This window comes from Labrus mixtus, chromosome 4, assembly GCF_963584025.1.
Source record: "Labrus mixtus chromosome 4, fLabMix1.1, whole genome shotgun sequence".
Classification (NCBI taxonomy): Eukaryota; Metazoa; Chordata; class Actinopteri; order Labriformes; family Labridae; genus Labrus; species Labrus mixtus.
Window position 1 is genome coordinate 25,595,969 of NC_083615.1, and position 101,421 is coordinate 25,697,389.

At 41.4% G+C, this 101,421-nt stretch overlaps 7 protein-coding genes and 2 non-coding genes across 26 annotated transcripts in view; 3 read left to right on the forward strand and 6 right to left on the reverse strand.

Annotated features, from left to right (window-relative positions):
- Window positions 1–5,388: 5,388 nt before the first annotated feature.
- LOC132973252 (Golgi apparatus membrane protein TVP23 homolog A-like) lies at window positions 5,389–7,770 on the reverse strand. Its single transcript, XM_061036602.1, has 7 exons — window positions 7,637–7,770; window positions 7,405–7,527; window positions 7,018–7,162; window positions 6,793–6,882; window positions 6,557–6,685; window positions 6,331–6,459; window positions 5,389–6,224 (listed from the first exon to the last, which is right to left on the reverse strand). The coding sequence occupies exons 2-7, from the start codon at window positions 7,521–7,523 to the stop codon at window positions 6,198–6,200; spliced, it is 639 nt and encodes a 212-aa protein (XP_060892585.1). The 5' UTR covers window positions 7,524–7,527; window positions 7,637–7,770; the 3' UTR covers window positions 5,389–6,197.
- Window positions 7,526–18,597, forward strand: polg (polymerase (DNA directed), gamma). 3 transcript variants are annotated; one of them, XM_061036601.1, is made up of 23 exons: window positions 7,526–7,545; window positions 9,164–9,761; window positions 9,881–10,076; window positions 10,195–10,362; window positions 10,516–10,662; window positions 10,783–10,862; window positions 10,991–11,173; window positions 11,261–11,394; window positions 11,728–11,851; window positions 11,954–12,178; window positions 13,157–13,274; window positions 13,417–13,494; window positions 13,817–13,930; window positions 14,024–14,184; window positions 14,549–14,602; window positions 14,688–14,805; window positions 15,151–15,286; window positions 15,890–16,136; window positions 16,210–16,332; window positions 16,437–16,605; window positions 16,794–17,002; window positions 17,107–17,267; window positions 17,917–18,597. In XM_061036601.1, the coding sequence occupies exons 2-23, from the start codon at window positions 9,190–9,192 to the stop codon at window positions 17,979–17,981; spliced, it is 3,582 nt and encodes a 1,193-aa protein (XP_060892584.1). In that variant the 5' UTR covers window positions 7,526–7,545; window positions 9,164–9,189; the 3' UTR covers window positions 17,982–18,597. The 3 variants fall into 3 exon arrangements, with proteins under 3 accessions (XP_060892584.1, XP_060892583.1, XP_060892582.1); XM_061036600.1 differs by lacking the exon at window positions 7,526–7,545 and adding an exon at window positions 8,203–8,274; XM_061036599.1 differs by lacking the exon at window positions 7,526–7,545 and adding an exon at window positions 8,325–8,539.
- On the reverse strand, window positions 7,934–8,006 carry trnar-ucg (transfer RNA arginine (anticodon UCG)). Its single transcript has one exon. It is a non-coding gene; the product is annotated as a tRNA-Arg (tRNA).
- fanci (FA complementation group I) lies at window positions 17,401–27,703 on the reverse strand. Of its 2 annotated transcripts, XM_061036598.1 has the most exons (38): window positions 27,452–27,703; window positions 27,240–27,339; window positions 27,073–27,145; window positions 26,864–26,994; window positions 26,595–26,748; window positions 26,404–26,461; window positions 26,003–26,044; window positions 25,670–25,793; window positions 25,485–25,570; window positions 25,256–25,388; window positions 25,081–25,158; window positions 24,825–24,961; window positions 24,314–24,494; window positions 24,108–24,195; window positions 23,870–24,000; window positions 23,718–23,788; window positions 23,459–23,573; window positions 23,223–23,345; window positions 22,920–22,988; window positions 22,721–22,822; window positions 22,445–22,633; window positions 21,961–22,082; window positions 21,714–21,875; window positions 21,274–21,453; window positions 21,014–21,180; window positions 20,829–20,905; window positions 20,593–20,709; window positions 20,452–20,503; window positions 20,249–20,376; window positions 19,816–19,881; window positions 19,617–19,713; window positions 19,342–19,526; window positions 19,181–19,237; window positions 19,028–19,102; window positions 18,880–18,939; window positions 18,586–18,681; window positions 18,308–18,409; window positions 17,401–18,166 (listed from the first exon to the last, which is right to left on the reverse strand). In XM_061036598.1, the coding sequence occupies exons 2-38, from the start codon at window positions 27,330–27,332 to the stop codon at window positions 18,104–18,106; spliced, it is 3,984 nt and encodes a 1,327-aa protein (XP_060892581.1). In that variant the 5' UTR covers window positions 27,333–27,339; window positions 27,452–27,703; the 3' UTR covers window positions 17,401–18,103. The 2 variants fall into 2 exon arrangements, with proteins under 2 accessions (XP_060892581.1, XP_060892580.1); XM_061036597.1 differs by having other exon boundaries at window positions 17,401–18,409.
- A 557-nt stretch (window positions 27,704–28,260) lies between these two features.
- trnar-acg (transfer RNA arginine (anticodon ACG)) lies at window positions 28,261–28,333 on the forward strand. The gene has a single exon. It is a non-coding gene; the product is annotated as a tRNA-Arg (tRNA).
- A 917-nt stretch (window positions 28,334–29,250) lies between these two features.
- On the forward strand, window positions 29,251–37,844 carry fbxo31 (F-box protein 31). 2 transcript variants are annotated; one of them, XM_061036640.1, is made up of 10 exons: window positions 29,251–29,795; window positions 31,263–31,334; window positions 31,599–31,685; window positions 32,049–32,125; window positions 32,351–32,518; window positions 34,412–34,486; window positions 34,648–34,757; window positions 34,916–35,069; window positions 35,696–36,060; window positions 36,596–37,844. In XM_061036640.1, the coding sequence occupies exons 1-10, from the start codon at window positions 29,360–29,362 to the stop codon at window positions 36,816–36,818; spliced, it is 1,767 nt and encodes a 588-aa protein (XP_060892623.1). In that variant the 5' UTR covers window positions 29,251–29,359; the 3' UTR covers window positions 36,819–37,844. The 2 variants fall into 2 exon arrangements, with proteins under 2 accessions (XP_060892623.1, XP_060892624.1); XM_061036641.1 differs by lacking the exon at window positions 31,599–31,685 and having other exon boundaries at window positions 29,253–29,795.
- A 525-nt stretch (window positions 37,845–38,369) lies between these two features.
- On the reverse strand, window positions 38,370–44,969 carry LOC132973273 (cocaine esterase-like). Its single transcript, XM_061036642.1, has 12 exons — window positions 44,782–44,969; window positions 42,647–42,839; window positions 42,422–42,563; window positions 42,117–42,250; window positions 40,771–40,924; window positions 40,532–40,636; window positions 40,308–40,406; window positions 40,059–40,202; window positions 39,702–39,918; window positions 39,451–39,600; window positions 39,288–39,360; window positions 38,370–39,206 (listed from the first exon to the last, which is right to left on the reverse strand). The coding sequence occupies exons 1-12, from the start codon at window positions 44,855–44,857 to the stop codon at window positions 39,020–39,022; spliced, it is 1,674 nt and encodes a 557-aa protein (XP_060892625.1). The 5' UTR covers window positions 44,858–44,969; the 3' UTR covers window positions 38,370–39,019.
- Window positions 44,970–45,892: 923 nt separating this feature from the next.
- Window positions 45,893–80,391, reverse strand: LOC132973253 (NACHT, LRR and PYD domains-containing protein 12-like). Of its 13 annotated transcripts, none has more exons than XM_061036616.1 (12): window positions 80,266–80,391; window positions 76,268–76,538; window positions 72,495–72,727; window positions 70,408–72,250; window positions 68,950–69,123; window positions 61,443–61,616; window positions 57,752–57,925; window positions 57,089–57,262; window positions 52,814–52,987; window positions 52,039–52,212; window positions 51,376–51,549; window positions 45,893–47,677 (listed from the first exon to the last, which is right to left on the reverse strand). In XM_061036616.1, the coding sequence occupies exons 2-12, from the start codon at window positions 76,465–76,467 to the stop codon at window positions 47,629–47,631; spliced, it is 3,543 nt and encodes a 1,180-aa protein (XP_060892599.1). In that variant the 5' UTR covers window positions 76,468–76,538; window positions 80,266–80,391; the 3' UTR covers window positions 45,893–47,628. The 13 variants fall into 13 exon arrangements, with proteins under 13 accessions (XP_060892599.1, XP_060892587.1, XP_060892591.1 ...); XM_061036604.1 differs by having other exon boundaries at window positions 76,268–76,934; XM_061036608.1 differs by lacking the exon at window positions 80,266–80,391 and adding an exon at window positions 78,897–78,908 and having other exon boundaries at window positions 70,408–72,247; window positions 72,516–72,727; window positions 76,268–76,984.
- Window positions 80,392–94,534: 14,143 nt separating this feature from the next.
- Window positions 94,535–101,421, reverse strand: part of si:ch73-62b13.1 (Carbohydrate sulfotransferase 1-like) — an 8,030-nt gene continuing 1,143 nt past the window's right edge. The window contains exons 2-3 of one of the 2 annotated variants that reach the window (XM_061036617.1): window positions 97,516–97,687; window positions 94,535–96,505 (exon numbers count right to left, since the gene is read on the reverse strand). In XM_061036617.1, coding sequence (XP_060892600.1) covers window positions 95,382–96,505; window positions 97,516–97,687 — 1,296 coding nt within the window. In that variant the 3' untranslated portion in view covers window positions 94,535–95,381. Of the gene's footprint in view, window positions 96,506–97,515; window positions 99,487–101,421 lie in introns of those variants that run through there. The other variant, XM_061036618.1, reaches the window with a different exon arrangement.

A 101,421-nucleotide genomic window follows, 5' to 3' on the forward strand; every position in this document is an offset into this window, starting at 1 on the left:
AGGGTTGAAATTAGTATACATAAATAAATCGTATTATAAGACAAGTATCTTTGTTCATTTACCAAATCAAATCTAAGACTGGAATGGTTCCACTTTGAAAAGCAGTTCTGTGAATCCCCAGATAGGAAACTATCACTCCTCTCCTCAGCGTGATTCACCTGAAGTGCTCAGCTGAAGACACAGTAGCAAACATCATTACGTGAGCTTTATAGTAAAGATTTTTTGCATGAATTAATGTGTGTGGTGTGTCGGGTGGAGAAACGACATGCACCTCGGCCTGGTGTGCATCAGGGAGTAGAGCAGCACCATGACTAGAGAGGGTTGGCAGGTTTCCTTCAACCAGTGCCAGCTCATTAATTTTGTTTGCTACCCAGCCCCCCCCCCGCCCGCCTTCGCTCCATCCCACTACCAACCACAACCTTCCTTCCTCACCCACCACCCGCTCCCCCCTCACATCACCCCTTAACTGCTAATTAGCAGGAGCAGGAGATGCAGGAGAGAAGAGAGAGGCCATGTGTGAGTGGAGGATGAGGAAATGGGAAACTCTTCTTCTTCTCTTTCTAATCCTTTCTCCTTCTCCCCCATCATTACACACACACACATACACACACACACACACACACACACACACACACACACACACACACACACACACACACACACACACACACACACACACACACATTAACCACCACCACTGGTACCCAACAGAAAACCATGATGCAGCTCACCTCCTATGCCAGGCCCAGCCATTTTAGGTGTCGCGGCAACAACTATCCCAAGATGGCTCCTCTGAGCGCGCTCATACTCGCAGGACATGGCAGGGTCTTTGTCCACCTCCTGGCACGGGCAGGGCGTCCCCCCGTTGGCAGTGCAGATGGCATTAGAGGCTCTTGGGCATAAAGGGTTGAGGAGTAGGGGGAGGGGAGAGGAGGAGGAGGAGGTGGTGGCAAATCCGGACGAAGCGTTCCAACCCTCCCGCCATGTTTTCTTTTAATGATGGCTATCCTCTTTTCAAGAAAGCCCCTGTCGTTAACCGGGTGCCTGTAACGAGAGCAGATGGAAGAGAAAAAACAGAACGTAAAACACTTTTCATCAGTATGCTAAACATCCATACTTTTAATTTAAGGGTTCTTAATGATAGTTTATTCTTTAAACGGGGGCAAAGTCGTGGTTCTAAAGCTGGTTTAAAATAGTCATTGAGAAATCAAAGCTTTGTGAATTCAGCACATACAAATCCATATCATCGGGGTCTTTGTGTGCATGAATGTGTATTTCTGTTGCTATTCAAGCATGTAAAGAACCATTGTCTTAAAAACATGAGACGTTTCGAAATAAAGAGGCCCTTGGAACATGTGACAAATAAACCCTCCATGGTTTGTACATGTTTTCATGAAGGAGGCACGCCATGCTGACACACCACTTATACCAGACAAAGCCCAGGTAAAGACTTGGACCGCGGCCTTTTCACATATCAAATATTTCCCTGTGAAACAGAGCAATTAGCCCGATTTGACAGTGAGCCCTATACTGCAGAGAGTGAATGAGAACTCATCTCACTTTGTGCTCGTTAGGCTTTAGTGGCGTTTCCGGGCCTGAGCATACGCAACGCACAGCCCTGAAGTACCAAGTTGAAAAGTTCAGCTCCTGTCTTAAGGATGGGCCGCGGACTTCTCTTTGTGGAGAGACACAATGTTTTCCCAAACACTCACTGCAGCTTTCAAATACAGACGCCAAGAGGTTTCTTTAAACCCTGTGTGTGTGTGCAGGGGGCTACTACACTCAACTTCAACTTAACAGAGCATTGATCTCAGCTTTCTTTGTTCTATAAACAAAGTCTCACAGCTGAAATCTAGAGTGTTCTTTTTTTTTTTTTTTTTTTTAAAGAAAATGAAAATAATCCTCCAAAACATAATTAAATGAATACAAAAGTATGATCTGAAGTGCTAAAGATAAATCGAGAGGATACCTTGAATAAATCCTGAAAAAACCTCTAATGAAAACCAACATTTGCAAAATAAACACGACAAAAATAAAATGACAGATGGATGAATTTGGTTGAACTGCTTCAGTTTCAGGTTTTGTGCATGCTGGCTCACAGGGACACTTGAATGGAACATAGCTCTTGTTAATGTTCCCCCGATCTGTCCTACACTAAAGGTCTAAATGATTACACCTTGCTAGACGTTTATTTCTCACAATAAAAACACAAACCTCCAAATTGGGAGGCCTTAAAATGGAGAAAGATTGGGAATTTTCTAAAGTTTTTTCTACAGTTGTCTTACAGCAGCTGATTTGAGGACATAAATGGACATAAAGTCTTGATCAAGTTAAGTTGTTTGCTTGTTTAGGCTGGCTTGTACTAAACTAAAGCCACATCAAATTATCTGTAAGAAGCTGGTATATTAAACATTTACTATGCCTTGTGTGAGATGATCTTTTTTAAATGTTGCACTTCAAACAATACATTCAAACCACTCAATGCTTTGTTGAATATTTGCATTTGAAATTCAAAAACTGCAAAAACATGTTCTTACCTTTGAAAAGTCAAAAATCCGCGTTCAGAGCCTGAGGTGTCCCTTTGTTAATGAATGCAGGGTTATGGAAGTCATTTCTACTTTCGGTTATCTAGCTTTATGACAGGAATTTAACACTCATACAGCTAGATAACCAAAGACAAAAACAGACCTCTCACTGTGTCGTGCTGCAGCTCGACATGATGTCGGCGTCATCTAAAGAAGGAGGTAAGGACGCATTAGGTAGGCCTGTAGTATTCAAACACACACACACACACACACACACACACACACACACACACACACACACACACACACACACACACACACACACACAGCTCTGATTCACTCTTCCTTATTTTACATTTCAGATGAATACACGACATGTGCACGATGGGAGGACGTCGGTCAGGTGCGTTCAATTTCAACATTTTAGCTAGCACATAATAGTGTTAAAGTACTACAAATTACAGCCGTCGTGTCTCCTTGCAGTGATATCAGGTGTTTATGTCAAGGCCTTGACAATACTGACCTAATTAATCTTACATTTTCGTAAGTGTAATTTAAATTGGAATTCTACTTGAAAAACATCCTAAAAATGTATGGTTATGTGTGTGAATAGGCTGAATAAAGTGTGTTGGGCCTAGTGAATTAGTGAACTATATTTCCATAGGTATTCTATCCGTAAATAATACAGCACAATCTAAAAAAAATATACAACTGTTTGATTAAATCTGGCTACAATTTCAAATATAAAAAACAAAACCTGTTGTATTTCACGTGTTAACTTGCATTCAAAAGCATCAACCTGCTCACTGAAATAAAGATTATTTAATAGTTCATTACTGGCAAAGTTCACGTGTAAGACGGGTCTGTAATATGTAAAACTAACATTTCATTTTATATTAGCTTTTTTCAGGAATGCCTGTTCCTAAAAAACGTCTATACACAACTAATGTTACCTTAATCCTCTTAATAGAGCTTATTTTATCCCCTTAAATCCTAGTGTTTATAAACCTACAGCTTATAAGGAGCACAATGTTTGAAAAAGCCTATTTTGCATGATGAAGATACATCAGTGTGACCATGAACCTGAGGCAGGTTATAAATAAAGAAATGTCTGTTTCCATTCAGCAGGTTCACATCCACATCTTACCCTTTCAAATATGTTCTTCGTTTGATTTGAGCTGGGTTTTTAAGTTGTTTTTTTTTAATTTGGCTCTTGGCTCTTTGGTCCTCTCAGGGGGGCAACGAATCCCCACTTTTAATTTGAGTTGGCCTACTTCTTCTAAAACTAGACTAGGTTAGTACACGTCTCGAGGATTAAACGTTTAAGCTATTAGAGAAACAATTGTATATTATAATCATGATAATAGGCCAAGGAGCGATGAGTTGTATTCTGGCACTTTCCAAACAAGGTTTTTTTTTGTCTGTTCAGGGACCAAGACCTAAACAGATCCTTTCTGGTGTTTAATTAATTTGTTAGCACCGGCAAAAAAAAAAAAAACAGAGGGTAAACCAAAAGAGCTTCTCAAATGTCCCTCAATTCTCTGCGTAAAACACGAAATGTCATGAAAATAGAATCAAAGATGGTAAAAATCGTACGCTGTCCTTGCTAATCCGTTTTGTTACAAATCGTGATGCGTTTCTTACCTGTTTCATGAGCAGCGCAGACTCTGAAGAGAAAAGTCCTCAACTTTTCGTCGTAATCAATTTTGCAGATTGATTTGTCTGCGTTAACACGGGGCCCGTGAGAGGAGCTGATGCTGTAAGGTGAGTCCAGCTTCATCCTCAGTCCTCCAGCTTCTGCCTCTCCTCCAGGCTGCGCGCTTCCTCTACTCACTCCTGCACTGACGTCATCCCAGAGCCATGGAGGCGAGCTGACCAATCAGGGAGTCCGTCGCCAGCAAAGACTGGCCGAATTCAAAAAGATGTCTCACTCCTAATAGTTTTCTATTGATTTTTTTTGTATGATCATCATAACCTTCAGTTAACTATATAGCCTACTTATACCGCATGTCTATTTTGTAACTTGTATAAAGTTTTTGAATATAGTAAATGCCCAAGTTTCTAATTTTGAAAGAAATTCACTGACGTTAACTTCAAAGTCGAAATCCCCCCCCCCCCCCCCCCCCCCCCCCCCCCCCCCACTCCTTACCGCAAGATAGGTGGGGGTGATGGGGAGTATTGGTCATTTTATACTACCTTTATCAGTAGTTTGGATAACACTGCTTTACCTTGGATAGGCCTAGGCTTATATATATAGGTTATATTTATTTCTAATTTATTTTGTATTTTCTAATAATTACGTTATAAAAAATATAATTCTAATTAGGCTACGTTATAAAAAACGTGTTGGATTTTAGTACACTATTCCAAGTAGGCTAAATTGATGTGTCTACTTGGTCAAAACTCAAGAAATTGTTATTTAACTGTTTTAAAATAAGGTTGATTTAAGATTCGCAACGCCCATTCCGGCTCTGCCACTGTAGCCCTAAATCCAACAGGAGATAGCCTCGAGCAGTTCTGATACACGGGCCTAATCGTTTTACTTACCCGTAGGTAAAGTACACTAACATGCCAACAAATGTTTAATAAGCGAGCACAGGAATATAGCCTCTGGTCGTACTCAGTTCAAAGGTTTTCACAGGTTGAAAGCAAGTGTTAGTGTGCAATCCTGATTAAGTAAAACATCCTTGAAGACTGATGAGTTTGTATCATGGTTTGTATGTGATAGCTCGAGAGCACAGGGGCCAAGAGTATGAACAGTTCCCTCCAAACCTGTACAGCCTGGAGAAAATGCCATAACGTGTTAATGTGGGCGAAACCAGAGGCAGAAAATGACACAAGATTGTTCATCATGTCTATTTACTCATTGTGTTTGAATAAGTCTTTTCAGATGAGAAACAGAGTTGGTGATAGCCATAGGTTTACAAAGAGTCTGGCTTTTGAAACGAAAACTTAACAATAGTTAAAAGAGAGGCAGCTATTCCAAACAATAAGTTACTGAATAAACAAATGAGCTTATCAGCTAAATACTCAAATTGGCTCAAGATTTTTTTTCAATCACAGAGAAGTTAAAAAGCATTTCAGGGCCTAACTTAACCGTAAAAACAATATTTCTGAACATCATTCTCAGAAATAAATGCATAAAAAAATAATTGTAAAAAATATTATCTATTAAACGCTAAAGGATTTTGTTATGTTCAAATACATTTAAGATCATTTTAAAGTAATAGTCTGTCACAACATACAGACCTGCTACAGATATGCATATTCAACAAACTTGGGTGATCATTATTAATGCCTAACACTTCATCGGAGGTGTGAAAAGTGTTGTCTATGGAGAAGAATCAATTACAACCAAACATTGAAGACACACTACCTGGCTGTTCTTCCAGTAGGCTTTTCTATATGCTAATAGTTTAGAGATCCTTACATCTGGTTAGGCTCATGTGTGTACGGTGCTCTCTTCACCAATGTTTTAAAACTTAATCACAAGAAAGTATGGCTTATCTGTTTCACAGTGAATATGTGGTGTTTAACCAACATCTTTAAGGACATGGAAAAGTTGTATGATGCACTTGTGTTTTATTATCATAATTAAAAGACAGATCCAGAGACAACATGGGAACTGAACAGGCAGCAGCATGCGTGCCAGACACACAGTGCGTCAGTCCTTCAAAATATCCCAAAGATGATGTCTGGCTGCAAAAAGAAAATGGTAGTTAGAATTGAGTTTATTATTGCTGAGTTAATGTTCACATGTGGGGGGAAAAAACAGCTTTACATGCTAAATGCTGCAGTCACTCACACACTGCAGGAGTTGCTGTCCAGTTAAGGAACGGGTGTCTGGGGGTTGGCCATCCTCTCCCACTGCCTTGCACCGTAGGTAACCATAGAGATTAGCCACTTGGAGGGAAAAACTAGCAACCACAAGTGACTGGGGAGAAACAACATTTGGGATTAAAGTGGGACATTATGTGATGTACCGCCACCAAATATATGCAGAGGATGAACACAAGCTATATTAGTCTCACCAGCCATTTAATCTTCAGGGAGAAGAGGGAGGTGAAGAAGAAAAATGTCCATATAAGAGGACAGATGATGAGACCCAGCCAAAATATCCTCGCCTCTGCCTCGGTACCAATGTTATTGATCTGAGAGGTCTGCTCACACACAAACACACAAACAAACATAGCAATGCCCTTTTGTTTAATACCCCCACAGTGTTCTTCTACACAGGAGCTGGACCATATTGATGACAGAATCCTACTTTTTTAGCCTCAAATACCCAGAGGCTCTTTCCGTCCTCATCGATTTGATTCCACCAGCGCAGCCCCACCAGCAGTCTGCCAGTCACATTCTGAAACACAAAATAATAAGTAATCCCAACACATGAAGTTAAACGTCTAGGAAACTCAAATGCATGACAGGGCAAGGAAGGTCAGAGGCCTTGGAAAGTAAGGGGGACTAGTTGCTGACCTCTTCGACCTCTCACCTTGACAGACCAGAAGTCAAAAGAGAGCAGAGTGATGATCAGGACAAAACATGAAGCAAAGTTCTCGCTGATCAAGTCACAGAACAGATAGGTGACTATAGCGATCACCCTGAAGAACAGGTGGAAAAACGAGGCAAGAGGATGTCTGGAATAAAACACACAGAGAAAATAAGCATATTGAATAGCCTATGACGGTAGACACTGTAGACTTTGTTTGCATATACAACTTCAGATTTAGAACATCAACTCTTAAAACACATTGTTAGAATTAAAAGAATGCACATCTCCTATCTGGGATATATTTTTGTGTCCATTTTATATCAATTGAAGCAAAAAACTCTGAAATGCAAGAGAGGTTACATGATGAAAAATTCTCCTGCAGAGCACCTTATGACAGAGCTTGTGTGCGCCCTCTCCTGCTCGCCAGGAGCTAAGTCAAGCTCAACATCCTCTGTGTCATCTGCCATCGTCTGACAAGAAGCAACGACAAAATCAGGATCAGTCATCCCACTGCAAATGAAACACAGGGTAAACACATACATCCAGACTCGATTTAAAACATTACATTTAAAAAAGGGGAGTGCCTGCGTAGATGTTTAAAACAACGCCAATAGCCTACCATTTGGTGTTAGCAGAGCGTATAACAGCGCTTGAAAAAGGCAGGGGTTGCAATGAAATAAGACCGACGCTGCTTCCTCAGTGACTTCGTTCAAATCAACATGGGCTATAGGAAGGTTGGCTTGAAATCATTTCAAGGTTGGCATAAGTAGTCTACAGGAAGACATTTATATTTTATATTTTTTGTAGGGAACCTGTTCACCTAGTTACATATGTATCTAATGGATCTTATAATGATCTAAGTATAAAACTGTGCTATTTAGGATTTTCGTCAGCAAAAAAAGAACATGCAAAAGAGCGACCGCGGCAGGACTCGAACCTGCAATCTTCTGATCCGAAGTCAGACGCCTTATCCATTAGGCCACGCGGCCGGTTGTATACCTCGTCTGAGCATGTAATTTTAAGGGCATAGGGTATAGTAGGGTATAGTTATAGATCCGAAGATACGCATTTGCACATAAGTCTAGTTTTCCTCTGAGTTCAGATTTCCTCTGAAGTCTTTATCCATTTATGTATGAAAAACTATGTGAAGTTATTGTTTATTATAAAACAAGAACAAAACATGCAGTCATCCGTACCGCTTGGCGTCGCTCACGCTTTCTCTTTCTCCCCGCGGCCAGTGGAAAGCATCATGCTGAGGTAGCCCATCTATGCTACAAACTAGACATTTTTATATTATATCGTTTGAGAACTTAATTGTGAAACATTATACGACAGATCGTTTGAGGTGTTTTATTTTAATTGAAACGACACTGTGCCTAACACACTCAGCGAGTTTATGATTAAACAGCGAGTATTGTGTTTTTGTTGCTCAAAAATTAGCAACAGTTCCCCCAAGGACGATCATGGTGGAAATGTTGGTAAACACGAGTTAGTAGGTTGGCGTTGAACCCATTTAAACAAGGTGACTGCATTGTGTAATGTACCTAGATGTACTGTGCTACAGTCAATTCAACAGTCAAGGTGTGTTTGGATGTTGTGTTCACGTCTTCACAGTTACCTGGGTACACTCCTTGACAAAAACCTGAATCATGAACAGAACACACCTGTAAGCTGCACTGAGGCTCTGCAGAATCTCTACTTTTAATGTGGACACTGATTGTTTTATTCTAGAGATCATTTATTAAGTTCAATTTAACATTTAGTTTTATCTCATAGTATGGTTACCTTTTAGTGCACTCCTAAAATCGTCTGTCCAGTATGAGTCTAAACCATAGACTGTAAAAATAAAACAGCCAGTAAAACGATTGACACTCAGCAGCTTTCCTATATGAAGGTCAATCTGCTCTGACCATCCTCTCTTGGAGGAATCTGTTCTTCTACCCAGGTTTAAGAGCAACAGATACACATTTTCGTACTTCCACGCAGTACTATAGCATTTTATTTTATTTCTGCCATTCCAGCAGAATTTTTAACAAACGGGTTTCTTTAATTGGTTGTATTGCATCAGTTTTCAGGTAGTCACATCAAATGAGATACAAAGTGGGGCTTAACTGTTTTGATGTTAATGTTGTATTGTGTCTTGCAGCTCCAGTGTGAAGTCCACATGAGGTGATGCTGCATGTGTTGCGTTGTCCTCTGCAGAGGACTCTGATCTCTCAGCGATGGAAGTACCTACGCTCCCTCTACTCCACCAAACCTCACTCTTCTCAGGGCGAGGAGTCCACAGAGACACGCCTGAACCGCTTGAACATTCAGATGCTGTCGCGGAACCTCCATGAGCAGATCTTTCGTGGCCTTGAACCAGAGGACAGAGAGGATGATGTGGAGCGCAGCATCAAGCACCTGCAGAAACACCAGCTGTGGGGGAAGGAGACTGCATTGTTACCTGATGTGGAGCTTAAGCTTCCCCGAATGTATGGCAAAAACATTGATGAGCACTTTCGAATCTTGGCGGAGAAACAGAGTCTACCCTACCTCGAGGCTGCCACCGAGCTGCACCGGGCTGAGCTCCCTCCAATGCCACAGGAATGGAGCTGGGAAGTTGGCTGGACCCGCTATGGGCCAAATGGGGAGAGTCAGAGGGTGGATTTCCCTGTGGAGTCGGCGCTGGTGTTTGATGTGGAGGTGTGCATGACTGAAGGAAGCTGTCCAACGCTTGCTGTTGCTGTGTCTCCCACTAACTGGTAAGAAACAAGTTAGAAGGATGTAAAGGAAACATATATACCTAAGTTGCATTAGCATTTTCAAATTGGATGTGAATTGTTAAATTCCCACTGCTAATATTTCTCACTTGCTACTGTAGGTACTCTTGGTGCAGTAAGCGTCTGATTGAAGAGCGGTACACCTGGTCAAACCAGCTGACCCTAGCTGACCTTATACCCCTGGAGACACCTTTAAACTCTGTCCGTCCGCCTGGGGGTCAGTGGAAGAAGAGGCTCATAGTTGGCCATAACGTCAGCTTTGACCGTTCTTACGTCAAAGAGCAATACTTACTCAAAGTCAGTATTCATAGTCAGTCATTTAGTTTTGTCCTTGTTTCATTATCGTTGGTTCAAATCCCGTTTTATTAGTATTTTTACTTCAGTTCAGTTAAAACAATAGTTTTCTTTCCCTAAGGGTTCTAAGGTTCGCTTCATGGACACCATGAGCCTTCACATGGCCATCTCCGGTCTTACCGGGTTTCAGCGCACACTGTGGATGGCCAACAAACTGGGAAAAAGGAAGGGTCTTCAGGAGGTGAAGCAGCACATCAGGAAAGCTGGGCAGAAAAGGGAAGGCCCAATGGTTTGTGTCTTTTATGACTATATTTTAGCTACAGCAGTGCTTATTTGTGGTAAAGTTGCAGCAAAGTTGACATTTTTTCAGGATCTTTTTTCTTTAGGTTGTTGCTGTTGTCTTCTGCAAAACTCATTTTTGCCATGATGCTCTTGTGTACAGATAGGCTCCTGGGACTGGGTGAATATTAGTAGTATCAATAACCTGGCTGATGTCCATGCGCTGTATGTGGGAGGACCGCCGCTGCAGAAAGAGGCCAGAGAGACCTTTGTCAAGGGGAGCATGGTGGATGTCAGGAACAACTTTCAGGTTGGAGGTTTATGAGAAATCCTGTTTTTAAGTTTTAACTAACCATCCATCAAATGTGTTCTCTAAAAAGTTGCATCATCATGAAGTGACTGATCATTTTGCCTCTGCTGACCTCTACAGGAGTTGATGCAGTACTGCGCCCTGGATGTTGAAGCCACACATCAAGTCTTTACAGAACAGCTACCGCTCTTCATGGAGAGGTCAGAAGCCCCCCAAACCACAGACATTTTCCTTCAGCTAATATATGTAGTAATTGCCCAGACAAAACAAGTGATTGAACTTTCTTCACCATTTGCATATTTAAACTATTTCTTTCATCTTTCGTAAGGTGCCCTCATCCTGTGACGTTTGCAGGAATGCTGGAGATGGGGGTGAGTTACCTCCCAGTCAATCAAAACTGGGGGCGTTACCTGGAAGATTCGGAGGACACTTATGAAGAGCTCCAGAGAGAGATGAAGAAGTCTCTGATGGCTTTAGCAGATGATGCTTGCCAGTTGTTGCAGGATGAAAGGTGAGAAGAGCACCTATTCATGGCCATGTTTCTCTCCGTAGCAAAGCTATGTTTAATTTTTTGTTTTTTGTTTTATTTCAATTTTAGATACAAAGAAGACCCCTGGCTTTGGGATCTTGAGTGGGGTGTTCAGGAGTTCAAGCAGAAGAAAATAGTTGTGAGCAAGAAGAAAAAAGCTGCTGAAACAAGAACTGTTACTCCTCTTCCAGACTGGGAAGAAGGTATGAGAACAGGAGCACAGCTCAACTTGTTTCATACAAACATGTTGCCCAAAGTGATTCAAAAATTATACAGAAGTAGAAACAAACATTTACAACAATAGATACAACTCTGCAAGACTAAAATGTTTTAACGAAACAAACAGATACGAATATGAATAAAAAATATGTAAAAGTCAAAGGAGACAAAATAAACACCTTAAATACAGCTGTTAAAAACACAGACTCAGGATTAACATTACCCAAAATGAGCAGTTTCTAACCCCTCTTATTTTTGGACGATGTTTCCAACATATTGTTGAATTATTAAAACAAAAGATTTCATTTTGATACCAGACCCAGGTCCACCCTCTGAAGAAGAGCTTGCCGGCCCATGTCCCAGCAGGCTGGCGGTGGAGAATCTGAAGGAAACTGTGAATCGACTTCCCAAGAGACGGCAACATCTGCCTGGACACCCGGAGTAAAATCACCTGGATTATTATTATCTTTCTTTTTTCCTTTTTTTCCCCCCTCTGTTTGCAGAGTACAGCAAAGCCTCCCCTGTCCTCTCTGTGACCCTCAGGTGGTACCGTAAGCTGTGTGAGAAGATGTCTGAGGACGACAGCTGGTCGCCTGGTGCCAGCCTCATCAGCCTGCAGATGAGACTGACGCCTAAGCTCATGGGTTTGACGTGGGATGGTTTCCCGCTGCATTACACAGAGAAACACCGTTGGGGCTACCTGGTACCTGGGCGCAGGGATAACCTGGAATCTGAGGAGGAAAACACAGGGCCTGTGTGCCCACATAGGTATTGTATACACCAAGCGTACAACATTAAAGGGGACAAATTATGAATTATTATAATTATGTCTACTGACCCACAACATGTGAAATAAACCCATCCAGTCCTTTGTTTGTGGTCTGCATAAGTCTTACAACACAGAGAAAAATGCTCCGTTTCAAATTTGCTCAGCTTGTGATGTCACAGTGGGATTCTGGTAAAAAAAAAAAAAAAAATCCCCTCCCCTCTCCTCCCCTGGTATCTCTGCCATTGGACCCCATCCCCAGCCTAGAACAAAGCTTTAGCACAGGTCCGCCATTTTTATTCTCGCTACAGAGGAGTGATGTCTACTGGGAAAACTCAGGGGGGGGTCATTGCATTTAAAGAGACACACACACCAAAACGGAGCGTTCTGAGAGAGCTGGTTTATACAGGGTCACAAACCTCCTCTGGTGCTTGATTCATGTTATATTATGACCAAAGCACAGCACAGATGTTTCATTTAGACCCCAGGGGACTGTTTGAAAAGGTGGAGGAGGGGGATAATATGTTCTCTTTAAGATATGAGCTTGTAAAGATTTAGTCTTAGATTTTCACAGGTATGTTGTATGTTTTTTTTTAAATGTATTAAACCTTTATTTAACCAGGTAAGTAACCCATTGGGATCAAGATCTCTTTCACAAGGAGGACCTGGCCAAGAGGGCAGCAGCACATGTCATGATAAACATTACATGATGAAGAAAGAGTTCACAAACAATAAGTTCAGAGCAACACCAATTACAATGTGCAAATTGGTTTGCAGATAAAGTACAGAGTCGTGATCACAGATTACAATTCAAATGGTCTCGTGTTTTTTTGTCTTTTAAGATGGAGCCAAAGTTTCAAGTCATTTTGGAGAAAGTTCCCTGCAGAGCTGGTAGCAAAAATAAACGGTCCTTTCCCTGAGCTCAGTGCGGACACGAGGAGCAGACATGTTCATTCATTCATGTTTGTTGTGTCCCACAGAGCTATCGAGAGTGTTTACAAAGAGTACTGTGAGCAAAACAGTAAAAGGCAGCCGGAATATCTGGACTGTGGCCCCTCAGACGACCTCATGTTTACTGACAGCACAGTGTGGGCAAAGGTGTGTTTACGTCATTGACTTTTAGTGGTGAAGATTCATCACATATTCTAATAGTTAAGTTCACTATAAAAATGATCTGAATCCTCTGAAGTGAACGTTGTGTGTGTCTTGACTGAGATGTGTTTTCTTACCTCATCTGAAGGTGGAGGAGTTAGGCTCCCTGGAAAGTTTGACGGAGGAAAATGGAGTCAAGATGATGAAAAATGGGGAGAAGATAAGAGTGAGTGTACATTTTATTATAAACATTTGTAACACTACAGGGTCTTTAATTACATTTTAAAAATACTTTGACACTATCTCAAATTATCATACGATATTTTTAGGCAAAATCAACACAAAACGTATCTCGTTAAAGCACTTAAAGCACACATCAAGAGCAGACTGCACTGTTCATTTATTTACTATATTACTATATTATATTTACAGAAACCTTTGTAGTCCAACAGGATTGAGTGTTGTGATTTTTGTTTCACTGACTTGAAAGTTCATATCGGTAACTGTGATGTGCTGTATGAAATGATTCACACTGTATCACACATTAGCCCAAAGATTCACATCACGTCCAAGAGGGAGATCACTGCCATTATCACCATGGAAACGGACCCTACAACGATGTAGATATCCCGGGATGCTGGTTCTTCAAATTGCCTCATAAGGTGAACTTTTTCTGTTTTCCCAGAGCGTCTTGGATAAGAGGCACGAGCTGATTGTTCCAACAATGAGTTACTATCAACGTCTCACTTTTTCAGGATGGAAATCACAACAACGTGGGCAGCCCTTTTTCAAAAGACTTCCTGTCCAAGATGGAGGACGGTACTCTCAGGGCAGGACGGGGTGGAACCAACGCGACGCGAGCTCTGGAGATAAACAAAATGATCTCTTTTTGGAGGAACGCCCATAAACGTATAAGGTACTCCTCCTTCATCTTATCGGGTGATTAAATTCACTCCCCACTGCCATCAACCAGCTGAAACTGTTGACTGTTGCCGTAAACTCTTTTTTTAAGTTGCTTTATAGATATTCTTTGTTCTCTGTTTCCATGTGTGCTGCTTCTATATTTATTAATCACTTTTTTGGAGTACATCTCCACATCTTTGTTGTTTTCAGTTAGATTTCATTTTTTACCACTGTTCTTATTTTATCTATGATTTTGTGGTTATGTTGTTTTTAACTTGTTATTTACAGCTTGGGGTTATAAACATGCTTTTTTAGTGACGTTTTTTAAAAGTTATTATTTTAAAGATGGTGAACACATTTTCTGTCTCTCCTCACAGCTCTCAGATGATGCTGTGGCTACGAAAGGTAGAGCTTCCTCGTACCGTCAGCAGGTTTGTCTGTAATATCTGTATTTCTGTATTTATTGATTGGCCATGTAGTCATTGCTGTGTATAACAACCTCTCTGTCTCCCAAAGGCACAAAGAGTTTGATGAGGAGGGCCAGTATGGTGCCATATTACCTCAGGTCATCACCGCTGGAACGGTAACAAGAAGGGCTGTGGAGCCAACATGGCTGACTGCGAGTAATGCTCGGGTGAGAAAGGAGAACACATCACATCCTCATGACTTAGCTACCTGTTTGAACCAAGCTGCATCTATTAGCACGCGGAGGAAGTGTGTTTGTAGGAGCCATGTTTAGGAAGTGCAAACACAAATTGTTCCAGCACGACTTTAGGTTAAGGTGAAACTCTGTATAGGTAGGAACTATCACTGGGCTGTCAGGTGTTGCTAGACGGGGAGCAATTACACTTTTTTGACCGCTGTACGCCACGCTATGAGGTAACAGTGAATGGAAATGGAAATGTCGGGGTTATTGTTTGAACACCGCACATGTCACATTAATCAAGACAACGATGGAATCTTGTTCTTACATTTACAGAAGGATCGGGTCGGCAGTGAGCTAAAAGCCATGGTGCAGGTGCCTCCTGGATATCACCTGGTGGGAGCCGATGTGGATTCTCAGGAACTGTGGATTGCTGCTGTGCTGGGAGAGGCTCACTTTGCTGGCATGCACGGTGAGATTTTTCCCCTTTTAAAACCTAGACCTCTTTGAAGCTTAAAAATCACTTAATGAAGGAACTTTACTTGAGTGGCCCACACAGGTATAATAATGGCCTCAAAAATACGTGGCAACTTCTTTAAGCATTTTAAATTTGTATTTATTTTTTATGTGATAGATGAATTAGCGGACCATTTCACATCAATTTCCCTCCTATACCTGTTCATTGAATTGACACACACTGCAGAGGAACAATCATTACACCCTCTTCTAAATGTACTGATTTCTGGGACCTCTCTAGTGTAATATAGGCCGACATTATGCTGCTGTGTTATAACTTTAGCTGGTTAGTCAGTAATAAAAGCACATCTGTGTTGATGCTTTTGATTAAACAAGTCATAAAGAAACCTTAACACATGGCTCTGCGTATGTTGACAAAGGAGTAAAACTAATCCAAACAGAAGTTGCCCTTTAAGTGACTTCATGAACATGGTGTGTTGACAAAGAAATTCAGAGAAGACACATGCAGGGAGAGGGAAAGAGAATGGGGCAGGGCTAGTCATTATTGTCAGTAAGAGAATTGATGTAAAATAACAGCACGTGTGTCTGCTGGTTTCAGGTTGTACAGCGTTTGGCTGGATGACCCTTCAGGGGAAGAGGAGTCAGGGCACTGACTTGCACAGCCGCACTGCTGACACTGTGGGCATCAGCCGAGAGCACGCAAAAGTGTTCAACTACGGACGCATTTATGGTGCGGGACGACCCTTCGCTGAGAGGCTACTGATGCAGTTTAACCACCGGCTCAGTCAGGCAGAAGCTGCTAGCAAGGCCAGGCAGATGTACGCTTTAACAAAGGGAATACGCAGGTAACAAGTTGAATATAAATGATGTAGTTTTTTGTGATTCCAGATGGACTGTTGAGTTCATATGTTTTGTCAGATACAATCTCTCAATGGAGGGCGAGTGGCTGGTTCGTGAGCTGGGTATAGAGGTGGAGAAGGAGGAAAATGGAAGTGTCACGTTGGAAGAGTTGCGGAGGCTCACCAGATTGGCCTCACAGAGGTGAGAAACAGAGAAAAACATTAATATACACAGATCTGAGTGTGAAAAAGTGTTTACCCGCATTCACTGAAGTCCTTGATTTCTCACTCTCTCTTATCCCAAAGCTCTCGGCGCAAGAGGTGGGAATTGGTGGACAAACGTGTGTGGGGAGGAGGAACGGAGTCGGACATGTTCAATAAACTGGAGAGCATCGCACAGTCAGCCCAGCCAGCCACTCCTGTTCTAGGCTGCAGAATTAGCAGAGCGCTGGAGCCCAAAGCAGTAAAGGATGAGGTGAGGCAGTGCTGATCAGCAGGATAGACCAGCTCTTAGAAGTAAACCATTAAACTGCCATGATAAGACCATATCAAGAGCCTGCTGTGCCAAAGACCTCATCAAGAGCCCAGGCTTGATAAGGTTCATTATGGTTTGCAAAACTTCCTCTTTTGTCTAATAAGACGATGCCATTTTTCTATTGTCAGTTTATTACGAGCAGAGTGAACTGGGTGGTGCAGAGCTCTGCGGTGGACTACCTACACCTGATGCTGGTGGCCATGAAGTGGCTCTTTGAGGAGCATGACATCGACGGCCGCTTCTGCATCAGCATACACGACGAGGTGCGGTACCTTGTCTGCAGCGAGGACCGTTACCGAGCTGCGCTGGCACTTCAGATCACCAACCTGTTCACGAGGTCGGCTCTCCGCTCAGTTTATTCTTTATTCTGTGAAAATATCCGTTACAGGACCAAAAAAAAAAAACGACGGCTAGCTGATTGTGTGCTTCTGTTTCCTGTAGGAGTATATTCGCGCATGCGTTGGGCATGCAGGACCTCCCTCAGTCGGTAGCTTTCTTCAGTTCTGTTGATATTGACCAGTGTCTGAGGAAGGAGGTGAACATGGACTGTGTGACCCCTTCCAACCCCACAGGTCTTGAACGAAGATACGGACTACCACCAGGTGAGTCTGCACACCTTTGTCATTATTTCCTTTTTCTGAGAGATGTTATATACACGGTCGGATACACATAAAATGCAAAAAGAATGAATCACATTTAATGCTTTTTATAACCTTATTAGAAGGAAAATTGAAATAACAGAGCACAGTTTTTAATTTGTGGATGCTTTTGTAGTATGTACACACATTCTGTCAACATAGTCTCAGTTTATATCCTTACTGAAAAGGTTAAATACCATGTGAGACACAATTAAAGACAAACATTCATAAAAGAAGAAAAATATTGGAGCGCGTGCTGCATTCATCTCAGCCTCTTTAAAGCACTTTACAAAGTTTGAAAATGTCCTCAGGAAGCATTTGTGTACTGAAAACATAGATCCACATCTTCCCATTGTTGTGTGAAGGACAATAAGGGCTATCTTAAGTACTTTTGTGCGTAGCTACAACCATAATATATTTAAAACAAGAAGTGTGGTCATTAAACATAAGTCACATTGGTCTAATAATGGAGGATATAAACTACAGTGAAAAAGAACCTTTAGAATTGAGATTAACCTTGTTGTGAAATGCATGTCGTATACAAATGACTTGTTTATTTTACTACTAAAGGAACACAAACACATTGTTAATATTAAATGCAAACTTTCCACAGGTGAGGCCCTGGACATTTACCAAATCATCGACATCACTAAAGGCTCTCTGAACAAAAGGAGATAGAGCTTTGTGAGCTGAGCTTCTCGTAACGGAACAGTTCAGCAGCGACTTCAACTCAAGGCCAGCGAAATTCATGTGCATCGAACACTTCTGAGGGGGGGGGGGGGGGGGGGGGGGGGGGGGGCTCACTGTTTTCTCTTCTTCTGTTTGGGTTCTTGTGTCTCCTCTGCTTCCTGTGACTCTGTGGGCTGAAAGGGAAAGAAGACAACACCGGCACAGAGATCTCAGTCAAGAGAAAACTACTGAATTAGAGAGTGTTCACAAATGAAGTGTGAATGTGTGAGAAAAGAGAGCATGAGAGAGACTAAGAACCCAACACTATAATTTACCTCATCACTGTCGTGCTGCTCCTGCAGGGCTGCGTCCAGAGTAGCAACGTTGATGCGGAAATCTCTTGAGGTACTCAGCTTCATGTACTGCATCAGATTAACCTGACAAGCGTAAATACACACATGTTGCTGAAACACAGTATATGACCGGCCTGTCTCTGATGATTCTAACTGACTGTGTTGGGAAAAGGTGTTTTCATCTTTGTTAAAAAAGTTTCTTCATGTTTTTCAAGAATTACATTTTGTAAACTGCTTCAATGTATCATGTATATAAATACCTTTGATTTCTTCGAGAGGGTGATGAGGAATTTCTCATACTGCTCAATGCTGAAGATCACGTTAGGGATGGCTTTTGTCTCTCGTAGAAGTTTAGCCTACCAAGAGAAAAAATCTCGGATTAACAGATTCTGAAGGGTTTTATTTAAAGTGGTTTGTTTGAGCCTCAGAAGTGTTCAAATGCTGTGTAAACATATTTCATGATAGACAATTAAACAGAACATAAATATATATATATAGCTATAAACAATCTCCTTAACCATTCCCATAACATAAAAAGAAGTAAATGTCCATACTGAGGCAGCAGTGTTCACTTCAGTCCTTTTCTTTTTCTTCTTGTCATCTGCTTCTCCACTCTGACGGACAAAAACACACATTCTCAGATAGTGCATGAAAATCTTCAACATAACAGCAATATTTTAATTTAAAACATAGATATGAAACTAGCGTGTGCTGTACCTGTGCGTATGTGATGAAAGAGTAGCACTGTGGTGTCAGGTGGGAGCCAGACAGTTTGACCTGCACAGAAAGCTAACTGTTAATACGACATAAGGCGTACTACAGGATCCAAAAAGAGAAACCTCACTTCCGACTCACCAGCTTCTCAAAGCGTGCAGGCAGTGCACTGTGCTGACTGGCACACACCTGGATGTACTAAAAAAACGAAAAAGACAGGAAGAAGGAAATAAATCTCACACAAGACACAATTTAAAAACTCTACTTTCATATTGAGACCACCAAACGGACGATTTACGCACATATTTGACAAGTGTGGTGAGGATGGTGTATGTGCGGCTCAGTTCTCTCAGCAGTGTGATGGTGCCGGTGCCAGGTAGCAGAGCCGTTTGCACCAGCTCGTTTAATGCCGTCAAAAGAGTCCCGAGCTGCAGGGTCACAGCTTTCTCTATTGGATCCTGCTGGCCTGCTGTCTGAGTGGCTTCCCCTACAAACAGAATGTGCACCACGACACAGAAACGTTAGTTCCTCTCACCCCCAAAAGACAACTGAGCTCCAGTGTGGAAATGCTTCTCACCTGAGCCCAATTTGTCAGAGGATGCCTGGCTTTTCTTTCTGGCAATCAGCCAGTCCACTTCATCGAGCACTCGGCCAACCTGAGACAGGACCAGCAGCTGCAGTGGGAGATTTAAATAAATGCAGATGAGAACAAACAGATTCTCATATATTAGTGTCAAGAGCGAATTATACGCTATAAAAAATAATGAAATACTTACCGCTGCTGTGGTGGCAGTCTTCATGTTGATAATGGCAAAGTGGGATTGTTTTTCCACCTCCACATCCTGATCGTACAGAAGAAAAAGCAGAATAAATTTTGTATGTTAAACCCTGGCTTAGTCATTGCAGCTAAATTTATTTGGTTATTTTTAAGAGGTTACGGTCAAACAAATGATTGTTGATTGTTTTGATCATGATAATTTAAAAAATGTACTTATTGCAGGAAAAGTTCTACATTTTAACTGTTACCCACAACAGTGTTCGTAGTAGTCAAAGAGTCACTAATCCCTTAATACTGCTTCAATTGGAATGACAAGGTGCAGACATACCTTCATGTGTTTCCAGTTTTAACAAATAACTAGAATGTTAAAAAAAAAAATGAGATGAAACAGATTGATGGTTCTCTAAATATTGTTTCTGTGCCGCGTGTACCTGATCAATGTCTCCCAGTTGGCTGTGGATGTCCTGGCAGAGCTCCAGCAGCAGGCTAACAGGACTCTTGTAGAGAATGTGCAGACTGAAGAGAAGAGAGAACAGGCCCTTGGAGAAAGCTGGATCCTCTGAAAGAGAGAAAAATGATCAGAACACGACTTACAACACATCACAGACACAGAGTAAATAATACTGTCACTCACCAAAACTGGTCTCCTTGCAGACTTTCACAGTCCATGTGATCATCTGAACAAACTGTGAAGAGAGATCTGTTTAGTAGTAAAAGTACTACAGTTATCCCCCCCCCCCCCCCACCCATAAAGTGCACTTCAGAATACACCTACCTGTTGGGAGGATGGCTTTAGCTGACGTGAGAGCACACTCAAAATGCTAACCAGTAGTTGAGCCTCTTTGCTGTTAAAATCCTCCTCACCACCACTTAACTGAGTGAACAACGCCCTCTAGTGACAGACAGAGGACACCGCAGCTGAGTAAAGATGCTCTGAAAGGGTTGAAGAGTGCTGGCTACATTTCTATCTTTAAAAAAGTAAACACAATATGATGTTCTGCAAAGATTCACCTGAAACTGTCTGATGTAGAAGAAGTTCATCTCTGTAGCACTGCCGTCGTCTGGCTCTTCATTGTCCTCCGAGACGTCTGCAGAGGAATGCAAAAAAAAGAAAGAAAAATAATTCCTATGATCCACTCAAGTGTTATACCTTAACGTCGACGCTTTCGACAGTTTTAAAAGTGCTCCTGTCTGACCCATGGTGGAGAGGAGCTGCGACATTCTGTCTGGATATCGCTGCTGGCAGGTTGTGAAGATCCTCAGCAAGCCTTCCAGACACATCAGAGACAGGCTGGAGCGCTTCTCCTTCTTCCCTGCATCCTCCACCGCGCTGGGGATGTTGGTGTAACGCCACATCAGCACACTGGGATGGAAATGGCACAAGTGATGTTACAGACAACACAACATGGTACATATTCTGAAATGATACCGTGTTTGAGGGCCGAGGGATTCAAACCTTGTCATGTCACAAAGGAACCGGAAAGTTCTGTCTGTGTTCTGTCCATCTGGGCCTTCTGTGTGTCCAGTTTCCTCCAGCTGCTGGATCTTCTGCACAGCCACACTGAGAGCATAACGCACAAACTCTCCTCTGGAGCGAAGCACTGAGAGAGCCTCCTCTCTGCTCTGAGTACTGTCTCTGGAAAAAAGACATGAAAAAAAGAATCACAACTCTTTAGTTCTGCAGTTTTTACGTTTTTACTACTTGCTTCTATATCAACCCTTATTTCAATGGAGTTTTACTGTCATTCCGCTGGGCTTGGGCCAGGGATCATATCATGTACAAGAGCTACTTTCAGATGAAGCTATATCAAGATAATAAAATGTTGTATTTTCATTCAGAATGTCCCAGTTACTCTTACAACAAGCAATGTTCACATAGGCAGCGTAAGCTTTTACCTGAAGAGGACGCTGAGAAGAGTTGATATGAAGCCCAAAGAGAGTAAACTGCGGGGGGTCTTTTGCATGGGACCACGACCCTTTCCGGATTTCTCCTTCAGGATCTCAGCAAGCTTGTGGTAGCGGTTAAACAACTCCAAGAGCTCCTCAAAGTGGCTTTTACTACAACACAGAGTTCTTATTAACACATCGCCAACATTTATGCTCGGCAGCGTCCTGTCCACACACAAAAAAAGGTGGCTGTTACCTGTAGTTTGCTTTAGTAAAGCTGAACTCCATGAGGACCTCATACACTCCCATCACCAGCACAGCGTAGATGTTATTCTTCACCCCAACGCTGGATCCCATAGAGAACTCAGCTGACTTGTCCTGGTAAACACAGAGACAGAATATACAGTAAAAATGCACGGCTTAAAGTCGGGACATTTGGTTTCATTTTAGTCAGGGGATTCACACTAATGGACTCATCTCACACACACACACACAGACACACACACACACACACATATATATGTATGCACAATTGATAAGGGTGCCCAATACTGTCTTCAATCCCACTACATCATACTGTTTATGCCTAGTGAAAAGTTACTCAGACACATCATTTCTAAGAGCAGTAAAGGGTTTCTCCTGCTTTTAAACAGAAGGTAAATATTGCAAAACCTTTGAAAGTCATTCAGTGTAGTTGTGTGTCTGTCATTTCCACACAGTGTTTATTCTGTCTACAATACCAGTTCAAAGTCCTCCAGTTCACTCTTGGTCATGCGTCGCGTCATGCTCTCTAGGATTGTCTGCAGTTCGGACAGGTACCCCTCCTCCTCCTCGGCCTCATCATCGCTGTCATCCATGTTGGCGCGGGCTGATCGGTGCATGTTCTGCAGCGACAACAGGCAGTGTACAGTACAACTCACCAGGTGGGCCTGAAAGGGGAACAAAAAATATTTAAGTCCGACATTGACACCGAAGAAAAACACAGTGGTAAAATCGGACTCAGCAGATAAGAGTACCAGAGGCTCCTGCAGGTAGACTTGGTCTCCGAGAGCTGTGATGCACGGCTCCAGTTTCACCGGGGGTAGAAGGTCTTGTTCAGGCTCGTAGTATCGCCTCAGCTATAGTTCAAACATGACACAGCCATCCGCATAAAAGACAGCTTAAAAAACAGGATTTTTTTTACATAATACAGCATGCACTTGATAACAAGTATACCTGTGACAAGAGGGTCTGCATGATGGAGCTTGCAAGTTGAGAGTTGCGGCGAAGAACATCATAGAAACCCTGAAAGAGAAAAGATGTTGCACTTCAAAGAATACAAATGTTTAGAGGCTTCATTTAAAATGTCTGTAGTTGAAGATTTCTATACATAAAAGATGCTGACTTAGGAGTAAGTAAGTTTTCTCTTTATTAATTGAAAAAGCAGCATGTTGCTCGAATAAAACTTTTAGTTCAGCAACATACTGCATTTTAAAAATGAACTTATAGACAGGCACACACAAAAAAACAAACTCTAACCTCATAGAGCATGAGGCGCACATCAGCCTGCTGGCTGAGGCAGCGACGCAGGCTGCTTAGGATTTCCAGACAGAAGGCTTCATTGGCAGCAGAGTTGTAACGAGAATGAACATCCACTTGGATCTGTTCAAGCAAACGGTTATTGTGTTAAAAATTGCAGATACCTGCACAGATATTTTTCCCCATGTGTAGAAGCATCTATGCAAAGAACACAAAGAGTATATGTGGGACCATACCTGGCTTGAGGAGACTGCCTGACTACACTGACTGGAGGCCAGACTACCCAACACTTTGAAGTTCTTTAACAGCAACAAGAAGCCAGTCACTGCAGACTTCCTGCCATCCAGTTGGCTATTAGAGAGTCAAGGGGGAGACCAATGCAAGATCTTGATTAGCGATGTTAAACTGCCTTTCCTTGTAACTACTGTTAAACCATGAAATGCTTCGACAGTTTTGTGATCCATTAACTCCTCTAAAAAAAAAATCAGTACTCACCTGGAAAACATGGCCTTACGGAGAACTAGAATCAAAGCGTCTTTCAAGGACATACTGACCTTTAGCAGGGGCTGGACATTAAACAGAAAATAAATAAATAACAAACAAAACAAACATCTACCTTGTGTGTACATGTGTGTGTTTTTAGGTACCTGAACGGCTTTAAGCAGACCCTGGACAGTGGCCAGGGGCAGGTATGACAGGTTGTCAAATGTCTCCGTCACTTTTGAGGATGACTCCAGGAGGATCATGGGAGCAGAGATGACGATGTCAGAGAAAAGGTCTGGTGGAACAGACACAGAAAAGAAAAGAATGTAGGTTCTAACTAGTCTAATACATTACTGCAGTAAATCTAAAAGCTAGGGGTTGATATCTCTGACGTCGTATTACCTAAGTAATGACTGACAGGTGAGGCTGTCTTGGAGACCAATCGATTCAAGACTTCCTCTAGGATCTCTCCTCTAATAGGCTCGTGCATCTGTTACAGGAGAAACACATACACTCCAGTGAGAAGAAAACAGAACATAAACATGTAGTCAATAATGTCTGCGATTTCCATTTTGTGATACTTCAATAAAAGAAACATCAAATGTTACCTTGAAACCATGCAGGAGCACCTGTCCCCCCAGTTTACATGCTAGCTGAGTTGGGGTCCGGGCTATGGAAGCAGATACTTCTATGGTCTTTCCAAAAGGTCCAGGTTTGGGTCCAAAGTTATCCATAAGGAAGAATCCCAACTGCACCAGCCCATGGGTCACATGATCCCAACCAAACACACTGCACAGGTGGAGGAGACGAAGTCATGGGGAGAAAATGAATTATGACGCTACTGTCCTTGAGATTTGAGAGAAGATTAAGTAGTATATCCTCACTTTGTACTTCCACTTGAAAGATTATCGGTTTATTAGAGGCAATATTTAAAAATATATTTTGTTCTGATCTAAACTAAGACAAATAGTTACATGTTTTAATTAAATCTAAGACTGAAAAAATAATCTGTATAATCTGTCTGCACGTATAAATCTAAGATGGTGTACCGTATGATTTGGGGCAACACATTAATAGCTGTATTATAGTTCTTGTAATAAAGGTTGAAATGTGTCTCACCTGTTGTTGACTGTGTCAAGTATCATCTGAGCCACACTGCAGTGTCCAGGCAGGAGGTCCTGCAGGAACTTTGATCCCTGCTGCAGCTGCTCATCTTTGAAGCTCTTGATGATTGCCCCCTTCAAAATGTCAAACACCTACCCAAACCAGGGAATGGGGGAAGAATGAAGCAAAAAGAAAAGGATTGAATAAAGTAAGACTAAAAAAGTATATATTTAATCAAAAAAAGCAGAGGGGAAAAGTCTAAATTTCTCACCTGCTCTTCATAACGCTGGATACGTGCAACTGAAAGCAGCAGGGCAACACGGAAAGGGCACAAGTCCCCATAAGATGTCTGTGGAAATGCAATCATAAGAAAAAAAAGATTTATAGCACACTCTTAATGTAATCAAAATAACTTCACTAACAAAGAGAGCTGAGTTCTGCATAACCTTAATGCTTTTAAGAAATTCTCTCCCGAGATCATGGTTGAGTCGTACAGCAAACACAATGTGAAGAATAGCAGTACCCTCCACATGCCTTAACTGGTCCTGAGGGATGGACTGAACCTCTAGATCCAGACTCCTTAGCGTCAAAGCAGAGGAAAACAACAATCATGAAGTAAAAAACTTGGCATTTTAAAATTGAGATTCAATACAGTATGTTGTAAGAGCCACTCACTCTCCATGTTTCTGCTCTTCTTCCTGGCGAATGTCTTGTTCCTTAAAATAACCAATGATTCCTTCCAGGACCTGTTTCTTACAACCCTATCAGGCATGAAAGTGAGGCACAGGTATTAAGATAATACAAAAAAGGAATGATGAAAAGTTTAAATGAAAGATGTTGAGTCTCACACACAAATGTACCTTTGCAGACAAAAGTAGCAGCTGATAGATCAGTGGTGGGATCTCCTGTAGATCTAGTTTGGTGAACATCCTCAGAACTTTCTCCACCACAAACTGCAGCTCCTCAGATGACAAGGGCACATCTCTACAACAAGATAGACACAAAAAACACACTGCTGACTCATTTTCTATGCGATGTGAGGAAGCACGCGGAGAGAATATTGGGAGTTTGCAACGTGATACCATCGTAAAATAAATAAGAAAAGAAAGGACAAGTTACTGCAAAGTGCCAACATGTGATTAGTCTTTGGAGAACTGATCAGTATCTAAGAATGAGATGGTTTATGGTCTTACCTGAACATGGTCGTCAGGTGAATAACACATTGTGGGTCCCATCTGTATAAATAATAAACAGGAATAGATGCAAATCAACATTGTGACTGTTACTGATCCATTTCCCAAAGTTTCAACTTATATATTCACCTATACTTTACTTTATATCACACCCATAGGTCCATATCATTATAAAAAAGCACAAGAAATATAAATACAGGACGGGATGTAATCACTACATTTCAGTTTGTCAGCGAGTAGAATTCAAGTTTCAATATAGTTTCAATTTAAATATTTTATCTCAGTCAGGAGAGTAGATATGCTGTCATTATGATAAATGCTAATGAGAAACACTGGCAACACTTCCTTATAAACTCCAGGAGAAATAGAAATGTAGAATTGTATATCTAATAAGTCCTGACCTGCTTGAGCAAAGACTGTTGATCAGCTGTTTCTTGTATTCCTCACCATTGAGTTCGCCTAAAGTTCAAATAAAACAAGCAAACACCAAGACACTGAGTTTCATTGTCATTCACAAGACACCTCAGAGATGTGACTGGTTCTGATATAACATCAAATAATAAAGTAGTTGAGGCCTGAAGTGCACACTTACCTTTGCCATAAGACAAGGCGTCACATGCTGAAAGAGCAGTAAGGACAGTAGGAAAAAGCTCCAGAGACTTCCCACTGCCCATTTTCCCCACCTTAATGGCATCAACAAAAAGAGATCCCAGTTGTGCAAGACAGGATCCAGTAAGTGTGTGAGTCTGTGTACAACATTTAAGAGAGAAAGTGGGCGGTCAGACACTTCAGTCAATACAGGTCACTTAGTACAGTGTGGTTTCTTATATGAAAAAGCTTCATAGTAAGTTTTTATTTTACTTCCAGCATCAGCAGTCCAATGATATCAGCTGCCACCTCTGCCTGAAGATCTCCAGACTCACACAGAGGGATGCAGTGTTGATAAACCAGAAGTCTCCTGTTTGACCCTTCAGGTGAGTTGGAGGGTGAGCCTACATTTCAGAGCAGAAACTTCACTTTGATTGAACTGGACACCATGTTTCACATTTAAAACAATGCAGTGTACTTACCCTTAAATATGCCTTTGATCATGGAGCCGACCTTCTTACCCTTTAATGCACCATTAGTAATCACAGTAATCAGCTAGAAAATGGGATAACAGAAGGGGAAGAATTGGACAGTGGCATTTTTTTTTTTTTTTAGAAATGCGATGTGTATTTTGATCGGATATCTTTACCTCGTCGTTTGAAAGGGAGGACAGGTATTTCTGAAGTTCAGCTGTACTGTCGCCATCCGACAAAGTAACTATTTTATCAATTTCAGCCTTCATAATCGACCTGCAAAGTGGAAAAAGAATGGAAACGAATGGATTTGTGGTAAAGCTCAAAAGGCTTGTTGCTGAAGATAAATGTTAAATTAGATAAATTACATGCAAAAATAAATCTTTACCTCTGCTTGTCGTCAGCAAAAGTTTAAGTTTAGATTTTACTTTTAATTTATATTCATGAAAGTTGTGCGGGGAAAGCTCAAGTTAATTCTTCTGTGTCATGGGTAACGCTTTCAAAACACGTAATGAAACTCCCGCCAGCGGTTACTTCCTGTTTTGCTTCTTGGTTGCCACATTAGATCGAAACTCTGTCCCAGATACAGTGCATTAATAATCACGTTGACACAACTTTTAACAGTCATTTGTACAATGTATGTACAACACATATTTTGGGCTACCATAAATCATCAAATAATTAATTAAACATGTTATATTTCCATCGTATACGTTGAGTTACACGATAAATTAAACATTAAGTACAAAACGCGTGTTTTAACATAACTGGCAACCCCGCTTACAAGACACGCCCCCCAGTCTTTTCGTGGGTTGCCACCTGGTTGCCATACAGAGCAAGTAAATAATTTACCTGGACTCTAAAATCACTAGTTTGGCCCTTTTCAGATTTTAATTCAAGCTTTATTACGTTGGATCCCATTTGGAAGTGCAATCATTTCTGCTTGTCAAACATTTAAAGGTTTAGTGCCTATTATTGTTTTATTAAGTGTAAGATAGTGTTTTATGCTGGTTCCTTTTAGAGTGTCTGAAGTTCACCTACTCTCTGTTGGTTATATCTCAGAAACTATCGTGGGTCTTTCTAGCTGTGTTTTTCTCCCTTTGTGTGGGTTTTACCAAGTTTTTAATTTCTGAAGCAGTAAATTTGGTCTTGGTATTGGCCCTTTAAGAGACTCCCGTGATCCTTTGCGAATATCTCGGGCCAGTGGCGCAATGGATAACGCGTCTGACTACGGATCAGAAGATTCTAGGTTCGACTCCTGGCTGGCTCGATATTTTCTCAACTCAAAGGAAACTTTGACAGATCCGAGCAAATATACTTAATACATTTAATCTCCCATTACACTACATTAAATAAAATACATTTAATCTCCCCTTAACATTAAATTATCCCCAAGCAGCCTCACCTCCGAGGCCTGGGATCCAGCGATCGAAATAAACGACTAAAGCCTAAATATCGTTACTGCCTTCTTTTTCTCAGCGATGTTTTACAGCTGTTTGTAACTTTACGTAAATACAAAACATATGATCATCCTATTTAAACATAATTTAATATATTTGAAAGAACTTATGAATACAAATCAGACCATAGGATAAATGAGTTTTACTTTTGATACTTGACGCAAAGTTCACATCATATTTTGCATGCAGTACTTAAACTGGCCTACTGACATTTCTACTGATTTTAGGACTGAGGAGGCTACTTCTTCTTAGAGCACCATAAGGGGTGGTGTGTATGAGGCACTACATGGCAAGTGATAGCAAAAGGGAGGGCCATTATGGCTTTGGTTAAGCGCAATGGAGAAAGTCTATGGCTCGATTCCCGGGTGTCCCTGAAACATTAGGCTTCAACCATCGGTGCACCATTGCATGCTTTCAAATTACATCTTGATTACCCTTGTAGCCTACTTTACAAAGATGCAAATGTATTCACTGTATAGGCCTACATGTTTGTTAGGCACTTACAGTTAAAATAAACGAGTACTCGAAATTAAAGCTGTAAACGAGAACATATGGTTTACAGACATAGGCCTATTATTTTTTTTTTATATATTATATTTTACTGATTGTTCTTTGTAAGTCAAACTAAGAAACAATCATCTAGGCTTATGTGGACCACGACTGCCGATGGTAGAGGGGAAAGGCGGAGGAAAGAAAAGTTGCTACGCTCAGTACGCACAACGCGGTGACGTCAGAAGCAACGATCTGCCCATGCTCGTGGTTAGTGAAGGAGATGAGCCCACTGCAGCTGATAGATGTGTTTTAGTGATGTAATGTTGTCTGTTTGGTGACTGAGGATGGCTGTTTGTGCCAGGCTCTGCGGAGTGGGCCAGTCGCGGAGGTGCAGGAGGCGACAGCGGCAAAACCAGCAGGATCAGGGAAGCGACTCTGAAATGGACGAGGATGAAGAGGAGCGGATCGTAGGACACAGGCAAGCCGACGTCGGAGTTGGCGGCGGCGGCGGCTGCGGAGGCCTGGAGAGCGACGTCCCCACTGCAGGGCCCAGTGACGCTTGTGAATATGGCAGCGGCCATGCCAGCAGTATAAGCTTTCTAGATCGAACAAGCACGGGACCTCCACACCCGCAGTCATTAGCGGATTTACCACCGGAGCTTCTGGTGGAAATACTGTCTCTGCTCCCCGGAACAGCGCTGCCAAATGTTGCCCTCGTCTGCAAGAAATTCAGGCAAATCGTAAACACTGAAACCATCTGGAGACGGCGGTGCACGGAAGGTAAATATAGTTATTACTGAATAAAATGAAGAGTTCAACATTATTTTTAGACTGTTGTAAAACAGCAGTCACATATACACATTTGTAAATGATAGATTGATTGTTGTTTACGTGTCTTTTTTGACAGGCGCCATGCCCAGCTTTGGCTCCTTGGAAATATGTAACCTTAAAAGCTTCCTATTGATCTGCTGAGGGTTAACACTGCCCCCCCTGTAGAAAAAGAGACCACCAGTGACTTATTGTTACTTACTGTCAGCCATTCTGTGCAGCTGATAAGACTGTTGATGCCTTTTGGAGGCCTTGAGCATTACTTTGATAACAACCACCGAAACCAGCCTGTGTTGTGTTGTGTCATGTGTAGTGAGGGGGGTGTGGCCTATTACAACAGGTTTCATTAAATGCAAAAAAACAACAATAATAATAATAATAGTAATCAAGTTCTTTAAAAAACATATTCTTCAAGCTTACTGGAAGCACTTCTGAAACACAGAAGACAATAATTTGAAATGCAGAAAGCATTGATTATTTTCTGTTAACCTATAATTAATAGTCAGCAATGATACAATAGTATATTTAAGGCACATCATTTCATCATAAATATGTTGACATAAAAGAAAATGATACATCTTTATAAAGTAACATAACATAGATCCAATGTAGACACATAGCAGTGCTGCTCACTGATTGTCCGGCTCAGCCCCCTCACTCTGAGACCTCTCCATTTATGCGTAATTTAAGACGTAATTATAAGAAGACACATTTTAATCCAAAGCCTTTTAATGACGAGGATCTTCCACTTTAATTAGCTTTATAACATGAGGTGATTTCATTTTTTTTGTGTTTGTTAGTACGAATTTTCATGAAATTCATTCATCTTGGTAACTTTGTGAAATGTATTATTCAAGTCTGTCTACCACCTGTTAGCACTCCTACTTTTGGGTGTCTGAAGCTGTAAACTTATATGGGTGAAACATCTAAATTGTAGCAGATCTTTATTTGTGTAAGAGCCAACCATATGTTGTTAACAACTGTTTGCTAGACAAAGAGTCTACATCTGTTACGTATACAAATCAGTGTCATGTCATCTTGTTTTATAGTGATGTTTCACGATTTCTTCATTGGATTTATACAGCAGAAACAACCCCCACCTAACAGTGTTTTAACCAAATATTTAACACAAATAGCAAACTTGAATACTCTCGGTTAGGCTTGTGTAGTGGGCTTTTGCCACTAGATTGGTGTTTTTGTTCTTTAATACATTAAATTATAAGCTAATTAAGAAGAATAGCAATTGGTTAACTAATCATAGAAATAAACACTTGCCACTTGAGCTTTGTTGTTCGTAGCTTGGTGGGAATGTTGGGCAACTGCAAACAGTATGTTTTGTGAAGTTGTGATAAATATATGTAGTTAAATGGTGGCAATTAAATACGCCTCCTTTTTCTTTCATGCGTTTTGTCTTTGCAGAGTTTGGTATGAAGGACGATCTGCGAAAAATGGAAGTGGGTGGGGTATCAAGCCGGGACCTCTACGTTAAACGTGAGTTTAAGCGACCTTTTTATTGAACCAGTGAAGATTTTGTTCATTGCTACTTGCACCCTTATGTTTGCAGCCTTATATGTTATTTGTGTTCATGTGAAGGTAGGTGTTCCAAAAAGAAAATGTTATATTAAGCATTTAGAAACTATAGCCAACACAAAACATGCCAGAACAAGTGGCAGCTATTTGATTAGATTATTAAGACAGCTGCATAGAGTCCACACTGGTCCTCGGTTGCCATACACATGTCTGTGTTGTGTCCAGGTGTCAACCCACGGGTGAAGTCTGGGCGCTTTATGAAGCTCCTCCCGGACTATGAGCACATGGACTATAGAGACATTTACACACACTGTATGTACACAGCAGAAGCATGAGAGGTTGTGTGAATTGGAACTCTTGTTGATTGCAGCAGCAGCAGTGCTATGCATCTTGTGTGAATAATAAATGCATTAATAATATTTTTTTTAAGGATTGTTTGCTTTAAGTATTAACGGGAAGCTTGAAAATTTGGGTGCTGTGTGTTCTGTTTAGTCTGGCTGACGAGGAATGCGGTTGGTTTACACTTTCTTCCTTTTGTGTTTACAGCTCATAGTGTGAATTGTGAACATCTCTTTTAGTGTTTCTAACCCTGCAAAATGTAGCTCATAGTAAAGCATTGGTGTAGCACTGCAGAAACTGATTAGTGTGGTGTCTTGTTGTGCTATTATGTTTCAGTGCTTCACCCATACAGACATATCTTGGGCTTATGGCAGCCTGACATTGGGCCTTATGGTGGACTGCTCAATGTTGTGGTGAGTTGTGCTTTTCAATTTGCATTAAAATATGGGGGATTTGTAGTATGTTGAGCTCTTTTGCAAGAAAAACATACAAAGCACATTCAGAATCCGTTCACTACAGTATGAATCTGTTCACTACAGTATGAATCTGTTCACTACAGTATGAATCCGTTCACTACAGTATGAATTTTGTAATGTTATATTACATTGGTGATGACTATTAAAGTCTGTTCCATTCAGGTGGACGGGCTGTTCATCATTGGCTGGATGTATTTGCCACCTCATGACCCCCGTGTGGAGGATCCAATGAGAAGACGGCCACTCTTTCGTATACACATGTGGGAGAGCCAAAAGGCCACAGTGGAGTGCATGTACGGACACAAGGGGCCCCACAAAGGAGACATACAGGTGACCGTTTATGCGGCTTAAAAGCTTTTTTGTGCATAGAAGCATAATGAGGATATTTGTTGGCACAGATCACTTCATTTGAGGTTAGAAGCTTATAAAAGTAGGTCATCCTTTTTTTTAAAAGATTTATTTTTGGGCTTTTTGCCTTTATTTGATAGGACAGTAGATGGAGATAGAATGAGGAATGTCATGCAGGAAAGTAGAGGTAGGACAAAGTCCTGTTTTGCAAGTCAAAAGTAAATCTCAAGTCCTAAAAAGGACAGGCATGTTCAGAGTCAAGTTCAAAGTCCTAAACTTTGGATTTCGAGTCCTTAGCAAGTCAATAGCATACTAACAGATTAGTTTGTTTTTCTAAATGTTTCTGAATTCTGTGTTTTATGATGTGTTCCATTGGATCAGTTCACAGTGTTAAAGGGATACTTCACCCGTTGAAACATGAATCTGTATTGACATTGGGTCATATATGTAGTAGAAATGTGAAATACATTTTGAAGTTGGTGCCTTCTTGGCCAAGAAAAGGCAGAAAGTGTCTTTTTGGCTCATGTTGATGAAAGACACCAAATCCCAGAATGCACAGCACCACAGGCCACTCCCACTAAGGTCCGAATCAGAATCAGAAATACTTTATTAATCCCAGAGGGAAATTCGATCGTTACAGTTTCTCCAAAATATACAATATAGCAGTAAAAATATAGTAATAAAAACATTTACAGACATGTTTACTTCAACACATAAGACCATTTCCTCAACAACTTTCTTCCAGAATTGATCTTGGAAATTCCTGGCAGAAAACAGACTCTATGTCTGTGTCCATAGACAAACAGTGAGAGCACAGACACTACCAGTCCGCCCCAGCTCGAGCCGGCCCCGGCTCCTCGTCCTCACCACCGCCGACAGGCAGGCATTATGTCTCGGTTGCTGAGCTGGCAGCGGACGGCGGCGGCAATATAGCCACGAGACGGTTGCTGCCGACAGGCCGGGCTCCTGGCGGCCGCAGCAGCCGTCTCGCCGCTATATTTACATTTTTTTCGCCATTATCAGCTTTCTCCATAGAGCCTGTTAGCATAGCTTCCAAGCAATATGGTGGACGTTAAGTTTCGATTCTGGGAGTGAGTTCCCACCCACTGATCTGTGATTGGTCTGTAGCTTCAGTGGTCGAAAATATGAGGAACTAGCGTTGTAGTTTCACACCGCTAACAACAACAGCTTCCAGTGACTCAAAAATCGCCATTTCGCGTCACTGGAAGCTCCTTTTCAGACTTAATAATACACCATAGAAATACAAAGATTTCCCATCTCAGGGGAAAATGAGGACGGGATGCACGACCATTGAAAAATACTACCAGGTTTCTAATGATACAAAGATTAATGCTAATGGGTGAAGTATCCCTTTAAGTCTCAGATCATTTGATTAGATCAGGAAATGAAGAAATGATAAAAAAAAAAAAAGCAGAGATAACGTTAACGTTATTTATAAATCACACCCTCATTTAGGCACATTCCAAGATATTCCATGTTTTACAAATTCTGCGATTCTGTCCATGTTGTCTGCATTGCGGAAATCATGGGCCCTTAAAGAAAATACACACTTTTAAATCTCAAGTAGTTTGGAGTCATATGGGTCAATTCAAGTTATCGATGAGTCCAAGTCGAGCTGTAAGTCCTTCATGATGTTGTCAAGTCGAGTCCATAGTGAGCTCATCTGTGACTCGAGTCCAAGTCATGTGATCCGTGTCCACACCTCTGTGGGAAAGAAGCCATAGGTCTAATGTGAACCTGGACGTCCCGCTTGGAGAGCTTTTGCCTTTGTACATGGGGTGTGACCTAACTGCTCGGCCATGTGCACCCCTAAGTAGGTCATCCTTTAACATGTGCATCTTCTTTCATTTTTAGACTGTGAAGAAGGATGAATTTTCAACAAAATGTAACCAGACAGATCATCATCGAATGCCAGGGGGCAGACAGGAGGTGGGCCAAATCAGATAACCACACTTGACCTGACCTGTTACAGATATTGACTTATCTTTGCTGATTATGTTTTATAGCCTGTGCACTTTGATGATGTTGAAATTCAGAGAGTGTTATCAGTATTCTATAATTTGTCTTTGTGTCTTTGTGTGCGTGTTCAGGAGTTCAGGACATGGTTGGAGGAAGAATGGGGTCGAACACTGGAAGAAATTTTCCATGAGCACATGCAGGAGCTCATCTTAATGAAGTTTATTTATACAAGTCAATACGAGTACGAGTCTTTTTCCTGCATCACACTTTTCTCTGTAGTTGATATCCAAATTGTAATTGTTTTTCTCAAGATATTGCTCTTATTTCTGTTTAATTTTCTCCTTGTAAGTCTAGATGTAACGCTCTGGTAAACCTTTTATTTTTTTCTTCATTTGCAAGCAACTGTTTGACATACCGGAGGATCTACCTTCCTCCTGTGATGCCCTCTGACCTGCTGCAACCTGGTCTCTTCAAAGGCACCTATGGCAGTCACGGCTTGGAGATTGTCATGCTTAGTTTCCACGAGACCTCTGCAAGGGCCACAAAGCTCACGGTAAATTAGTTAATAATCGTGTTAAAATAAATAATAAACTGTATATTCGGTTAATTTTCTATGGTAAAACTGCTTTCCTGTAATTGATTTAATACCTCCTTAGAGTAACAGTAGGCGATGTTTTGGTCAAAATAACACATTTTGATCAATCCATGTCACTTACATATTTAGCATGCACGTAGCTAAGCAATCACAGTAACTGTAAAAACTTGCATCATTCGACTTCTACATGTCTTGTGTTGGCAGCTCTCTCTCTCTCTCTCTCTCTCTCTCTCCCACGCTGGTAATGCTGAGAGCACAACACACCAGTTGCTACTTTTTAACTTTATTTCAAATGTTTATTAATCCGCTCTCAGCATTTCTGTCCTTGAGGCGTAGAAAACTGGCTGAGTGGAACAGACAGTTTTTAGTGGCAATGTTGACGTGTGTGTTTGGTGTGTCATTTGGTGGGATGGCCTTAGTGGAGTGATATGAAGTAGTAGAGGAAGAAGTGGAACCCTTTTCCATCTGAAATGTCATGTTTGTACTGCCACTTTAATGTCCTCTATTTAATAATCTCACTGCTCACCGGGAAATTTTCACATTTCTGACCTTGGGGCAGACTGTAACCTTACTTCTTCCTGCAGGGAGATCCCAATGTTCCCGCAGGACAACTTACCCTGGATGTTGATCTGAGCCGGCCCATGGTCCTTCCAGACTTAGAGCAGCAGCGCAACATAGAGGAGCTGTCACGGCTGGTACTGGGGGTACACGAGCAGGTACAAAGGGAGGCACAACAACAGGCTAAGAGCAACTCTGCCACAGCCAGAGGTGCAGCAGAAGGAGCCTGTGGTGGTGACTGCGCAGCAGAAGGGGCGGAGGCAGACCTTGATGCGTTATCAGACCGGCCTGTGTTCAGTAATACCAACAATCCTCCTGAAGCCCAGCCCTTTGTCCTGCCCCTGGGGGTTATGGCTCGTAATGAGGTGTACCCTCGCACCTGCAGGAAATGGTAAGAACTTGGTTAAAATAATAATATGGATTCATTCAGTCTTTACACTGGTCACAGCAGAGCTTCAGCTCTTACCAGCTGCTATGTTGGTGACACTTAACGGACAACAGACTGAAATCATATCCGTTGAGTCTGTTCGCTAAAAATTGGCTAAACAACTGATATTAAGGTAGCCATTGACTGTAGTTCAGTCTTTTGGCAGCTTTTTTCTTCCAACACAGATGTGTTTGTACAAATGTTTTTAATTTTTCTTCTCTGTTGGCATTACTGTCACTGATTTTTACTCAAAGTAACCTGAAAGAATCAAATGAAAACTAACTGTGTCTTATTCATTAAATGTATCTGCATGAATCATTAAGGAGGTTTTCATGACGTTTCATCGAGGATACCATTCGGCTATTATTATGAATTATTTACTTTTTAGTAAAATAGTCATGGCTATAATTTGTTATTGTTTGCGGTTCTCACAGAGTCCAGAAGCTACTGAAATGGATATGCATTGAAGTATTGATGAGTTTATGTTCCTCCATTTCAGCTTCTATGGGACAGGCCTTATCGCTGGGCACGGCTTTACAAGTCCAGAACGCACCCCAGGCCTCTTTGTGCTATTTGATGAGGACCGTTTCGGTTTCATCTGGCTTGAGCTGAAGTCTTTTAGTCTGTACAGTCGTCTGACGGACCAACTAGCCCACGCTCATGCACCGAACATGGAGCGCTTTGAGGCCATGCTGCGGAACATGCAGTCCTGGACATCCTGATGCAGCTTGCTTTAAATCTCCTCCCACAATACAATGCATTGAAATACCTTAACACACAATTCACCTCTGTCCTCCACTGACATCATGATAGCTTATGACCTGACCTCTCCCTGTTCTAGCTGTATCTTTTAGAAATGTTGGGCTTTACTGTCTTTTTAAGCTAGTTATGTCACCCTCACCTGACACACTTACGTGCTCCTGTTCCTGTACAAGCACCTCTAAAAGGCCTCTGCAGTCACTGTTTATCACCTCACCTCAGTACGACCTTAATCCTCCAGTGCAGCATGATAACAGGTCACATACATTTTTATTATTTATTTATTTATTCCCTGCAGGAGAGAATGGAATGATATTTCATACCACTTACAATGGAGTAAAGTGTTTGGCCTCTGATTCTAAAACCATGTCTATACTAAGTAGTGCTTGAAGATAATGGTGTCCAATGTATTCTACAAATAGTATGGTACCGATTTTAGTATACAACTGCATGCTGCAATTAAATATTCTAACAGTATGTTTTATTAACTGTAGTTTCATTTTTGCTTTAGACACCCAGATTAAAGAAAGGGCAACATCTCAGGTGTTTTAATCTGTTCCACAAGTCAGTATTTGTGTTTAACAAAAAATATAGGACTTCATGGTCATTTTATCAATTTGTCCATTAGTGATTCTTAGTGAGATTTACAATGGGCAAGAGATAATTTGCTTTCTTATCAAACAATGTAGCTACAGCAGTCCGTTTTGGTTGAACTGATATGTGTCTGCCCCTTGAACTTAGTCATAAACTTTTACAGTTGTATGCTCTGCATCAAACATCCTTCTCATTATGTTATGTAAGCTGGAAAGATGTATTGTAATGCAAACATAACATATGCATAATGGGAAACTGGATTAAATCACAACTTGACAGTTTGTATGCTTAAATTATGGTCTGAAAAAAGAGCTTCTCTCACCTTTGAAATGTATTGTATTTGTTGTTTATTTAAATGGCTGACTTAATGTTTCCCTGGCTTTATATCTGCAAAATGACTCCTTCCGGTTTCCTTATTTATTTTGAACCAGAGACCAGGCTAGCTGAATATTATACAAGCCAGCAGTTAAAAGTGCATCTCAAAGTACCGAGTAAGTGTCTGTATGTGTCATTTTGGCCTGATAGTGAAGCCCAGTAGCTTTCCTACTCCAAGTGCACTTTTCTGGGCGGAATAGTGAATCAGTAAGAACCACAGGCCAGAACTTTTATAGCAGACTGCAGCTTTACTAACCTTTGCAAAAAAAAGTGTCTACTGAAGCATCTTCAATTTATATCACCTATTAATTTCCTCTCAGATTTGGTACTTTTATTTTACACATTCTCTTATCTGTAAGCCAGAAGTACCCAGCTATTTGAATGATTTGCTTTTAAAGTGTTGCTTTCTACCATTTTCAATGCCAAGCTCCTGATTTTATGGGAAACAATCCATGTTTGACTTATTGAACTGCTCAATTCGGACTTCAGGGAGCTTTTCAGCTTAAATGCTCTTCTCAGTAATAAAAAAAATACAACACCGAAAAGAGGTTTTTATCAAATCTGTTTATTCTTTTTGCGTGTGTGTCACAGTGCTTTAATGTAATTAAACTGATCTCAACTATCACCTAGGATGGATTATCAGCCTTCACTGCTGTGGGGGGGCCTGTGAGATATGAAACCAAAGATAGCAAACAAACAAATGTCTGTTATCAATATTAAGTACTAACTCAAATGACCCATGTTCACCTTTGATACTGCTGCTAGATCTATAAAAAACCCTGATTACAAATTGAACTGTAAACCAATGATCCATTTGAACCCACTCACAACGATACGTGTGTGTGTGTTCCCAGTGTTTGTCTGTGTAGAGGAAAAATAAAAGTTAAAACTCTTCAGTGAGTAATTCAAACAAATCATTGCTGAAAAGTTAGTCTCAAACATCAACTTAAAAGGGTTCAAAACATACTTCATATTATGCTTGATCATGTAGGAAGGTTGTCCAGAAAATATTCCCTGAAGCTTTATCCAATGTTAAATATTAACAATAGATTAAAACATCTCTATCCCACACTTATTTTAATTGTTCAAAGATGTTTTTGTTTTATTTGTCTAATGTGTTTCAACTGACTTTTTGGTAGTTCAAGATAGAATCAACAAAAAACTTAAGAAAAAACAGCAAGGAGAGGAGACTGTTCTACAGCTCATTGTGATCCGTCTTCTCTTTGAGTTGTTGGACCTTTTCTGGTAGGGTCTGACTCATGAAGATGAACCGGTCCTTCTTCAGGTGTTCACCAGTTACCTGCTCCTTCAAATCGATTTTCAAGTAGTGTTCTTCCGCTCCATACTTTGGCCAGTGAGAGAGACCTTCCCCATTCGGAGACCTACACACAAGGACAAAAGTTAGAAATGGGTTTGTCTCATCATAAGGTGTATTATTGCCTCAAATAAATGCTCATTCCTACCCAGTGCGAGCAAAGTTGCCCCAGTAGCTCATCATGATTTTGCTCAACTCTTCCTCCTCTTCAGGGCATCCATCTAAAACGACGATTATCTGGTTGAGCAGTTCAAACCCAAGAAAACATAGATTTCCGGTGGTCATTTGAAAAAGTAATACATCAGACTTACCTTTTATTGTGACATGTTTAGTTGTGAAGCAGAAACCAAATACTGTGAAGATTTCATCTCCATGGTCAGCCCTAACAAAGCTTGGCCTTTTTTCCTGCAAAAATTTGGGAGGATACTGGTACTCATACAAGTACACAGGTGCACCAGCATCTAGAAGTAGAAAAATGTGATATATCTCAATACTTTTTCTAAAAACATGTGTTGGTAAATATCAGGAATTCTTCCTAACAATTTTACATTATGTTAAATACCTCTGTGGGCATTAGCAGACTTGATGGCTGGAAGTGTGAATAAGACATCTCCAAGAACCTCAGCATACCCATTTCTATTTCTCACCCAATCTTCACCACTTCCAATATATTCATCTATTATCACATCTAACACGTCTGGATCAGGGTAAAACATCATGAGCATGTTCTTTACAGTCTCCAGATCCAGTCCATCTGTCCAGTTTTTTGGAGCAAAGGCCTAAGGGCAAACGCAGCAGGAATGAACATTAGAAACATGCACAGAAGCAAAACTAAATCATTTTTTCCACTGGTTCATATGGCAATCTCTATGCATCAGGGTCATTCCTAATTTAGAAACAATTTAACGTTGATACTTGCATCAAAAAGTAACCAGCCTCCTTCATCATTGTTAACGCCAGTCATAAAGGGTACAGTTAGCAGTTCATGCTTCTGAAACAGCTCGTCCACAGGTTTTGTCAGGAAGTGTCCATCAACATTTATGGGATATCTCAGTCTTTCATTCTGAAGAGAATAAAGTGTAAATAAAACATTTTAAAAACAAAAACCATATACCACACCATAATTCTATCATGCCAAAATATATTAGTATTACATTAAATAACTCACCTGCGCAATAGTCAAGATAGTATTAAGATCAAGATTTTTTATACAATCCGCGATCTTCTCTGTGGCGTCAGAGCTACAGCCTGATATATTTGCAACTATCTAAGGAGGAAAATAAGAATGTTATCTCAACAAATCAAGAAAATCAAACAGGTTAAACTGTGATGATCTGTATACTGTGCAATGAGGAAAGCTTTTACACAAGAAAACAATTCCTGACAATCTACCTGTGTCACTGGCAGAGGATCATTTACTACGAGTACATCCATTGCAGCAGTGCCACTCTCAGCAATGGCATGTTGGATAAGTCCATCAGTCAGTGGTGACAAAAGCTGTTGATTCAAGCCACAGAAAATGTTTGATGGACGTGTCTGTGTAAAGTAGTAACTCAGCAGTGTCTTAACTACAAAATACTTGCAAAAAAAGTGTGTTTCAACCATTAATTCATCCCCACCCTAATCCTTACCAGGAGGGATACGCTCACTCCACCAGCAGACTCCCCGAATATTGTAACTGAATCTGGGTTGCCGCCGAAGCTGTGTATATGCTGCTGGACCCATCTCAGAGCCTCGACCTGGTCCAGTAGGCCAAAGTTCCCTGACATGTGTTCATCTCCCGTGCTGGTTAGAGCATACAGTTATTGTCTGTTAGGCTGTGTTTACAACAGCTTGTAAGAGTAAGGATGTTAGCCAAGCAGTCACGTTTGAGTTTACATCCATCAGTGTTTCCAACCTAATGACAATGTAACTGTGGCCAGTAAGGGGATATAATATCCATAGGACATATTTGACAGAATACACTAGCTTTAAGTATGTAACTATGGTGCTATGAACTGTGGATAACCATATGATGCAGAGCTCAGCATTAGATACTATGTTTCTAGTACATGTGTAGGTTGAGCATTTAATATAACAAAGTCATATATGGTCATATTTTTATATGGCAATGACTGGCTTCATGGTTGCCTCTGGCCCAGGTTATAATGCTGGCATTCTGCATAGAAGCCAAGGACTTTGAGGTCTGGCCAGCAGTTGGAGAGCTCCTCAATGAATGGTTGGGACACATGCAGGAAAAAGCAACCTGCTCTACAGCCAGTACAAAAAAACCCCAAAGTGCCTTACATTCCAGCTTCATGCAGGCTTTTTAATCTTTCACAGTGCTAAACTGATTTCTTCTTTTACTCTTGTGACCAGGGGCTGGTTAAGCATGCACACTGACATCAAGAGGGTCAGTATTTTAATTTTTTTTAAAGATTTCTTTTTGGGCTTTTTGTGCCTTTAATGGAGAGATAGGACAGTGGATAGAGTTGGAAATCAGCGAGAGAGAGAGAGAGAGAGAGAGAGAGAGAGAGAGAGGGGAATGACATGCGGGAAAGAAGCCACAGGCTGGATTTGAGCCTGGGTCGCCCGCTTGGAGGACTATGGCCTCCATGCATGGGGCGCGCACTACCCACTGGGCCACCAGCGCCCCAAGAGGGTCAGTATTTAAAAAAAACTGTTATCAAATCAAAGCTTGTATAATAAGTGCCAGGAGGGAATCAAACATGAATGTGATCAGGGGAAAGCACTATAATTGTTCAATAACAGACATTTAAGAAGCTTTAAAACTGGTTTACCGACCCTATTAACGTTCAAGGAAGTAAATAGAGTAGCTGGGTGATTTGTTATTTAACCTAGTATTCATGACATTAAAATACACCCTAAAAACACAATTATCCACCTGCTTTGATCAAAAAGACCAGGACTAACCATATTACTTATTAAGCAGTTTCCACAGTATGTTTACTTTAATGGTGACTTGAGTGTTTCTTACCTGAGAAAGCCCAGGATTCCCAAGCGGTACTGGACCAGAACTACAACTACATTCTGGTAAGCAGCCAGGACAGAGCCATCATACATCGATGCTGACCCAAGCGTAAAGCCTCCACCATGGATCCAGACCATTACCTGGTAGGATTAATAAAAGGAAACTCAAATAAATACAGGCCTGTATCTTTACCATAACAGTTATCTCTCTGCAGTCTGGTTACAAATACGGACATCATTATCCAAGACTGCATAAAGGATTCTACAAAAGCAGAAAGAAAACTTCCCCAAGAACCAGTGAAGGGTTCTTACTGGGAGCTTGGCACCATTAGCTCTGTTTGCAGGGGTATAAATGTTGAGGTAAAGGCAGTCTTCTGAAACGTCTGGGATCTCTGCCGCCATGCCACCAAGTTTGTCAAGCAGATCGATAATCACTTGTTTAGGTTGAATACACCTTTAAAAGAAACATATCTTTAATAATCAAACACGACTTATCAAGTGTGGTACGTATCAACTCAAAACACATGAATGAATTACATGGGTGGCTGCTGGGTGGCATCTCTCATTCCTTCCCATCCCTCCACGGGCTGGGGTACAGAGAGTCTTGAGGCAGGGCCTACAGGTGGCTTGGCAAATGGGACACCCAGGAAGGCATGGACCCCATTCACCGTCCCCTTTACACTCACATATTCACCTCTCAGACTTCCGAGTGCTGTGTGGACCTTGGGTGCTGTCAGGATGTAAAAACAGAGTCAGAATCATTGCTTTGAATTCAAAACTTTTAAAATAAGCTTCTTCTTCTTTTTTTTTTATAGCTAAGAGACAAATACAGTATAGTCTTTCTTACATGCAATGCAACAGCTGGTGGGTTGTTTGTAATTTAAGTTTCAACTCACAATTTATAGATAGTTTAATGACTCATAATTTAATTTCACCCACAAAGAGACATGTGAAAGAATTTGGGTCTGCAATTTTCATTGTTTTTGTCGTTGTTGTAGAGTAACTTAAGACTTTTGACACTGGTTAATGTTGCATGTCAGCTACCTAAAAAATCTACCATTTCATTACAAATCATGAGCATCATTTTGTCTCCAATTAAACCTTTAGGAATTATTTAAAGATCAATTTTTACTCTGAGGCTATTTCCTTTCCAATTGACCTTTTCAGGATTGTGAAAAAAGATTATTAATCAAAACATTTTTGGACAATAATAGCTAATAAAAAACGAATTCAAGTTGCCGCTATATAATGAACCTTGTGGTTCAAACACTATTTTATTATAACACTATTGAAATTGACTTTATGGTGGAGCAAGTTATTCAGTTGAGGAAAACATGCCCAGTAATCCATTCATATTCATACTGAGCTGACCAGTTCATGAGGCACGCCCTGCTTCAACTTTGGCCCAAAGCATGCTGCAACCAATGACTGCTGTTTTCGCAATGCTGTCAATGAGTAGTTTTATGTGTGAACATTTTATTTCTGAGAGGTTTTAATAACTTTGTCTTCGTTTAGCCCTATCATGCTCAACATATTGAAAACCATTTATTGCACACGTGTCAAAAATATCATTTCTGCATGGAAATGTGATCAAGGTCACTCTAGGGGGACCTTCCAGTGGAGATTCTGTTGTGATTTGGGGCCTTTTGGAGGTTCCCTCTCATACATTCCTAACCTGCGGTCTATCCATCACGTCTATTTATCATGTTTTGTATGTCCACTGTGCGATAGATATTTTAAGAGCAGTAGCCACATGACTTTTTTTTTTTTTCCTATCAGGACAATTCTAACATTTACAATTTTTGTTGTTGTTGCTATACTCCTTGCTTTAACATTGTTGGATCAATTGTACTCTGTGTTTATAAACTCAGGTCTGTGTTCTGTTACAGAGCCGGTGTGCTCTTGACTTTTAACTGCACAACTCTTTGGATATTACATATCTCCTGACACTCAAAGAGGCCTCATATAATGGATATTTTTAATCCCTCTCTGTTAATCTTGCTGGCTACTAATAGAGGTAAACTACGACGGAGGATTAGGGCCATGTTAAAAAATAAATAAATAAATAAATTTTGAGATTAAACTCGTAAATTAACGAGTTCGAGACGAGCCTGCGCGAAAATGATGAAAGTAGAGTCTGTTCTTCTTTTGACAACTTCCTCAAAGTCAGTGTGGTTCTTTATTCCAAAAACAACAGTATCTTTTCAGGTTCCTGATATTTTATGACAGTCTGAAGATTATATGCCAAAAGCATGTGTAGTTTCATATTTGCAAAAGTAAAGCCCCAACACAACTATTTGTGTCTGTTGCACTGTCTGCCTTGTTAAAGTGTCTAATTCAGGTGTTTCATGTCATGAGCCTGAACAGTTGAATATAATGTGGTAGTGGGAGTGGTATTTAACAACAAGGTACATGACCTCCTAACAGATTAACAAGATTAAACACACAGTCATTCCAGGATTAATATGATCTGGCATTAGCTTTCAGCCATTTAAACAAACATATTAGTCTGAAAAAATAAAATTCACACCCTGTTTAAGTCTTTGGTGTTGCATTTTCACCTTTGGACGCGATTAAGTCGCATACTCACGGTAGGTAAAAGGCTAAGGAGCATATTACACTGGTCAATCAGAGGAGGAACTCATGAAGAAAAGGGAAGGACTGTAACTTACCGTTTGAGTCTGCAGAAACAGAGAGAAAGAAAACAGACGCCAATAAGAAGACAGTTTGTTTTGCGGGGAACTTCATGGTGGTAGTCTCTGAACGGATTGCAACACAGATAAGTTCTGCAAAGAGGAAAAGACAAGTCCCCTCCTCTCCCACAAAGTTTTCTTCAAATGATCAAGACTGAAGTAGGCTACTGCTTGATACGCAAGATGTGACGCAACATGCATGCAGCACCTCTCCGCCCCCTAACCTAACTCCAAACATTTCATTGTCCTCCAGGTGTCAATACAGTTTGTCATGCACGGCTCCTCTTTTCTATTCGAAAAGCTACAACATTTGTTGTCCATTATGTAATTGTAAATCCATATGCAACGCTATTACGTCACTTATTACAATTAAACCAGCATAAAAGTTGAAATATTTTAAAGAATGACTGTCTGTCTGTAATGCTTTGTTTTGTGCGCAATAACTCAGTAACTCTGACACCTAGCGTTTAAAAAAGGTACTGTAATCCAAATTCAAAACATTGAAGACAGCTGTGACAGACCTGTCGCTGTGAAATAACCCTCGAACAAAACGGTCACTGTGAATAAACATATACAATGTTACAATTCACTTAGCAGAATATATATATATTATATAATTTAAATGATCATATACACACACTTTTAATGTAAATACTGTAAAAACTACCCCATGTTTACTTCAGCATCTTTGCACTACTCACCACTGCACTATTATCTTATATTATCCTATTTAGCCTTGTACATATTAGTCTTTTCTTATTTGTTTATTTTTGTGTTTATTGTTGATATTTAATGTTATACCTTTGTACAAAGAGAGCACAGTTTACCAAAGTAAAATTCCTTGTGTGTTTAAGCATACCTGACCAATAAAGCTGACTGTGAATTTTTCAAAAGTGTCTCCAGTATTTATCATAGTTTTACCACATTTCTGGTCATGGAGTAGTTTAGAAAAATGGCTTTTTAAGGTCAGGTAGAATCAGTTATAGGCCTATCTGAACCAATTCGCTGCCTGCTGCAACCCTGTTGGTTTTCCGTTTGCCTGTATCACAGCCGGCTCAACCCATGACAAATGACTGGAGGAGACAAGGAGTACCCTCAACAATACACATTTATTGACAGCACACTAATACACTAATCAAAATTAGACGGAACATTAAGGAACCACTGCTCTCTCCTCAATCTCCTTCTCCATGTCTCTCCGAGTAGAGTGAAGTGGCAGTTTATATCCTGACTGGGAGCACTGGGCCCAGGTGCTCCCAGTCAGACTGATGACAGCCACCAACCTGCAACACAAGAACAGAGGAGGCACAACCTTGCAAACCGAGTTATGTCTAAAAACCACCTACCTTCTTTGCTCAGATAAAATACAGACCATTCTGGTGTAAACTTGTGATGTAAACTTAGAATGAGCACATACTGGCTGCTGCATTTGGGTGAGAGAAGCCGTTATTTCAACATACAGGCCACAAGGTGAACCACGAAAAAGTGTCTAGAAAGTGATTTTCATTCAACAACCTTAGCACTACTTTTTGATAGTTATTTATTGCTCCGCTCCTACACAGCATCAGGCTCTCTGTCACTACAAAAGGCCTTTGATTCTGTACAGGACACTCTTCAGGAACTGAAATTGATTTTGAATCCTGATAAAACAGAACTCATGATGTTTTCAAACTCAAAGAAAAAGCTGCTAAACCTGCCTTCTATTGTTACATCTCAAGGTGATGTGATCGAGTCTGTATCATCTTATAAATACCTTGGATTCGTAATTGATGATACTCTGTCTTTCAAGCTTCATATTCAGCAACTTGTAACGAAGCTTAAGGTGCAGCTGGGTTTTTATTTCAGAAACAAATCTTCTTTTTCTTTTGCTGCAAAAAACAACTTGTTGCTGCTACTTTCATGCCCCTGATTGATTATGGTGATGTTTTCTATATGCATGCATCTTCTCAGTGTCTAAAATCTTTGGATACTGTATATCATGGTGCATTGAGATTTATAAAAATCTCAGGACTCTGACTCATCATTGACTGTACGATCGAGTCGGCTGCCCTGCATTGTCTCAGTGTAGACAAACTCATTGGCATGTCCTTATTTATAAGGCTTTACTTAACCTGCTTACTTGTGTAACTGCATTCATGTGAAAGGTGCTGGAAGACACAGTCTTCACTCTGCAACCCAGTCACAAAACTTGTTGTTGTCTGTTCCCAAAGTGCGTCTTGAAATGGGGAAAAGGAGTTTCAGGTACGCTGCTCCAGCGGCCTGGAATCTCCTGCAGGATGATCTGTGTCTGGGGGAGCTGGTCTATTTAAATCATTTTAAAAGTAGATTGAAGGTGTGTGAGGAAGATGCTTCAGGATGTAGATGTTTTGACTGATGACTTTGTGCTCTGTGACTCAGGACATGTTAAACTGTGTTTGTAATTACTCTGTGTTTTATGTCTGTAAATTCTTGCTGCGCTGCTGCCCCTCTTGACCAGGACGCTCTTGTAAATGAGATTCTCAATCTCAATGAGGTTCTCCTGGTTAAAAAAATAAAATAAAATAAAATAAAATGTCCACAGGGTGGCGCTGCAACGTAAACATTTATATCCAAATCAAAGAGTTCATCTTCAGTCGTTGAGTCATAAAGCAGTTTAAATTCAGAATATGAGAATAGAAAAATGTCCGAGATCATGGTCCTGTGTGTGACGGTAGAGCTGATCTCAGAGCAGCTCAGACTGCAGCACTGAGAGTCATCTGCGCTGTGATTGGTCTGTCAGTCCCCCAGTAACACGGCCCAGTTACAGACTCATGAAAAACCAGCCCAGATTCTGTTCCAGCTCTGTGATCAGCAGGATCCTTTCTTTAAACTCTCATCATCCCCAGCCGCTGTTGATCTAAAAAGACATAAATCAGAGATTACACTCTGAGAGAGACTTCATGATTATTCTGATCATATAATATCATCGTTATCATGATTATTCTGATCATATAATATCATTGTTATCGTGATTATTCTGATCATATAATATCATCGTTATCATGATTATTCTGATCATATAATATCATCGTTATCGTGATTATTCTGATCATATAATATCATCGTTATCATGATTATTCTGATCATATAATATCATCGTTATCATGATTATTCTGATCATATAATATCATCATTATCGTGATTATTCTGATCATATAATATCATAACAGAACATCCAGTATGAAGAGCAGCAGGGACTTCAATCCTGCTCAGAAGTGAAGTGGTCGTGTAAAGTCGCACGCCACCATTCAGTTTCCGTGGTCACGTGTTGGTGACTTGAAGCTTAAAGGGACAGAGAGTCCTTGAAGGCATCATCATGTCAGAGACAGTTGAGTGATGTGTTTACTGTTGATACATGTACACTGTGTTTAAATCTAGCAGCAGCAATTTCTGATTTTCTCTGCCTTTTGGGACAGAAATAACAGCAGACATTAAACACACCTTAAAGAGTTATTTCCACCTGGATGAACTGCAGTGTCTCACAGGTGTGCTGTGTGTAATCTGTCCCTGTGTGTGTTACGAGCCTTGTGGAAGAACAATGTGAACCTGTCTGTGCATCTCACCATCTTACTAATGGAGCCTTTAAATAGCATGGAAATACTGCACCATGACTTTAGAGCAGGTTTTTGTTGGTCCATGGTGCAGCTGATTTCTGCCCCCTGAGACAGCAATGCCCCACCAACACACCTGAGCACAGGTTAAGACCTAAACACACTCAGGGGAAAGAGGAAGTGCTGATTCAATGTTTACTGATGTAAAGGTTCAAGTGATTTATCTGAAGTGTCCTCACAGGGAAATGAAAAAGTGTCCCTCTGAAGAACATTTCTTTGTTTGGTGCAAAGTTAATAGAACTTCACGTCATATTTCAGAGATCATTAAACTGAACTTATTCTGACTTCAAATAACAGAAAAATAACGAACATTTTGCTAACTAACTTTGCTCTAATCAGTTTGATGAAGAATGCTCTGAATCTGAATGGCTACTCCTCATGTCTCTTATTTTTCGTCGCTTGAACCAGAAGTCGTTATGTGCCGCCATGTTGATGGACGTCTCAGGTCTCTTATTTTCAGCACAGAAGGATCGAGGAAACTTGAGACCAGCCTTCCAGGAAGTCTTTTTACGGACAGACACGCCCCCTTATCAAATATCACTAATTGACTGGATCAGACTTCAGTGAAACTTCTCAACATTAGCGGAGTTTAATAAGGGAGAAAAGACGGACATTAAAAAGACGCTAAACAGACACAGCAGACATTTAAGTGTCTGTAAACATCTGTCAGTTTGTAAAGAGTCGGTCTGTGATGAGCTGGAATTAAAAAAGTGTTTGACATGAAGATTAACAACGAACCTATCTGTTTGAAACCCGAAGTAAATTTGGACTTCACACCAACTGTATAAGCTGGTTGAAAGCTATGTACAAGCAGCCTAATGCCAGAGTTAGAGTTAATGGAGTAATGTAAATGTATTTTTAAGATCTCAAAAGGTGTCACCATTGATGTTCGTACTATTGAACCGCTGGCAGAATATATTAAGGTAGAACAAAAAATAAAAGGCATATCTATAGCAGGAGAAAATCAAAAATTGGCGATGTATGCTGATGATATCTGAATTGATTTATATAAGCCTGAACAGTCAGTTGAAGTACTAATGAAGGTAATTAAAGAGTCATTTCAGGGTACACATTAAATATAAAGAAGTCTGAGGGAATGCTAATGGGCTGTACAATCGTGGGCGAAATCAAACAGAAATATGCATTTCATTGGGATGTCGAGCGGATAAATTACTTTTTTTTCCCCAATTAAGATGCTAGAAATGAGAGAGAGACTAATGAGCACTATTGTAATGCTGATGTTCTGAGTTTTAACTCGACTTCCACATAAGTTACGCGAACGTGCACGAGCCTGCTGGTTAAGAACATTGGTAGGTAATCAGTGTTGATAAATCCCATGTTCTTAACCAGCAGGCTCGCACACGCTCGGGGACATTTGCATTCAGAAACGCCTCCAATTAACCATTTATGGTAACAACACACCTCTTTAAAAACCACCTGAATATATTTACCTCGCCAGAATAATGACTACGAGAGCAAAGAAAAGGAACTTCATAACAACAGGAATGGAAGTGGAAGAGGTTGAATAAAAATGGATATAAATAAATAAATAGATAAAATAAGGTCAGTAGCCTAATTCTCGCGCTAAGTGACCCAGATAAATGATTAGTCTTTTCACTTAGTCGAAGTTACTAACAAAAGAACAAATGCTGCATGAGAGAAGGTGACAGGTCAGAGGAGAAAACATGAAGATGAAGTCTGCTAAGTGAATTGTAGAATTGTAGAAGTTTCATAATAAGTTCAGTGCAAAAAATAACAACGCATCACGGCACAAAAGCGAGAGGCATTTGCAGGTGCATAACAGAATAATCCACAATTTCACCCAAGAACGGTGCATTTACAGCGTCGTCTGGGGCACAGCTCTCTCTGGGGGATTAATCAAACAGTGACGCTCTCACAACAGAACAAGCTGGATCAAACAGATCAGTGCGCTCTTTTGAACAGACTTACTGCGGAGTGCACGGTTCGCCAAATCATCTAATAATGCAAAACGAGCCATGATGTAACATTTCAAAGTAACGCCTGTCACAGTGGACTTTTTAAGGTTTTAGAACAAATTTAGGCAACATGTCTGTTTCAAACCAGACAAAATCACTTATTTTGTGTTTTTAATTTTAAAAAACTCAGAACATGCATCTAGGTTGAGATGGATTCTGGCATGCTGTGACACTCGTGGTGCTTTTTATTTGTAGTTTCAATGTTCTACCTCTAGATTCTGTGCGTAAGCATGCTCAGAGCTGTGCTTATATTTACACACATTTCTAAGTAAAAGACAAAGTTGATAAATTCCACTCTTTATGTGGGAATGTTCTTACTCATTACGCACAGATCCGTGCTCACACACTGTTGATAGATGAGCCCCCTGGACTTTTCTCCTTTCCTCTAGGTGTATTGTTTTTTTTTTTCAGAACTTTTGTAGTAATTTGCTTGTATATTTAGTCACTTCTAAATTGAAATTCTCATCTGCCTTGGTATGATGTTTACATTTTGATGATTACATTTCTTTGTTTAAATGTGTAACCTTTTTACTAAACCATGTGACTACTACTGATCATGTGACTGGCTGTAAACCGTTAAAGGAAGTAGCTTGGCTGCCATTTTGTACCTGCCCTGATGAAGGCCTGTATAGCTGAAACATGTTGGCATGTTTTTATGAATCTGTAGCCCTGATGAATTAAAGGCTTTTTATGCTTAACCCTCTGAGTGCCTCAGACTTCTTCAAAAGCTTAAGTTTGATCCCCTCACGGAAGAGCACCAGAGGAACTAATTACAAAAATAATTTACAACACCCATGCAGCACTCCATGCATCTGCTTTTTGACTGGAAATATTGTATTTTCAAATTCCAAAACATTTCAAGGTTTTTAATGACTGTACGAATCCTGAACTTTGTTTCGTGAAACCCTGTAGAGACCAGGATGGACTAAACCCAACCCTGTACTCACAGCAGAGTCTCTAGTCTGTAGTCTGGATTCGCCTGAAAATCACTCAGCAGCTTCACTCCTGAATCCTGCAGCTTGTTGGATTCCAAGTCCAGCTCTATCAGATGGGAGGGGTTGTTCTTCAGAGCTGAGGCCAGAGAAGAACAGCTGATCTCTGATAAACTGCAGCTCCTCAATCTGAATAAAGAATAAAAGATGTGAATAAAAAGTTTATAATCCACTCAGATGTGTTCAGGTTTTCAATGTGTGGTCAACATTACAAAGTACTCATCAATAAGCTCGCCCTTCAAATTAATAAAGTCTCTGAGTCACAGTGGATCATTATAAACTTCTACAGACATTAACTGTGGGTCTGAATGTTCTGACTTTCAGGGACGTGTTTCAGACTACAAACATGTTCATTGGTGATGATTGTACAGCTGAGGACAAAGCAGATCAGGGTCAGTAGATAAGTTTAGGGAAAGGTAAGATTCCAAGAAATGTCTTCTTAGACATTAGAGTGTTTGTGTTCTGGAGAATCCAAACAATGATCAGTTTTTAGTTGTGATTAGGAACCAAAGAAAGATTTAAATAAATAGTAGAAGAAGTTTATTTCCATCAGCAGAACAAATTCTCAAAACACATCAAAGAAGTTCAACAATAGTTAAAGATGATTGGTGAACTGACCTCAAAGTCTCCAGTCTACAGTTTGGACTCTGCAGTCCCTCACACAGCACCTTCACTCCTGAATCCTGCAGCTTGTTCTTACTCAGGTTCAGAATTCTCAGATGCGAGGGGTTGGACTTCAGAGCTGAGGCCAGAGAAGAACAGCTGATCTCTGATAAACCACAGTTCATCAAACTGAATAAAGAATAAAAGATGTGAATAAAAAGAATGATCAATCAGATGATAACATAACAACATAACTAGGTCCAATAAGTGAGTGTGTCCCTAAAATAAGTAGAGATACTTTGTCATTCTGTTATTGTGGATCATTCAAATGTCAGCTTTCTACAGACATCATCCAAACATTCATACAACTGTTCATGTCAATAAAGACACCAACATGTTACTGACCTCAGTCAAGATTACACAACCAATACTCTACTGAGCTTTACACACCTGTGTGTGTGTGTGTGTGTGTGTGTGTGTGTGTGTGTGTGTGTGTGTGTGCACTTCATAATAAAATATATATTACAGGTAGTTCAGATAATCTTGTGTCTCCAGTTTTTAAGATTTAATAAAAATCAGAAACTTTAACTTTAAAAACTTAAAGAACTCCATTTAAACTATTTCAGTAAAAATCTGTTTTTTTATGATGCACATTCAAACAAGAAAATAAACATGAACAGTATTCAATCTAAAACTTCATGGACGTCAGAAACATGTGAACATGAAAATGTTTCAGCTGATAATCAAACACACGAGATGTAAAACACAAACAGAGAAGAAGAGAACTGACCTCAGAGTCTCCAGTCTACAGTTTGGACTCTGCAGAAAATCACTCAGCAGCTTCACTCCTGAATCCTGCAGCTTGTTGTTATTCAGGTACAGATGTCTCAGATGGGAGGGGTTGTTCTTCAGAGCTGAGGCCAGAGAAGAACAGCTGATCTCTGACAAACTGCAGCTCCACAATCTGAATAAAGAATAAAATATGTGAATAAAAAGAATGATCAATCAGATGATAACATAACAACATAACTAGGTCCAATAAGTGAGTGTGTCCCTAAAATAAGTAGAGAGACTTTGTCATTCTGTTATTGTGGATCATTCAAATGTCAGCTTTCTACAGACATCATCCAAACATACATACAGCTGTTCATGTCAATAAAGACACCAACATGTTACTGACCTCAGTCAAGATTACACAACCAATACTCTACTGAGCTTTACACACCTATGAGTGTGTGTGGGTGTGTGAGTCTGTGTGTGGGTGTGTGTTGGTGTGTGATGTAGTTCCGTTATCATCCTCGACCTTCAATAACCGGCATTAAAGACACAAAGGATATGTAGCAGCCATTTTCTGGTTATTTGTTGTTTTGCATTTGTTTTTGTTGTTTGTGAACACCAGTGGGAAGTGGGCACCTTGCCAAGCACATGGGTTGATTAGTATTAGGAACAGTAAGGTTCTTCTTCATCCTTATCTGTCTGTTTTGTAAATTACTTTGGACTGAATTACTTTGGACTGGTTTTCATGGGGAGAATAGAGAATTGGTTTAACCTGTGTTTACTGGATTGTCCGATAGTCTCGAACAGAAGACCACCCCCTCTCCCCACGACCAGACCCTGTGCCTGACTGCAGCCAGCGTGAAGAGAACCTTCTCCAAGATCAACACCCGCAAGGCTGCAGGTCCAGACAACATTCCTGGCCGTGTGCTGAAGGACTGTGCAGAGGAGCTCAAAGATGTCTTCACAGACATTTTCAACGCTTCTCTGAGTCAAGCTGTTGTTCCGTCGTGCTTCAAAGCCACCACCATCATACCCGTTCCAAAGAAGCCCTCACCATCCACTTTCAATGACTATCGACCCGTTGCACTGACCCCCATCGTCATGAAGTGCTTTGAAAGGTTAGTCATGGCCCACATCAAATCCACCCTCCCCGCCACCCTGGACCCCTACCAGTTTGCATACCGAGGTAACAGATCCACCGAGGATGCCATCTGTTCTGCTCTTCACCCAGCCCTCACTCACCTGGACACCAAAAACTCATACGTCAGAATGCTGTTCATAGACTTCAGTTCAGCATTCAACACCATCATCCCTCAGCAGCTGATCGGCAAACTGGACCAGCTGGGGCTCAGCACTTCCCTGTGCAACTGGCTGCTGGACTTCCTCAGCGAGAGGCCTCAGACAGTGCGGGTCGGCGGCAATATATCCAAAACCACCGTCCTGAGCACTGGGGCCCCACAAGGTTGTGTGCTCAGCCCCCTGCTCTTCACGCTGCTGACCCACGACTGCGCTCCATCCTTCAGCAGCAACCACATTGTGAAGTTCGCGGACGACACAACAGTGGTTGGTCTCATCTCCAACAACGATGAGACGCACTACAGGATGGAGGTCAGCCAACTGGCCACGTGGTGCAGAGACAACAACCTCTTCCTGAACGTCGACAAGACCAAGGAGGTTGTTGTCGACTTCCGGAGAGTCCCCACTCCTAAACCCCCACTGACCATCGACGGTGCTGCTGTGGAGAGAGTGAGCAGCACCAAGTTCATGGGTTCACATCAGTGAGGATCTCTCCTGGACAACCAACACCACATCACTGGCCAAGAAGTCCCAGCAGCGCCTCTACTTCCTCCGCAAGCTGAAGAGAGCACGAGCCCCCCCATCCATCATGTGCTCCTTCTACAGAGGCACCATCGAGAGCATCCTCACCAGCTGCATCACTGTGTGGTTTGGGAGCTGCACTGCTGCCAACCGCAAGACCCTGCAGCGCACAGTGAAGGCTGCTGAACGGATTATCGGTGTCCCACTCCCCTCTCTTCTGGACCTCTACGGTACCCGCCTCACCCGCAAAGCAAGCAGCATTGTGCGTGACCCCACCCACCCCTCACACAGCCTCTTCAGCCTCCTGCCATCGGGGAGACGGTACCGCAGCCTGCGGGCCGGCTCCACCAGACTGGGAAACAGCTTCTTCCACCAAGCTGTCAGGAAGCTTAACTCTCTCCCCTCTCTTCCTTCCCTCCCCTCTGCCCCCACGAACACTGGACATTGAAACCCCCTCCCGTTTGCCACCAAGAACTCTGGACTAATGCACATTACAGTTTACTGCACATTGCACAAGTTTACAGAACTCTAGACTAATAACTCTGAAGCTAACATCTCAAAAGTACAATCAGTTTACTGCACATTGCACATATTGCACAAGTTTACTTTTTCTTTAAATTTAATCTAATTTTATTTACCATTTGCACAATTTAGAATTTATTACTGTAAATATTATTTATTCTATTTTTATCTCTATTTTTATTTTATCTATTTTACCTTATCTTATTTTACGTTATTTTGGTTGTATTGCACCGCGGGACGGAGACAAACAAAATTTAGATTCCACTGTATGTCTGGCATATTTTGAAATTGACAATAAAGTTGACTTTGACTTTGAACGCACCATTCCTGGGGAGAATAGAGAATTGGTTTAAGCTGTGTTTACTGGATTGTCCGATAGTATTGAACGCACCATTCCTGAGGTGCGCTCAGAGCGGTGCTCTGTCGCTTTAAATGACGTAATAAGACAGGTGGACGCCAAGACAGTATGGACGCCGACTTGGAAGCTGTCGGACTTGACAGCTGACCCACTCCCATGAACTTGTTTTAGAAACCAGCCGTATCTTATGTGATCCAACTACAACAAACAAAACTGAACTCATAGACGAAGCTTGGGCTCGTCACTTTAAATGCTGTCTGGTGCGACCTGGCCGCCGGTGCCCCGGCAGACCCGCATATAGGTGAACTGACCTAATCTTATGTTTTCCCTATGTGAGAATCAGTCCTTTCCGTACCTGTCATCTCTTGATCTCTCTGTCACACTTCAGGTTAGGGCTAGTTTTGTTGTATGTACAGTTTATGTGGAGACGGTGCTAGCTCCTAACAATTAGGAACCCTTTAAATGTACCAGGTGTGTCACTGTTGGGTGATGCACTAGGAAGGGACACAGGTTTTTTACCACATGTCAATGAGACAGGTCAATGAATGCAGTTGAAAATGTTTGTATGTCTTAATTAAATGAAGAAACAAGAGATCCCGACTGGACATTGAACTTATTGCATGCGTAAGGCCTTACTGGAACGGTGCATCAATGGCTGTTTGTTGAGTTTATGTGGTTTGTTTATAATTTTCACTTAAGTTGTTTTTGGACAAATAGCCGCAATAGGATACTTTTGGAAGATCAACCTATAATTTAAATCATCATGAATGAACCAAACCCCAAAATTAATGTATTTAACACAGCAAAGATTATCAGAGTAAATCTTTTATAATAGTTGGTTAAGTCCCCGAAGTAAGCGCTCTTTTCTTGTTTTACAGCACTTGTACACCACACAGACTATGATAATGACTGCAGCTGCAGAAACTTTTATCTGGCTCTACACTTTTCGTTAATTTTTCCATTGGCACTCTGATTCCACTGTGCCACATCCTGCATTTATAACCTCGGCCATATTCATCATCATACCGGTACAGTGGAATATTTTTGTTCACATACTTAGCGCATAGACATGTTTAAATAACAATAGGCCTACTCTGTGTTTTCTTTGAAACACTCTATCCATAATCCATATCCATATAATTCATCCTTTTTTACAGACACTCAAACTTTATGTGGTAATGTCACTCTGTACTGTAGCTACTGTACTGCCACACTCGCCTAAGCGTGTGAATTTTTTTTACAAGTGTTCAGTGTCACGTAGACTCGGTAATGAAGCGTGCCTGATCACTGTAGCTTCACTCACACCACACCTGCCACTACACCTAACTACTTTAATTAGTAAGTTGTAGTGCAAGTTAGGCTGGCAGGTACACATTTGAGGGACTGGTGCGCATGAATTTAGAATGGTTTCACCCCCCATAAGTGTGTGTGTGTGTGTGAGTGTGTACTTCATAATAAAATATATATCAGTTCAGATAATCTTGTGTCTTCAGTTTTGAACATTTAATAAAAATCTGAAACATTAACTTGTTTCAGCTGATAATCAAACACATGAGATGTAAAACACAAACTGAGAAAAAGAGAACTGACCTCAGAGTCTCCAGTCTACAGTTTGGACTCTGCAGAAAATCACTCAGCAGCTTCACTCCTGAATCCTGCAGCTTGTTGTTATTCAGGTACAGCTCTATCAGATGGGAGGGGTTGTTCTTCAGAGCTGAGGCCAGAGAAGAACAGCTGATCTCTGACAAACTGCAGTCACAGAATCTGAATAAAGAATAAAAGATGTGAATAAAAAGTTTATAATCCACTCAGATGTGTTCAGGTTTTCAATGTGTGGTCAACATTACAAAGTACTCATCAATAAGCTCGCCCTTCAAATTAATAAAGTCTCTGAGTCACAGTGGATCATTATAAACTTCTACAGACATTAACTGTGGGTCTGAATGTTCTGACTTTCAGGGACGTGTTTCAGACTACAAACATGTTCATTGGTGATGATTGTACAGCTGAGGACAAAGCACATCAGGGTCAGTAGATAAGTTTAGGGAAAGGTAAGACTCCAAGAAATGTCTTCTTAGACATTAGAGTGTTTGTGTTCTGGAGAATCCAAACGATGATCAGTTTTTAGTTGTGATTAGGAACCAAAGAAAGATTTAAATAAATAGTAGAAGAAGTTTATTTCCATCAGCAGAACAAATTCTCAAAACACATCAAAGAAGTTCAACAATAGTTAAAGATGATTGGTGAACTGACCTCAAAGTCTCCAGTCTACAGTTTGGACTCTGCAGTCCCTCACACAGCACCTTCACTCCTGAATCCTGCAGCTTGTTGTTATTCAGGTACAGATGTCTCAGATGGGAGGGGTTGGACTTCAGAGCTGAGGCCAGAGAAGAACAGCTGATCTCTGACAAACCACAGTTCATCAAACTGAATAAAGAATAAAAGATGTGAATAAAAAGAATGATCAATCAGATGATAACATAACAACATAACTAGGTCCAATAAGTGAGTGTGTCCCTAAAATAAGTAGAGAGACTTTGTCATTCTGTTATTGTGGATCATTCAAATGTCAGCTTTCTACAGACATCATCCAAACATTCATACAGCTGTTCATGTCAATAAAGACACCAACATGTTACTGACCTCAGTCAAGATTACACAACCAATACTCTACTGAGCTTTACACACCTGTGAGTGTGTGTATGTGTGTGTGTGTGTGTCTCTGTGTGTGTGTGTGTGTGTGTGTGTGCGTGTGTGCACTTCATAATAAAATATATATTACCTTATTGACCCGAATATAGGACGACCCTGAATATAAGACGACCCCCCATTTTCAAGACTCATGTTTTGGAAAAATACTTTCTGAGGACCAAATCTTGTTTAAATAATGAAATTCATTTTATTTGATAATAATAAAACACATTGAAATGCCGGTAGTTTATTTACCGGTAATTAAATAATAAATAAATAAAAAATGTAACGTATTGACCTGAAGTCAACCAAAACTCACAGGACACGAATGAAAACCCCCACTGTTCCTGTTTACTGATAACAAAAGCCATTCATTCGATTAACTGTTTCAAAGAGACTTTGCATCGGAATGTGAAGCACAGGACGTCGTAAAAACAAACCTTTTTGGAATAATCTTTTAATTTACGTTGGTGAACCAGACCACTTGGATACGTGTAAAAACTTTCAGAATAAACAATCCCAGGAAGACAGTCGTCTGCCGAGTTAATCAACACGGCAGGGGAGGCCTTTGATGTGATCTGGACTATCTCAACTGACTTAACAGCGTTAGACCCGTTGAACAAACTGTCTTAACCAACATAATCCATTTCTGATATAAAATAATTTTGGTTCAATCCCTGAATCGGATATATGTATCCATGACATCAAGACTAACACTCTCATGCAAGTTAGATTCTGCTACGATCATCTGTCACGAACTTAGATAGTGAAGGACTACATTACATTACCTGGTGAACTCTCCATGACCTTACGTGGCGCACTACTGCCCCCTAGTGGCAAGACGGATGTTTCAGGACGGAGGAATTACGATAGTTAATATGTGATTTTGTCCTAGTATACTCTTCATACTATATTAATGTGTTTTTGAATGTTGAATGGTATAATGCTGATTTCATTCCCATACAGACGGAAATCGTCTAACTGTCCTCAGGTTGGACGTAATGTCTATTTCATTGCATATTTGTTTGAAATGTTTAAATGTCGGAGATAATTCTACATACGAATATTGACATGGTGATGTTCATGTGATCAAAGTTCGTATTTATGCTCTTAATAAGTAAAGAACTTGGAGTGAATTAAATTTATAAATTAAACATCGGAGGCAGGTTAGATATTAGGCCCCGCCCCCTCGTAAAAGTAATCTCCAGAATAAAGCAGCTCGTCTCTCAGGAGTTCGCTCTCTTCTAAATTCTTCTTCTAAAAGCTCTCTTGTAAAATTCTCTTGTAAAATCTTCTGAAGTTTTCTTCACCCTCTTAGACGTCTCTTGTTAAATTCTTGTTTTGAACCACCTTGTTTCTTCAAGTTTTGCAGACGCGAAACTCTTCGAATTTAAGTCCGGATTCGCAGGACCTGCAGAACTCAAATCCAACTTAAACAAACCCTGATTCTTCATGCATGCATTTTAAGGCTTTTTCCTACAGCCTAAGACCCGCGTCGCTCTTTTTCTCCCTTTTTGAAGTATTGATCATTCGTCTTCCAGAACAGTAATTTTTCTAATCCTCACACTTGACTACGAGTGACCATTCAAGTCAAGTGAGGATCAACGAACGTCCAATCCTGACGAACGTTAATTAAGACTCTTTGAGCCGCTGAGAGACGGACCCACGGACAACTGCTTGGACCGCTGAGTTTTTCTTCAAACCCATCTCATTGTCGACTCCGACCAGACCTGCTACGGCGGTTATCGTGGGCCAGCGGCATTCCTGATCCGAAATAACTCGACGGGGAGCCTTGGCACCATTCGGCGGAGTTCAATTGAACACTACGTCTCAGTAAGGAAGCGTTCTGATTATGAGATTGGGGTGTTGAGTCAAGCTTGTGGTATCCGAATCAAAGCCTCAGAGTCAACTTTCATCAAATTTATTAAGTTCCCTTTTTATTTTTATTTCTCAAAATCCCACTTCATTAAATCCCTCCACCAATATAGTTTTAAACTCCCAAAATTGACATAAGGATCTCACCATGGCAACTTAAAACAACTCAATATTATTATAAAAGTTATATTACTGTTGTAATTATATTGATATTACCTATGCATTTCCTTTAACCTCTTATGTTCATCATTTTTCTTTATTAAACTTTCATATAAACTTTCAGTACTTTGTCTGTGTAATTTTATGGTTTTACTGCGTGACATATTTTGGCATGTCAAAAACACAGGCGTTGGGTCAGCATTGCCCATCTGATCCAGGGGGTATGAATGCTTTCTCCGCAAGTTAATCATATAGCGCTGAAAAGAGAACAGCTTCTCTCTGAAGTGTGAGGGCAAACGCTGGGCCAGACTTGTCTTGCGCCTCAAACACAGTCCATTTCGCCGCATCATTCGCCGGTACCAGCCAATGCTGGCTTTAAACTCAGTGGTGGGAATTTTAAGCTCTCTGGCAATTTGCAAGGCTTTTATGTGAATGATGGCCCGAGTAATTGGCAGTCCCTCCTCTCGATTTTCAATCACATACTCACACACCCTCCGATCACTCTCATGGAAGCGGCCGGTTTTGGGACCACAGAAAGCTTTTCTGACTGTTCGTAGATTTAAGACGGTCTTTTTGGGCTCACCATTTCCGTACGTTACATTCTGAGACACCATATTTTTTCACCGCTTGGCAGTTGTTGGACGACTCTGCCAGTTGTATCACCATCATCTTAAAATTAGCATCAAAACTTCTCATCTGTTTGTTCACTTGCCCCACTTTTGAGCCGCTTTGTTCCAGAGGGTCACTGAGTCTCTCCATCATTCAGGTGAACTGTCACTGTTGTGACTTTCGATTGACAGCTCCTCCAGTCATGGGGGGGCACAGTCAGGTTATGAGGATTTGGCGCCACCTGATGTTTTGGAAATATATTGCTGTTTAAATGCCTAGTCCCCGAAAATAGTACGACCCCTCTTTTTCAGATATATTTATGAGAAAAAAAACTTGTCTTATATTCGGGTCAATACGGTAGTTCAGATAATCTTGTGTCTTCAGTTTTGAACATTTAATATAAATCAGAAACTTTAACTTAAAGAACTCCATTTAAACTATTTAAGTAAAAATCATTTTTTTTATGATGCAGAGTCAAACAAGAAAATAAACATGAACAGCATTCAATCTAAAACTTCATGGACGTCAGAAACACGTGAACATGAAAATGTTTCAGCTGATAATCAAACACACGAGATGTAAAACACAAACAGAGAAGAAGAGAACTGACCTCAGAGTCTCCAGTCTACAGTTTGGACTCTGCAGAAAATCACTCAGCAGCTTCACTCCTGAATCCTGCAGCTTGTTGTTATTCAGGTACAGATGTCTCAGATGGGAGGGGTTGGACTTCAGAGCTGAGGCCAGAGAAGAACAGCTGATTTCTGACAAACTGCAGCTCCACAATCTGAATAAAGAATAAAATATGTGGAGTCATGTGGGTGCAGCAACCAAGATGGCCGCAACGTAGAGGGGCTCTTGCCCTGCACAGGTTGATTTATAGTTTCTAATGTGAAAAACGATCATTATTGGAAGAAAAAAAAAAGTGCTTGTTTCAACTATTTTAGTGTCAGTACTTAAATATTATATGCTCGAGAGGTGATGGCGACATCTAAATATCAAAATACTTTTTTTCCATTCGTCAGGAGCTTTCAACACTCGGATTCTGGCTGCTGAGAGTCAGTCGGACACTTTTTGTTTTGTTTCTGTTGGCTTGGTAAGTTTGTCTGTTTGTTCTGTTATGTGTGTTCAAAAACAGGAAGGTACATGGTAACATTTTTTGATCATCTTATGGACTCTAAAATGTTGTCTTTACATGGACATTGGCAGACACTGATCTGGACGACTTTGTTCTCTCTTGTTATTTCCCCCTCTTTTTTATATCTCTACTATAGAGTTTACAAATGTCCAGCAGGCTAGTTAAATTTATTTCGTGGAACATACACGGATGTGGAAGTCCTGTTAAAAGAAGGAAGATATTATCTTATTTGAAAAATAGTCAGGCAGATATTGTTTTGTAGCCGTTATCAGCAGCCATGTTTTACAACCTCTCTTCCTGCAGGACTCTGGACTGTGGATTAACATTACTTTTACCAAGGAACAAAGGAACTGATCATTGATTTAAGTCTCCCTCTCAGACAGGATATTATGAACTTTTACAACACCTTGAATAAACAACCGAGCGAAAACAGAACACTCTGCTATCTATGAATTGACCCCAAAGACATGAACTGTGACCGAAACCAGTCTCTGCAAAGTCGTAAAATTGACCATCTGTTGAAGGACTGCTGAAGAACTGAATTAAACCACAGCGTTCAATTCGGCATCAAATGAACATTTATGTCTTTCTTCATCTAGATATTTGTAATTGTCACATTGAATGTTTTATAATCATCTTTTTAAACTCAAAATCTGATCTTCAGAATAGGAATAAGAGTTATATTATGTTTAATATGAATTTGACGTGGAGCGCTATTGCCATCTAGTGTTAGAATATCCATGAATACATAACCTTCATTATTATACATTTAGACGTGTTATAAAGCATACTCTTTGTTATTAGCTATAGCAGGTGTTATTATATCTACTTTATTAATATGTCTTATTAAGAATGCTGACTGTATAACATGTTTTTGTTCACCTACAGGCTGGGATTAACTGATGATGTTCCCAGATGGTGTGATTTTCATCTCAACATGAATCTGATAGAAATGTTTGTCTAAATATATGATGTGAACCTACATCAACGTGGATCTGATAGAAATAATATCAAAATGAATGTATGGTGACGTATATATGTTTAGATTCTTATTCTTAATCTTATTGAGTAAACTCAGTTTAGTTTAAACAATTGTCCTCCGTTCAGAATGGGAGTCACCCGTGGGCGGCCCCCCTCTTTGCCTGCAGACCCCCCTCCTCCCATCCAGGTGATAAGAGTTCACACTGAGCTCAGATCTTTAGTTTTTAGTTCTGTTTTTGGTTTGTGAAGTTTAGAGCTTCAGCTCTTGCTCGCTTCTCTTCGGACTTCGGTCCGAATCACTTCTTTTAAGTTTGTGCCGTAGAGACGATTCTCTACCGAACTTTCTTTTTCACGCACAATTTTGGAAACATCAATTCTTTCTGGCTCAAGCAAGGTTTTTTAACTTTCTTCTCCAAAGTCTTTGCTCTTCAATTTTGAACGGCAATTCCTTAGTTTGGATTCATCAAGATGGCCATCCGGTTAATCTGAATTGGAAATCAACGTATCAAAAGACTCTTTAATATTTTTTCCTGTTGGATCCTCTTCGATCCTAACTTGCGACGTACAATCTCCATCCCGGCTGCACACTCCGACCAAGGTGTCAAGGCATCTAATCTGGCCCGTGGACCTCTCTGGGCCTGAAAAGAACCACTTGCCAGAGACTGAAACGCGGGACCAGCTGGCGGAGTTCAATTGAACACATCTCACAGTAAGACTGCTGGTGGCAAGGGGTGTTGGAAGATTAAGTCTTGAGTCGTGTCTATTCAGAGCCCTCCTTTAAATCCAAATAGAATCCCAAAATTCCTTTATCAACTTTTTCTTTTTGACCATTTTCTGATCAAGTCATTCAAACAATACCGCGTCTTATCTCATTACTAAATATATAATGTCACCATACATTATAATTGCATTATCCTAAATATACTAAATATATAATGTCACCATACATTATAATTGCATTATCCTGATCTGTTTCATCTATACCTTATTGTTTACCCCTTTTATATTACATTTTACACATAAAATTCAGGACTTTGTCTGTGTGTTTTCTTGTTTAACATTTCCAGAACTTACTTCTTTCAAGATATGAAACGGACTGATTAATTAATTAACTTATACCATTAAAGTTATTTTCTTCCTTTAACAGGAAGTGGTGCCCCTTCTTAAATACGAGGTTAAATAAAGATATAACATCTTAATAATTTAATTACGCTACAGTTTTTATCCAGGAAACTCACATGCAGGGGATTGAGGCTGAGAAATTTAAAACAAGATGGGTTGGCCATATTTTCCATAGCTCATTTTCGAGTAAACGTAATGGTGTACTGATTTTAATTCATAAGAATGTCAGCTTTGTCCTTACAAAGCAAGGTAAAGATACAGAAGGAAGGATTGTGTGTGTTGAGGCCATACTAGAGGGAATGAAGGTGGTCTTGTGTAATATTTACGCACCCAACAAGGGGGATCCCAATTTTTATCATCAGGTTAATAAGATATTGGGAGACACTGATGGCCAAATTGTTCTGGCCGGTGACTTTAATGAAGTTGTGGATCCTTTTTTGGATAGGAGTTCATGCAGAGCTCCTCTCCTGACTAAGGAGAGGGAAGCTCTGCATATGTTGAGTAGTGATGTAGGACTAACAGACATATGGTTAGGTTAACTAATCCAACTATGTGTGACTATACCTTTTTCTCACACTGTCACAAAACATACTCCAGGATAGACTTTTTTCTAATAAGCTCTTCTTTAACAGATAATGTAGCTATCTGTGTTATAAATGCAATAACTATCTCGGACCACGCACCGGTTGAATTACTTGTCAAGGCAAAGTTAAATACTGAGAAAAGAGGCAGGTGGAGGTTGAATACCTCATTAATGTTAGACCCAATCTTTAAGGAAGCTTTGGAGAAAGACTTAAAAATTTATTTGAAATCAACATTGGTAGTACAGAGGAAATGGCAACAGTGTGGGAAGCTTCAAAAGCATACATAAGGGGTAAATTTATTGCACATGCTGCTAAAAAGAAAAAAGAGAATCTGAGCAGAATTAAGATCTTGGAAAAGGATATAAAGAATAAAGAGCTAAAATTGTCTAAACATTTCTCTGATGAGCAATTTCAAGAGCTCTGCAAGCTCAAATTTCAATTACACAAAAAAGCAGAATATGCTCTTTATAGATTAAGAACAAGTTTTTATGAAGGTGGAGAAAAAACTGGTAAACTGCTGGCTAGACAGGTGAAGGAAAAAACAGTTGCTAATACAATACCAGTTATAAATCAGGGTGATAAACAATTTTTCTCGAATAAAGATATAAATAGAGTATTTCAACAATACTACGAAAGATTGTACACATCGTCTGTAACTTCCAACACTGCACGAGGAGATATAGAACAGTTTCTCAATAAAATAGATGTGCCGAAGCTACAACCTGAGGAAGCCGATGTACTTGAGTCACCTATATCAGAGGATGAAATAAGGAAGGCAATCTCCTCAATTAAAAATGGGAAGTCACCTGGTTATGACGGACTCCCAGTAGAATATTATAAAGCTTTCATAGATATTTTTCCCCCAATATTACAAAGAGTATATCAGGAGATGTTCGATAAGGGACAATTAGCCTCAACCTTCAATGAAGCTGTGATCTATTTGATTCCTAAATCAGGTAGCGATGCAACAGACCCTGCTAATTTTAGACCTATTAGCTTGCTAAATCTTGATTGTAAAATTTTGACAACAATTTTGGTCACACGTTTGCAATGGGTGTTGCCGAACATCATCCACCTCAACCAAGTGGGTTTTATGAAGAATATGACCTCAACTGACAATGTTAGACTATTATTACACTTAATGTGGCTGAGTCAATTTGAAAATACTCCAATCGCAGCTATTTCTCTCGATGCAGAGAAAGCCTTTGATGAGGTGGAATGGCAATTCTTGTTCTCTACCTTGTCTCATTTCGGCTTTAACTCCAATTTTATCATTTGGGTCAAAATAGTGTATAAAGAACCTAAAGCGGCAGTAATGACAAACGGGGTGACGCCAAGGGTGTCCTCTGAGCCTTTACTGTTCATCATCTTTTTAGAGGTACTTGCAGTATCTATTAGGGCACACCCTGGTATAAAAGGGGTTAAGGGAGGGGACACAGAGCATAAACTCCTACTTTATGCAGATGATATCTTAGCTGTTGTGTCCGACCCTCTGGCATCCCTACCAAATCTGATGGACACTATCCAATCCTTTTCTAAGTTTTCAGGTTACACTGTTAACTGGACTAAGTCGGAGGCAATGCCCCTTTCCAATTCATGTCTCCCATTTATGGTAGAGAAGTTTAACTTCAATTGGGTTCGAACGGGATTGAAATATCTTGGCATTAAGCTTGCTCAGGACACAGGAGACATAGTAAGGTTGAATTTTGACCCATTACTTAAAAAAATTAAGACAAACCTTGATAAGTGGGAGAAGATCAAACTCACATTGTTGGGAAAAGTTAACATAATAAAAATGGTAATTTCACCACAGTTTAATTACATTAGTATGATGTTGCCCGTCAAAATACCATCTACGATTTTTAAGCAGTATGATGATACTGTAAAGACTTTTCTATGGAGTGGGAAAAGGCCAAGAATTAAACTGAGAAAGTTATGTGCGCATAAGGAGAAGGGAGGGCTGGGCCTCCCCGACCCAAGATTGTACCATTTATCTTTCGGTGCGGCCAAAATAGCAAAATATTGGAGTGCGACAGAAGTTAAAACAGCTTGAATGGATATTGAAAATAAGCTTTGTTCACCATTCAAACCTTTGGAGATGTTTTCTCAAAAAGTGTTTAACATCAGAAACGCTGTTCTTCTGCATTCAAGAGATGTGTGGATCAGAATGCACAAAATGTTTAAACTAACACATACTAGACAGAAATATTCATCACTTTGGTATAATTCTGATATTAGCATTGGAAAAAAAAACTGTGTATTGGAAACAGTGGCATTCAGGAGGTTTAAGCACTATTGAGGACTTATTTAAAGATGGTGTGTTTCTGTCTTATAATAATCTTATGGAGAGATTTAACCTGGTGGGTAAAGGCCATTTCTGGAAGTATTTACAGATAAGGAGTTGCATTATGTCAAGTCATTACGATGTTACAGACAATGATGTTATAAAATATATGAAACTTCAACCAGAAAAACGCAATGCCTCACAATTTTATAAGATCGTTAACTCTTCTCTGTGTAATTTTTCTGTGTTATGTGAAAATGATTTGGCAGGAGGACCTTGAAGATCAGATTGAATGTGATAAATGGAATAAAATTGTGGTAAAATGTGGTAAATATGTGAGAGAGGCTCGGGGTAAGCTCACACAGTATAAGGTTATACATAGATTTTATCATACACCATCCAGACTTCATAGAATGAAACTGTTGAGTGATAACTTGTGTTGGAAATGTCAAACTGAAACAGGAACTTTCCTGCATTGTTTGTGGGAGTGTAGTTTGGTCAGACCTCTCTGGACTCAGGTCATTCATATATTAAGCAGTTGGTTTAAGTCAGAAATTCCTTTTAATCCAGTGTTGTGTTTATTGGGAGACCGATCTCAGATACCTAACATATCCAAGGGTGAATTCTGTGTGATCAATAACAGCCTGTCGAGTTATTTTAAGACACTGGAAAACATCACAGGCCCCACATGTGAAAGAATGGGTTAGTGCCATGACTGAGACAGCATCTTATGAATGTATGCTGAACAGACTCAGTAACAGAAGGTTGGAGAAGGGGTCTCCCTGGGACAGGTTCTGGGACTACATAAGGGTGGATGACGTGTCCAAATAATTTTCAATCTCATCTCTGATAGGATCACCATTCAGATGTATTCCTGATTTTAATTGTCTCTGCTGTGACGAGCATTATTTGTAATAATTTTGATGTATTTATCTTTTTTATTTCTATTTCTTTTCCCTCTCTGGCCTGCTGCTGTAATTTATGTTCACTGTATCTGTGTACTGAAGTCTGCCCTCATGTTTTGTGTAAGCTAAGGGTTGCTATATCCTTGAAACCTAAATGTATTAATGTCATGTATCATGCCTTTAAAAAGTTCAATAAAAAAATTTGAATTCCAAAAAAAAAGAATAAAAGATGTGAATAAAAAGAATGATCAATCAGATGATAACATAACAACATAACTAGGTCCAATAAGTGAGTGTGTCCCTAAAATAAGTAGAGAGACTTTGTCATTCTGTTATTGTGGATCATTCAAATGTCAGCTTTCTACAGACATCATCCAAACATACATACAACTGTTCATGTCAATAAAGACACCAACATGTTACTGACCTCAGTCAAGATTACACAACCAATACTCTACTGAGCTTTACACACCTGTGTGTGTGTGTGTGTGTGTGTGTGTGTGTGTGTGTGTGTCTGTGTGTGTGTGTGTGTGTCTGTGTGTGTGTGTGTGTGTGCACGCGTGTACTTCATAATAAAATATATATCTGTTAAATTAAGACAGAGATGGGTCGGCCAAGTCTTTTCATCACCAGGTAATGTGGCCTCTGGAGGTGTCAGTATTTACATAGAAAAGCTTACGCTTTTAGGTTATCTCAAGAAATAGCTGATAAAGATGGCAGATACGGTATATCATCATATCAGGTTCTTACAAAATGTGAAGTGCGCTTTAGTGAATGCCTACATTCCTAATAAAGGTGAAACACAACTGCCGCTACCTTTTTTTATTGCTGCTGCTATTTTAGTATAAATATGTACCGGTATATTTTATTTAGACATGTCTATTGCTGCTACTGTGTACAGTATATTATTTGTATATAACTTATGGTTTTTATTTTATTTTTTGTATCTGTGTGCTGGTCTATCCGTTGGTGTAGTGTTGGACACTCTCCGCTGATGGCATGCACGCACACAGCTCTGTGGCGTGAATGTTTGTTTCTGTCGCTGATTGTCAGTTTAGTTTCACATCATATGAATCTGAACAGAGAAATTAAACCTGTTGTCTTACCTCAGAGTCTCCAATCTACAGTTTGGACTCTTCAGTCCAGCACAGAGCAGCTTCACTCCTGAATCCTGCAGCTTGTTGGAGGTCAGGTCCAGCTCTCTCAGATGGGAGGGGTTGGACTTCAGAGCTGAGGTCACGACTTCACAGTGAGTCTCTGACAGTCGACAGTTAATAAACCTGTCATGACATTAATGGTACATAATCTGTTATTTAAAGGAATGTCTTAATATTTTGACAAATTGTGTTTTTCAAATCAGAGGTTCAGCTGATCTGAACTCACTTTTGTTAACAAACATTTCCATCACTTGTAAACGTGTGTCTGTGTGTCTCTGACTGCTCCTGGTCCCCGTGATGTAATTGAAAAGTGGAGCGTGCATTTAATGTGAACTATATCATCAGTGTGTATAACGCAGCGCAGTTTAACAGAGTCTGTGTTGAGATGTTCACAGACTACAGCAGGCTGTGAGATGACGTCACTATTGTTAAGTTAGCTGCAGATACGGTGACAGTGAACAGAAAAAGTGACTGGATCACGTTTGTTCCCAACACGCGGCCGTACATATGGATCAAGGATGCACTGTGTTCTGTTGCACTAAAAGTAAAAATGTGCACCCCGTGGCTGTAGTCCATGTGTGTGTGTGTGTGTGTGTGTGTGTGTGTGTGTGTGTGTGTGTGTGTGTGTGTGTGTGTGTGCGCCCTGTGGCGGATAGCCCTCTGAAATTTACTTGCCAAAAAGAAAATCTACGCGTTTGGCAGTTGTTAATTTCAGACCCTGCATATACGTCATTACATCATACATAATATCAAATCAAGGCTTATAGTATTCAAGTAATAGGCTATTAATGACAGAAAATGTTGTGTGTTTAGGTGAGAGCTAAAATTAGATGTTTCCTCATTTCACACTTTCTGTCTAGACTTGACAAATTGCATCATCTAAATCAGCTGGTTCTCTTTTTTCATTTGACTGAAAGCCAAAATGTTAACAAAGGGGCGAAGTTACATTGGGTTTAGGTACCAGTGCAGTTTCCTGTGAGTCCATCTGAACATTATGTGGGGTGAAGTGACTCAACGTGCGATCACCACTGAGATCTTGTTTTTACCGCGGTTATTCATATTTGCAGTCACTGCGACAGCCCTAGTTGTAATGATAATAATATTTATTGTAACAATAATCACTATTGTTATTACTGACACTAATAGGATGATAAAAGAAAAATAGCAAATGTAGGTATTATTATGAAACAAATGACCTTGAAGTTGGTAAACTAAAAATCTAAATAAAGACATATTTCACTCAGCATTTAAAGCAGCTCAAGTAAACTTGTAACAAAATACAAGTGACTGAAGAGTTTGTTAATATTTCAGATAAACACTGTTTTCAAAAACCTAGATATTTTATAGTATATATTTGAAGAACTAAACTGCTTATTTTTACTCATATTTAATCATATCTGGACTTACTTTGCCTTCCTGCAGTTCCTCACAGCTGGAATCAGTCTCAGTCGTCCCTGGTCTGATGTGTTGTACTTCTTCAGGTTCAGCTCATCCAGAACCTCCTCTGACATCTGCAGCATGTAAGCCAGAGCAGAGCAATGGATCTCAGAGAGTTTCTCCTCTGATCTGTTCTCTGACTTCAGGAACTCTTGGATCTCCTGATGTACTGAGAGGTCGTTGATCTCCATCAGACAGTGGAAGATGTTGATGCTTCTGTCAGGAGAGATACCTCTACTGTTCATATCCTTCAGGTTTTTGATGACTCTCTGGATCATTTCTGGACTGTTGTCTCTCCGACCCAGCAGGCCTCCTAAGAGTCTCTGGTTGGTCTCCAGAGAGAGGCCATGAAGGAAGCGAACAAACAGGTCCAGGTGACCATTTTTACTTTTCAAGGATTTGTCCATGGCAGTCCTCAGGAAGACATCCAGGGATAACTCATCGCTTTCAGGAGTTTGAAAAATTATGTTGTTGTCTTTAAGGAAAGCCTCTCTTTTCCTGTTTGTCAAACAATGGAACATGTAGACTGCAGCCAGGAACTCCTGAATGCTCAGATGAACAAAGCAGTAGACCGTTTTCTGGAGGATCACACACTCTCTTTTGAAGATCTCTGTACAAACTCCTGAGTAAACCAAGGCCTCTGTGACATCAAGACCACAATGTTCCAGGTCTTCTTTGTAGAACATGATGTTTCCATCCTCCAGATGTTCAAACGCCAGCCTCCCCAGCTTCAGAAGAACTTCCCCATCAGCCTCCATCAGCTCATGTAGACTTGTCTCACGTCCCTCATCATACTTGTGCTTCTTCCTCTTTGTCTGAACCAGCAGGAAATGTGAGTACATGTCAGTCAGGGTCTTGGGCAGCTCTCCTCTCTGCTCTGTGCTCATCATATGCTCCAGAACTGTGGCAGTTATCCAGCAAAAGACCGGGATCAGACACATGATGTGGAGGCTCCTGGATGTCTTGATGTGTGAGATGATTCTGCTGGACAGATCTTCATCATCACTGAACCTCCTCCTGAAGTACTCCTCCTTCTGGGCGTCAGTGAAGCCTCGTACTTCAGTTACCCTGTCAACACATGCAGGAGGGATCTGATTGGCTGCTGCAGGTCGAGAAGTTATCCAGATAAGAGCTGAGGGAAGCAGATTCCCCTTGATGAGGTTTGTCAACAGTGTGTTTAACGGTGATTTCTTTGTGATATCAGACACAACCTCACTGTTTTTGAAGTCCAACGACGGTCTGCTTTCATCCAGACCGTCAAAGATGAACAACAGTTTACAGACAGCGAGCGTCTCTGCTGTGACCTTCTGTAATGTTGGATGGAAAACACGGAGCAGCTTAAGAAGACTGTACTCCTTATCTCTGATCAAGTTCAGCTCCCTGAATGAAAGCAGGATCACCAGACAGACGTCTTGGTTCTCTAAGCCCTCTGCCCAGTCCAGAGTGAACTTCTGCACTGAGAAGGTTTTTCCAACACCAGCGACGCCGTTTGTCAGAACCACTCTGATGGGTTTCTGTTGGTCAGGTTGAGCTTCTGTCTTGTGTTTCTGTTGGTTGGGTAAGGCTTTGAAGATGTCCTGGCACTTGATTGGAGTCTCATGGAGGGCCTTCACCTTGGAAGCTGTCTCAAGCTGTCTCACCTCATGTTGGGTGTTCACTTCTTCACTCTGTCCCTCTGTGATGTAGAGCTCAGTGTAGATCCTGTTGAGAAGGGTTCTACTTCCTGTTTCATCACTTCCTTCAGTCACATGTTCACATCTCCTCCTCAGAATGATCTTATGTTCATCTGTAACCTCCTGCAGACCTCTATCTACTGAAAGAGAAGAAACATATCCTGAGACTGAGAGAATACATCATTTTCATTATTATACATTAAGCACACTGCATGACACAAAAGCATCCCTGTAATAAATGTGTGCTGCTACAAGAGAAATACAATATACTGAATATAAACTGACAGCAAGTATCAGATAAAATGTAAATGTTTCATTTAACTACATATCAATGAAAATACTAACTGATTTGTCTTGTTTTTAGACACATGACTTCAGTCTTACTTATTACAGTGCTGGACTGACTGGATATCTGCAGTCCTCGTCTTATTTTAGATCGTTCTCCACACTGGGGACAGGAGGTCTCTCCTGATGAAGTAGACTGGTCCCAGTATGAGGTGAGGCACTGTCTACAGAACCAGTGTCCACAGCTGGTAGAAACTGGATCACTCAGGACGTCCTGACACAAAGCACAGCTGGACAGCTGCTCCTCCACAGAAACAGACCCCTTTGTTATTCTGTGGAGATAAGGGAAATCATAAAGTCGTGAAAACTGAGACTGACATTTAGAAACCAGTGGTGGACTAAATCAAATAAAGCCACAAAAAACAGTGTTTTAAAAAGGTGTGCCATGTCCTTCGCAGTGAGCAAGTGCAGACGTATGTCTGTGTAACCATAGAGTCTACCATCTGAGTCCAATAACTGACCAACAAGTGTGATGTTATTTTAAACCAGTTTTCGAAAAACAGGGATTCATTTTTGTAGAGAATGTCCTTATTGTTCCAGATGTAATATCTGTGTGGAGAGAAGTTATGTTTCAAGATGAGAGACCAAGTCAAGAGTATCTGCTTATGGAAGTTGGATAGTTTGATTGGGATTTTACTGATATTATAGTTGCACAGTTATAAAATTCCAGGCCACCAACTTTAGAAAAAACATGATTAGGACTCATATTCCATAGAGATGTTGGGTTATTTAAAAATGTCTCAGCCTGTTCACTTTAAATGTTAAGAGCTGTGAAGTCTAAAAAGTTCAAGCCCCCACATTGACTCGTGTTTATTGTCACATTCTTTTTAACCATAATGTATTTTGTTTTTCCACAGTTAAACAACAAATAATCAAATCTTTTGGTTACATTTTAGTTAACATCCAAAGATAGAGCCGGATTAGCGAGTCTGTACATGCCCTCAGCTTTTGAGAGCAAGGTCCTTTGTCTCAGAGATAAATCTCTTTGTAAACAAGAGTTTTATCAACGATGGGATTAAAATTTAAGGTGCACCTTATATTTTGCTCCTTGGTGATAACTACTCCCAGGTATGTGACCTGGTCATTCACTGGATTATTACAAATATGGGGAACATTACAATCTTTAACAGCCATAGGTTCAAAGTCCAAAACCTGCAGTTACTGTTCAGCTCTGTCACCCTTTTAGTCTGTTTTCTCTTTGTGGAGTTTGCTCTCCTACCAGCTACAGTACGGTAGTTGACCTCTCAGCCTGCAGGGAAAGTTGTGAAGCAGAGACCCCTAGCTTGTGAGCTCTCTGCCTGACTCCGCTTGTTTCTCTTTAACTTTAATAAAGGACTCTTTCAATCAAAAGAGCGTTCAACAAGGTTTATTTATGGAACAATATCCTACAGTTTTCTGTAAATTAATTATTATGACCTCTTGAGGGAAAAGTTTTGAAAAAGTAGCGCAGCCAGGCTGGTCTGTGTCGCTGTCTTTCCCAGAACAGAGTGCAATCAGCTTTTAATACACTTAGGGCGTGATTTACTAAGGTCCCAAGTAAAGAGTACTAAATTGCGTGTTCACAAAAATTGCAAGTTTGGTGAGTGTACGATTTTCGGGTGATCTACTATGAAAATTTGCGTGAATGACACCAGGTGCAAACCTTGTGGAGGCGGTACTATTTAAGTTAGGTTTTTGCGTGTTCTACTGGTTTACATCACGGAGAGTTTGGACAGAAAGCAGGATGACTGCAAGTGCAAAATAGGTATTAGTGAGAGAGGCAAATGAACGTACAGTATTTTCGAGTTATAGCAGATAAAACTGAATATTACAAAAAGAAAATTTATCTTATTAGAAAACCTTGGCATTAATCAGGGCCTCTCTTTTCTTCCCTTCATCTTAAGAATGAAGTGTCATACATTGCGCAGGAGGTGCGAGCTGTCTCCTCTGTGACGCTCAGGCGCTACACTCTGCACATTGTTGCGCACCGGACAGCTGGCCAGCGCTTTGTCTGGTCGGACATAAATGCTCTGGAAAGAGGTGTCGAAGACGGGGGTACAAACAGTGGTGAGGTCCCCCAATCCAAGTATCCTACAGAGTAGCATAAAGGGGCTGTAGAGGAAGGAGACGAGCGCATTACGGAGAGGAGCGCACCGGAGGGGGCGAGCAGGGGGAGAGACGCGCAGCCCGAGAAAAAGGAAATCCCCAGTTTAAAATATAATGTTGGCGACAAGAGGGAAATAGGAAGAAATCAATGTCAATGTTGAAATTCTATACAATGCAGAGGCTGTGGATGTTCAGTTTTCTTTGGCTATAAATAGGCAACAATATAGTTTAATCATGGTGTTTCCTGCTGTCATTCTAAACATATTAACATGTGTGGGGAAAATCAATCTTTTATTGTGCCTATGTCTCCTCCTAACTTCAATAACAGCAGCCTGTTGTGTGTAACACTGGTCTCCTGGGTTAGCACGTTCTTTTTAAAGGTGTTAAATACAGACACCGTCACAATCACCGCAGTTTTTTGTCAGGTTTAGTAAATCATAATGCGTGTACTAACTTAACTTGTTTGCATTTTCTCCTCCCAGTATTTTGCACGTTAGGGCAGAAACGCCCCATATTGAATATTCATTAAGGCAAACGTACTAAATGGACAATGCATGTTGTTTTGCTCATATGAAAGATTCAACTCTCAAACCGTGCCGTTATTAGATCAGATAGCACTTTTTTTGCGGGTGGTAACAAGTTTGCACACGTTTTAAGACATGCAAACCTTTTGTAAATCAGGACCAATGACTGGGGATGGTTTTTTAATCGCGTCCGGTCGCACGCAGTGATGGTGGCTTCTGCACCCGCGGTAATGATGGCTCAAGTGTCAACATTTTATACTGGTATATTAGTTGCACCTTTGTATAAGACCCAGCCAACTTTTTAGATGAAAAAATCTGGTATTTAAGAGCCCATATTATGCCCTTTTTGGGGTTTGTATATTTAATCTATGTACCTACTTTTGTACGTTCACAATAGATAAAGTCCGAAAAAAGTGTCTGTTTTCATGTACTGCTCCTCCTTGCTCCCTCTCCGCTCTGAGTCCGTCAGCTACGCTCTGCTGAGCCCACACTGTTAGACCCCACGTGGGCCAAGTCTGCTCTGATTGGTCTGCCGATCCGCCCTGTCGTTATTGGTCAGTTGCTCAGCACGCTTCTCGGAAATTTCAACATGAGCTGCAGGGCTTGCCACAACGAGCCAATGGGCTTAGATCAGTGATCTCACACTGACAATGGCGTCGGACTGACACATTTTTATCGAGGGGGGCTAGAACCGAGAGTTACATGCAGCTAATGCTACAGCTAACAGGAGGACGTAGGAGAAGCCGCGTTTCCGCGGACTTTGAATTTTTGCATAGACATACATAGATGTGCCTAAACATGCACAGGACACTTGGAAAACACACTAAAGGGCATATAAAACCAGAAAAAGCATAATATGGGACCTTAAAAGTGCATCTTACACCGGATTTTATGGTACTTCAGTAAAAAAAAAAGATCTCATTGTGTAGTCATAGTCAAACTTCAGGATCAGTTTAAAAGACTACTTCCTGCAGAATCACAGAGAAGACGACTAGATACACAACCAAAGAGTCAATACTGAAATCATATTATCTTATCTATAAACATAATACATATATATAATCTTTAGTATGTTGTTATGAGTTCAGTGACTTGCTCTGTATGATCACTGTGTGCAGGTTGATGATTAAAAAAGAAAATCAACACATTATGGTGTTCAGGACTCTTGCTCGACAGTTTGGTGATTAAAAAAAGTTCTCTTACTGTGGATCTGAGGGTCCTGGTTCATTACTGAAGTCTGGAGGAGCATCTTTAGACAGGTCACTCTTCATAGAGAGACAGCTGGACAGAGGAGACTCTGCTCTGTCCTCAACTTCGTCTCCTCGATAACTCGTCTTCTGATCTGAGGGTCCTGGTTCATTACTGAAGTCTGGAGGAGCATCTTTAGACAGGTCACTCTTCATAGAGAGACAGCTGGACAGAGGAGACTCTGCTCTGTCCTCAACTTCGTCTCCTCGATAACTCGTCTTCTGATCTGAGGGTCCTGGTTCATTACTGAAGTCTGGAGGAGCATCTTTAGACAGGTCACTCTTCATAGAGAGACAGCTGGACAGAGGAGACTCTGCTCTGTCCTCAACTTCGTCTCCTCGATAACTCGTCTTCTGTTCTGAGGGTCCTGGTTCACTACTGAAGTCTGGAGGAGCATCTTTAGACAGGTCACTCTTCATAGAGAGACAGCTGGACAGAGGAGACTCTGCTCTGTCCTCAACTTCGTCTCCTCGATAACTCGTCTTCTGTTCTGAGGGTCCTGGTTCATTACTGAAGTCTGGAGGAGCATCTTTAGACAGGTCACTCTTCATAGAGAGACAGCTGGACAGAGGAGACTCTGCTCTGTCCTCCTCTTTGCCCCCTCGATCACTCATCTTCTGATCTCCAGATTGATCAGAGGACAATAAAAGACGTTCATGTTGGTAAATCAACCTGAGGACAAAATAACAAACAGGTGAGATACAAGCAGGAAAAATGTAAAAGACGGAAATGGTCAAGTCTCCACATCTCATTACCTGATGTGATCCTTAATTTGATTTTCTCTTCCTTCCTGTCTGCCTAAGTACCTGATGCAGCACCTCAGTGCAGTTTGTTTTGATCCTAACATGATTTGTCCGTCTGATCTGCCCTGAATAATGCAAATAACAAGACATTGAGTCTTAAACTTTAAACATTAAACTAACATGTTAGTATTTAACAGCAACCATGACCTTTAGGACATTTGTACAACTAGAACTGTATAAAACAGGGTTTGAAATCAGCACTCGCCACATTCAGGTGTCTTTTGCAGTGGCGGGTGAATTTGCTCAACCTACCGACCACAGTGGCAGAGCGAGGGTCACAATGGTGCTCTATATTCTGGAATGGCTTTGCTTGGTGTAACATGATTAACAGAGCACAGACTAGCATCTCTTTAACAGCGGGTCAACCAGCTTCAAGTGTGTTTAAACTGACGCCTCGCTGTCTCAAGTCCAAGATGATAAAAAGAAGAGCGCTGTGGCGTTGATTTGGGGTCAAAGGAGCAGCTGTAAATACTATAACTTCCAACATTTGTCTTGGCCTCAAAGTGCTGCACACATTCAGCGGCCTCACAGTAGAATCCATAAAAACAATAGAAAAACACATCGACATGTCAACAGAAAAGTAGAGACCCATGTATAAAACACAACATATATTGCACATTACCCATATAGAGAAAAAGATATAAAAACATAAAAGCATGTAAGAACATCATGACGCCATTGCACCGTTAGGTGGGGGTGTTTCTGCTGTAAATGTCCAATGATGAAACGGCGAAACAGACAGTGGGTTATCTTAGAATTTATTGGGCCGAGGTCAGACAACAGCAACAGAACACAAATGGCTGACAAACTTTTCATGTTATCGTTCCTGTTATATTCTGTTAGCTGGTACAGCCTACAAATTCTTTTACCATTTGGGTACACTTCTAAAAGGCTAGAAAGGTGACATTACCTTCACTTGAAACTGTCAGATATCTACATTTAAGTAATTTAAGCTCACAACATACACTCGGCTCCTCTCCAAACATAGATCTGCTGCTATGAGAGTCTTACACAAACTGTTACATCCACACAGACCTAAACCAATGACCCTAAGATTTAAAATGATATATCCACAAAATGATTAAAGTGAATGATTGTGTGAAAATAAATACTAACAGGCACAACCCGTACAGCAAGCTTGATTTAAAGTGAACAGAGATTACAGTACCACGCTGACATCCAGCTGAAATACAAAACTAATGTAGTTCAGCTTCCTGGGCGCTAAAACGCCCTCGGTGTCAGCTGTTTTTAGTCACTGCACTCAAACGCTATCAGTTGAAAGACGTTCAACTTTGAGAACAGCACAACGCTGATCAATGTCCCTGCTCCCTCACCGACCAATCAAACTCAAGAAGGGGCGGGACTTCTGATATCAGATTTGTCAATAACAAAGCGATGGCGGAGGAGACGCTGGTCTGACTCGTCTTTTGGAGGGAACAGTTTGCAGGTGTAGAGCTGCTGCTGACATCAGGACATGACTCCTTTACATCGTCCTCATGTTTTCTTGGTGATATTTATTTGATTTAAAGAAAATATCAGACACATGGAGCTAAAACACACCTTACGGACATTACAGAGCGAAGCAGAAGTTAACTTTTGTAATCTAGCAACAAGGAGCGCTGGTGAGAAGCGCTCTGAAACAAAGGTTGTGAACACGATATAACACGCATTCTATTTCCGACAAGCTCTTCACACTAAAAGTTCCTGGTTTAAATAGCATCGCTTTTATTGTGAAGCAGCTACATTAGAAAATGGGATATTTTTCAACAGAAGCAAATTACTGTAACTCAGATGTTTGACATACAAACGCAGAGGAAAGGAACCTGACAGATTCAGTTAGAAGCTACAACGTCCTGAGAAGAAAACACACAGTGACTTAAAAATATCTTTCTAAATGAAACTCAGTTTCCAGCAGAAACCTTTATGACTGTGATGGCTCTCCTCATATAAGCTCATATTCTTTTAAAACAATATTACAACCATTATCTTACCTCTCAGTCGAGGTTTCATTTCAGCTTCATCAGCCTTTGAGGACATAGCCCAAAAATAATAAACTAAAACAAACTTTTTTGTGAGTGAGACAAACAGCATGTCAGTATTTTATTTAATAGTTGATAGCCTATTTCTTGAATACTATAAGCCTTGATTATTATGTCACACGTCATTACATTGTGCTGCCAGTTAAAATAAAGTGGCAGGTAAGAAATGTAAGACTGGTACCCGCCAAGCACCAAATGCGGGTAGATTTTCCGTTTGGCAAGTGAATTTCCATGCATAGGTCTGCATAGGGTATCCTCACTTCCAAATCCCCTCTGATTCACACCATTTATTGTTTGACATCATTCAGCAGTATGCAGCAATTTTTTCCCAGGGTTGGTGAAGGGATGATCCTCCCTACTGCCTAAAAAGTGTAAGACTGATAGATCTTTGAATCCACCAGTCACAGGGGTACGTAGGTGAAAAAGTTCATCACCAACCGTGGTATAAAACAAAGTCCTTCATGCCTGTAGGGTTAAAACCTTCTCATAAAACAGACCTCATTCAGTCACAACATTTGACTAGGTTGCATTATTTTGTTGTGACTGCTTGAAGAGGTGGAGAAAATATTTCCTATTACTGTACTGTAAATTTAAAACTGAGTCATTCTCTGGACTTCATTTAACGTGAGAGAAAACCAGTAACACTGACTTTGAGCTCAGACCGCAGTACAATACGGGAGAAACTCAATAGTTAGGATTAAAGATAAGCCGAGGACAAAGTCCCAAAACATATCAGATAGCTTGGTGTGTGTGTGAGAGTGAGAGTGTGAGTGTAAGTGTGTGTTTGAGTGAGTACATATATGTGTGTGTGTGTGTATGTAAGAGTGAGTGTGTATGTGTGTGTGTGTGTGTGTGTGAGAGAGAGTTAGCATGTACGTGTGTGTGTGTGTGTGTGTAAGTGTGTGTTTGACTGTGTACATATCTATGTGTGTGTGTGTGTGTGTGTGTGTGTGTGTGTGTGTGTGTGTGTGTGTACACAAAATGTATTTTACTTCCTCCTTCCAAAGCTGAGAAAAGAGGAAGTATTCCACATTCACAGAGCTGATCCTGCACTGTATCTGATCAGTTTTAAAGTATTACTAAAGTCATAATAATGTTGAATTAAACTCACTCTCAGACGTGTTTGTCCTTCTGCTCTGTCCACTCAAAATGGAGGCTAAACTCTGACTGACAGAACGCTTTCACTTTCAGTGTTTTCTTGGTAACCCGTATCAGCTCAGAGTTTCTCCTCCGCCGGTGTTTCGGAAAGTTTGACCTGACTAAGAGGCGTCTTTCATTCAGCGCTCCGTGTGGTTATCTTTGTTTAGTTTTACATTAAATATATATATCCAATAAGTATATTTTATCTTCCGTTCCTGATATCTGTTTACAACCACACATGCATTGACTGAATTACCAGTTAACTCCGGTTTTGGAACTACACACCAAACCACTGGCATGAGTGGGCATTTAGCACTTCACTTCATCGCTCTCTCTCTCTGCTCGCTCTGCAGTCCGGAGCATTTACCATAAAGATCAGAATACGTGGGCACTTAAAATTTAGGGACGGCTCACTTCACCATGTAAACTCGAGGAGCGGCTGGCTTGACCGCAGTCACCAAACCCCAGTTTACTCACATCAGTCTTCCTGTATCCTGTATGCCATAAAGTTGAGACTGTTTGCTAGCATGATTCATTTAATGAAGTCGTCACGATGTTACAAAATGTGCTGGTCATCATTTATTATAGTTGTCAGCTGCTCATTAGGGTATTTTTTTTCTTTTACAGTGCATTATGCTGGTAAGGAGAAGTTTGATGAAAGTCAGAAGTATGTTAAAAATGGATATGAGGACTTAAGTATATTTCTTCAAAAAGGTGAGGATTACATTTTGAATACGGTCTTGCTTTTTGTTTTTTTTATTGATTATCAAAATAACCGTTTGTTTCAACCCTAAAGATGACTATCTTTCTGATTTTATTGTATCTTTTAGATGGTGTGAGATGTTCTCCGGACCAAGTCTTGTGGAGAAAAAAATCTTGCAGTAATAATTGGGCACTCCTGATAAAAGTTCCACTTCGCAACATATTTGTGGGGACAAGATCTGAGTCTTGCTGCAGCGGCAGTGCCAGGTGTTACATGTTTTGTTGCAGGTGACCATAACACACTGAAGGCGGCTGTAATGTGTCACAGACGGCTCATAAACTGACACACACAGATTTGGCAACATCAAAAATGTGGAAACAGTAAAAGGGATGGTCCTCTCCAGAGCTTGAGCTTGACAACTCATAGGTCAATTTATGTCATATATACTTATATTTTGACACATTATAGACTAAATAATATCCTTAAAACAGAAGACAGCTCTCAGTATGCTTGAATATAATCTATAAATAATATTAAAGAAAGTTATTTTACAAATACAAACGTAAAGATTTTAATATTTCTTGAAGACAATCCAGAGCAGGACATGAATGTCCTCAGTGATTATTATTATGTCCCTGAACGCAGCAGTCAGAGCCACCTACATGTGAAAACTTTGAGAAGTAATAATTCATTACAGTTTCTGTTTTCACAGTCTGCTCACTTGTCTGAAAAATAAAACTGATGGCAGAGGAGGTTTGGTTGGAGTTGAATTTATGGTCTGTTTGATTCTCAGCTCATTTTAAAGCAACAGCGCCACCTGCTGGACAAACATTCAAAGTTTGATCCAAACAGCAGCCGAGCTCTTATCCGGCTGCTTCAAAGTGAGCAGCCTGATGACTCTGCTGGAGCCAGATTCACACGTAGCCCCGGCCGGGTCACAATCCTGTTCAGGTTTGATCTCTAAAGAGAGACAAACTGGTCTATAAGGCATTCAGATATAAACTGCTGTAGGGTAGAGGTCACAGAGGGGCAGGCTGGAAGAAAGAAAGATCAGTTGTTTTAAAGGAAACATTGATTATCATGTTGATCTCCTCATCTAAATCATCTAAATCATCTAAATCACATTATCCTTCATTATGTAATCTTCATTATCTGATCGTCTCTGAACAGACTAACGGCTGAAAATATCTTCTGTTTGTGGTGTAATTTCTGTACCTATGTATTAAGATTTAAGTGTACAAACATCATTATGTTTATTCACTGTTCTCTGATGTCAGTCAGACCTGATAGAATTCAGCTGTGACTAGAAAGCAAGGACAGTGTGTCAAGGGTCTTCCCCTTTATATCTGCATGTTTGGTAGACAGTGTCTGTTCCAAATGGTACTACACAGATTAGTTTGGGTCAGTATGACACTGACGTCAATAATGTCTTTTCTATATATTCAAAGCCTTTGTAAGAGTTTGGGAGAATTGGCATAGCAGGGACACGGCATCAGACGTGTTCTTCCTACTCCAACTCTCCTCCGGGGTATTCTTGTATGTATAAACTTTCTTCAACTTAAGCCATATGAGTCTCCTGAATCATTGTGTGTTTGAAGTCAAGTTCTTAGTAATTTCCTCAACACTGTTCACTGATGTTCCTCCACAAACACAAACTCTAATGTTTGTACAATATCACAAAGCATCTTGAGGAGGGGAGAACTAAAGCTTACAGCCTTCATCTACAGCTAGTGTACGATAGCAACAGCCACTAAACCCCTCTACTCCTCCTCATCCTCCAACTTATCCCACCTTTATAACACCATCACCATGACAACTGCTAAACCCTCTGGTCCTCATCCTCCAAGTTATCTCACTGTTGGAGCCAAAATGTGGAAGATTTATTCTTTGCCTTTCTGTCTTACTTTGTGCAAGTGTGTAATTCCTCTACTGAACACTATGTGGAGCCTTCGCTTACTGTGCTTAAAGCCAAGTCTCCAGGTGACAGCAGCCAGGTGTTTGAATGAGAGCATTGTTTTAACCATGTTGTTCCTGTCGGGGTGTATCCTGGTCGTATTAGATGTGTTAGCCTTCCTGCACCTCAGTGTTCAGTGAGGTGAGGTGCTGATTTTAACAGGTTGCAAAGTGTGTGATGGCTTTATTGCTCAATGCTGTGAGGTTGGGTGAGGGGAGACAAATTATTTTTGCAGTGGTGTTGGTAATGTGTGTAAGTTTGACCCAGTTTTTGATTGGGAGCATGTTTTTTTTTTTTTGTTTAAAGCAGGTGGAACAATATACGAGGATGAACTGAATGATGCTTTGATATGAGGAGTCTATGATCACTGCAGCTGAGCTCGAGCTGGTTTTAATGTCACTGATGTTGCGTATCACATGGTGACGTATCACTGACTGATTGTGTGCACAGATGAAACACTGGAGCACCAGAGGGAAGAACAAAATGTTATTACACTTTTTCCTATGAAATGTAAATATTTCATGACTCTTTCTCTATTGTGGGGACTTTGTGTATTCAGGCAGTCGTTTTCAGTTCAGGCTGAGAGTGTTTAAGCGTCATGCTTTGGAGGAGCTCCGGACATGGATCCATTCTGCTATCATGCAGATTTCATTTCTGTGTTGATGACACTGATACTGCTCAGCATCCAATGCAGATCAAGCTCTCTCGTGCACGAGCCCACACTCAAAGCATGAGCTGAGGGCCGCTTCTGGACCAATGGCGCTTGTGCATGTAAGTGAGGGGGCGTGGCTTTTGAGGGAGCACAGAGGGGAGGGGGTGTAGACGGAGCACTGAGGGAATGCTACTTTCAAAATCATGCTAGTTTTCGAAAATGGCCAACCCTGCCTTTAAATGCAGAAATAAGTATGTTTCTTATCTTCGTGTTTAATAGATGAATCTCTCATATTCAGCAGCCGGTAAAAATTTTAGAATCAAATCCTGTCTTTCTTTTGACCCTAGTGGACACTCAAGGAACTGCTTGATTTTGTTCTTCAGCCTCGCCTTTCGGAGGTTGATGCTTGGAACAACTCGACAAGATTCTGTGGTTTGTAAATTTGTTTCGAGAAAGGTTTTGCGTTCTGCCACTTGTGAATTTGTTTTCTAAAATGTAAATTTGTCTCCAGCATTGTAAGTGTTTTACACTTTGTCATTTTCTTTGCATTTTCCAGCTACCATAGTTATAGTTCTGTATCATTAACACTAAAAGAGAATATATTTATTTTTAAAATGATGTTTCGTTGCACAGTTTGTTTCTTTTTGATGTCTGAAAGGAAAGGGTTAAACTCCAGCAGGCACACTGCTCCATCATTTCAATCAGACTAACACAGAAGCATAATCAGGCTCCAGCACTTGTTACTATCTCTTTAAGAATATTTATTTTATTGGCAGCGGTGGATTCACAAACGTTCTCGTCTGAGACGAGGGCGAGATTTTTCTGATCCCATTACAGAAATGTGATCTGTCCCGATAAGCCAATAACTGCTCCTTCATCAGTTTAGTGTTCAGAGTCGTTACAGACGCACTCCTCGAAGCAGAGCAGAGAGAACAATGACTAAGTGCACAAAGAGTTTTAAAAGACACTCACTGATCTGAGAAATAAGCTCGGCTCAATGTCACAATCTGAAACAACACATTCATATTTCCTGTTGTTTCTGATCAAATTGGAGAAAAGATCACACTTTTAAACATGGGCGCTTCTAGGCAGGGGCCAACAGGGGCCAGTGCCCCTGTAACCCAGAGCTTTGTCCCCCCTGTGGCCACCCTCCAAAAGGAGTGAACATACATAGTATTTGATTCAACAACTCACAATCTAGTATTAAATACTGTTACTGAGAGAAATATAAATCATGGTATTTTATGTTGAGGAATTTTCACCTATTTTTCACCTGGGTTTAATTTTCCCCTCTGACAAAACAAATGGCCCCAGTTTGGCCCCCTCAGTAAAAGTGGTCTAGAACCGCCACTGCTTTTAAACTGTATGTAAATGTTTTTAGCAGCTTTAGCTCCTCGTTGGCAGCTTCAGTGGGAGCAGGTGGAGCAGGCTCATGCGTGTGCATGCTGATAAATACAGTTAAGGTGAAGCTAACAGTGTGAAGTGCTCTGTGAAACCTGACAACACAGAAGGTCTGCAGGGGATAACAGGCCTGAGGAGTCTGCAGGGAGGAAGGCGACGAGACGGTTCACGATAATTAAATCTACCATATGTTGGCTCCTGTGTTCACGTCCCACAGCACAGCAGATGTGACAAACTATCAATTGTTTTAGAAATGAATCAGGACGAGAACATGAGAGAGAATCAGCCAACATCACAGTCTGAACACGTGGTCATCTGTCCTCTTGTTTCCTGCTTTGATCTCTGCATTTTAAAGCTTCAGAGCGAACTCTGTGTTAGAATCTTTCCTGAGAGCTAACGTCTGCATCATTGGAAAGAAGGAACTCTTTCACAATCTGTCCAAAGAAATTAAAAAGGCACAGTGCAGAATGTAAGCAACGCATCAGATGTTCAGAGAGAAATATTCTTCAGTGTTTATGGTTTAAGAAATCAAATTGTCTCCAGTGTTTATCACAGTCCCCTCTGATTCTTTTTCTTTAAAACAGTGAATCACGTTGATTCAGGTCCTGGATCAGGTGACTTTATCTGTACCTGTAGGTAAATGTGGTTACAGGGAGTCTCATATACTTCATAAAACATACACTGAAGAATATTTGAGCGTAAGGAGGTACACCAGTTCCAGGAATCAGTTCAACTCAATGGTGTGTCGGTAAGGACAAAAAGGCACAGATCTGGAGTTCCATTTCAATCGTTTATTCTCCAGTTTCAACTAACATTTTCTGACAAAGGAAGGAGAGTAACAAAGGTAACTAATCTTGACATCATAATCCAAGTCACAAATCAGATGTAAAAAGGCTAATTCTCATTATTAAAACGTATTCAAAATACAGGATTTAAGATATGACTTAACCAAAAGCAAAGTAAATCAGTAGAGTAAATAAATGTGCTCATTAACTGCTACGTAATTGGCTTAAACAAAGGAAACTTACATTGTGATCTGTGTCACTTTACGATCATCGTTAATGTCCGTGAACGGTCAGATGCGCGACTCACTTTAAATGTTGCGGCCGAAAGGAATTGTGGGGCGGCATATCTCATCTCCTTTGGTAAAGGATGGTCCAGTGTATCCTATGCTAAAGGATGTTATAAAGGAAGCATTGACCCACCTTTCCTTAGCTTTTGGAGAATTCGAACGGCTCTTATCATGGCCACCACTTAAATGCTTCCGGGTCATTTCACTCAGTTAGGAAGCTTCCTAAGCAAAAATGACAATTCGAACGCACCCAAAGAGTTTGCAGCAGGTGAGCTGGCTGCCTTTGTTAACTCTGAAGCCCCGCCCATGCAGGTAACAGATTCAGAAGAGTCGGGGAAGGAGGGGGGATTTCCCACAAAACCAGGTAGAGAAGGAGAGATACTTTCTACACAAACAATACATAAAACATACAATGTGCAAATGTGTGGTAAACGGCCAAAGTGTGCAGATTCCAATTTTAAAATACTCTAGGTACCCAAGACCAACACCTTGACAGTGGGCTTCATGGAGATAACTTCAGATGAGTTCTGGGAGTATTTTCACTCAGAGTCATGGCTCAGAGAATCTTCTTACTGTGACTCCAGAGAGGCCTGCCGGAGAGAAGATAATCTGTGTTTAGAGCGCTGTCGTCTGAGGAGTTTTCAGGCTCTTCTTTGCTGCTAATTAGTTCTACATCTTTAAGAACCCCCGAGGACCCCGTCAGTTCATCACTTCTGATGCTCTGTATTTTCATCTCTGCTCCTCTGAAGTCTCAGGAGTTTGTAGTTTGAGTCGAAGAATTCTCCGGACACTTTGGTCGATAGCGTCCTCGTGGTGCAAAGCTTGACGGGTCGTTGGATCAATAATTCCTCAAAGTGCTTCAGCAGGGATTACCTCCTCCTCTGAGGGATCTTCTAGGGTCAAAGCTCGGCTCATTTAACAGCTAATTAGATGCTTTCTATCGAGCATGTGGTTCTAGTGAAGCCTCTGTTTCATCAGGGTGTACAGTTAATGCTGAATGTGCACATGCTGGTCAGTGGGAACACTGCTGACGGAGATCCATGTGAGTACTTTCTCCCTTCAGAAGCTTTAAAGTTTGTTTTTTTATTTGTATTCTTATCAAATATATTCACCCACTCGAGTACACATGTCTTTGGAGGTTACTCACTGCAGCTCCGCTTGAAATCAGAGCAAATCCTCATGAGGCCCAAGTGGAGCGTCAGTCGTCACACAGGCGACCTCCTGTTCCTATTAGATTGAAGACGAATGGTGCAGTAAATTCTGTGTTCATTACTCACCAGATACAAACTAGCGTGTGTGTCAGTGTGCAGTAATCATGCTGGAGTTGCTCTTGTTAATGTGTCTGCGCGCAGTGTGTGTGTTGTGTTGTGTGTGTGAAGCAGAGACGAGAGCAGACGACTCCTCGGGTCCCCTCATAACAGACCCTCTGATTATATTTATGAAATTCAATTACTGTGACACAGACAGATGGTCCGGCTGTCAGTGGGGACGCTCGTCATTTGTTAGCAGCAGCGGACCCTGAGGTGGCGACCAGAGCGAGCGAGGCTGTGTGACTGCCAGCAGGAGAGAAACATGGAGGAGGAAGAAGAGGAAGAGGAGAAGGTTTATATTCAGACTCATGAAGAGCCGACAGACATCTGAAGGAAAAACTGTCACTGAGAGTGTTCACTTGAGGATCCTGTTTTAGATCAGGTTTTTTAAAGTATCCTGTTTTTGTGTTCTGCGTGTAAATTATATCCTGATGTCAGAAACCGGGATAAGCCCTTATCCTGATTGAGTGCGTTTCCATGGACTTGAGGTTTTGATAATATTCAGGATCTGGTGTTTACCTGAACTCAGAGAAACCTGGTTATATCCCAGGCGCCTGTGATGTTGTTATTTTTTACAACAGAAACTGCGGCAATTTAGAAATCGGTGAAAAATTCATGTGGGTTTAACACTATTCAATACCAACAAAGCGTTGCAGATATGACGTCTCCACCTCATCTACAGCAACGGAAGAAGAGAGCAACAACAAATATTAAACATGTCCTCACCTCTGACTGCTGTCAGCATGTCACTGCCACCATGTGGGACAAGGGAGCAATGGGTCAAGTCATGACTGGTGGGACAGGGTCATGTAATATTTCTAAAGTACTGTCTTGACTTGCTCCATGGTACATGTTGGGAAACCAGCGTCCTGCAGCCTGTTCACCATACACTTAAAAAGGTCAGCTTATCAATTTCCTTATCAAAGATTTCAAATATATTTCATTATTTATTGGCGAAACACAAAACTCAGTTTCTTCATCGTGCCAGAAGTAAGGCGCTCTCGTTGCTGCCGCCATGTTTGTTTTGCTGATTCATTACTTGGCTGAGGCGACGCCTGTGCAGGTAGTCATCAGCTACCAGAATCGAGGTAAAGCCACATCCTGTTTTATTTCAGAGTTCTCCAGGTAGGAAAACTAGGTGTCTCAAAATCAGGATAAGGGCTTATCCCGGTTTCTAAAATCAGGTCATGATGTTTACATGAACAAACACAAAACACACGTTTTACTTCTGGTAAAGCAGCGAAACTACGTCACATATAGATAAAAGGTTTATATTGCTTTTTCATGCATAAGGCTGGAGACTTTAGATATTTGCAGAAAACCTCTGAACAGGTATGGAAGGCGAAAGAAAGGTCTTAGTTGTGAAATGTAGGATCAAGTGATTCTGAACAGAACAGGGGACAAAAGTCTGGATAACTCGACCTCTGGCTGTCTTATTATTATCTTGCATGACCGAACTGTACGCACGTGCAAGAGGAAATGATCACATCATCTTCTTTGGACGTCTTAACTGAAGAAAACACAGTCAGAGGACATGCCACAAACAGACGGACGTCCATTCTGATGTTTTAGTATTCAGGGTCCGTCTCTCCTCCGACACATCCTATCTGCTTTTTCTTTCCAACTTATTGAGATCAGACGTCTCCTGGTTTCAATGAATATGAAATTCAAATTAAAGGAAAAGGGAAAGATACAGCACTTGGGCCTTTAATCTGGCTCGATGCCGCTCTGTTCGCTGCCCTCTGTTGGTGAATAATGGATGAGTCTGAAAATTAAAGCTTGTTGGGAATTTATTGAGGAAGTGCTGACAGTGTTTACCTTTCTCCATACTGTGGGAGCAGGTAGATGAAGACAGCGGGAGTAAAATGCAAAATATGTTGGGTAAAAAACAAACAGACAAAGAATATCAGAAACAGCAGCAGACTTTATGCTTCAAACTCGCCCTGGAACAAAAAAGCTGAGTGGGCCGAGGACAAAGCAGACTCTGAGAGCGAGGCTGAAAACATGACGTGTGATTGGTTGGGAGCCCTGCAGGGATGTGATCACACCTTCCTCCTCCTGCCTCTGTGATACTGCAGCCCACGCCTCACGCTGCGCTTCAGTCCTGTTTGAGTAAAAGACTTCCACGAGGGAGAAGAGAAAATAAAAGTCCCGGCAGTGTTTTCACACCTACTGTTTCCTGAAAGTGGAGCTGCAAATGAAAGAGATGCCTGACAGGACAGGAGGGTGGAGGAGGAGGAGGAGGGGGAGGGAGGATGGACCGACCCTCACATCTGAAACATCTGAGAGTTGTTCACTTGAAAAAGATTTGGACTGCGTTTTCCAAAACCTTCCAGAAGACATAGGCCCCTCGGGGTGGGATGGTTCAGAGCGGTCTGGTGGTGCGGGGGTGTAAAGCGGGGGTGTGATTGTACGCCAGCAGATAAAATGATCTTCTGTTTTCTGCTGAGAGCACCCTGAGGAGGCCAGGAGCAAAACCAACGCTTTGTTTTAAGATAAAGAGCCAGCAATGGCTTCACTCACTCTGTCTGCTGATTTAAACTCTTTAACAAAACACCCGCAGTAAGCAGCAACTAAACATGTGTCACTACCCGAGAACCCTTTAGAACCCTTAAAGAATCAAGATCAGTAAATGTGTGTTTTTCTGTCGTGTTACTTTACAAAATTCTATTCCTTTTTATACAGAAATGTAACATTCTGGACAAAACGTCTGGGCCTCCGTACATGTGTGGTGGTGACTGTGTCTGCAGAGACTCTGTCCTCTGACTGGATTTTACTGTTCTGGTTTGTTCTGGTTGACTCGGGATGTTTCTGGGCGGAGCTGGTGTGTTTCCTCCTGCCAATGACAGCGCAGCAGGTGAGTTTAGGATATATTAATATTAGGAAATATAATCACAGAGGAGAAACACCAAGTGGATAAAGCTCGTTCTAAAAGGAGGGTGAACCTTGTGTTGTCTTTTACTCGTGGACGTGGAGTTGGTCTGCTTCCTGTTGGACCAGCAGGTGACAAACACGTGATTTAGACTCTGCAGACAGAACATGAGTGTGCATGTGTTTTGTACTCGCTAATTTATGAAAAGCTGAGATACTTTGGTGTCTTTTCAAAGTGTGATGGGGGTCTGCGTGCATTTACCTCGAGGAGCTCTACCCAGGATGCATCTCTGCCAGCTGGTGGTTTGATGTTGGCTGTGAAAGCCTCTTATTAGGATCAGTGGAAAACAAAATAAATAATCTGTGAGCGTGCTCGAGCTGGAGATTTATTGTAAAAATGAAACTCTCGTTACTGAAGATATCACAGGCGTACTCGAGGAATATTTGAGTGACAAGGAGACGATGATGTCATGATACTTACAGAGAGATAGAGGAGAGGAGAGGTAAAAACAAGGCTGCACAGTGTGTGTGTGTGTGTGTGTGTGTGTGTGTGTGTGTGTGTGTGTGTATACAGTGCACAGGGGGAAATAACAGTGTGTGAATGATGGCTGTGACAGAAGCTGATGTGTGCTGAGGGCCCGAGCGGCTCCAGCTATAAAGATACTGTGGCTCAAAGTGGTTTCATTCCATCTTAAATGCTCCTTAATCTCCCCGTAAAGTGTGCAGTAAGGAGGATGACGAATGTGAAAGTGTTTGTGCTGCTGTGCTTTTAATGGACACATCAATACATCTGAGGTTTTAATGTCAGGGGAGCTCTGTGTGTTTGTTTCACCGTTTTAGTGTAAAACATTCACATTTGAAACACACTGCATGGACTTGTCATGTGGAAATTACAGCCTACAGTATCTCTCAGCGCTTACGAGGCAGAAAGAAATGATAAATATTGTGTGGGAAAAAAGTGATCTCTAAGTGCTGCTTTAAACAGAGCAGGAATCCTCATCTTCCTGGTGGTCGTCTCTGTACGTGAGCCGTACTTTTCACATCCCATTTTAACTGGGTCGTCAATATTCTGTGTGTTCTGCTCTCACTATGCTCTGACCCTTTTTAAAAAATCAATGCTTTCAGATAAGGAGGGTGATTTGTGGAGCTATTCTCCGCCTCTCGGCTGCAGGTGTCACCTTTGTGGCAGTCGTATTACATGAAGCTGCATGTTTACGTATGCTCACATGCAAGCAGGATGACATTGATGTTGATCAAAGCATGCCGTTATGTGTCAGTGCGACAGCCACAGAGCTGATAATTCTCAGACTTTCTGGCTTCCCGCCCAGATAAGGACCATAAAGAATCGAGCGTGGGCTGATGGGCCTGGAGGACACACCTGCAGCTGTGGGGACAAACTCCAAGGACGCCTCACGACCTCCTTCTGCTCACACATCTTATTATAAACAGTTCAATCTGAGGATTACAGACAAACATCAGGGGCGGAGCAAAGCAGGGTTTACATGCTGGAGGTACTTTCAGCTACCAGTGCAGCTGAAAGGTCAAACTAAGGACGTAGCCATGAGACACACTTACACGTTGACACCACACTTAAGGTCTTTGCACACTGAGTCAGTTTTTTTTTTTAAACAACCCTCTAAATGATTTGGACAGATGTGAAAAAACACCTGTTGTGAAAATAAAAAAATATTTACGTGCCAAAGAAACAGACTCGGTGTAAGTCCTTTAGGGTGGGAAGTTAGAGCAGGGTGGGGTGAATTCAGTGTGGAAACCAAGCTGCAACCTCTGGTCTTGAAAATGAAGCTGATGATGAAGTTCCAAATCCTGCAGTTCCTTGATTGTCCACTAGAGGCTGGCTACAGAAGCACAGGAAGTCACATACACACCCATTCTAAAAAGCCTGTTTTTACAGCAGAGATTAACATGTTTACAGCCTGGTTCAAAAAACCAAATAGTTCTGATTACTTAATGTCTCGATCAGCACACACCGTACGGGGGTGAATGTTTTGATGACTCATCAGTTTTGATTTGATGAAGGCAAATCACAATAAGGCGTGTAGCTGACCTGATTGACAGACCGCCTGATTGACAAACCGCGGTGTAACGGTTTGTCAGGAGTCTTAAAACCCGCCTCAGCTCCAGCTCTCAGCCTGTCTTTAGGTTGACTGAAAGTTAGACTGAGACAGCATTTCCAACATGGAGACCGCCATGGATGGGACTCCAGTGCCCCCTGCAGGAACAGACGGGTGTGTCACTCAGACTTCAAACATTCAAATTTAGTCAGTGGTGAAAACAACTAAATGGACAAGAAAACTTACTTATGTATCTTCAAACAAATTGACAAATGGTCTGTTGAATTAGTGGATCAGCTGGACTGAGGCTCATAGCCACGATGTTGGAGTTGACATGACCGCTGACATCTTTACTGTACAGCACTGTCAACATCATATTATTGGCTGGCTAACATGACGTAACAATGAACAGTAAAACAGCCGACCACTATAACATAGTGAGCAGGCGGCAGAGGGAACTCTGAAGACTGAGACGCAGAGTATGTGGAAATTGTCAGTACTAGCCTCTTGTGAGGAGGTTTTAGGAGCCATAAAAGCAAACATGACCGCCACATAAAGCCTAAAACCACTGCTGAAATCTCCTTTTTTTTACACAGCAAAGATTCAACCTGAATGAACCGTATGACTGTTGACAGAAAGCAGGAGGAGATTGTTAAAAAAAACCCGACTTACACATAGTTACACAGGTTCTCACAAGAGCTTCAAGGAAATGAATTATGTTTAAACAGCTTATCTTAAACATAAAGGACGATAGTTGAAACAAACAGTGGTGTGATAAAGGGTGTGTTTTGTGTTTTCCAATATCAGCACATCGATGAGTAACCAGTATTGATAAGAGCTAAATTTGTCAGCATAGTTAAGGAGAGAGAAACGAGTGGCGGTATTGAGTGAAAAGAATCGAGTAATTAGCTGACGGCTGACTCAGGCCGTCGCAGCTTTGTGTGTCAGGGTGTGTGGATGGAAAACCCGATGAAGCGTATCTCCCCGGGTGTCATAAAGCTCTGCTTTATGGCCCGTTTGTGTAGCCGTGCAGATTAAGCTCAAAGAAAGAAGGCCGCTCTTTTCTGCATGCATCTTAAATCCTGTTTTTCCTCAGCTGGATCTGAAGATCAATTCTTTGGGGGGGCAGCGCTGAGATTCCCCCGCTGTCAGCAGCTACACTGGTGTCTAAAAATACATTACTAAAGAGAATATTTCACCTCGGATTTAATGGTAGCATGGTTAGAGTAGAGCATGACCATTCTGCTCAAATTGTAGACTCTCCTTCACACTGAACTGTCTTTCTTTAGCCGCTTTAGCGCTGAAGCTCACAGCGCCCAGCGGGCAACAATTTCAGCCTCCACAGAAGATACAAAGAAGAGAAAATCACAGTCACTCAAACACTCTTCTGTGATTCATCCAATCAACTTCCTCCTCTGAAACTACTTCTAGCATTTATCTCCAGAGAGCAGCACGCCGTGGAAATAAATGGGCCCGTGTGTGGAGATGGCACACTTCCTTTCCGTTTTTAGACACAAAGAGGCGTTGGAAATGTTGGAGAGAACCTGCAGCCATCTCGTCTGTGATTACACTCCGCTGCAGACACCAGCCCACTGTTTGTCTTCAGAGGTAACTCACAATGAAACACAAGTGAAGCAGCATGTGTTCTCAGGAGTCACAAACATCTGTGTGACTTCAGACACATCAGATGTACACACACACGCACACGCACGCACACGCACACACACACACACACACACACAGACGAGCTGTTTCTCTGAGGAGGGAAACACCCTTAAAATATTGCCCCCCCCACACAACACACTAAACTACTGTTGAAGAAGATTTCAGCAGCGTGGTGTTTAGTTTAACTTATGAATCATTTTATTGAAAAAGTCTTAAAAAATACAAACAGTACGGCAACACAAACATTTCCAAACACATCCATAGGAACAATACGTCAGCATTTACAGTTTTTATGACCTTAGAACAAAGAATAAATAAATGTTCTCACATCATCGAGCTGCAGAAGAACTTAAAAGGCATTTCTTTTCTCCTATAATCTCCTTTGTGTCCGCTGAGTCTGAACATCCTCTCTGTGTCTGAGATTCTCTTTCAAACCTGAGGACCTGAGCTCTGTGAAAGGTCTCTCATTCTCGAGTGTAAACACGTCAATGAAATAAAAAATGTCAAACCGTTAAAGAAGATGAGTTTCAGTCAGCACTTTTCATATCTATGACAAAACCATAAAAGTGAAGAAGGAGTGAAATTAAACAATTTAGGATTAAATTAACAATCAAGTTAAATGACTTTCATTCCATCAGCATGAAAACAGCAGATGAGTAATCGTGTAACAGTACGGTTGTTTAAAATCCTGTTCAAACCTGCACAAAACTCAAAAGTGTTTTTGCTCAGCCTGAAAACTTCAGGAGTTTTGTGCAGGTGGGAACAAGGCTCATGACATCTTTTGAGGTCATGTCTTGCCACCTGAGGCGCTCACCTCGCTCACACTCTGAGGGAGGTATGTGAGCAGGGGCGCGTCCAGAGGGATGCCAGGGACGGCATGGGCCCCCCTTGAAATCTGATTGGCTAAACTAAAATCGCAAACTATGATTGGCTATTTGCGTTTTCAGAGGCGGGATTTAAGTCAAAATCAACTGTGTTGCATCAGGCTGCTGGATGACTGTGCACATTTTATTTCATGAGACAGGTTTTTTGGAAAGGAACGAGTCCATAAAGACTCACAAGCAAACTGCTGCACCCTGTCTAACTTACAATGAACTAAGCAGCTATTAAAAGTTTTTCAATCGTGACCCCGAACAAACGTCTTCTTTTTGAGTCCTGAAAGAATGAAGCTAAGACGATGTCGCCATTCTCTTGTGTAACTTAAAAGTGTGATTAGTGGGGAAAGGAAGGTAAACTGCTTGCTAGCCCTGCATACGTCAGTGCCCCAGTCTGCCCCCCCCCCCACTGAAAAAGGTCTGGACTCTGGACACAACCCTGCTGAACGTCAGCTCAAGAAGATTTCAAGGATTTCTGTAAATATTTTCAGGACTGCATGTGTGAGAACGGCTTATGTGACCGTCTCAAAGCTCATGTGTTGGATTAAACTGTGTGACAGGTTTCTGAGTTGAGCTGAAGACTGAACCGGTTTGTATCCGAGCAGAGCCAGCGTGTCGTTGCACAGTCGCTGCACCGTCCTCACGATGTCAAAGCTGAGTCGAAGCCTCCAGCTCTCTGCGGCGGCTCTGGAGTCTCTGGTGGTGGAGTATCTGTAGTTCCACTCGGAGGGAGCCGACACATTACTGTTGGTGTTCTTTGAAATCCACAGACTCACTCTGTCCTCCATCTCCAGCCCCACAAACCTGTAGATCTCAGCCGCCTTCTTCTTCGGGTTAAACGCCAGGTCCTCGTACCGCACCAGCATGTAGCGTCCATGCAGCCATGGCGGTCTCTGCAGGCCCGTCTCTGCAGAGGCTGACATGTCCTTACAGGTGCTGGTGATCTGTGACAGGTCCACATAACGTGGCTGCCGTCCTGTCGCGTTCCATATTTTCCAAGCACGGAACTGATCTGAAAACGCCATCATGCGGGAGGCGAGGACGGCTCTGGGGTCTCTTACCAGGTGGATGATCTTCAGGTCAAGACGAGGGTCTTCCGTCAGGGTGCGCAGGTCGCCAACCTCAGGGACGCGCACGGTCTTTATGGCGATGTTTCCCCTCGACAGACATGACAAGGACGCTAAAGTGAGGTTCAGAGTGCCGCACTTCTTAGGACACCAGGTTTCATCGGGCAGATCAGAGGCCGCTCCGTCGCCTCCCTCCGAGCACACTGGAGGGGAACAGAGGGCGTGGCTGGAGCTCCGACGGAAGAAAGAGTTGGTGACGTGGTCCTGCGGCTCTGGCCGGATGTAGTTCTCCATGAAGTGAAGGTCGCAGGTGTAGAGGTTGAGGAGGAGGTCCCTGTAAGCTCCCAGGAGGGCCCGGCGGTCCAGCGAGCGGCGCAGACGGCTGCTGGAGTTGGTGAAGGCCTGCTGCACGTGGAAGAGAGGCTCAAACACATAGAACACCTCTGGGTGCTGGTTGAGGAGCTGCCCCGTGAAGGACGAGCCGCTGCGGGTTGTGGCAAACAGCAGGATGTGTTTCCGAGGCAACTCCTGCATCCAACTGTCATCACACAACGATCTCCACCTAGAGTCTGGAAGAGAGACACAACAAAAAAAGAAGTTCAAGCTCAGGTAAAAAATGAGTTAGCTGTGTCATTTCAGCTCATAAAAGTATGAGTGAGTCTGTTTTCATCACGACTTCCACCCAGCAGAAAGTCAACTCCTAAATCAAGCTGATAAAGCTTCAATAATTCAGAGAGTAAAGATGCATGAGTAAGTTATTTGTCTGCGCGTGGTTGCAGAGGGGGCTCATGAAGCGGCGGATCTCTAAATATAGGACAAAAAGTTAACATGCAATTACTGCTGATGAGGAGTTGATTGCAAAGGGAAGGTTTCTTCTGTACACGGGCGATGCAGCTGTGCTATGAGAGCAGATTAATGGAGATAAATTGGAGGATAATTGTCAAACGAATGACGCATATTTAATTTCTCCTTCCTTTTCTTTTTTGGGATTCCCTGATTTAATGATCTGTGGGAGTTTGTCTGTTGCTTCAGTTACAGGTTTGATGCTATGTCTTTCTCCAAACTGCTTCAATGTCAAACTTATTTTATGACCAGGTCGACTTTTGATCTGGTACTCCCTCTGCTGATTCTGTACAACCAAAGTATTGACAAAATAAACATGTACATATTTCTACACTGCCAAGATTCATGCAGACTCTGTGCTCTCTTTTAGCAGAGACGTACTTTATGTGAGGGTTGTCATGATACTAGAACTTAAACTTCAAAATGCTACAAGCTATGTGGGCGGCAGTAGCTCAGTCTGTGAGGACTTCGGTTGGGAACAGGAGGGTCAAGTTCAAGTCCCGGTGCGGACCAAATGTGGAAATTGGTCTGGTAGCTGGAGAGGTGCCAGATCACTTCCTGAGCACAGCCGAGGTGCCCTTGAGCAAGGATCAATAAAGAACAACATTCATACCACAGCAACACAACAACAACAAAAGTCAGAGGCACCAAATATTTGGTCAGTTTTTATTTTCAGCTATTACGCTCGTATCAAAACAGTCAGTCCTGACAGTCCTGATTGGTTGTTGAAGCGTACCTCTGTGGTGTCTGGAGGAGCAGCGGTACGCTCCCTCACAGGGTCCAGACAGAGAGTCCCTCAGGGTGCGGATGGCGGTGTACTGCACCCCCAGAGACGCACACACCAGCAGCAGCACCGTCTTCCAGGAGCACTCCATCCTGCCCCCCCATCCGGCTCTACATCCTTCACGCTGGAGAGGAATCAAAGACACACACAATGAGATTTCATTCGGATGCGTTTTGTTCCAGCCTCATGCGTGTGCAGCTTCAGCTCGTTTTACACCCACAGACCTCGACTGATGGAGCAGTTTATGTTCCTGCTCCAAGGAACTTAAACAACAGAAGGTGGAGATGTTATTTAGACCATCTTCACATTTAATTCTAGAAAAAGTCAGGCAGGCTGCAGCTGAAATCTTCCTGAGTTGCCTGTTCACACATGCACCTCACCGCGGGATACTCTCCCCCCTGTGAAATCAATGCACTGTAGATGTGCAGGTTGGTGAGTTGTTTTACCTTTAGACAGAGCTAGGCTAGAAGTTTCCTTTATTGTCCACTGTTTGTGCTATGCTACGCTAACCAGCTGCATGCCGTAGCTTTAGATTAGCAGGACAGGAAAACAGAAACTACTTCCTTCAACTAAACATTTAATGTATTTTAAAAAATCCAGCTTTAGGAAAAGGTCCCACTTCAAGCCGATTCAACAGACACAATCTTTCCAGCATCTGTACCACAAGGAGCTTAAACACTTTGAACAAACAGTTTAAAGGACTGAGATTTGTACCCTGATGGATCCACAGATTTGTTCTGCAGAAAAACTCAAGGAGGGACCTTCCCTGGTAAATGTTAGCTCTCCTGTCCCTCTCTGAGACAACTTCACTCTAAGGATGCCACACACACACTCATGCATAATTGCATTTCATTTTTGCTCTCCTCTCTTCTGGGTAATTAAGCCTCTAAGCTCAGCAGAGAACTACAGATAAATTTAGCTGCCTGCACAGAGACAAGTGGAGAAATGCACTTTAGAGTTTTTTTGCCATCGGGCATGAAAGAGCAGAGAGAGATGAGATTCTCCAAATGCATTCAGAAAAAAAAAAAAAACATTTGTCCCTGTGTACTTAACTGATGGAAGGTAATCACATGAATCCCTGAGCACACACAGTGTCTGCATCATCATCACATCCAGGTAAATATACTCCAGATTACTGACAAAAAATGAATCCCCCCTCTCTTTCTTTCTCGCTGCAGTCTGCCTCTTGTTCATTAATGATGTTTGTGTGTCCCGGGCAGACTCGTGTCCTCAGGAACGAATCACACAGAGCTCAGATCGGCTTTTGATGTTCCATTAATCACAAACAGCGCAAAACCAAAGGCGTTTACTCTGTGGGTGACAGGGGAGTGAAATCAAGCCGGCATCATGAGCCATTCTGTTTGAAAAGGGCTAAAAGCTGCAATCACAGAAAATGAACTCATCGGGGGGAGAAAGTTTGTTTCTTGGATTTATATTTTTACACAGAATGACAGAAACGTTCTCAAAACCTGCGGATCTAATTTTTACTTGAGATCACAAAACCAAACTGGTGTTGCTTAAAGTACAAACAGAATATCAGAACATCCTTTGCTTACATTAAGTACATTTTACCAGCAACTCTGTAAAACTGAAGCCGTAACAACAACCTCCTCCCTTCTCCTCCTCGGACAGGCTGGAGATCTCCACGATGTTGATGGCTGCTCCATCCACTCCACTGGAAGTCCACTACCTGGGTGTCATTCTGGACTCCACCCTCTCTTTCCAGTCACACATCAACTCCATCACCAAATCTGTGTTCTGCCACCTCAAAAAACATCTCCAGACTCCGTCCATAACTCACAGACCCTGATGCAGAATCACTCATACGCGCCTTCATCACTTCCTGTCTCGATTATTGTAATGGAGTCCTATTTGGGGTAACACGCAAAGCCCTTTACAGACTCCAGTACGTGTATCAAAGTGTGTGCAGAACTCAGCTGCCAGGTTTCTCACCCGCCCCGACCCTCATCCACCTCCACTGACTCCTGGTGAAGCCTCGCCTACCCCCCAGTCCCTCTCAGACCTCATACACCACCTACACTCCGGTCCTCGGTCACGGGTCTGGTCTCCACCCTTACACCAGAGCCCACAGTGTGGCAGCCCTCACCCTCTGGAACTTCCTGGAGATATCTGCAACGCTACATTCATCAAAAAACTCCATAAACCCTCCTGTTAAACTGCATGCATTCTGTTTAGTTTGTTTGCTACATGTTCTGTTCTGATGTAAAGCGTCATTGTGTACCTTGAAAGGCGCTTCATAAATACAATCTATCATTCTAAATATTAAATCGGTGACCTCTGAGGACACACTGCTCCATTTTCCTCTTGTATCAGTACAACTTTAAATCTGCTTGTGTTTGTGCAGTTCTTGAAGGAAGGGAGGGATGAGCGTGAATGAGTGCCAATAATGAGAAACTCTGACCCTGGCTTTTAACCCTCTGACACTTCAGTCAAAGAAAAACTGAGAAGACAGTGACAGTCCTGCCATCCCAAACATCTCCTCCACAGCTGGCCGAGCGAGGAGCATCGTGTGACTCCTCTGTGACAGGTTCTCTTTTCCTGCTGCCCTCTGGGGAATAAAGACAGATGCTTCAGTGGATTAAAGCAGTTTGATTTGCAAGTCCCCCCCCCCTCCGTCTCTGTGGCTTACAGCTCCTCCTGCACGGGGACTCACAGCAGGAATAACAGAAGGCTCTGTCAACAGCTGGAGGCGACTGAAGGCTTCGAACGCTCTCAGCTTTTGTATCCCTCCAACAATAACAGTTTTTACACAGAGGATAAAAGCCTCGGGGACAGGATCAGCCAAAGATTACACTGTGGGCTGCACGCTCCTCTGGCAGGTTTGTAAATGCAGAGCCATAGCACAACACACAGGGAAAGTGTGGAGTAATGAGAGTGGTGCGTGCTGCAGGAGAGGAGGCTCCCTCAGTGGAAAATGAAGCAACAAATGAGGTTAGAAGTTAGTGATGAGGTTGGGATTGAGGGATTTGGGGATGCGAGTGATGGAGGGATGTGACAGTGCCAAATATTTTTCTATCAAGACACCTCACTGTGTTCACTGATCCTCTGAGGGAAGTGGTTTATAATAAAACATCACTATGAGAAGCTACAAGTCGGCTTTGTACATCTATCTGTTCATCGTCTGCGTCTTTAGCTCTGCTCTTGAGAAAGGTGATGTGGTCACAGGAGGTCGCCCGTTTGAGGTGGAGGTCGTCTCAAACAAAGCTTCAGCCAGGGGTTCCTCAAGTGACTCGAACCCCAAAATAGCCTTTAACATTTCAAACGCCCTAATCAGCAGTTTCAAGCTGCGATATTTACCTCCCTTTGACAGTTCACTTTCAATCTGAATGTCGTGGAGGCGTAATGGGGGGATGAAGTGACCCCGCCCCCTGTACCATCTTCAGAGGTAGTAACAGAGGCGTTACAGAGGAGAGACGGGATCAGAGGAGCCAGCGGGGGAGAGCAGCGCTGTGTGTGTGTGTGCATGTCTGACTGTGTGTGTATGTGGAGCTCCTGCTGTGCCGTGCTTCTGCAACGCCTCTTGGTAACGATGTTTTGGAGAGCGATCACTTCGTCCCCTCTCTGCAACATTCAGATTGAAGACGAAACGTCACAATGTCAATATCATAGGGAATAGGGCTGTTCAGACATCTTCAGTGCTCTAATCTTGAAAAAATAATGCTTCTTCTTCTTCTACCTTCTTATTCATCCTGTCACAGATTTTACGGGTTCGCTTCAGTCGCATGAAATAAATTGTCATCACTCTGCCGCCTTTAGAAATTTAACATGTGGAAAAAAATTCAGCGTAATCTCAGGGCTGAAAAATTCTGTCATCTGTGTTACCATATGCAGCTCACT

Excerpts from the sequence above, each read along its gene's own strand:
- fbxo31 (XM_061036640.1), top strand. The coding sequence starts at position 29,360 with ATGGCTGTTTGTGCCAGGCTCTGCGGAGTGGGCCAGTCGCGGAGGTGC. Across the intron at positions 29,796-31,262 it reads GAGACGGCGGTGCACGGAAG|AGTTTGGTATGAAGGACGAT; the intron begins GTAAATATAGTT and ends TTGTCTTTGCAG. Across the intron at positions 31,335-31,598 it reads CCGGGACCTCTACGTTAAAC|GTGTCAACCCACGGGTGAAG; the intron begins GTGAGTTTAAGC and ends TGTTGTGTCCAG.
- polg (XM_061036601.1), top strand. The coding sequence starts at position 9,190 with ATGCTGCATGTGTTGCGTTGTCCTCTGCAGAGGACTCTGATCTCTCAG. Across the intron at positions 10,363-10,515 it reads AGAAAAGGGAAGGCCCAATG|ATAGGCTCCTGGGACTGGGT; the intron begins GTTTGTGTCTTT and ends TCTTGTGTACAG. Across the intron at positions 17,268-17,916 it reads AAGATACGGACTACCACCAG|GTGAGGCCCTGGACATTTAC; the intron begins GTGAGTCTGCAC and ends AACTTTCCACAG.
- LOC132973253 (XM_061036604.1), bottom strand. The coding sequence starts at position 76,926 with ATGAGTGATCGAGGGGGCAAAGAGGAGGACAGAGCAGAGTCTCCTCTG. Across the intron at positions 52,213-52,813 it reads TGTAGACTGGAGACTCTGAG|TTTGATGAACTGTGGTTTAT; the intron begins GTCAGTTCTCTT and ends TTCTTTATTCAG. Across the intron at positions 51,550-52,038 it reads TGTAGACTGGAGACTTTGAG|ATTGAGGAGCTGCAGTTTAT; the intron begins GTCAGTTCACCA and ends TTCTTTATTCAG.
- LOC132973252 (XM_061036602.1), bottom strand. The coding sequence starts at position 7,523 with ATGACTGATCCTGATTTTGTCGTTGCTTCTTGTCAGACGATGGCAGAT. Across the intron at positions 6,883-7,017 it reads TTGACTTCTGGTCTGTCAAG|AATGTGACTGGCAGACTGCT; the intron begins GTGAGAGGTCGA and ends TTTGTGTTTCAG. Across the intron at positions 6,460-6,556 it reads CCCTGAAGATTAAATGGCTG|TCACTTGTGGTTGCTAGTTT; the intron begins GTGAGACTAATA and ends GTTTCTCCCCAG.
- LOC132973273 (XM_061036642.1), bottom strand. The coding sequence starts at position 44,857 with ATGAAGTTCCCCGCAAAACAAACTGTCTTCTTATTGGCGTCTGTTTTC. Across the intron at positions 42,251-42,421 it reads CTAATGGTGCCAAGCTCCCA|GTAATGGTCTGGATCCATGG; the intron begins GTAAGAACCCTT and ends TAATCCTACCAG. Across the intron at positions 40,925-42,116 it reads GGAATCCTGGGCTTTCTCAG|CACGGGAGATGAACACATGT; the intron begins GTAAGAAACACT and ends TGCTCTAACCAG.
- fanci (XM_061036597.1), bottom strand. The coding sequence starts at position 27,332 with ATGAAGGCTGAAATTGATAAAATAGTTACTTTGTCGGATGGCGACAGT. Across the intron at positions 27,146-27,239 it reads CCTCCCTTTCAAACGACGAG|CTGATTACTGTGATTACTAA; the intron begins GTAAAGATATCC and ends CCCATTTTCTAG. Across the intron at positions 24,495-24,824 it reads CTTGACACAGTCAACAACAG|TGTGTTTGGTTGGGATCATG; the intron begins GTGAGACACATT and ends CCACCTGTGCAG.